At 43.7% G+C, this 144,179-nt stretch overlaps 2 protein-coding genes, 1 non-coding gene and 1 pseudogene across 7 annotated transcripts; 3 read left to right on the top strand and 1 right to left on the bottom strand.

Annotated features, from left to right (window-relative positions):
- The first annotated feature begins 810 nt into the window (after positions 1–810).
- PLEKHA1 (pleckstrin homology domain containing A1) lies at positions 811–59,483 on the top strand. Of its 5 annotated transcripts, none has more exons than XM_033130703.1 (13): positions 811–974; positions 14,255–14,415; positions 19,946–20,002; positions 23,333–23,378; positions 31,374–31,471; positions 37,264–37,389; positions 41,950–42,093; positions 43,647–43,715; positions 50,304–50,368; positions 50,972–51,035; positions 54,334–54,423; positions 55,738–55,808; positions 57,093–59,483. In XM_033130703.1, exons 2-13 carry the CDS (start codon positions 14,275–14,277, stop codon positions 57,298–57,300), a joined length of 1,179 nt encoding a protein of 392 aa, XP_032986594.1. In that variant the 5' UTR covers positions 811–974; positions 14,255–14,274; the 3' UTR covers positions 57,301–59,483. The 5 variants fall into 5 exon arrangements, with proteins under 5 accessions (XP_032986594.1, XP_032986597.1, XP_032986595.1 ...); XM_033130706.1 differs by having other exon boundaries at positions 55,703–55,795; XM_033130704.1 differs by having other exon boundaries at positions 817–974; positions 55,738–55,778.
- LOC117036484 (uncharacterized) lies at positions 9,985–10,061 on the bottom strand (annotated as a pseudogene).
- LOC117036479 (U1 spliceosomal RNA) lies at positions 28,071–28,234 on the top strand. The gene has a single exon (XR_004425378.1). It is a non-coding gene; the product is annotated as a U1 spliceosomal RNA (small nuclear RNA).
- Positions 59,484–80,355: 20,872 nt separating the features above from the next.
- Positions 80,356–130,444, top strand: HTRA1 (HtrA serine peptidase 1). The gene is made up of 9 exons (XM_033130846.1): positions 80,356–80,908; positions 106,168–106,267; positions 106,681–106,885; positions 123,149–123,343; positions 124,304–124,336; positions 125,724–125,838; positions 127,077–127,134; positions 128,657–128,752; positions 129,736–130,444. The coding sequence occupies exons 1-9, from the start codon at positions 80,437–80,439 to the stop codon at positions 129,902–129,904; spliced, it is 1,443 nt and encodes a 480-aa protein (XP_032986737.1). The 5' UTR covers positions 80,356–80,436; the 3' UTR covers positions 129,905–130,444.
- The last annotated feature ends 13,735 nt before the right edge of the window (positions 130,445–144,179 follow it).

The raw sequence follows: 144,179 nt of genomic DNA, 5'->3' as shown, positions 1-144,179 counted from the left end.
CTCCACTGCATTAAAATCTGTAGTTATCTTGCTTATGGACCAGCTCCCCTTACAGACTGCAGACTCCATGAAAGCAGGACGGTGTCTTGTTCTCAGATGTATGCCTAGCGCCTATCACGAGACTTGGCACAAAGTAGGTGCTCAACAGATAAATGTTCAGTATTTATGAATAGATATTTATGAGACTACATATTTATGCTCCATCCTTCCTGCAAGAATTTCAACCAATCCTTTGAGTTTCTCTTAGCCTCCTGTCCTTTTAAGTAGGAGGTGGAGCTTCAGCTTTAGGGAGGGAGAGATGGTTAGGAGCGGAGAATTGGCGCGCAGAGCTGTAAATCGTTTTTCTCCAGTTCATAGAGCAGCCTGTGTATTTATGCTTTCTGGACCGATTATGGGACAGCTTGAAAACAAATTAGCTGCAAACGAACGAAGCCTATTTTTAAAGATCCCCACGCCTCGGAGCTCGCAGCGATGACATCACAGTTCCATCCCCGAGCCAGCCCTGTGGTCCTCGAAAACTACGAATCCCACAATGCTCCGCAGCACAGGGGCCCCCAAGCTCCTCGCACAGCTCTCCCGACGCGCTCCAGCACGCCTCCCCTGGAACCAGGAAGACACCCTATCCCCAGCCCGACACGCCGCCGGGATCCGCGCGGCGCCTGCCGGGACTTGTAGTCTCGTCCGCTGGGAGTGCCCGCTCCGGAATGTCGGCCGCCGTCTGGGGGCAGAGGCGGCGCGGGTACGCGTGCGCAGTGCGCGGGCGGGCCGTCCTGGGCACCGCTCCGGCAGCTGGGCGCCTGTGGGATTCGCGGCCGAGGCGGTGCGGGTGTTCCGGGCTGAGGGCCGTGGTGAAGTTCGGCGTGAGGAGCGCGGCCGCGCCGGGCGGAGTGGGCGGGGCCGGGCTTCGGGAGTGCGGTGCCGGCTGAGGCGAGCTGGGAGGCGGCGGCGCGTCCGCCGAGGGGCCGCCGGCGCTGGTGAGTGCGGGGCGGCGGGCGGCGCGGGGTCCCTGCTTGCGACTCCGCGGTTCCTTCCCCACGTGTCCGCCCCGCGCGGCTGCACCGGGGCGAGGCCGCGGGGTCGGCTCACCTGCGCGCGCGAGCTCGGGGCGGCGGGAGGGAGCGGCGTCCCCTTCCCGCGGCTGCTGTATTGTTTTTCTGACCTCAGCCCCGCGTCCGGCCGAGGAGGGCGGGGAGGCCGGCGGCTGTCGCGGTCGGCGGCGGGCTCCTCGGTGGCTCTGCCCAAAAGTACAGTGGCACCCTCCTCCTGGACACCCCGCGCCGGCCAGCTGTTCGGGGATTCCCGGCGGGCGACGCCTGTCGGAGTGGCTGGACTCCAGGGCTGTGCCCACGGGGCTCAACTGCCGTGGGCATCGTTTTCTAGGGTTTTAATGCTCTTTCACTGTGGGACTCACCGCCTCAGAAGTGGGCTCCGCCCTGGGTCATAGAATCGTACAATGTTAGTGTTTCACCTTAGCCGCTCAGTGGTGCAAGTGACCGGGGCGAGCGTTGAAAGTGACTTGTCCAAGGTCACCCGGGGAGGACCAGGGAGGCGACCAGAACCCAGGTCTTCAGGCTTCGCGGCCAGCTGCCAGCGGCACCGCTTTGGGGCCGTCCTGAGTGGTTTGTGGTTTCGTTCATATGCTTTCTATTGACTCTCCTGGACGGACCATCAGAGGAGAAAGTGCTGTCATGATGAGAGCGGTCTCGTTATTTGTAGTGTTGACTGCCTTTGGTGGAACTCAGGTTCTGCCGTGCCCCACAGCAGGGCATCTGCTGTCTCCTGGGCATATGAATAATGAAACTCCGTTGCTGTGTGTGGGGCTGGTCCATGAGGAGGTTTGAGGAAGAAATACGCAGGCAATCTGCTATTTTGTTTCACCTTCAGATCCTATAGTACTTGTTTTCTTCTTTTACAGTTGATCGTTGTCTGTTTTAATAAGATTTTCTTTGCTGTAATGAAGTCATTGCCCTTTGTGAATTAGTTTTCTTACTAGAAAATCTTATTTCCTGTGTGTTTAATGACTGGAACAAATAGCGCAGTATGAGGTCTAAACCATTGTCTTTTATCTTAGAACCACTGATCAGTCTGCTTTATTTCCCTCCACACACTCAGCTCACACACTTTTTTCTGTGAGTTTAATGCCATTGAAACACTTTTCAGCAAAACTTGGTTAAGTTTTGTATGATTCAGAGGAAACCTTAAATCATTTTATGAAACTGTGTTTTTCTTCACCATCTGAAGAACTTGAACTGTTATTTCAGAAATAGTACGATTTATTCTGACTAAAATGCCTATTACTTTGCATACTCAGATTTTCATATTAACACACTTGTGGCAAAATCTATTTCCCTAAATAGAGTTCGTTTAGGACTCCTTATCTTGGCCAACTCTTCCTGAAAGAAATTACATTTTAGAATACTTACGTATTTAAACAAGTATATTTAAGCTTAGCAGAATTTGGGTTAATAGTTAATTTATTTTATAGTGCTATAAACCATATAGTGTATCCATTCACAGATTTCTCTTGAGGAGTGTACCTGCATCAAGAAAAATGAATTTGTGAATTTGTCCTTTGTGGTAAGCAGTGGATAACTTTTTGAGGTTAAAAGCAGTATGTGTTGAAACTGCTTCAGATCGCACTTTACTTTGTTATTTTTATTGTTGCTTTGGGGGGAAGTAGCAGGTTTGTATCTTTTCATTTTCCAATTTTAGCAATGTAGCAAAAATAGGAAAGAGAGGTGGTGTGTAAATTTGAGTTTGTCACAGACTAGGAGAGACAGTAAAACAGGATAAGTATACAATTGTTAAGGAAATTGCCATGAGTTCATAAGCCGGAAGGACCTTTTTAGAAATGTTTAAAGACATTAAGAATAGCATTGGATTATTTTGTTTAAAAAGTCGCTGGGCAATACTCGCACGTTGTTAACGTGTAGCATAGGATATATCAAAAACTCCTAGGAAAATACTTGGGAAAGATGGAAACATTTTATAATTTCATAGAGACTTTTTCTTTAAAAACATTTAATGCACTTTTAAAAAAAAAGACTTTGACTTAAGCCTGAAAGTTCTTATAGTCATACTGTAAAACTCAGTTATTTTGACTCTATGATATTTCCTAACCCAGAATGAAATCTATGAAGTAATTTATTAGCATAATTAAGTCACTTTGCTATTGAAATATTGGTTGATATCAAATAGTTGTGTAAATAACTCATTTAAGAATGGGGAAGATAAATAATTTTATGAATAAAATGTAGTAATTATTCAGATGTGAAAATAGTTACACTCTGGTTTTGTTAGATAGAAAATTTCAAGTACTTTAGCAGTAACTACCTCAGCTGTGAGCTGAGGTAATATACAAATACTACCTTTTCACGTGCTTGAGCATTTTACTTTTGGTAATACAAAAGCTTGATATTACATTTCAAGAGAATTACCTTCCTCTCATTTCAGATCTACAATGATACAATAAAATGGCATCAGTAGGAGATAAATATTAAAATTTGGTTTTAATTCTTTTGATCATTTGTGAGTACACAGCATTTGGAAATTTACTGATGTAGTGTCAGAAACGAGTTCTTAAGGCAGAAACTTTTGGTAGTTTTGGATGCTTCTCTATAATTTGTAATTATTTTTAGAAACATAAAAAATGGGGTATTTCTTTTTAAAAATCAAAATTCCTGCTGGTAGTTGTGATAGCAGTAGGATTCTGTTATTCTTAATGAATAACGTTAAACCATTTGAACTCTTAAGTGATATTTTTTCCTAGTAGCTCCTGTGTGATAAAGAACGTGAGCTTATAATTCCTAAAAGATATTTCAGCAAACATGTTTGCTGTTTATTTTGGTAAGCCTTTTGATTAGTTGAATTGCTTTGATTCAGGAAGATAGTATTTTGGGGATTCCCCCCCCATTTTATTTAAAGTTTATTGGGGTGACAATTGTTAGTACAGTTACATAGATTTCAGGTGTACAATTCTGTATTACATCATCTATATATATCACATTGTGTGTTCACCACCCAGAGTCAGTTCTCCTTCCATCACGGTATGTTGGATCCCCCTTACCCTCATCTACCACCCCCCTCCCCCCTTACCCTCTGGTAACCACTAAACTATTGTCTGTGTCTATGAGTTTTTGTTTCTTCATTTGTTTGTCTTGTTCTTTAGTTTTCAGTTTTATATACCACATATCAGTGAAATCATATGGTGTGTTTTGGGGATTTTATATCAAACTTTTTGCACTGAAATTACTGTTGACTAAAAGAAAATCAGTCACGTAGGATATTTTTAAACTTTTAAATAAGTCAGAGTCTTAAATATTTAAACATTTTTAAGTCTTAAGTATTTTTTCCTACATAGAATCCTTATCAGATTTGTCAATCTGATAGTTTTATTCTCCAAAAGTTGTGATTTATCCCTTTACGCAGCCTCGCTTTTTATGAGTTTAACCATTGAACTCTGGATTCTGTATTCAGTTTACCTTCTTCTTGAAGAAAGGACAATCACAGGCACTTAGAATTGGAAGCAGTCTCAGAGGACTTCTAATGTAGCATCTTACCCAGTACAGTAAGACCCCCCTGGGAATTTCCATGTCAGGTGTTCCCTCTCATTACTGAGGACACTACTGCTGTTCAATATGTCATCAGGTTAGTGAGCAGTCTGAGCTTGGTGAGGACAAACACCAAACAGTGTTGTTTTTTCAATATTCATTGCTTTCAACTGTGATTTGTAGGATATTCCTCTTCCTCCTTTCTCCTGTGACATCTTGGGCAAATGACGGCTTTTGTATGTTTACAGCTATTAAAAGCTGCAGTCTAATCTATTTCAGTTTAAACCTTCAGTCTCCTATTCAATTGAAAGTTCCTCTCTTCCCTTATCCCATTGTCAGGCCCCTTATGCTTGAAGCCCTTGGAGTGAGGAGCGATTCTGGTGTACCCCCCAGGATACCGCTTTCTCTTTGCCCTGCTGGGATCTACTTGGACAGGGACTAGTCAGAAGAAAAAGGACAAGTATTTCTTACCTGGTACTGTTTGGTGTGAAAGTAATTGCAGTTTCAAAGGTTACAAACAAGTGCAAAAACCACAATTACTTTTGCACCAACCTAATACTAAAGCCCTCTTTTGATTAAGAGCGGTGAGGCACCGATATCCACTGACAGGCACCCAAACTGGAATTTTTGGTGGTATTTCTCATGGCGACTCCCCCCTATACAGAGTTTCTGAATATGAAATTTGCTGTAGGTCAACCTTTTCCAACCTACACTCCCACCTCCTTGTTCCTTTCCTGTTAGTCCATCACCTGGTTCCTGAGCGTATAAGCATGAGGTGGGTTGGGGATCTTCTCTCTCTGCAGTCACAGTTTTTGATGCCAGCAAGATAGCTCAAGTCCAGCCACCTTCTGCAGTGTCCACTTAACCCACTGGAAACACACTTCCTTTTGATGCCAAATGGTGGCATGCAGGCTGCTTAAGTCTTTCCCCTTTCTCTGCCCTGCCATTTCTCATCAATTCTCTTTTTCCCCTTTCTCCAGTAGGCATAGGGTCAGTCACTTAGTCCACTAAATAAGCAGACTTTGAACTGGAGAATGAGATGCCAATGTCTCCCCCTCTCCCCAATGTCTCCTTTTTTTTTTTTAATAAAGATTTTATTGGGGAAGGGGAACAGGACTTTATTGGAGAACAGTGTGTATTTCTAGTACTTTTTGTTGGGGAACAGTAGTGTGTTTTTCCCGGGACTCATCAGCTCCATCCAAGTCAAGTTGTTGTCCTTTCAATCTTAGTTGTGGAGGGCGCAGCTCAGCTCCAGGTCCAGTCACCGTTGTTAGTTGCAGGGGGCGCAGCCCACTTCCCCTTGCTGGAATCGAACGGGCAACCTTGTGGTTGAGAGCCCGCGTTCCAACCAACTGAGCCATCTGGCCACCCCGGAGCTCAGTGGCAGCTCATTGACTTCATTCCAGTTGCGGAGGGCGCAGCTCGCTGGCCCATGTGGGAATTGAACTGGCAGCACCCTTGCCTAGAGCTCGCGCTCTAACCAGCCGAGCCACCCGTCTGCCCCCAAACGTCTCCTTCTTGTAGGTACTTCTTCTCTTGGTGAATGACTCTTGGGTGCCCCCTGCCACGGTTTTTGGGTGAAACCCCCTTTCTTTCCCTGTGCTCTCCCTGAAGACTTGAAAGACTTCTTTCTAATTTTTTTCTCTCTCTTTTGTCAACTGCTTGTATAGTGTGGAATGATGGTAAAGCATTGGTTAGGGTGCCAGAGCCTTGAGTGGGGTGTGTGTGTGTCTGTGTGTGTGTGTGTGTCTGTGTGTGCGCGCGTGCGCCCGCACGAGAGGCGGGGGTGTTAGTACTGGACTCAACAGTTGTTTGATCCTTGATGTCTGTATATCCTCAGCTTTCTGTTTGTCAGCAATTTTGGAACAACTAGATGTCCCACCCAACATCTAGTTCACAAGTAATGGTGAAGTCCTGTGGGCCTAAGGAGGTCTCACTGCAAAATTTAATTTTTCTTTCTGATTGTTTTTTGGCTTACTTCCTGGTTCCTGACTGATGAAGTATTAACTGTGAGTTTGTTAACTTATTACTGATTATATTATCTAATTACACCTTAGAGCATAAGTAATACTGAAGGATAAATTTTGATGAGGTTTTACTAATGTAATTTTATCTATTTTTGCCTCATACTAGCTTTACTAAAAATATAAATCCAAACAGAAATACAGTGTTTGACTCTTTTTCCTTCCATCATCTAAACAGACCAGTCAGTTAAATCTGCTAAATGATTTCTTGTCTAATGAGGAAAAAGCAACTTTTTATTTGGAAAAATTAAACATTCATATTGGTGCAGTAATTATGGGTTTCTTAATGCTTCATTCAGCAAATAATTATTGTCTTCCATGTGCCAGCCACTGTTTTCAGCAGTGGAGAAACAATAGTAAACAGAAAAAAAGTCCCTGCTCTCATGGAACATACATTCCAGTGTGGGGAAACAGACAAGAAAAAGGTAAATAAGTAAATGACATCATTTGTTAGCAATAAATGCTAAGAAGGAGAAGCAGGGGCGGGAGGTGGGAAGGGGCAGGACAGTTTGGAGCATTTGCAGTTGTAGATAGAGTGTCAAGGGAAGGCTTCACTGAGAAAAGGACATTCGAGTTAAAAGGCGGTGGTGAGTGGGGAGCTTGTGTGATGTAGCAAGAGTCCAGTGGGCAGATGAGTGAGTGATGGGGGATTGGGGCAGGTGAAGGGTGGGTAGGTGAGGCCTGTATGTCTGTGTGAGGGTTTAGGTTTTTACTTGGAGTGAGATGCGTTGCCTCAGAGCAATGGTTCTTAACTCTGGCTGAACACTGGAATTATCTGGGGGGCTTGAAAATGTACTGAGGCCTAGATCCCATCTCCAGACTTTCTGATTTAGTTAGTCTGGGGGTTCTAGCCTAGGTCTCAGGATTTGAAAAACTTGCAGATTATTCTAATAAAGAGCCGAAGTTGAAGTTTTCAGAAGAGTAATATTACATCGTATTGAATGAAGAGCATGGGCTCTAGAGCCGTCCCGTCTTGAATCCTGGCTCTGCCACTTCCTAACCATCTAACCTTGGACAAGTTATTTTTAAAATCTTCTGTGCCATTGTTTTCTCATCTGTAAAATTGTTGTTATAAGGGTTAAATAAACTGACATTTAAATATTTAGAATAATGCTTGGCAGGTAGGAATATGTATAAGTGTTTATCGAATAACCACTTGAATATATGTTTTAATGGGAATCTCTGACTGCTGAGACGATCGTGAAGGCGGCCAGGGCAGAAGCAAGGAAACCATCGCAGTAATCCGGCTGAGAGGCGATGGCGGCTTGCACCACAGTGGCAGCAGTGCAAGTGGTGAGAAGTGGTGGGATTCGGGATGTATTTTGAAGATGGAGCCAACTGGATTTGCTGAAGGATTGGACATGGAATGAGAGAAAGAGAAGACTTAGTCAAGTGTGGCTCCTGATCAGCTGGAGAAGGGTGTGGCTATTTACTGAGATGGGGAGGACTACCTGGAGCTTTGTTAAGTATGAGATGGTTCTGAGGGAAGTAAGTGGATCTGTAGAGCAAGAGGTTGTATACGGAGGGTGCCAAAAAAATTTAAACACATTTTAAGAAAGGTGTCACTTTGGTCAACGTTGCTCAAGCAGTCGTTTGCCGTAATTAGAAGTGTCGGGACGCTCATGGTAACCACTTTTAGCACCTCTTATAATTGCAGATGTCAAACGTGACTTGTATTCATCTTTTGTTACTGATATATATTGAGCATTACAATTTTAATACAGTTTTTCCTTTCTTAAAATGTGTATACTTTTTTTTCCCCTTGCACCTTCTGTACATGAGTTGGGAGTTTAGAGTGTTCAGGGATAGAGATAGCAATTTTGAAGTCATTGGTATTTAGACCTATGCGAATGAGTGAGCTTACTAAGACTGTGAGTATATATATAGAAAAGAGGTCTGTGGACCACCCCCTGGGACACTCCAACATTCAGAGATCTGGGAGATGAAATGGTTCCTAATAAATAATTGCTTCATTACTTTTATTTCAAATACAATCATAGCATCAATGTTTACATTATCCTAAATGCACAAAAAATACTATCATATACATAGTTTCAAAATTACAATACCAAGCAGGATTGCTAGTTCATAGGGCTAAAAGAATTATGTGATTTTGTTAAACAGTGCCAACTCCCTGTCTCTAGGGTTGTACCATTTTGCTTTCTCACTAGCAATGTAAGAGTCCGTAATTTCTTACAGTCTCACCATTGTAGTGTGTTCAGCTTTTGAATTTTTGCCAGTTTGATAGGTGAGAAATGGTATCTCTGTGTGGTATAGGTTTATTCATTTTTTGAACTTTTCTATTATGAAGAATTGTGAATATCCACAAGAACAGACAGAATCATATAACTACAGTACTTATCATTTAACCCCAACAACTGTAAACCAAGGCCATGCCTCCTTCATCCATTCCTTCCTTCCAAATTATTCAGATGACATTTTATTTTATCTCTGTATCAGTAGATACCTAAGTTTTTATTGCTACTGGATTTTTCAGTTAACTTTTTGGAATTTGTTAACATACAATACACTATCTGCCTAAAGTTTACAACTTGATGAGTTTTGACTGTGTTGTTGCATGTAGCAGTAGTCCCTCTATAGTGTAGAGTGCTAATACATTGTATAGACACACCACATTTTGTTTACGTGGTGATGGACATTTGGCTTGTTTTAGTTTGGGGCTATTATGAATAAAGCTGCTGTAAATATTTATGAATTAATCATTGTATGCATGTATGTTTCCATTTCTCTTGAGTAAATACCTAGGAATGGAATGGCTAAGTCATACAGTAGGTGTATGTTTGCTTTTGTTATCAGAACTTTTTCCTTAGTGGTTGTACCATTTTACATTCCCATTAGCAATATATACATTCTTGATGCACCATGTCTTTGATAACATTTGGTGTTGTCATTCCATTTAATTGTAGCTATTCTGGTGATGTGTATGGCATCTTTTTTTAGAATTCAGGATTGTTGAGGTGTAATTTACGTAGAGTAAGTTTTACCCGTTTTCGTGTACAGATCTACACGTTTTGACATACGCATATAATTGTGTAAACTCCACCACAATCAAGATACACAATAGTTAACATCACCAAAAAAATACATTCCCTCCTGTTCCTTTTTCACTCAGTCCTTCTCCCGATTCCAAGCCCTAGCAACTCTGATCTGTTGTATCAGAGTAGTTTTTATCAGTAGTTTTATCAGGAGTTTTTTTTTTTTTTTTTTTTTTTCTCATTTGTATGCAGTGCACCACCGTCTTTGGTGTATGGGCATATGAGTTTTGATAAATGCATAATCATGTATCCCACCACCTTGAAGATACAGAACAGGTACATTACTCCAAAAATTACCCTTTAAAGTCAGCCCCTCCTCTACCCACTGACCTGTTCTCTGTCCCTATAGCCTTTTTTTGGTCCAGCTACTTTCATTTAGCAAAATAAATTTGATACTACACTTGATCTTAGCCAAAAGGCCGAGAAGCGATAGCAAAATAAATTTGAAATTTACCCATGTGATATGTACCAATAGCTGTTCCTTTATATTGCTGGGTCGTATTCCATTGTATTGGATGTACCACAGTTTATTCATTTACCAGTGGAAGGACATTTGGGTTGTTCCTGCTGTTGCCAGTTATGAATAATGTTGTTATAAACTTTTCCATACAGGTTTTTGTGTGAACGTAAACTTTCAGTTCACTTGGAGAAATACCTAGGAGTGGGATTGCTGGTTCATATTGTAAGGGTATGTTTTAACTTTGTAAGAATCTGCCAAACTGTCTTCCCATGTTTCCGTACCATTTTGCATTCCCACCAGCAGTGTTATGGGAGAGTGTTCGTTTGTTTCACGTTCTGGTCAGCTTTTGGTATTGTCAGGTTTCTGTGTGTGTGTGTGGTTTTTTTTTTTTGTTTTTGTTTTTTGTTTTGCCATTCTACTACACATATTGTGGTACCTCCTGGTTTTTATTTGTGATACCTTTCTGACTAATGATGACCATCTTTATATGTGCTTATTTACTATTTATATATCTTCTTTGTTGGCTTGTCTGTTCATATTTGGTTCATCTTATTATTAAACTTCCCTTAATAATTCTTTGCCTGTTCTTGGATATCAGTTATTTGATATATGTATGTAAACTGAGTGTTTTCTCATTCTGTGGCTTGTCTTTTGATTTCTTAATGGTTATTTTCAAAGAACTGTTCTTAATTTTGATTAAATCCAATATATTAACCATTATATGGTTCAGGCTCTTTGTGTATTATCTAAGAGATCTTTGTTTACTCCCCAGGGTCATGAAGACTTTGTCCTATATATTTTGTGGAAGCTTTATTAGTATAGCTTTTACATTAGGTCTCTGATCCATTTCGAGTTAATTTTTTCCCACATGGATACCTAATTGTTCCAGTGCCATTTGTTGAGAGACCATCCTTCCCTGGTGGAATTGTCTTGGCATCTTTGTTGAAAATCAATTGACAGTATATGTATGGGTCTGTTTCTGGATGCTGTTCTGTTCCACTCATTTATTATATCTATCTTTTCACCAATCCTCCACTGTCTTTATTTCTGTAACTTTATTGTAAATCTTGAAATCAAGTAGTGTAAATCTGTTCTTTGGGAATGAGATTTGGCTTTTTAGGTCATTTGCATTTACGTGTGTGTGTGTGTGTGTGTGTGTGTGTGTTTATACACATTAGAATCGCCTTGTCAATTTTTATAAAATATACTGCTGGAGTTTTGATTGGTTGGCTTGTAGCAGTACTTTATTCCTTTCTATGTCTGGATAATATTTCATTGTATGGATATATACCACATTTTGTTCATTCTGTTGGACATATGGGTTGTTTTTATTTTTTGGCTATAGTGAATTTTTTGGCTATTGTGGCCATCGACATTCAGGTATGAGTGTTTGAGTGTCTGTTTTCAGTACTTTTGGATAAATGCATAGGAGTAGAAATGTTGTATGGTAATTCTGTTTACTTTTCAAGAATTACCAAACTGTTTTACATTCCCGCTAGCAATGTAGGAGGGTACCAGTTTCTCCACGTGGTTCCCCAAACTGGTTATTTTTCCTCTCTTTTAATTATATCCATCCTAGTAGGTGTGAAGTGGTATCTCATTCTGGTTTTGAATTATATTTCTTTAATGACAAATAATATTGAGCAATTTTTTGTGTTCTGATTGATCATTTGTATTATCTTCTTTGGGAGAAATGTCTTTTCAAGTCCTTTGCCCATTTTGAAACTGGGTTTTGAGGTTATTGTTCAGTTGTGAGAGTTAGTTATGTATTTGGATACTAGACCCTTATCAGATACATAATTTGCAGTATTCCCTCCCATTCTGTAGGTTGTTTCATTTTTTTTTTTTTAATTAATGTTCTTTTTTTTTGGTTGTTTCATTTTCTTAAGTCCTTTGGTGCAAAAAAGTTTTTAATTTTTATGAAGTTGAGTTTATCATATTTTTTCTTTTGTTGTTTGTGCTTTTGCTGTTATATCGAAGAATTTATCACCAAATCCAAGGTCATGAAGATTAACTTGTATATTTTCATAAAGCTTTATAGTTTTAGCTCTTACATTTAAATTGTTAATTTTTGTATATGGTGTGAGGTAGTGGTCCAGTTTTGTTCTTTAGCATGTGGATATACAGTTGTCCCAGCACCATTTGTTGAAGAGGCAGTTTTCCCATTGCATCATGGCTCCTTACTGAAAATCAGTTGGCCATAGGTGTATGGGTTTATCTTTGGGTTCTCAATTCTATTTTTTTTTTTTTTTAAGATTTTTACTGGGGAAGGGGAACAGGACTTTATTGGGGAACAGTATGTACTTCCAGACCTTTTTTCCAAGTCAAGTTGTCCTTTCAGTCTTAGGTGTGGAGGGCACAGCTCAGCTCCAGGTCCAGTTGCCGTTGCTAGTTGCAGGGGGCGCAGCCCACCATCCCTTGCAGGAGTCGAGGAGTTGAACCAGCGACCTTGTGGTTGAGAGCCCACTGGCCCATGTGGGAATCCAACGGGCAGCCTTTGGAGTTAGGAGCACGGAGCTCCAACTGCCTGAGCCACCGGGCCGGCTCCTGAATTCTATGTTTTTGATCTATCTCTACCTCAAGGCAGTACCATGCAAGTTGATAGTATATGTAGTACATGTTAGTATAGTATTAGTATATTAATTTTTCAAGTTTTGATTACATTTTAGAAATTTTTAAAAACTTTGGGTAAGTTCTTTAAAGAAATTATCTCTTAATGCCAGATTTATAATAACACCATACATGCAAACTTAATGGATAGTTTTATTTACAACTTTTTGATGTTTCACCATTTCTCTGGCTGCACACAGAATGGTGATTTAGATATGCAGTATATCAGGTTGCATACTAAATTGAATTTTCATCCTGAGTTAAACTTTTCTTGAGCCTTTAAATGAAGAACTAGTTCCATAAATAAATTCAATCTGCCAAAAGATGTTGGTGCTGCCTAAAGAAGTACCAGAATAGAAAAGGTCTGCACATTTGCATAACATCAGGAAGGAATCACATATCTAGTTTCTAGAGAAAAATGACTATAAACACTGCTTTTTACCCACCATGGTTTTGAACTTTAACCAGTACAATCAAAATTTCAGTACTTCAGAATCAGCATATGATATGCCTCTGAAGTGTTTTTAATCTATAACCTCTCTCTCTCTCTCTCTCTCTCTCTCTCTCTCTCTCTCTCTCTCTCTCTCTCTCTCTCTCTTATTTTTCCCTGTAGTAATTTATTTGCTGACAAAACTGGGCTCTTTGTCCTGTTGTTTCCCACAATTTGGCTTTTGCTTATTGAGTCCCTCAGTTTTGCTTATTGACTTCCTCTGTGTTCTTTATTTCCTATTAATTGATGGTTGGACATAGATCCAGAGACTTGATCAGATTCAGATAAAAACTTTTTTGTTACAGGATGTTCACTTCATTGGTAATGTTTGTGTCTTCCATCTGGAGGCACATAATACTTGTTTATCTCTTCATGATGTTAGCTAACTTTACTTTGATTCATTTTAGTTTTAACAATTCAAAGGGTTTTAAAGAGACAGGATACTGTAGAGATTAAGATACAAGTTTGAGAGTCTAAGAATCTGGTTCATGTTTTGATTCATTACCTCCTAGTTTTCTAATCTCGGAAAATCACTTCCCCTTCTCAATGTTAAGCTTCTTATCTGAAATGGGGGAGATGATGCCTACTCATAGGGTCATTTCGAGGATTAATTGAGAAAGTGCATGGAAAAGACTCACACAGAGCCTAGCATGTAGTAAGTAAGTGGCCAATAAAGGTTAGCTACTGTTTTGTGAATTTAAAAATATTCTAAAACAATCTGAAAGTTCATTTATCTCGATTTACAAGTGAGGAAATTAATGTCTGGGTAGCTATTTTTTGGCTCACTTGGGTTTGTTTAGGGAAAAAGGTAAGTAAATTATTTAACTGAGGTGAATAGCTCTCCTTTGTCCTCATCAATGTGAAGCTGCACTTAGTAACCACTCATAATAAGCTTAATTTCAAAAGCAATTTTTGCCCATGCTTTGCGTGTACTCGTATACACATTAACCGGCCCCCACCTAATGCTGGAAAATAGGCTCCTTGTTGAACAAATCATATCGTAGCACATTTTATGCTTGAAGGTCCATTGAGAAATACTTGCTGTTAATGTTTTTGTTTTACAGTGTAATGTTCAAGCTCAGAAATGCCTTATGTGGATCGTCAGAATCGCATTTGTGGTTTTCTAGACATTGAAGAAAATGAAAATAGTGGGAAATTTCTTCGAAGGTACTTCATACTGGATACCAGAGAAGATAGTTTTGTATGGTACATGGATAATCCACAGGTTTGTGAAGTCCAAAGGGTTACCTTTCTTTAAAAGCATACAAGAATGTTAATTATTAAAGTGTCTGACATACTATACTGATGTTAGATTGGTCTTTCTAAACAGTAAATATTTAGATTTATTTCTACTGGCTGCACTTTCCCTGCCCTGCACCCCCAATTCCTACTGTCTTATTTGCATTTCAGAAGATGAAACTAAGTTTATTTGATAAAAATTTATGCAGCATGTATGTTTTTCCTCCCTTGGGAGAGAAATACTATCTCTGGTAGAAAGTTTTAAAATCGTTTAGATTTAAGGTGCTGTCTCTAGGATATAGACTACTGTCTTTTGGTAAATAAACTACTGAAACTGTTGACACTCTTCACGCATGTACGTAGGCCTTCCGTCTTGTAGTGTCACACTTGAGTGTCAGCCATTGGAATGCTACTCATGAGTTGAAATGCACTTTGATTTTATTGTCGTCTTGTAAATCATTGGGTGTAAATGCCACAAATTAAAAATTGGAATCCTAATTTTTCTTTAAAGGTTTTTTTTTTTTTTTTAATTTATTGGGGTGACAATTGTTAGTAAAATTACATAGATTTCAGGTGTACAATTCTGCATTACATCATCTATAAATCCCATTGTGTGCTCACCACCCAGAGTCAGTTCTCCTTCCATCACCATATATTTATAAAGGTTTTTTTTTAAAAAAACTTTTATTTATTTAAGTGTGTTTTTCCAGGACCCATCAGCTCCAAGTGAAGTAGTTGTTTCAATCTAGTTGTGGAGGGCGCAGCTCACAGTGGCCCATGTGGGATCGAACTGGCGACCTTGTTGCTAAGAGCACCGCGCTCTAACCCACTGAGCTCACCAGCCTCCCCTAGAATTCTGATTTTAAGGTCTTAGAGACCTTGCAGTAGAGATCATCTTTTGAGCAGTTTTAAGTTTTCTTTACCTGTGAAACTCCTTTCAGATTGAGATGCAGCTCCGGGGGCTCCTCATGCCCTGAGGAGCCTAAAGGTGAGAGCGAGAGCAAGGGGGTGACTGGTGGGAGGTTCTCTTCTGCTTCACAGCAGGGACTGGGTCCCCCGCCGAGGGCTAGTATTTTTCACCACCCTGTCCTGATTTTAGGTTAGAGAAAGAGACATACATGCAAGTGCATTTATATTTGATTATATAGAATTCGAGTTATAAGGGACCTTGGTATTAATTCAACCTCCTTAAATGCAAGAACCCATTTATCCCTGATCTTCACCTTAGGTGGTGTTTGAACGACACATTACTAAAAAGTATGTATTATATTTGAGACACCTTTAATTATTATTTGTCCTGTGAGCCATGCCTTGTGTCTTCTACCCATGAATCCTCCTTTTGCCCTCTGATTCTATAAAGTAAGTTTAGACCTTTATCTACATGCAGTCTTTCAACTTTTGGAGGATAATTTGTGTTTTAATTCAGTGTATATTATCTGAGTGCTGACTTTGTATGAGACTTTTTTTTGCCAAGAACTGTCTTTTCTCTGTCCTTATCCTTAAGAATTTACTGACACTCTGTTTTATTCCCTTATCTCTGGGTATAAGCAACTTTCTTGGGTGTTAGTAACCTTGCTGTGCTCCTACATGATTACCTTCACTTACTTGACGAGAGTCAGTGGTAGAAGCAACAGGTCTGCAGAAATCAAAAGTTTATTTCTACTCTTTTTTTTTTTTAAACATAAATCAGATTCCTCTTTTTTATGACCTCATCTCTATCTGTGGCACAGTCCCCTCCCAAACGCCTTGTACCAAGGTGGAAAGTAACCTAGTCCCCCTTGATGGCCTCTAATTACTATATACTAAATTTCAGTTTCTGGTTCTTCTCTCCAGTGCAAACCACTGCACAGTTCTGCTAGTCTTCTCTCCGTTGTTTGTCTCTTCACAAGATCTGGTTAACGTACATATGGTTTATCCTGAATTTTATTTAAAGCTCCTTGTTTTTCTGTCTTCATATATCATAGATTCTCCTTCCCAGAATTCCTGCCTATATCAGTACTTCCCACTTAAACAGAGCTACCATGTTTCCTCAAAAATAAGACCTAGCCGGACCATCAGCTCTGATGTGTCTTTTGGAGCAAAATGATCCATTATTATAAGATCCAGTATTATATTATATTACATTATACCTGGTCTTATATTAAAATAAGACTGGGTCTCAGATTAATTTTTGCTTTAAAAGACGCATTAGAGCTGATGGTCCGGCTAGGTCTCGTTTTCGGGGAAACGGTAAAAGTCAATAACTACAGAATAGAAAATGTTTATTACACAGAGGAAACATAAACCTGGAATTCAGAGGGAGGGTGTGATCATAGCTAGCAGAGAGAGTTAACGTCTTCATGGAGGTGGTACCATGTGAAACTGACCTATTAGCAGTGTGGGTATAGTTCTGGCCAAGAGGTGGAGAAGTGGGCATTCCTTCCAGTGCTCCAAGAACAGCATGGGCAAAGAATTCAAAGCAAGATGCCTATGGCACGTCCCGACAATAGTTCACTGTGGCTGTAGCCGGGAGCATGCTTAAGCACTCAGCTGTGTCTTTTTTACACAGACTTTTTTTTTCCTAAAGATTTTATTGGGGAAGGGGAGTAGGACTTTATTGGGGAACAGTGTGTACTTCGGGACTTTTCCAAGTCAAGTCGTTTTCCTCTCAGTCTTAGTTGTGGAGGGTGGAGCTCCGCTCCAGGTCCAGTTGCCTCCGTTAATTGCAGGGGGCGCAGCCCATCATCTCTTGTGGGAGTCGAACCGGCAACCTTGTGGTTGAGAGCCCACCCTCCAACCAATTGAGCCATCTGGCCTGGCCCATGTGGGAATCGAACCGGCAGCCCTCGGCATTTAGGAACATGGGGCTCCAACCGCCTGAGCCACCGTGCCGGCCCCCACACAGACTCTTTTGAAGCCATATTTCTATGGTGTGATTAGTGCATTGGTTTTTCTGTATGTAGTGCAGAATTTTAAATCTGTCTTTTTATTCAGTTGTTCTTAATAATTTTATCTCTTCATTCCAACTGGTGAGAATCTTTCACAATCTTGATTCCGCCAGCCATTGTATTAGCTATCAATACCAGCTTTGTGTCACTTTTAAATGTTTTGATCAAGACTTATATCTCTTTCATGAAAACTTACGCAAGAGGGAGATATTAAATTGAACCACGTGAAATTGCCAATGTACCACCAATTTCATGTACTAAAAAATGGCAATTTTATATGATGCAATCTAGTTGCTTATGTTACGGTGCTGTAACATGTTATACTGATCATAATAATCCTGATTATGAAAGAAAATTAGTTTGGTTCACCTTTTTTTATGGAGCCATTCTTTCTCTGTTTTGTTTTCTTTACCACTAATCATTGGTGTAAAAATCCATTCTAGTGTATTACTAGGGATCAATTTGGGACTTTTTTTGTTTTGTTGAGGGCGTGGGTAATGGTGGAGAATTAAATAATTGAGTAACTGTATTAGGAAGTGTATTTGAAAAAAATTGAGAAAGTCTTTTGGCAAAAAGAGTACAGGAACTCGTAAGAACAAATTGCTTATTTCCCTTTTTATCTTAAATGTCATATTAGTTTATTATTTCTTGTTCATTGTCAAGTAACACATTTTAAAACCTACTTTTTTTCTAGTTGAACTTGGCAGCAATCATACTGGTCCATAGGAAGTAGGTATTTTGAATATCCTTTATTTCCCAGCTACTTATATTTCCCTGTACTGTGCCACTGTTTAATCTATGACCCTTTATGTCATGCAGCCATGACATAGCTTCTCATTTCTCTTCCTCACACAAAGGCTTAGAGCTGTATTCATCTAGTTAAAATGATGGGCTTATGGAGGACTTAAAAGAAAAATAACAAGTTTGAATGGAAGGGTGGCTGTGTTCGGGGAAAAAAACACTTTCGTATTAGTTAGGAGGTCTTGAAGACATCATAACATTTCATTTCCTTATCGAAAATTAAAAAACAAACCAAAAAAAACCCTCTTTAAATGGAAAACATTTTGTATAAAAACACAACCATTTAAAATTGCATATTAAAAAATTATAATTTTATATCCATATTTATGTATGGTTTACATTTGGAAGCTTATGCATCATATACAGTTCAGAGCAGAACATAATGCAGTTTTACTTTATATAGGAGTGAAAGTTTTGAAAAGACCTGTCCCGTCAACAAACAGACTCATGTTTGGGAATCTTAAGTTTTTGAAATGCCTAGGCTTCCATATAATTAACTGTTTCCGGTAAGCTAATAGAGGTCTGACAAAGGTACTTCCTAGTCATTCATGAAAGCAAGCCCAAATATATTTTTTTATATTTACGTTATTGTAAACTCAGTTAAAATCTTGCTTAATCTATAGCAGGGGAAACTTTCAAAATCAAGATTGTTTTAATTTTACTTGTGAAATATTCTATCATCTTTTCCTTTATATTTTTATTATTTTTTCCAGATTCTTTTATCTGCTTTCCCTACTTCCATCTTCCCCCTCTATAATCCATCTAATTTATTATATTACATGTTACATTAATTAAAGCACAATTTTGATTACAGAGCTACTCACAAGCCTTCTTTAATGGTTTCAAATTCTTAACAGTATTAGTTCATTGCTACTTTGCTTTTTTTAATTAGGTTCCTCTATAATTAGGTTCTTAGTTCAAGTTCCCACACCACCATTTTCTCCTATAACCCTGTATGACCCTGTGTTACAGTGGAGCACAGCCTCTTTTCCATTCCAGTACAGAGCTTCTGGGCTTCCTCATCTGCTTGTTGTAGCTTGTCTGTTTTCTCTGCCTGGAGTAGTCTCTCTTCCGCTCTTTGTGTTTCAGATTTTTCCTTTAAGGCTGTTCTGTTCATTCTTCCACCCAGTCGTTCCTGACAGCCTTAGCCAGAAATGATTCTCCCTCTTCTTAGTTCTTTCTCCTTAGCTCTTTTAAGACACAAACCACATTCCAAACCTGTGAAGGAAAGAATAAAGATGTTTTGTATGCAAGTGTTAATATATATATTCCCTAGTATGGTTTAAAGAGTATAATTTAACGATTTTTTTGAAAAATGGTATCAATATAGATAAAGTATGGTGTAATAAGTCTAAATATATTTAAATAGGGAAAATCCAAATACTTGATTAATTTTTTTTAATAGAAGTTAATATGTATAGTCTTGAAATTTCTTACAACTGTATTTCTTTTATGTCTCTAAATGTTTTTTCTCATTGCTTTCAGGACCAAAATCTGATCTTGTTTATGGCCATTTAAGCTCATGAGACAGAAAATAAGTTTAGCTATAATGATAAAAATGGCCTTTTATTTATGAATGTATTAAGGTGGAACAAAATAGAGTTCAATTTTGTTATCCACACTGTCAGCTTGATTTCAGACCTAGTAAATACTTGAACTGAAAAAGTTGATTTGTAAAATGTGATATTAAAAAAATCTAATTTATTAACTTTTTAATATGTTTACATTATATTATAAAATAAATTCATCGTGGTGGATATTAATTATGTATTAATCATTTGTTTCCAGAACCTGCCTTCTGGATCATCACGTGTTGGAGCCATTAAACTTACCTACATATCAAAGGTAGTCTTTCTGTATTGAATTACATTTATGCTTGAATTAAAATACCTTAGAATGGGTGGGACCACTGTCTTCCAGTAATTCATCAAAATGACCAACACAAAGGGAAACAGGAGAGGCATCTGCTGTGTGTTCTCTAGGCCTTTTAGAAAACATGGAGTTGTTCCTTTGGCCACGTACATGCGAGTCTACAAGAAAGGTGATACTGTAGATATCAAGGGAATGGGCACCATTCAAAAAGGAAAGCCCCTACCAGTGTTCCCATGGCAAAGCTGGAAGAGTCTGCATTGTTACTCAGCATGCGGTTGGCATTGTTGTAAACAAATAAGTTAAGGGCAAGATTCTTGCCAAGAGGATTAATGTACGTATTGAGCGTAGTAAGCGCTCTAGGAGCTGAGATAGCTTCCAGAAATGTGTGAAGGAAAATGATCAGGAAAAGAAGGGAGCCAAGGAGAAAGGTACCTGGGTTCAAATGAAGCACCAGCCTCCTCCACCCAGAGAAGCACACTCTGTGAGAACCAATGGAAAGGAGCCTGAGCTGCTGGAACCCATTCCCTAGGAATTCATGGCATGATAAGTGTGAAAAAATAAAAGACCTCTGCACTGTTAAAAAACAAAAAAAGAATGGGAGTGTGAATAAAAGGAGTGATTTCCTTTCTGTGTCATTTAATGACAATGTTCAGGTTCATATCATGCTGAACATAGTACCTGATGACTGTGTTTAGGATGCTGTTTGATAAAATTTGGAAAAATCTGGAGTTAACTTATAGGATGTGGCTCATTGCAAAAGTTAACGTTAACTTTTATGATTCGGTATCTGAACATCAGAAGGGGAGAAATCAGTTAACAATTAGGTTCTATCTTTGGGAACTCTGGAGAGTTCTCTAAGTCTGTATTATATTTACTTAAACTCTTTCTTGTTTTTAATTTCATAACCTTTGACTTTTTGTTTCTTTATGTTTTATTTTGAGGACAATGTGAACCATCTTCATGATGAAAGAATGATTTTTCCCTTCATTTTACTTTGTCTCTACTAATTTCTGTTTTCTTTGTTGATTTTTCTGGCATTTTTGCAATACCTGTTCCTTTAAAAAAATTAGATTTGGTAAAATTTAGATTTAGTTTTTTGTTTTTTTTAAAGATTTTTTATTGGGGAAGGGGAACAGGACTTATTGGGGTACAGTGTGTACTTCCAGGATTTTTTTTTTTTTTCCAAGTCAAGTTGTTGTCCTTTCAATCTTAGTTGTGGAGGGTGCCGTTCAGCTTCAAGTTGTTGTCCTTTCAGTCTTAGTTGTGGAGGGCACAGCTCAGCTCCAGGTCCAGTTGCCGTTGCTAGTTGCAGGGGGCACAGCCCACCATCCCTTGTGGGAGTTGAACCGGCAACCTTGTGGTTGAGAGGACGCACTCCAACCAACTGAGCCATTTGGGAGGCAGCTCAGCTCAAGGTGCCGTGTTCAATGTTAGTTGCAGGGGGCCGAGCCCACCATCCCTTGCGGGATTCAAGGAGTTGAACCGGCAACCTTGTGGTTGACAGCCCACTGGCCCATGTGGGAATCGAACTGGCAGCCTTCAGAGTTAGGAGCATGGAGTTCCAACTGCCTGAGCCACCAGGCCGGCCCTAGATTTAGTTTTTATCCTTATTTTCTTTTATTCATGCTTTGGGAACTGAGATAGAGATGCTGAGGAGAGCTAACAGCTCTGTGAGTTTTTTGTTTTACACGTTTGTTGACTTAAGATATGAGATGTGAAAAGTAGCAACACAATATGATTAAATAATACGTGTATGCATACTATGTTGCATATATTAGAATTTGTTAGCAAAGGTCTTCAACAGAGGACTAATTTGCAAGTGTTGCCTCTGTTTAAAAGATACTTTTATAAATACTTTATCAGTATAACAAAAGAGCGATGCATTCTCATTGACAAAAACAAAAACAAAAAACAAACTAGACCTTGGACAATAAAGATTACATATTTAAAGGGAAACATTATATTAAGGCCAATATTACGGAAATTTATAAGACAGATATTGTTTAAGTTTACCTCAAGTGCTCCTGTAAATTAAAACATTTACTAAATGGTTCAGGGTATCTTGCAGCTTAACTTCTATAGAGACTGTTATTAGCAAGCATAAAATTCCATTATAAAGTAAGTTCTAGATCCTCAGTTTGCCTGCAGTCTATGTGTACTGTAGTGTAAATACGCTGCTAGCATTTTTGGCTCTCGATGAGTGATGTGGAAAGGACTGTTTGATTGGAATAGGCATTTGAGGGGGAAATTGCCCATCAGCTTGTATCTTTTCAGTTACTTGTTGCCTGGTCTTTTTAAAAATGGGAGCCCTTTTGAAAAATAAGCTATTAACTAAGCAAGCAGGCTGACTGGCCAGCTGCTTTTCCTTTCTCCGTTGCTTTCCCCTTTAAAATATAACCTCTGTAGTTCTGTTAACTTTCATCTCTGTCCACAGCTTACGGAAGTTTGAATTGTACAGTTTGTACTCTGCTTTAGACATGCCACTTTTCCCCCCCAGAATTTATTCCTGGAACAGATTTCAGTGTGACTCAGAGCTGTGAATTCATAGTTGGGATCAGTCAGAAACCCCAGACGTAAGGTTGCTTTTGAAGACACAAAACAGATGCTACAAGCGTCGGTCCTGACCCGGGGCAGCAGCGTGGCAGTGGGCAGTGAATGGGCTCTACGAGAGCTCCTTTACTTAAAGGGATAGCAGCTCCGGTGCCGCTCATTGCTTCACCTTGTAAAAGGAACCCTGTGCTTCATTTAGCAAAGTGACCCCCTTATCCCTGGGTATTCTAATATACAAGAGGGGATCCAGTACCATTTTGATTTCCTCATTGCAGATTAATGCCTTCTGGATTTTTGGACTTTTAAGTGTACGATCTTCCCCTTGCCCACCATTATTTTTTCTTACAGTTCACAGCTAATTTACAAATCTACAATTTGGGAAGAATTCATAGTTTCTGTAGAGTATTCATTGAAGGTATTTTGAACATTATGTTAAACTAAAAATATTTATGTGTGTGACATAAACTTGAATTGTTTGCTTTCAATTTCTTCACATTTCCTTTGAAGAAAAAATAAGTTTGTTCAAAGAGAACATGGAAGTACCATTTGTTATAAACATCTTACAGTTGGGACCCATATCCTAGATTTAATTTGCATTTCTTTTTCAGTTGCCTTTCAAATTTAATTTTAGATGTGTGTGCCAAATGTGTGTGACTATTGGGAAATTATCCACATGGAAGTTTACAACATATTTAAGGCTGGTTATAGTAGCACATGAAGAAGTGAGTGACTTATCTCTCTCTTTCTTGTTAGGTTAGCGATGCAACTAAGCTAAGGCCAAAAGCTGAGTTCTGTTTTGGTAAGTAGCCATATTTTGTATGTTATATTTTAAGTTAGACTAATATAATTACACTATAGTGTGAAAGAAAATAGTCACTGAAAACTATACAACTAAAACCTAATGGCTAATGAATTATGCTAAGGCAAAGTCCCTTGAAACCACCATCTAAGGGAAGAAATCAAAGTGCTCCCATCACCTAAAGCCTGTCCTGTGTCCTGTCCTAGTCACAGCTTCCTCCCTCGACCCACATGTGTCATTGTCTAGGTCTTTATGGTCAGCACCTCCAGCGAGAGTTCAGGTGATTTTGTACTTTCTACCTTGTTTTATTCTATAGTAAATACATAATTAATGGGAACGATTTGGTTTTCTGGTTGTGGGTAATGGAAAGTTTACAGTTTGGGGTAATTGAGGGTATCTGGTTAGCTTGTTCATCAGACATTTGATGAATATCTAATATATGTTCACTGTGCTTGGCGCTGGGGCTATGAGAAGAGTAAGATGCAATTGCGGCCCTTCCGACCCTCACAGGCTGGTTGTCTCACTGATAGATACAATACCAGGAATTAGTGCATTGATTACAGTCACTAGATAAAGGAGTGGTCCATCTATTTGAAAAGCACAAAGGAAGCACTTCAAGTTCTTATTGGGGATCTTGGTAGTCGGAGTCACACTGAATGAAGAAGCCCTGGAGTTGGGGGCCAGCTAACCCTGGTCATCCCTGACCATTGGGGAGGAAAGGTGGGAGGACCTCATGGACAGGCACGCAGAGGAGAGATCGCGGTGTGTGTGGGGAACTGAGCGCGGAATGAAGCTGGAGGGCTGGTGAGAGACTAGAAAGGAGACAGGCAGGCAGAAGTTGGGATGTAATATGTTGACAGGTGATTTTTTTAAAAACAAGAGGTGAGAAATTAGCATCTAGAAAGTAGACATAAGGGTAGGTAGGCTTCTGTTTGTATGATTAAGAGCGTTTTGATGCAGGTAGATTACTTAAGTGGTTTTCAAACTACTACCCTAACGTTAGGGCCTGAGTTAGGGTGGATAAAGAAGGATGAAAAACATTAGAAGGAAAAGTGCAGGGACTTGGTGACTGGGTGTGTGGGAGTTGAGGGAAGAGAGGTGTCAGGTAGGTTTGCTTCAAGTAAAGAAATGAGGAATGAAGCAGAACGGGTTAGGTAGGGTAAAATGTTTGGTAACGAGTTTGACATGGTGGGAAACAGCCAAGTGGAATGTTCTGATGACAGTGATTGAGGACTGGATGGAGCTTGAAGGTGAAGAAGAATGGAGAAATTTGGAATCTTAAAATCGTGGGTGACAGTTGAAGCCAGGAGAATTGATTCACTCTCCTAGAGTATATTAGTGGACATTAGTGATGGAAGGGACAGAAGTTAGGACATCAGAAGGGACTATTTTACATTAAAGTCAAGATACTTCTTAGGGTAGAGTTGATGTTAAAGTTCTTTGTTCTCTTTTGCATGAGAAGGGCAGGTTTGTTCTGTAGGCAGTACGTTAGGGAGAGCATCTGATGGCGGTGATGAAAGTAGGGTATGATCAGTATGTGATAGAGTATTCAGAGAACCCTCTGTATTGCTTTTATCTCCACTAAGAAACTAAACAACAAAAGAAGCTATATACTTAACCACAAATGTGTAATTTTGGTTATGAAATCGGAAAATATCTCAGAGCCTTGTGAATGAAAGGCTGCTGTGGACAAGTCAAGTAACAGAACTTTGTATTTTAGAATTTGTAATGATACACACACTCTTGACAGTCTTTTTAATGCAAAATCTCAAACTTACGGTTTGAAGGAATAGGAATATATAGTAATAGATTAGATACTCAGTCATCGGGGTTGTATATGGGTGATTTTAGTTGGAACCAAAGGTTACGATTAGTTATTTATTGGTCTGCCAATAGTTTATTAGTTCTTCGCTACTAGAGAGGGTGGAGAAAAGATTCATAAAGGCCTGCCTTTAGCGGGAGACACTAGCATCTAAGATGGAAACCACCACTTCCATTCACAATGGCAACATAAAGACTTTTCCACCTCTGTTTCCTCCCAGATTGCCCCAAAACAATGAGAACAAGAAGTAAACTATGTTTGATGAAACTAGCAGATATCTGTAATCCACAGTGTAGAAAGATGGAAAGTGGAGGATGGAGGAATGGTAAACAACTCAGCGGAACAGAAGAAGAGACCAATGAAAAGCTAGCCATTTCAGTCCTTCCCACACTCCAGCTCTCGGTAGACTTAGGTACTGGGTATTGTCAAGGGAAGCAATGGTGAGGAGGGGCCGAAAAAGGGGACTTTGTTTGAACATCTATATAAGAAACAACCTGAGTCTCTACCTCCATCTGGCTCAGTCAGGCATCTACCCTTCACCCATCCCATCAGGAAATGGTATGTGTAGTAGCTCCAGAAATAGAATCAGTGAGTCTCTGTGCTTGGGGACACTAGTCCCAGATGAGGGGAGAGATGAGGCATGAAACTCAAAATAGGATTAAATGAAAATCTGCACACTGAATGCAACCTTTTCCTGTGTCCATCCCCAGAGCATTGGGCAGCCAGGTATAGGTGGAATAAGCATCTGAATACCTTAGAGAAGGGAGCTGTGGGTACTGACATCTGGGCATTTCTGCTGGAAGAGCTCGTTGTACAGTGGAGTCCACCAGTCAACAACCCTACATACATTCAAGAGAGCTTCCAATCAGTATCGTAGTATCTTGTTTTTAAATACGAATGGATAGCCCAAGATTATATGACATTTGAGGAGAGAGATCTATCGAATAGAAAAAGAAACATGAGACAATGCAAAATTCAGAAAACAAGTCAAAAAAATCTAAAAGAACAAAGACAAAGATAGGTAATAAATAAGAAAATTAGAGGTTCCATTAATCAAGTCCAACGTCTGACTGAGGAATGGATAGAGAAAGAATAGAGAAAATTGACAAATAAAATGATAAAATGCCTCATAACCATTTGGCCTATGATCAGTTGACCCCAGTTTGTGAGATGATTATTGTTTGCAGTCAAGCTAATATCTTTGCTTCAAGTTTTATCCATTCGAACTATCCGCTCCGATGGTAAAGATTTGAAATGAAATAAAGAAGCACTCGAGGAAAAGGTAGTAAGGACACAGACCTTTGGGATGTATTCATTACACACAAAACCCTTGCTTTAAAAACATGGCAACTTCCTGGTTTCGTACAGTTGTTTCTTTTTTTTAAATCAAAGTTTTATTTCTTTCTTTCCTTGTTCCCTCCCCCAACATGGCTAACATGCTACTTTTCAGTAATTTGCTTTACATTTTCCATGAGGCTTTCTTACTTGGAAATCTCCAGATGATGATAAAGAAGATCTATTTTGTCCCAGGCACTATGCTAGTTTCTTTATATACGTCATCTCCATCCCTCAAGGAAGAAATGGGTGGCATTCCGCCTCATAGATGAGAAAAAACGGGACTCAGAGAGACTAAATAATTTTTATAAGATGATACTGCCAATAAGTGTGTGACCTCGTCAGGTCTGACTGACTTCAGGCTCTGATTTTTTAACACCCATTATATCCCTGCCTCTTCCTGCCGTGAAATAATAAGACTTAAAGCACATGAATTTTATTCAGATTGCGAGTTGTGCTAAGAGTCCTTTTAGTGGTATATTTACTTCTCTTCTTTACCTTAAAAGAAGTCCTTACATAAATGCTATTCATTGAAAACCGTATGTATTAAGCACTTACTTTGTAGCAGGTGTAGTGTATTACTAAGTGCTTAGAGTTTCACTCTTCAGGTGCTCTAAGCAGATGTCCAAAACAGTTAGTTTTGAGAGGAAGAAGCCATTATGAGGAGAACTCAGCTTCAGCCTAAGCTGGGGAGAGATTATGAAAGGATGCTTTACTAATTGTTAGAAATTAAAAACATTAGCTAAATATTGACATTGTGCTAGTGAGTTACTAATTTATCTTAATTTTTATTTATGGCATTTATAATTTCTCCAGTATCTAATAAGGTATGAAAGAACTGATTTACAGTGTTTTAAATTTCTTTAGTTTCCAGACTAGTTGTTTTATAGCATTTCACAAGAAATGATTTGATTTCCTTTCTAATAGCTTCATCTCAATTCAAGGAAGCTCTTGTTTAGTGTCTTGGTCTCAGTTCCAATTTCAAAATCTTCTGCATTTGAGAAATAACTTCTTTTTCCTTGAGAACTTTCATTTCCCCTTTCCCTCATTCATATTCAACTGAATGCTAGTTTTTAAAATTTTGATGGAGATTTTTGGAAATTATTATTTTATTTCAAAAATTGCAACAGTGTAGCTATTCAGATGCCTTAACTCCTAGAATAAATAATGTATATGTTTTAAAAAATAAATGCATATGATGTATAATTAATAAGCTTTAATTCAAGAGTTGACTAGGGTAGTTTGTAGACAACTGTATATTTAGAGGTGGGCTTTGCTTTATACAAGTAGATAGTCACTAAAGGGGCATATATAAATTTAATTTCATAAAAGTTCCAAATGTACTAAGATTTTAAACAGAAAATACCGTGTTTTCCCAAAAATAAGACATAGCCGTACAATCAGCTCTAATGCATCTTTTGAAACAAAAATTAATATAAGACCCGGTCTTATTTTACTATAAGACCGGGTCTTATATAATGTAATATAATATAATATAAGATAGTATAATATAATATAATATAAGACTGGGTTTCATACTTACCTGGCAGGGGAGATACCATGATCACGAAGGTGGTTTTCCCAGGGCGAGGCTTATCCATTGCACTCCAGATGTGCTGACCCCTGCGATTCCCCCAAATGTGGGAAACTAGACTGCATAATTTGTGGTAGTGGGGGACTGCGTTTGTGCTCTCCCCTAAAAAAAAAAAAAAAAAAGACTGGGTCTTATATTAATTTTTGCTCTAAAAGACACATGAGAGCTGATTGCCTAGGTCTTATTTTCAGGGAAGCACAGTACATAATCTCTGCGGGAAAAAAGGGGTTTATTTTTATAATTTTGAGTTGGGGAGATTTTCTGTGTTTTATTTTTAATTAAAGTTTATTGGGGTGACAATTGTTAGTAAAGTTACATAGATTTCAGGTGTACAATTCTGTATTACATCATCTATAAATCACATTGTGTGTTCACCACCCAGAGGGCTGTTTCATTCTTCATTTCTTTTATTGAGTTCTTAATCTCCAGAAATTCTATTTGGTTCTTTTTTAAAATTTCAATCTCTTTGGTAAAATGTTCATTTTTTTTCTTTGATTGTGTTTCTGAGTTCATTAAACTGCCTGTCTGTGTTTTCTTGCATCTCGTTGAGTTTTTTAAGAACTGCAATCTTGAATTCTGTCATTTAAGTCACATATTTCCATGTCTTTAAGTTCATTTTCAGGATACTTCTCATTTTCTTTCTGAGCTGTCTTGTTGCCTTGGTTATTCATGGCCATAAGTGATTTATTATTTCTCTTCCTAGACATCTACAGGAGTGGCTTGTGCAACAGGTTGATAGGAAGAGGTCTTTCTTTTGTTTTCCAATACGTGTTTGTAGAATGTTTTATTTTCTCTCCTACTGCAGCCTTTTATTCTCTCTCACACTCTAGTGTTATATTTTCTCTGCACTATTCCAGCTTCTCACACAATGGGGGGATTCCCTGGAAGGTGGGCTTCTCTGTGAACAGTCGCCTGGGTTATAGGGCACCTCCTTCGTGGGGGATGTGGAGAGCTTTTGAAGTTCCAAAGCTCTTCCTGTACCAGATTCAGAGCCCGTATGTTTCAGCAGTTCTGTTTACTCCTGCAGGGATCCGCCCAGATAGGTGGGGCCAGGGGCGGGGTGAGGTGTGAGAGGTGTCCCAGAGCAATGGCAGCGACCACCACCACAGCCAGTCCTGCTTCCACAGCTCCCTCCCCTTTGCCGGAACTAGTTGGGCTGCAAATCTGTGTCTGCAGACCACAATTCTCAGAACTGCAAATATTCTGTTTTTTTGATCTGACACTGCCACTATTCCGCTTCTAGCACCGGGCAGGTGGGGGCAGGGTGAGCTCTGGGAGGATAGGGAGGGGACGGCTAGTCTCAGTGCCTAAGGCTTCCGTTCTCTGTGGCAGTGAGGGCTTAAACCACCGTTTTCAGCCTTCTTCCCTCAGTCTTTGCTCCGAGGTCTCTGCCTGAGCATTGGGTTCAGCTGTGTTATATGCTGCCCCCTCAGCCCTGTGGGCCATAAGCGGAGCCCCAGCAGTCCGAGTTCTTCCCTCTCCGGCAGCTGTGGTAGTTCCGGGATGCAGCGAGCTCGGAGCACTGAGCCAGGTCTGCGTCCTGCTCCAATGCGGCTCCATCTCCGCACTTTTCCCTTCCCTCCTCCCCCGCTCGCACGATTTGCCCACCTTTAGGTGAATTCAGTAGTGGGCCTCTTCGTCTTGCCTGTCTGCTGTGCAGGGAGTCCTTTGTGGAGTTATTGTTGTTCCATTTGTTTTAAATTCCAGGGGAGATTTGAAGAGGCTCACCTCACACTGCCATTTTTATGATTCCCTGGGGAGATTTTCTAAGTATGAAAGCAAGAGTCATTAAAGGAAAAGGAAAAGATTGATAGAATATTTCTGTTTGATAAAAGATACAGTGAACAAAGCGAAAAGACAAATGACAAACTAGAAAAAGTACTTGAAATAAAACAGAAAGGATTAATATAAAAGCTCTTATAAATCAATAAAAAAATAAATGAACAACTCAGTAGAAATGAGTAAAGAAAATACACAAAGCTCACAGAACAAATACGTGTGGCCAATAAAACATAAAACTAGTTCATCTCAATAATCAAAGACATTCAAATCTAAACAAGGTAGAATAATTCACTGAATAGGTAGTCAGAGAATGCTGTATTAATCAGGGGCCAGTCCGAAAAACACCAGGAAATTTGTTACAGGGAATTGATAACTGATATAGTGGAAGGCTGAAAAAAACACAAAGGGAATGCTGAAGTAACCTAAACCACAAATTAGAAACTGAGTGAGGCAGCTATCACCCCCAGGGCTGGAGAGACTAAAGGAAGAGGTAGTATTACCAGAACCTTTGGAGGAGGGGCCACCATGGAGTTACCGTGTTTCCCCAAAAATAAGACCTAACCAGAAAATAAGCCCTTGCATGATTTTTCAGGGTAACATCCCCTGAACATAAGCCCTAATGCGTCTTTTGGAACAAAAATTAATATAAGACCCGGTCTTATTTTCGGGGAAACACAGTAGTGACTGATGTGTGATGGGACTGCAAGGCTGGTGTAGGGAGCAGAAGTAGCTGGTTGTGTGTGCTGGGGCTGCTGCAGCTGGAGGGAGGTCAGCAAGAGCAGGGATGTGAAAGAGTCCCCTCTCCTCACCTCTCCCAAGATCAGTATCCCATCAGTACCCCATTAGCAGAACATGACCCCAGCTAGCAACCAACGCTAGGAAGTAATTGTTTGCAGACTCCCGGCCCCAATGTCACAAAGCCTTGGGAAGCTGCAGACGTATACAGAAGTAGCACAGGTGCGAATAGCCAGTGCTGGTGAGGAGTATTAGATGAAAGAGTTCTGTGCATACACTAGTGGTAGGAATATAAAGGGATTCAACATTTTGGGAAACAATTTGCCAATATCTGTACAAATTTTTAATGTGAATTCCCTTTGATTCAATAAGTCTATGTTAAGAAATTTATCCTATAGAAATGCTAGCCCAAGCATGGAGAAATGTAGGTATATGATATTTCATTGGGATAATTCCAAAAATTGGAAATAGCCTAAATGTCTATCATTAGGGGATTGGCTAAATACATTGTGGTATTTTCATTTAATGAAAAACGTGGCCATTAAAAATAAAGTTTTACCTATGTTATTGAGTGATAATAGCAGTATTATATGTGGTCTAACATTTTGTCAAATCTGAGAGAGTCACAGTTTTGAACCTGGCATAGTTTTTCAGCTGCTGCAAACATAAACTTAGAGGTAACAAGTGCAAAATTTCGTGTGTTGTAGTTTATTTTTTCTCTCAACAGTTATGAATGCAGGGATGAGGAAATATTTCCTACAAGCTAATGATCAGCAGGACCTAGTAGAATGGGTAAATGTGTTGAACAAAGCTATAAAAATTACAGTAAGTATTTTTTTTTTTTAATTTTTAATGTCTGGAAGTAATCTTTACATTTTGAAAATACACCTACTGAATAATAATTGCATTACCAATAGGCTGCATACTCAAAGTTTATTTAAAAGACAGGCGTATATAATGTGGATACATTTTCTTGTGCTTGGTGTATCTGGGCCCTCAAAATCAGCCCATAAATGCCTTTTTAACACATTATATGCACATTATATGATAAGGGTGTACACTACTCTAGATTTTAACTACTGCTTACAGTAATGTTTGTATTATTGTAGGGGAAAATGCATGGTAGAGTTCTACCTTGAGGATATGTTTTCCGCCCCGGAGTAGAATAAGAGGCTTCCTGCTACCTGCACCAGTAATAGAAGTAGGCATTCCTGTCTTCTAAGTCATGACTGGGATTCGTGTTTCATAGGGTAGAAGTTGAAGATAGGCGCAGGACGGGTGAAGGGCTTAGAAATGAGGAACAGGGTTAGGGACTGATTTGAAGAGCTGTGGCAGCCAGAGGGTCCTGCCCACGTGGCCCTTGGGCAGTTTGTCTTAGGCTCTAAACTTGTAGCAGCGCCCACTTTTTCCCCTGGGTTCCAGAGCTTGCTACCCTCCCACTCTTTTTCTATGCTACAATTTCCTGCTGCCAACCGGCCCTCTCTTTTTGATTTTCTGATAAACATTAATATGTATTGATTATTTACAGTGTGCCAGGCCTTGCACTGAGGTTTTACCTAAGTTACCTGTAAGAGTGAGGCTTAGGAGGAGTAACTTGCACAGGTTTCATAGCTGGTAAGTGGTGGAGCTGTGACCCTAACCCAGTCTGACTCCGGAGCCTGACTCTGGAGCACATGCCTCACTGCTGCCTGAGAAAAGAGCTCTTTCCTTATTCTCTGTCCCTAAAGCAGAAAAACACTTTTCTGCAAGAGCTTACGACTGATGATGATAAGCAAGTACAGGTTCTGTTCCCTGATTATATTTCTTACCTTCTTCCTCCTGACACACTGGGAGAAAAGGACATAGTAGGCTCATGTGGAAAAGCCCAGGAAGGAATTCCTGTGTGAGCTTCCTGTAAATTGAAGTGTGTTCACTAAAGTGCAGTTATTTTACTGACCCCAAACAGCTTATTCTCAAAACACATGTCCTGAAAGTCAGCATATGTTAGTCACTTGTTAGTTTCCATCATGGATTCCATATTTACATCACAACACAGTAAAGAGTTAACATAACTGAAGCTGTGCTCAGCGCTAAGTCGAATTTTTGGTCTTGCACCAGAACAGCTTGTAACCACATGACAGAAAACACCCACGCACCGCATCTGATCTGTACATGAAGTAGAAGTTATTTTAGGTTTGTGCAGTTTCAGGAAAGCAATTTTTTGAACAAATTCAGAAGTAGATAGTCTTAAAAAGTTTTTACTGGTTGCTTTTAACTCTTCTAATAAATACTCCCTATTTGGAAAATTTCTGTAGAAAGACAATATCTAGTAATTTTATGAATTAATTCATTTTTTACAATTTGCAATAAAAAGCAGCACTGATTTCTTAGCACTTTAAGAAAAAAGGTAGTGACTGGTCTCAGGCTTTTCACCATTTGAGTCAGTGGTATAAAAACGATCTTATACATATGACACTGTTAAGCTTATTTGATGCAAGAGAAACTGATGAGGGATTGGTTAATGCTTCAAAAGTATGCAGACTTAAATAGCTTTTATAGTCTTGCAGCTTTGTTTTACATGTTGAATTTTTATATTTTTTCAAGATAAATCCATTGGTATTCTTGTTTTTATACTTCAAATTTAGAGAATATAAATATATAAGATATAAAAATCCTTAGCATATCAAAAAAGTGGTAACTACGAGTATATTAAAGTAAATATAGAATGGACAGCACTCAACTAAAAGTCATTTTTATAGAGATACACATTTAACTCATAGGATAGCAATGGCAGAATTTTCCATGCTTTAATAAGATACATTTTATTTAATTTTAGCCCTTAAAAAATCTTAGCAGTTTTAATTTCATAGGCATTTTATACATGTCCATGTTATTGGGGTGTGATATCTCTAGTTTGTCATACTTCCCTATGGAAATTGCTGATGATTTACATGTAGATTTCTCTGAAAAATTGGAGTTTACATTTGAGTATATGTGCAGTTTGCCTTTGTATGGAATCACTCCAAATGATGATTTCGTCAACTGTAATTTATTGGCATGAAGAGGACACTGTGACATACAAACTTAAGATTGTCGGAAATCCAAAATGAGATTTGGAAGTATGTAGTTTCAGAATAGGTGTGGGTGGTTACAGCTAGAGACTGTGAGGGAATGGGGATTATTTCCATGCTTCCTGGTTGTAGTACCTTGCCCATCTTAATGGCCTCTCCTCTGTCTCGCTTTCGAAGTCTGTGTGAATGTGTGATGATGGCTGCCTTTAAAATATTCTTTTCTCCTTATTGAAAACAAAAGAAAAAAAGAGTAGTAGTAGAGGAACCAGTTCTGCACTTATCAGTGACTAAAGTTTGGAAAATCAAATTTTAAAGTATTTTTTCAGCTATTCATTTATATTAACAACAATATAGATATAGTGGTCTCTGGCCCATTATTATTAAGAAATGTCCAAGATGTATATGGTGTATTCCTAGAAAGAAACCCACTCTTTTTTAAAATAGTGTCTTTTTCCACCAAAGATTTTAATTTAAAAGGAATATTAGATTTTAATCTAAAAATTAATGTTTTAAAAATTGTGGCAGAATTCCACACTTTTTTATAATTTGCAATTGGGAGCAAGTAGAGGAGGCTGAATACAGGACTTTGGTCCTCACAGACTAGTGTATGTGCCCCAGAGTGCCAGGCCTTACTTCCACTTTATATTCGAGTGTTTCAACTGGCACGTCAGGGGTAGAACCCTCAGAAAGATCATAATACCCAGGAGTTTGTGTGTAAACATTTTAGGTTTCAGTCCTCAAGCTCTGTCATTAATCTTCATTTTGTTTATCCCTCTATTCTCTAGTCATTTTTTTTTACCTTTAATTACTATCAGAATTTCCTATTATTAGGATCACATGTAAATGCCTGCTAAAAATACATTCACATCTCTCAAAAGCAGTCACAATAAAAAGGATTGAAAGCAAGGGAGAGAGAGAAAGGCGGTAGGCAGTGACACCAAGCCAGTGCAGTGTGTTTGATACTTGCTGTTTGCCTGGTGAGTCACTTTTCTGATTCTCATTGAATGGTGGCTGGCTTTTTTTTTTTTGGGGGGGGGTGGAGGTGCAGGGTACTAAAAATGTGTTTTTTAATGGCTGAATTTAGACTAATTTTCATTCAGAATTTTACAGAAAGTTACCACATTCATGGGTATTTTGCTTGTATAAGGTGATTATAATTTAGCTATTTTTATTATAAAATGCAATTCTGAGTTAATTCTTAAACTCTGTCATTTATTTAGCATTTAATTTTATTGTAAGGACAAATGAGTCGCGTTGGACTTAACAGCACAGGCAAAGATTTTTAATAGTAACTCATTTCTGGAAGGAAAATGGAAAAACCAATATAAATTTCATTGTATATTTTAGGGTGATATTAAAGGTTTTTCTTAGGAAATTCTCGTACATGACTAAACTCAATTTCTTGAAAGAGGGAATAATGACTTTTCACATGGCTCACCTTTTAACAGCACGTTTCAGCTCATACAGTTGAATGGTTAATTTTCTCGGTTGTCAAATTGTCTTAATGCTGTTTTCTGTCTTTAATGGGATGCCTTGGCCATGTTTTCTGTATCCAAATAATTTAAATACATGATGCTGTTCATTAGAAAACACCGTGGGCTTCTTAGTGAAATGTTTGTGGGTGTTGTATCCTTTGCAGCCCGTTCACACGTATGTATTTGTGCGAATCTTTTCAAGTAAAATTTGTCCATTGTCACACTCCAAAACATGCAAACTCTTAGGAAAACAACTCTTGGAAGAATTCAGGAGGCGTTCCCCTTCAGGATGCATTTCTCTTCCTTTCCTTTCCTACTTCTCGCTCTCTTGTTTCTGCCAGTGACTGGCATTGTCCTGTAAATACGGATGAGAGGGGGGAGGGTTGGGTTTGAGGCCTGGGGAGAAAGCCTTGACGAGAAGCATCTTAAGGGTCATGGGATTGGGAAGGAGAGAAGAGGGAGTTCCAGAAGTCACCCGAGACAAGTTATCTCTGCCCGTAAATTACATTTATGTGGATTGGGATCTGCTACAGCTCAGTGTCCTCATACACACACAGACCATGTTGGCCCAGTCGTTTGCAAGAGGCTTCTTTGTAAAGCCTTGTCTGCCAACACTGTCGTCTACCTGCTTTTCCAACAAACCCGGTGGGAGTAGCCTCATAAAAGAGCACAGTCTTTGGAGCAGTGTTTCTCAAAGTGTGGTTTATAAAACACCTACCTCCGAAAAACCTGGTATTCCTGCTTCAGGCACAGTTTTGTGGACTGCACTGTAGATGTACTGAATCAGAATTTCTGGATGTGGAGCCTGGGAACCTGAAGTTTTTAATGCTGTTCCTGGGTGAGACTTCACTCACACTAAAGCTCAAGAAACCTCGCTGCTTTGGAATCGTTAATTAATAGTTTGGATTTTTGAATGCAGTGTGAATGGTGTTCCCTGAAGCTGCCAGGACCCTGTAACAGGGGTTAACTGTATGACAGACAAGTTACTTATTACTTAATTTTCAATGAAATGTTTTTACACCACTACTCCTGTGCTTGTCGGTAATATTTGTCACAGTGTTTCTGAAAGAATGCAAGATCCTCAAATGCCCTTTAATCTTTGGAGATGGAGAGAGGTTAAATATCACGTTCAGCATCATAATTGGTGCTGAGCCTATTTCACTACGTTTTATTCAAAGCCTTAAAAATTTTATAATTCAAATAGAGACTATATGAAACAGTCTGTTGACAGGAATAGTGATTAAGCAAGTACCTTATTCCCTGAGTAAGCCACATAAGAAAAACTAAAATGTATGTTAAACATTTGCAATGATTTTGATTGCACTTTAGTGAGGTGTTAACATATGAAATTCTGCTGCTGTCACAGTCATTGTTTGTTTATACTTGTGAGTGATTTATCACTGATACAAGTATTGGAATTCCTTTTTAGAATTCCTAATAAGTTTTAAGTTAATTTGAACATTTTGACTTTTAATTTATGTTAAATATTCTGTTTTCCTGCTGATTTTGGATTCATCCATTGAGTCAGTCTTTCAGCATTTGTTGACTGCTTAGTATGTGCTCAGGAATACACTGTCCTGAAGCCAGTACTGAGGACTTGCCACAGTCCCCACCCTCAGGGACAGTGCAGTCTTGGGTAGGAAAGGAGGGAAGGGAAAGCTAACAGCACCGAGCTGCAGGACAGTGTTAAGTGCTCTGATAAACAGGGGTGTCATACATATAGTGGTTGAGTGTGGAAGAGAGTTGCACAAACTTAGGTGGAACATAGTACAGCCAGGATGTAAACCTACATTCCCTAATACCTGAGCCTCTGTTTTCTTACCACTACTATGTAAGTACCGCCCTATGCATAGGGTTGGACAGGAGGATTCAATGAGAAAATGTATGAAATAGCACTCAGTAAATAATGGCTGTATTATGCAGTATTACAGAAGAATTTGTATGAGAACTTAAAGGGGTATATCCACATATACTGTCAATAATTTTTTAAAATGTTAGTTACGTAAATAGACTATTAGTTGGAAATTCTGGGATAAAAGAGGGTATCATGTAATGCTGGTTGCAAAGCCATGCATTTGACTTATTATTTTAGGTACCAAAGCAGTCAGACTCACAGCCTCATTCTGATAACCTGAGTCGCCAAGGTGAATGTGGGAAGAAGCAGGTGTCTTACAGAACTGACATTGTTGGTGGTGTACCCATCATCACCCCAACTCAGGTAATGAATTAATTCTTCTATTGTGTGATGATGTAATTACTGTATATTGATTCTGTATTGTTAGCCAAACTAAAACATCTTCACTGAATTAACAGTCAGTACAAAAAAACCTGTTTCTTATTTCAAAAGTGTTTATTGTAAAAAAATTTGAAAATCACAAATAAATGAGCCTTTTTTTCTGTATACTTTTGCCCCTAGAAAAGAGATAACAGTTGAACCTTGAACAACACAGTCTGAACTGCACAAGTCCATATATATGCAGATTTTTCCAGTAAACACCTGTACCGTTTGTCACCCATGGTTGGGAATCCTCTGATGCAGAGGGCTGGTTATCTGCATTCATCTCCGCCATTGTATGTAGAGAACTTGAGCATCCTTGGATTTCGGTGTCTGCAGGGGGTCCTGAAACCAATCCCCTGCAGATACTGAGGGACAGCTAAGTTTTGGGGTGCCCTAACCCCCACGTTGTGCAAGGGTCAGCTGTAGTTTGTAAACAGCTTTTTTAAACTTACATCTCAAACATTTTTTAAGTCATCATCAAGAATTATTCTTCATCATTTTTAATGATTTTGTAGTAGTTTTACCATGAATTGACACAATTTACAAATCCACTGTTGTTGGACTGAGTTCTTTTTCCTTTCGTTTTCTTTTTTTAAAATAAACAATGTGAGTAGGAAAAACCCACTCTTCCTCCCGTGTGTTTCTTCTCTACTCTCACACTACTGCCACACTCACAACACTTCTGACACCACATGTGTGGATTGCCCCCCGCCCCCCCCCAGTAAGCAATTCTGTGGTACCAGCTGGGTATCCTGCTGTTTAACTCAATTCTGACCTGTCTACATGGACCTCTGAGGTCAAGGGCTCAGTCCCACAAGACTGCCCCACCCCCGCCCTTCAGATGGCAGTTACAAGTCCAGGTTGTTGTCACCTGTGCTCCTGACTCATGGACTATAAATCAAAGGTTCCCACAACTCCCTCCTTGGGTTCAGTTAATTAGCTAAAGCAGCTTACAGAACTCAGGAAAACAGTTTCCTTACTGTTTACCGGTTTCTTATAAAAAGATATGATAAAGGATACAGATGAACATTCAGATGGAAGAGGTACTTAGGGCAGAATATGTGGGGAGGGGCATGGAGCTTCCATGCCCTTTCTGGGCACATCCCTCTCCCAGCACCTCCACAAGTTCACCAACCCCTAAGCTATTCAAACCCACGCTCGCTCCATTTCTAGCCGCTCTCTCCTCTCTGGAGAATGGGGAATGGGCTGAAAATTCCACACTTCCAGTTATGGCTTAGTCTTTCTGGTGACCAGCCCCTTCTCACCAACAGTCACCTGGTTAAAACAAAAGACATTGCTGTCACCCAGGAAGTTCCAGGGGCTTTAGGAACTTTGTCAGGAACTGGGATCAAACACCATATATTAGAACAAAAGATGCTCCTGGTGCTCTTATCACTGAGGAAATTAAAGGGGTTTAGGAGCCCTGTGCTAGAAACCTGGGGCAGAGACCATCGTATATATTTTCTATTATCATAAATGCTACGATTAATATTTTTGTACCATGAATTTTAGAGACAGAGTTAACATTTTTTAAAGGATAAATTCCTAGAAATAAAATTGCCAAGTCAAAAGTATTTGTGAATAAAGTGTAATTTTTCAAACCTGTTTTTCAACAACTTGGCCTACGTGAGCCGAGCAAAGGACTGGCATTTTGACTCAATCCTGTCCCTAAAATACTGATATGGTATGTTAAATCTTAAGTGGGTGTTAGGAAAAACACATTTATAAACAAAGTTGTGATGAAATTAAAACTTTTGTCTGAGCTTAAATTTCTTGTATTGCTATTGAGTGAATGAGTTTGTAATATTAATTAAATTACTAGCAGTGGAGAAAAAAAGAATTTTAAAGTAACTGTTACTCCCAGTGTTGGGCATTTTCATTACCTGTGTGCCTTTTTGAACATAGAAGACTTGGGCGCTTTACAAACCGTTAAAATCCAAGCATATTATCCACCATACTTTTCAGGTCTTTTGTCAGGGGAGAGTGATTAGCAGAAAGAGAATTCTTACTAAAGTAAATAATCATTGGGGCCTACACCCTAATCCTGACTACCATGCCTCTTAGGCTGGGAACCCTGGCCGCTCCTCACATTCAGTCCTCACCACAATTCTAGGTGAGGGAAAAAAATAAAATAAATAAAATTATTATTATTATTATCGAGTGTTTTCTTTATGCTAGGCAAAGGATATATTAGTGAGCAAAAAAAATCCATGCTTTAGTGGGAGGTTACGTTGTTCATCAAAGTTCAATAAAAAGTAATGTAGGATTTTGTGTGTATGTTTATGTTTTTACTTTTTGAAAAGTAATGATTTTAACCTATAAGACTTCTTGTTAAGATATAGCTAGACTAAGCTGCTTTCTCCTGTATTATGTCTTGTGTAGGACATAAGGGATAATAAGACAGTTTATTTATAGTTGTATTGAGATATTATAGTTATTTGTAGCTGGTTGTTTTAATTTTGTGTAGAATTAAGATTTTGTTGTGTTTTAATTTTGATATAGATTATTTAGTAGGTTCTAAGATTCTGTGGCAGTTTCTATATTAAAAATGATCCCAAAGAATATTATTGCTTTATCATTTTACAGTATAGTTTATTGAATTATGAAGTAATTTATACTCATTATAAAAGCATTTAGATGATATATTATTCAGAAAATGTCAAATAAATCTCATTTGCATGATTAATTTATTCAGTACCTGTTGGGTTAACATTGAGTTAAGTGCTGGGATTACAAAATTAAGTACATAATTAGTGCTGTTGACGTGTTTAAATGTAGGACAGATTGAAAATTCCTCCAGTTATTATTCGAGTACTTAGTTTTTCTCTTGAAATTTAGGCATTCTTGAAAAGACACCTTTGGTTGATGTGTGTAGTGTAGATTATCACGTGTTGTATATTAATAAATAAGCAGGAAGCTAATGCTTTGGGGGACATGAAAACTTGAGTATAGTCAGTTTTTTAAAAAGCACTGGACTTAACATGTAAAAAAATAAAATTACAACACTTTTGGAAAAGAACAAAGGAGAAAACCTTCAAGATCTAGTAGCAGGCAAAGTATCTTTAGACTTGATATCAAAAGCACAATCCATAAAAGGAAAAAATTGATAAATTTGACCTCATCAAAATTAAAAATGTTTGCTCTGTGTAAGACCCTGTTAAGGGAATGAAAAGAAAAGCTCTATGCTGGGAGACAATATTTGCAAACTGCATATCCAACAAAGCACTTTTATCTAGAGTATATAAAGAACTCCACAGTAAAACAAACAATTCAATTAGAAAGTAGGCAAAATTCATGAACAGAAGTTTCATGAAAAGATAAAAGATACACAAATGGCAATTAAGCACTAGAAAGGATGTTTACCATCATTAGCCAGTAGGGAAATGCAAATGAAGACCACAGTGAGATACCACTGCACACCTATTGCACTATGAGAATGACGCATCTTAAAATCAGTGATGACAAACGCTGACAAGGATGAGGAGAAACTGAACCACGCATAAATTGCTGGTGGAATGTAAAATAGTACAGCCACTTTGAAAAAAGGTTTGGCAGATTTTTATAAAACTAAATTTGCAATTAATATATGACCCAGTATTTACACTCGTAGGCATTTATTTTAGAGAAATAAAGACTTATGGTTACACAAAACCCGTATGTGAAAGTTCATAGCAGCGTTTTTCCAAATAGCCGAAAATAGAAACAGCTCGCGTGCTTCTTAATGGGTGAATGGTTAAAAACTGGCACATGCAAACTACCCAGCAGTCAAAAGGAACGAACATATGATACAAAGAACAACCTCGATGAATCTCCAGAAAATTATGCCTAGTGGAAACAGCCAATTTCAAAAGGTCATCTACTCTATGGTTCCTGTTATATTCTTTAAATGTCAGAATAGTAAAGATGGACAACAGATTAGTGGTTGCCAAGGGATTGGGGAGAGGGGCTTGGAATGGGTAGCCTTCTGTACGGTGGTGGTGGTGGTTACGCAAAGCTGCATGTGACAGAGTTACACAGAATGACACAAACACACGGAGACAAATGAGTACATGTAACCTGTGGAATGTGAATATGGTTTGTGGGGTGTTTCGGTGTCAGTTTTGATCGTGTGGTGTGGTTACACAGTTTGCAACAGGTTTGGGGAGTCTGTTTGAAGTGTATATAAGACCCTCCGTGCATGTTTTAAATAAATTCTTGGGAATCTGTATAATTATTTCAAAATAAAAAGCTCCCTCCCTGTCCCATACACATGCAAACAAGAAGCACAGGTGGCAGGACTTTGCAGAACAAGAGAAATGGAAATCTGTGGTTTAATCAATAATGTGAAAGTTACGATTAAGTATCTCAAATGCATTAGAAAACTTTGCACTTCCAAATCTGTGTTCCTAACTGAACTAAGGTAGAGTTTAAGATTTTATACTAGGATAACAACATGAAGTACAAGTATGCTTTGAAGCTAAATAAGCAAGAACAGAATTTCTTTATTTTGCTTCATTTTAGAAAGAAGAAGTAAATGAATGTGGTGAAAGTATTGACAGAAATAATTTGAAGCGGTCACAAAGCCATCTTCCTTACTTTACTCCGAAACCACCTTCAGATAGTGCAGTTATCAAAGCTGGATATTGTGTAAAACAAGGAGCAGTGGTGAGTAGCTGAACAAAATATGTGCAGCAATGAAAATTGAGTGTGTATCAGCAAATTCTCAACATACAAATTGTTTGTTTTGTGACAGACCCAAAGTGAGAGACCAGCATGTGTTGAGTCAGGAGATGGAATAAGGGTTATTCTATGTTCATAACTCAATGCTATTATTTTCTTGGTCTGTGAGCAGCTGGGTAAATCAATGCTTATTACTACTGACCATCAGTTTTAAATGAGCTTTCCTAACAGTTTATTTCAGAAACGATTTCTATTGACGTACCCCCCTGTCCCCCACTCCCTACCTTGGGAATAGGTCGGGGAAAGAGAGCTCCAGCTCCAGGGGAGATGACAGGGAAGGGGGGCTGTGGGACTGCTGTGGGACGTCAACCCAACACTCCATTTGGTGTTGGGTTGACCTCAGCTGAAAGCTCTGTGACCTTGGGCTACTTACTTAACTTCTCAGGTGCTCAGTTTCTGTGGAAAGAGAATCATATAGAACCCACCATCCAGAGGGGTTTTTTGAAAAGTGTAAATAAGAGAGCACTTAGTACCTAGTCCTTCGTTAAGAGCTTATGGGTTAGCCTAGAGGTTCTCAAATAACCAGATTCATGATGCAGAACTGTAGGAAAAGCAGGTTAACTTACCAGGATTTGTAAGGTTCCAAAGTTCCTTTCTGAAATAGAAGCCATTCTTTCTATGTGAGCTAAATCTTTAGAATTTCATAACAAAATGAACGTTCAAGTCTGAAAAAAAATTCTGAGTGAAGAAAATACTAAAACTCTTCTGGTGGTTTTGTTTGACTTCACATCACTTCTGATTAGCTTCGCTCAGCCAAGGGAAAGTTCCTTCAGCCCTAATTGTTTGACCTTCTTTAGGTTAAGGGAAATGAAGGTAAGGGCTGCAGGTTTCCCCTCTACCATGTCTACAGGTAAAGTCAGAATTCTCATCAGGCTGTAACTCACTTTGAGTGTTATGGCTTTTAAGGAGATGTTCCTTTCTTTTTGTTGTACACTTAAAACCAAAATATCAACTTTTAGTGATATTGAAGTGCTTCCACAAAAACTGTATTTCGTTGACAAAAAATGTTTGTACAAAGTATGTTCACTTTATTAAGTATTTATTGCTTTACTACTTAAGTATAAAGTACCTGTAAAAGGATTTCTATATTTTAGAGATGGAAAAACTTGATGTGGTTTAATAACATTTCCTGTTCTTGCTCTTCTACTCTTTAGAGCATTTATATTGTGGGGGTTGGGGGATGGGGAAGTACTTTTTTCTTTCCTTTTTAACTTTTAGAGCATTAAAAATATGAAACCATGTTATAAAATCATGTAATAAAAGCTAAAAGCCAGTCACCAAAGTTGGATTAGGAGTTCAAGGCTTGAGGGGTAAAAGAAATGAAGTTTCCTATATCTGTCTCCTCACTAAAGGAGGGTAGTGAGCCTTTTCAGTGCTTGACATTTCTGATTGTGGGTTCATATCAGAATAATTAAGTGATTATTAACATTTGACATTCTTAGAAACAGAGGTCTTATGTCTGTGTTCATCTCTGGTAGATGAAAAACTGGAAGAGAAGATATTTTCAATTGGATGAAAACACAATAGGCTACTTCAAATCTGAACTGGTATGTTGCTGTGTCATAAATGTTGCTTTAAAGTGTTTGAGAAGTGTTACACTGTGGTGATTTTATATATACATATATGTATGATATCTTGTCCTGTTTTCTGTTTTTACAGTATTTTTTGGAGAGGTACATATAATTCTTTTTCTGTTGTGATGCTTTTGGTTAATGATATTTTTGTTCAATATATATTAAATAAAAAGATCATATCTTCAAAAGCATTCCATCTTGAAAGAATTAAAAATATCAGAACCCCTCAGTCTAGAGATTTTCTTAAAGGGGCGCTGGAGGAGGTGGAAAGAATTAAGTCTCCAAAAGTCAACATTCAACCATCTTTATTTCTGCCTTCTCTTCCCTTCATCTCTTCACATTTTCGTTTCCTATCAGATTGACTTTTAAGTTTCTTCATATAAGATGTTTTTGTCCTATCTGAAGGTAGAATCAGAGATTGAAATTCCCCCTTTCATTTGTTTGAGTAACATCCTTATTTAGAATATTCTTGCCATGTGACCTGAGTTCTGCAATGGGTGGTTGGATAAATTGAATGCAATTCTATACTTTACACATCTATATCCTACCTCTTTCTGTGTTTTGGGATCTTTGGGGGCACCATATACTTCATTTGAATAAAGGTACCAGAACAGCACTGTCCAATAGAACTTTATACACTGATAGGCGTGTTCTGTGTCTGCATTGGCCGCGTCTACTGGCCGCACGTGCTGTTGAGCATTGGAAGTCTGGCTCGTGTGACTGAGGAACCTGACTTTATTTAATTATAAAATTAAAATGGATTGTGCTTAATGTTCATTAATTTAAATGATTACACATAGTTGCTACTGTATTGGACAACAGAGCACTAGAGAATAGGAAGAGAATATTGTACGATTCAGGTGTCTGTTCTGGGAAGCTTTGGGCCTTCGAAGGATTGGATGCCTTCGTTTTACACGCTGTAGGACCTGGTGCTCGTTTCTGTCCGAGTGTCATTACCACTCTGTTGGCAATTGCATGCTTGCTTGTCTTCACTTCACTACACGAGCTTCCTGAGAGCAGAGATTTGCTTTTGTACTCTATTATGAACACAGCTCCTGGTACTTGGTAGATGACAAGTGGTTTTGAATGAATGGAAAATGGCGTAGCATAGCAGCAGTAGCCATGTTAGCATGGGAGCCTTTCTCAGACTTCAAATTCCAGGATCCTCAACTCTAAGTACTAGTTACTTGGTTCAAAAAGTACCAGCCTTGGTGTCTCAGAAGGCTGCCCACTTGCTTGTTGGCAGGTGATTCATTGCTTTTTAGTTAATGCCTCTCGGGAAGAGGCATTTTGCAGCGGGTGTTCCTTGAGCTCCCCATGGCCCTGGTATAGTGCTACGGGATCTGGGGATAAAAACGGGCAGTGTCTGGCCTTCAGGGGTTCCATTTTGCCAGATAAATTGACACGGACCCCTCTCACCTGCAGTCATTATAATGAGACGAGCTATTCTAGAAATATTACTAAATTTTGAAAACCCTCATATGGACGTTATGCTGTAAAAAGCTGAGACAAAGATATTACGTGTATTTAGGATATGTTAAGTAGTTAGAAAACACAGATAAAACTGAAAACTTAATAATTATTGACCTCTGTCAGTTGCTAAGATATACATTGTCCCCCACGTTTTAACTTTTCTGAAATCTTAGGGTGTCTCAGAGTTACTGCCGGTGAGGGGCAGTCAGGTAGCAGCGGTGCTGTAGTTGTCACTGGTGTACGTGCGCAGTGCCTTTCGGTGAGATCTGGAACACACCAGCAGCAGGATCTGCAGAAAAGGTGCCGGCTGCTAGGAGGAAAATCTCAGGGACACAGGGAAACCTCCTTAAGAAACGCATCTTCAGTGCTCTTTTCGGCACAAAGAATGGTCTGGAGTGAAAAATACTGATGTTGACGGCTCTTTATTAACAAGTGATTCAGCAGAGCTGGGATCTGTGAAGTTTTAAAAAACCTTAACCAGTTTATTTGTCTTATATGCTTGTATTTATGCTCACAAATGATTTCTGATAAAATCGATGTTTAAAGTATAAAAGGGCTCTTTTATAAAACCTTTTGATCATGGACAAGTTTAAACATAAAGTAAGTCGGTAGAATAGTAATCTCATCTTCTGTATATCCATCACCCAGATTTCATAATTATCAACACACGGCTAGTTTTGTTTGTTTTTTTAAAGATTTTATTGGGGAAGGGGAACAGGACTTTATTGGGGATCAGTGTGTACTTTCAGGACTTTTTTCCAAGTCAAGTTCTTGTCCTTTCAATCTTAGTTGTGGAGGGCACAGCTCAGCTCCAGGTCCAGTTGCCGTAGCTAGTTGTAGGGGGCACAGCCCACCATCCCTTGCGGGACTCGAGGAATCGAACTGGCAAACTTGTGGTTGAGAGCCCCGCGCTCCAACCAACTGAGCCATCCGGGAGGCAGCTCAGCTCAAGGTGCCGTGTTCAACCTTAGTTGCAGGGGGCAGAGCCCACCACCAGGGACTCGAGGAATCGAACTGGCAATCTTGTTTGTGAGAGCCCACTGGCCCATGTGGGAATTGAACCGGCAGCCTTCGGAATTAGGAGCATGGAGCTCCAACCGCCTGAGCCACTGGGCTGGCCCTAGTTTTGTTTCTTTTGTATCACCACCCACTTCCCCCCTTCATATTTGAAGCAAGTCCTAGACATATTCCATCTGTAAACATTTTAGAATGTATCTCTAAAAGATAAAGACTTAATTTTTTTTAGTAAGTATAAAAGATTTAAGTACACAACAGAAACACGAGAAAATATTTGCAGTACATATCAGAGATAAAACAATATCCTTAACATATAAAGAATCTTAAAAATTGAGGGGAGAGGGTTTTTCCTCATCCTTCTTTCCTTCTTTTCCTCCCATCAATCCGAACAGTGTAGAGCTGAATTTTTTGCGTGAGGCGAATCAATGTAGGCGGGCATGGCAGTAGGGCAGGAGCAGGAGGAACTGGAGTGGCCCGAGGTGGGCAGACGGAGCCCAAGCAGAAGGATGAGGCCGTACTCTTGATGGGTGAGCCCAACGTGGAGTAGAGAGGAGGGCATCCGCTCTGGGGAGAGGGTGGTGGCAGCGATGGGAGAATGGTTACACATATGCTCACTGATAAAAAAGGAAATTTATCACGAGTAATAGAAGCCAGATTTCTCACTGTTAAATAAGGGAGTAATAAACGAACAACAATTTTTATGTCAGATTGGAATGGAAAATATTGCTGTGAACTTTCAAAATATATAAATATGGAAATATTAATAAATATAGGTATAAATGTATTCATGTGTTTACATGTATCTCTATGTAGATAATATACTCCCTAGCTCTGGGTACTGAAAAAACTACCATTTTGCATTGGAAGAAACCTAGGCTCCCTGGAAAAATTGCAAGATTTCAGAATTGGGACAGAAGAAACAAATATAAAATAACCCTGGACTGTCTTGTGTCAGAACGCAAGGAAGTACTCGCAGAATGATAGGGACATGTTAGAAGGATCCAAAATCCAACTTGAAAATTTTCCTACTCACTAAATGTGGGGCAGTTTGAGCATTAAAATAAGTAACGATGGTGACAGATTATTGTCCATTGAGTAAAATAGGAATCATGAACCCATACAGACATGAATGAATGAGTGAATGATTGCACATATGTATGTATGAAGAAGACTGGAAGATGACATAGTTTCAGAGGACCTACCTGCAAAATATGCAGTAAGTACAATGGGGGAAAGAGTGATCGCAGTGAAGCAGCCTGGCAGGTACCACTTTAATCAGATAATAAGATGACTAAAGTGTACTTCATCAATGATGAGATGGGTGAAATCATTTAACACAGGATAGCTTGAGAAGAATGCAGCGTCACTTCTGTGATTTTTCCTGCCAAAGATGCATAGCTTGAATCTAATCTTGAAGAAGCATCAGGCACTCCCACAGGAGGGGCATTGTACAGAATAACTGCCCTGTAATCTTCCATAGAGGCAAGACTGTGGACGTCAAGGAAAGAATGACTGAAGGAAAGAAAAGAAAGACAAGTTTGATTCTTTTTTTGAATTTTTGTAAGAGTTTATTTGAGCCAAACTCACAACAGTAGCCAGGAAGCAAGATCTCAAATGCTTGTAAGACGAGTGTCATTCTAAACTGAATTCGTTTGCTTTAATAAAAGACATCTGGGTGACACTTCCTGATTTTGATGATTGTATTGTGATAACATAAGAGGATGTCTTTGTAGGAACACACATGAAAATGCTCGGGGTGGTGGGTGTCAGGTCAGCAGCTCACTTTGAAATGGTTCTGGAAGATCAATTCTTTGTGCTGTGTTTTCGACCTTTGTTTAAGTTTGTGGTTGGTAAAAAGAGACAGTGGAGGAGAGAATATCTGGTAGAAAAGTAAACATAAGACATAAATAGGCAATTCATTTACAAACAAATTAAAACGGTCCTTAAACATATAAAAAGATATTTAACATCACTTGTAATTAGAGAAGCACAAATTAAAACAGCAGAAATATTACTCCTCATCTATCATGAGAAAGCCATGGCTGAGTGAAGAGATGGGCACATCCTCTCCCCAAAAAGCAACTGTAAATGCCATTCTGTAACAAGGGCCCCTTGGAGAAGTGGCCGATTTTAGAGCTGGGGCAGGGAACGGACGAGCTGAGCCCATGTAGAACACCCAGTTCTGACAGAAAAAAGTGGCTCAGAGAATGATGGGCACGGATTCCAGTACCCAAAACTCAGACAATTTGAGCAAACAAAATAAATGATAAGAATGGATTATAACTAAGAGTTCAGTGAGTCACAGTGAGTCATGAATAAATAAACGGAGAAGGAAAAGCATTTTCTTAGAGTAAAATTCCAGCTAATATATATAGATGAATTGATAAGGTTAGAAAAACCACCATTTGGTAGCCACTGTAGTAATGATGGTTTTAGGCAAGAATCCTCAGTTTTCATAAAACTAAAGGGCAAAATTATGATGAGAAAGAAACTGGGTATTCTGTAGGCTCCAAGCATCTCCCCACAAGATGCTTAATAATGACAAAGGGAAAAAGAGTAAGTTTACAGTTACTGGCAAGCATGACCTTCAGCAAGAGATGAGAATTAACACACTAGTAATAGGACAAACCACTATCAGGTGCCCCTGAGAATGGTGTGCCGAGAGCACAACCTCACATCTGTGGTTTCCTGCCTAAACTGTATAACCTGAATGTAAGCACGATTAACATCAGACAAACCCAAATGAAGGACATTTCTATGAACTAACTGGCCTGGCTTTTAAAACTGTAAATGTCAAGAAAGACTGAAGAACTATCCCAGTTACCGGAGCCTAAGAGACGTGACATCTAAATAGAACGTATGATCCCACAATGAATCCTGGATCAGAACAAACATAGTTTCTCTTTCGTTATAAAGGGGGGACAATGAATGACATCTGAATGTGGTGTGTACATTAGATAACAGTATTGCATCAATGTGGAGTGTTTGGTTTTCATAATTGGACTGTGGTTATATAAGAGAACATCCTTATTCTAGGAAGTAAACACAAGTATTTAGTAGTAAAGGTATGTCATATCTATAATTTGCCTTTAAACATTTCAGGAAAAATACATATACACACATTCACATACATGTACACAAAAACGTAATTTATCAAATGTAAACTATTAACATCTTGAAAAATGATTCAAGGTACACAGAAAGTTTTTGTACTATTTTTGTAAGACTTTTACAGTCTGAAATTATTTTAAAATGAACTATTTTGTAAAACTTTAAAGAAAGATTTTTAATTTAAAAAATAGTCATGGTTTAATTTTTTCCTCAGTGCTACATAAAGTAATGGTATGTCTTAATCGCATGGTATCATACTTGGTGAGCTACAATCTGTAGTATTTCATGGAATGTATAGTATACATATTACGCTATTAGGAGCTAGTTTTGTCTTATAGTTGCATCTTACATCAAGTTTGTAACTTTAGGTGTGGTACTTAACATGTCTAATCCTGTTTCCTCAGATTAACAATAGTGCGTGCATTGTAGGGTTGTGGAAAGTTTAAATGAGAACACATTCAAAATCTGGGGGGGGTCCTCGCAGTTAGTAAATGTTTGAGAATGGTGCTTGTTAAGATAATGTATTCATGTAAGCATGATAGTCTTAAAACAATGAATTTAACTTAAAGAAATCTGGGTATTTAGGACTCTGGTGCCTTCTGTATCAAAATAACATTCCAAAAGAGGGAGTACTCCACTTACTGGGTACATAGGGGTTCATCAGGGGAAGTCTGATGGTTAATGGCCTTTACTAAGCTGCACTGTCCTTAAGGCCAGAGAAAATGTGTCAGGTTATTTGCCGGTTTCCTTGTTTCAAACATATAAGGTTATGGTATTGGAGCTATTCTGATGCTGAGTAGTTCAATAAAATAGATTTATGTCTTAGATGTGCTTCAAGAAAGAAGCACAATTTTCACATAGATCTCCAAATAAGACAACTAACCCTTAAAGAGATTTTAAGAATATACCTCATATTATCTGTTTGTCGGCTTTTTTTTTTTTTTTTTTTTTTTTGGCCAGGAAAAGGAGCCTCTTCGTGTAATACCACTTAAAGAGGTTCATAAAGTCCAGGAATGTAAGCAGAGGTAAGCACCAGCTCCGACTTGTGTATTATTATAATAGCTATTATTAGTGCACACAGTGGCTCAGTTTGATTGAAGTGCTTACAGATGGTATTTTTCTGTATTCTAGTTGTATTTCTGACTCCTTATAGTTGGGATATGGTAGAACTTTTAAAACCCTCAGCTTAAAGTATTGAGATTTTTTTTGTTTGAAAAGTCAAAATTAGGAAACAATAGAAATGAAAAACTTTTATGAACAACTTCAATAATATTAGACAAATTGATGTATTAGTAATTTTAGTATTTCGAGGTTGGTGCAGAATAGAGTTTTATAAGAAAATGTGTGAACTGTGGCAGTGTTTCTTTGAGGAAACTGATTTCTTCACAGTTGGAAACTTTGCATTTTGAAGTTATTTTAGGAACCTTTTCTAAAAATATATGTAACTATATAAAATAAAATTTAATGTAAAACTGAATTGAAAAATGATAATTTGGTTTTGTTAAATCAGTATTTTACCTCTGATATTTATTTTCTTATCGATACATATTTGGTATTGGGTAAATAAGTGAAAGAAAAACCATCAAACAACTATTTAAGTACAATTGGGAATTTTTTTTTGTTAACAGTGACATAATGATGAGAGACAACCTCTTTGAAATTGTAACATCATCTCGAACTTTCTATGTGCAGGTAAGATACTTTGGAGATAATAGATCCTCTTAACAAGAAATTAATTAGTTTAGAGATGAAATAAACTTGTTGCTTTTGAGAATAAGTAAAAAATGACAACTATAATGAACAAAGTTAATTTAAAAATGTTATGTGTAAGATTATTGGTAGGTCATATGTTCAGCAAATAAGGATATTCTTTGCTGTGAGTTAGTCAAATAGAACTAAGTAGTATTTGAAGGAAAGGAAGTGCTACTTTAATTTATATGCCAAGTGTGTATTTTCAACTTGGATTATTTTTGCACGTTTTGGAATTTTGATTATATCGTTTTTGGTAATTTTATAAAAGGGGGGCTCAAATATCCTAATACAAGTAGATAGTAAGTCTTATAGTTTCACTGATGGTAGATGGGCATTCTGTATTTAAATTTACAATACACTTTTTACTTACCACATTAATTATTTAGTGGAAGTTTTTTAAAAGAACATTTTGTTTTATAAAGTTTACATACCGAGGTCTGACAATTAAGTTTGCAACCTTGCCACCATGCGCTTAAATTGGTAGCACTGTACAAACAGCCCGGTAAGATTTCATAACCTTGGTGTATCAGTGTCTCACAGCCGTGTTCGTGTTGACGTGTGGCGGTGTCTTGCTGAGTGGTGATCATTATTGTTGTGTGTTTTTGTGTGCCGTTGCGAGAATGTCTGAGCTTGAATTAGACAATGAACAGATACTAAATTTTTTGTTAAACTTGGCAAGAGTGGAAGTGAAATCAGGGCCATGTTAGTCCAAGTTTATGGGGAGAATGCCATGAAGAAAACGGCAGTGTACAAATGTTTTAAACATTTTTCTGAGGGGAGAGAATGTGTCACTGATGAAGAAAGGTCTGGGCGGCCAGTAACGAGCAGAACTGACGAAAACATTGCCGAAGTTCTTTGAATTGGGCGTCAAAATCGTCGGCCGACTGTGATTAGCATAGCAGACCAAGTAAACATCGATAGAGAAACAGGAAAATCTTAACTGAAATCTTGAGAAAGGTGTGTGCAAAAATGGTGTGAACAAAAGCAAAGGAGAGTCGAAGTTTGCCAAGACCTTTTGGAGAAGCAAGACGGTGTTTTGGGCTGAGTTATTACTGGTGATGAAACATGGGTGTACCAATACGACTCTGAAACATAGTGTCAAAGTGCACAATGAAAGTCAGTCAATTCTCCACGACCACAAAAGTTCCATCAGTCCAAATCAAGAGTCAAAATGATGTTGCTAACCTTTTGTACCAACTGGACAAACAGTTAGCCAAGTTTACTATTTGGAAATGCTGTAAAGAACTTTTTTTCTTTTTCTTTAAAGTTTATTGGAGTGACAATTGTTGGTAAAGTTATATAGATTTCAGGTGTACAATTCTGTAATACATTATCTATATATCACATTGTGTGTTCACTACCCAGAGTCAGTTCTCTTTCCATCACCATATATTAGGAAAAGAACTTGCACTGCGTGAAAAAGTTAGACGAAAATGACTTGAACTTTTTGCCAGCAATTCATGGCTCTTGCATCACGACAATCCACCAGCTCATTCGGCACTGTCTGTGAGGGTTTTTAAGTCAGTAAACGAATAATTGTATTGGAACCCCTTCCCTACTCACCTGATCTGGCCCCCAGTGATTTTTTTCTTTACCTGAAGATAAAGGGAATATTGAAAGGAAGACATTTTGATGACATTCAGGACATCAAGGGTAATATGATGACAGCTCTGATGGCCATTCCAGAAAAAGAGTTCCAAAATTGCTTTGAATGGTGAACTGGGCTCTGGTGTCGGTGCATAGCTTCTCAAGGGGGGTACTTCAGAGGTGACCATAGTGATATTCAGCAATGAGGTCTGTAGCACTTTTTCTAGGATGAGTTTGTGAACATAATTGTCAGGCCTCATATGCTTACTGCAGAAAAATTAGAATATATAGAAAAATACGAAGAAAAGGATAGTTTATAAAACACAGAATCCCACATTCAGGCAACCATTCTTATTTTTTTACTGCTTTTCTTAAGGCATATATTTTTATAACAAGAGGGATCATATGAAACAGTGTTATATCATACTTTACTGTATTATGGTCATATTTTTCCCTATTATTAAAAAGTCGCTGAAAACCTTTTAGAATTAGTCTATACTCTATTGTATGAATGCTCCACAGTGAAACTGTTTCTCTACTACTCTGTAACTTATTAATTTACATAGTTTTCATATATTTACTATAATAACTAATGCGGTGGTGGACATTTTTGTGTGTAAATTTGCCTGAATTTCTTCAATAGGAAAGTTTCTAGATCGATAATAGCTATTAAAGCATAAACCTTTTAAAACCTCTTTATTTTGCCAAATAAATTTCTAGACTTGTGCTCCTGTTGGCGGTGAATGAAAGTATATTCTTTACCTTTGCCTACTTTGAGTTTTTACTTTTAAAAAGTGTTGTGTTTATTAATATCGTTTCAAACATATTATCTTGTATCTTTAAGATGTTTGACCTTGAGTAAAGGACAGTATCTTTACACCCCTTTTAGGGCCTAGTTTGATTGGATTAAAGGAATCATAGGTTTTTAATTCACACTGAAAGCCAAGGTCCTAGCAAGGACTATGATACTTTGGAATATGACTACCCATACTTCTTGTAGGATTATGGCATCACTAAAAACTATTTTTAGAATCTATAAAATGATGTCAAAATGTTTTTGTAACTATACAATTATATAAATATTCTTGCAGCAAATACGGCAGCAAATACAGATAGAGAAAAATGAGATCTTTCTTGGACTTATTCCTCTTCTTGTTTTCTCTCCAGAAGTATTCATATTGACACTTTTTGATGTTTCTGATCTTAAAATATTAAGTTCCCAACTTATGTCTATGTGTAATAACTTACCCAGCAAAATTTGATTTAAAAAAGTGATTTTCGAAATGCAGACAACAGTTTAGTGGTTACCAGAGAGTAAGGGTGGGGCGGTGGTAGAAGAGGGAAAAGGGGATCAAACTTATGGTGACAGAAGGAGAGCTAACTCTAGATGGTAAACACGCAATGTGATATATATAGATGATGTGTTATAGAAATGTACACTTGAAACCTAGATAATTTTACTAACCAATGTCATCCCAATCATTCTAGTGAAAACATTTTTAAAAGGTGATTTCTAAATTTTTTTGAAACTGTTGCCTTAGAATGATGTTGTTGTTGACACTATTAATTACTAAAATGCATACATTAGATTGATGTAGCAGGCGCTGATTTTGTGGAAAATTTGACTGAATGAGTCCTTTCTTTCCCTTAGGCTGATAGCCCTGAAGAGATGCACAGTTGGATTAAAGCAGTGTCTGGTGCCATCGTAGCCCAGCGGGGACCCGGCCGATCAGCATCCTCTGTATGTTTCCTGTTCTTTGGGTGATTTTCCCCTGGGTTCTGCCATCCCGTCAAGTTATTTCCTTCCTCTCCCCCTAATCCTTCTGGTTTCTTTCTGTATTGAGATTTATTTGCATGGTAACTTTCATACCAATTGGACTTGCAAAAAAAAATGCATTTCTAATTTAATGCTTCCTTGTAGTGTTACGTATAACATAACTTTCTGTGCATTGTGTTGTCTTAAATGCACAAGCAGGGCAGCTAAAGAATGAACGTTTCCTTGCTTTGTTTTAGGAGTTCTTACTTGTCAGTAGGTTTAGGTTTGGTAAAACTTGACGATTCTTAGTATGGTACGTGGCCTAATTGTGAAAGGTACCTTTGGTCAACATCTCAGTTTCCTCTTTTCTTTCTGTAATTTCAGTTAAGGGTGTTTTATTTTTATTTATTTATTTATTTATTTATTTATTTATTTAGTTAGTTAGTTAGTTAGTTAGTTAGTTAGTTTTGGCTTAATAGTGCCATAAGACCATTGAGCAGCTGGAACCTTAAATATGATTTAGTGCTCTTGGTCAATATTTTCCACTTCATGTTTCATTCTCATTTTCTAGTACATTAATTTAGAGGGTTGCTTCCCCCCCCCCAGTCTTAATTTGTCTTTTTGGTAGTATGATGATAAAACTGATACAGTTAAACATTCTCAGAAGTAGTAAGAAAAATATTTTAAAATTTAATTTATCATGTTCAAGTGCATCAGAGGAATAAAATTTGCCTTTAGAATACTTTGGTCACTGATCTCTGATGTGACAATACATAGATTTCACTAAGTAGTGAAAAATTTTAAGTGCCTTGACATGTAGCACTTTGGCCTGCAAGAATGTAGTCTGATAATGTAGCATGATGACCTTTATTATCTAGATTAATTGTAAATGCTAGATATCTGCACTTTTAGTATTTTCCTGGTAGTAATATTGTCTTTTAATAGTTTCCTGCTATTAGTAACTATAAATCAGTAAATAGAAATCCGTCTGTCTCATTTCTTAATTAAGTCATTCTCCTTATATCCTTTTTGGAATATCTCAGAAATTACTTTCATGGGTGTTAATTTGGTAACTTGCCTGTGTTTCATGTGACCTTTTCAGCAGTCAAGTATGAGACTCTCTGCAAAAACAATGTCTGTCTGGAAGAGGAAAGTTTGGAGAAGGGCCTTGGTGTTTTGTTTTGCTTTGTGGTGGGGGCAAATTGGACTCTCTAGCTCTAACTGTCAGCAGAACGTTCTCTTTTCCTCCCTCTCCCCAGTATAGGTGAGCTCTAATCCTAGCTTTGCACTGTGTTCCAGATGCGGCAGGCCAGAAGGCTGTCGAATCCTTGTATACAGAGGTATACCTCAAGAACTGGTGAATGCGGCACGTATGTGGGCTCTTACGCAAACGTGCCTTCTTACTAGAGGGCCCGGACTTACTCACTACTTACAACTCATCCTAGAAAGTTGAGTTAACCAAACTGCCTTTTGCAGTTATCGTAACTGACTTTGTCAACACTAACGCAAACTATTTCACTAGTCATCAGGTTGGAGATGTATTTAGGAAAAAAAGATAAATGAAAAAAAATGCAACTTTACTAATTGAAGAAATCATATTAAGCTGTCTTCTAAAAATTAATTAACTGAATTGCCACAAGAGTTTCAATTTCTGTCTTACGTATTTTGAAATTTTTTAATATTACACCACTTGAAATGCACCTTTGTTCTAATATGTGCAAACTCATGCATGCAGACGCATTGGATAAACTACATTACTGTGTGCATGGCAGTTTAAATCTCAGGTGACATTTAGCCATCTAATGGTAATCTATCTAGTTGGTAAGTTGTTACCACTTTGTTTTCAAAGCCACTGGTATCATAAATGAACACAATATACTAGGAACTACATGGTGATGCATTTGGAATGGTCATATGTAAAGATATCTTCAGATTTGATATAATTAGAATCATTGAAATTAATATTCACCACTGAGAATTATTCTACCACAGTTATAAGTGATTAAATGCATAACCTGTTGCCTTTAAAATTTTAAGTCATATGAATGTATGACATATTCAAAACTAAATAAGTGCAATTAGATAAAAAGCAAAAAAGGACTATGCTATTGGTTACAGTGAAATTCAGGGAAGCAACAACTAAGTTTGTCAGATTTCTAGATAAAATAAAAATAATAGGTTTGAAAATGTTGAGTTCTTATTAAAGAAATATGGCCTTTCATTTTTATATTCTACATTTTCAATTTTTGTCTTTCTAAAATATGTAGGATAATTCCTAGCGTTGATTGAAAATACACTTTTAAATAAAATGATAAAGCTGGTAGCCCCCTTTTAAACACAGCTCATTTGCAATTGGACCACTGTATTCCATTTAGGCTGACTGAGTCTTCAGAGTGTCAGAACTGCCAAATTTCGGCTTTGGTGACAGAACTGGTTTCTTAGTGGAAATGGTTGTTGGCCGTCACTGCTTTAAACTCACTCCTAAAAATGCGTTGCTTTGGGAGAGAACTTGCACATGTGTGTTGCATGGCTCCTGCTTCTGCTCTGTGTATGTGTGTTTCGTTCGTTTGTTTTTCAGAGAATAAAGTCTCACACTGAGTTACTAACCTTGTCGTTTATGGTTGACTGTGCCTAACCACCACTCATCTTTCCAGGAGCACCCCCACTGTCCAGAACCCAAATGCGCCTTCCGCCCCGCCAGTGCCGCTGCCGCCGTCTCACACCCCACAGCCTCTCGCAGCCACTCTCTGGTCTCCAGCTTTCCCGTGGAGAAGCGAGGATTTTACGACTCTCTTACCAAGGTCAAGCCAGGGAACTTCAAGGTCCAGACTGTCTCTGCAAGAGAACCAGCTTCCAAAGTGACTGAACACGCTCTGCTAAAACCTCAAAGTAAAAATGGCCCTCAGGACAATGAGTGTGACCCAGTGGACTTGGATGACGCAAGCCTTCCAGTCAGTGATGTGTAAGATGGAAGCACCTGGAGCCCGACCCGCCTCATCAGCGCCTCAGTTTCCTTTCATGAGGCTTCTAGCCAAAGATGATAAAGGGTGAAATGGTTTTTAATGCATATGCTATACTGCCTCTTAGGTATATTCTTTACAAGCTGGTAAACCAAGAATCTAGGGAGTGGCCAAACTAAATGTAATCTCTTTTTAAAAGTAAGAAAGGAAAAACCTAAATGTCTCAGTATCAATTGTCTGAAGTTTTGTGTGTTCTCATTTGGGTGATGAAAATGTGTGTGTGATATTTTTTCCTAGTGAATCTGACAATTTAAATGTTTAACAACTTAAAACATTAAAAATGCTTATTAATTAATTTGGTCGTTTTTAAAATGCTACTATGACTTACTATTAGATGGTCGGTATTTACATATTCTTACTGGTTAATATTATTGAATGAAATATTACCAGACTAGGATATCTAAACTGATGATGTCTGTGGTGCTGTAGAATTGATACTACAATGTGGGTGGACTGTTTGGACGTGACAGCCATTTTGGATGCGCTGGATCTCAAGGTGACTGGTAAGTTTCGCATGGAGGATATTATTGAACTGTTAGCGAGGGATGTGGGTGTACCGGGATGAAGAAAAGGGGAAATTTGATGTTAAACAACTGTATCTTGGACATTTGTTTGATAAAGCTTCAGTAAGACTTGCAGCAGTCATTGCTTCATTTAGTGAAAATTATTTGGTATGAAATTTCTGGGAGATCTGATTTTCTTACCAAAGTTTTGTACCAAGTTCTTCTTTCTATATTTGGATCAGTGGAAGACCTCAAGTTTATATATAAAGACATACTGCCCTTAGTCATGCTGTTGTGGCCTCTAGTTTTTTTCACTAACAACCTATATTCATTCAAGTGCCTGTGTTTTTCATCTTGTTAATGTGCTCAAAAGTCCTATATGATTGGCTTTAAACATTGGGATAAAAGTAATTTTCAGTAGCATAGTTTAATGTGTTAAATAAGATAACACTTTATGTTAGAGATTACCAGAATGCTGGTATTCTACTACCTGTGCAATATATATGTTTTAAAAAACAAATTTGAGTATACATTTAGTCACAGGGATATCATAAAATATAAGCACCTCTAAAAAATCCTGAGTTTGAAGTGTTGAATAATAGACCCGTTTGAGCAAATACCATTTTTGTGGTTCAGTCTTAAACATTCGCTTTAAGAAAATAGTCTTGAATTTCACATGCTGCTATATTTTTGATATTTTACCATTTTACAGTACTGTTTAGTTTTGAATTCACACATGTCATGTTTCTCCTTTTCGTTCTAAGATGACTCTTTGAGAGAGATTTCCTACTGCAGTGGTGGAGTTCAGAGGTTACTATCTATTATTATATTAGAATTACCATAGCATCTGTTGAAAAACCCAAATGCGTAAAGAATGCACCACTCAACTTTTTTATTCATAAGCTAATATTTTTAAAACTTAGCTCTTTTTTTTTCTATTTTGCAGCTACATTTGAAAATGATAGAATGAAAAGGCTTTGAGTAGTTATCACTCTTCATCCATCATAATGGCTCTTTTGAAAATTCCTTTTTCATGAACACACTTAAGAGATCTTGTGTAGACACTTTGAGATATTCAGGAGCCTAATGCTATTTTCTTTGGTACAATTTCCACATCGCATGTTTATTTTAGCATATTTTGGTAAGTGGTAATTTGATATATTTCATAGTGGCCAAATACTAGCTCTATTTTGGGACTTTTTATGGAACTACCCTTATATACAATAGCATAGGAAAATGTTCTTGTGATTGTTGGGGTCTCCTAATATTTATCTCAATACTTTTATAATTCTATGAAAATTATTTAATTATTTTAAAACTTATACTTTTCTTGTAAATATGTCACATCTGAATTGTCAAAAAATTACTTTGAATACCTTAATATTTGCTGCATTTTTTTTCCTGTACATATAACATGTCTTTCAGAATGGGAATATATGTGTGTTTCCCAATGTTTACTTTTACGTCTGTTATCTTTATATGTCAAACTGGTTGAACACTGTAATGACTTGAGAATAAACTGCTCACAATTAATTCTAACTTCTCATTTGGTTTGGTTCAGTTCTTGCGTGAACAAGTAAATAGAACTAGTACAAAATGTGTTTGGTTAACTGATTTGTGTCTGTTTATTTAAGAACAGACTAATTATTTGATAACCTTTGAAAGACGTAGCTCGATATGAAATTGCACAAGAAAAGATGAATCTTTTTGGGAAAAAAGGGCTTATTTTGCTTAAATAAAACATTTTCTCAACATACGCAATTTAATATGTTGGCTTCAGAGTGTAGTTTGGGTCGTCCGGGCTGCTTGCAATGTTTGGTGATTGGTTAGACGGGACCTGACATGAGGAAGGCTGAGTGCAGAGGGCATTGTGGTGCCCAGCTGTTCTGTTGGCTTGTACTCTATAAACACTCCCTGTCGAGGGTTAGAGGCTCCCTGCAAACCTGCTATTAGTAACAAATAGTTCATGTCTGCTTGTATGTCCAGCGTCTAATAATGATGGAATTGAATGAAAGACATCTGTCTTGGTAATACTGATGCAACTTAATTTTCTTTCCCTGAAAAGTATTTTAAATGTTTGGGTTTTCTTAAGCCAGAATAAGAAAGTTCTGAACTTTGTTGCTTTCCCAAAAGAGATCCCTTCCTCAGCTTTCCTTTTCTAGTTGCAGATTTTTCCTTAAGTGACACTCAGACCTTTATCCAAGTTCTATCAACAGTCGGCGAGGCAGGAAATATTTGTATAAAAAGTGCCATGATTTCACAGCTTAATACCAGATTTGGTAAGAATCTCCCTAGTCTTTGGAAGGGTTTGCCAGTCCACATAAGACTTGAAAAATACACTTAGAAGGGTTTGTATTTTCTATTTGCAACCTTCCATGTTACATAGATCCAAAATTATTGTATGTTGTTTGTATCATTTTTACATGATTTGAAAATTGAATTCTCCCCCCAAACTCACATAAGACATGTATTGCTGAATTGGGGTTAGCATTTAATTTTAATTAATAAAATCCTAGTATTCCATTATTAATGGCATTTAAAGTGAATAGTGCCTTGCTATGGTGGAGTCATGTGGTAATAGCGCCACCTTCTGGTTATGTCATTGCTAATTTTAAAGCAATTTGGAGTCTATTTCACTTTATTTTACTCAAAAAATTAGAGAATATCATGTAATTGCCTAGGATTGTTTTGAAATTAATATAAAATTTAAGCCAAAGTTAGCAAATGTCTTCTTTAAGCTTCTGGAGATAATTGTAGATTTCATGTGTAGTTGTAAGAAAAAATACAGAGTTCTCGTATGCCCTTTACTTACAATAACATTGAACGATAACATTGAAAAAATTATAGTAAAATATAACTAGGATATTGACACTGACATAGTCATCACCATCATCACAGGGATCACTCATGGTTGCCCTTTATAGTCTTTTCCACATCTACAGGTCGCATTCTACAGGTTTGGAAATAAACTTAGTCACTTGCCCAAAATCACATTAGGTTTAAAATCCAGTCTTTTTGATGTCAAGGTTTGGGTTCTTCACCATTATGGTATTACTGCCTCAGTAGAATTCTTGAAAACTGTTTATATTGTACTGTCTCCAGATTATTCAGTGAGTTGAATTTTCATTCAATCTGTTGTCAACATCTTCTAGAACCGTAATATTTCAAATGCTACCTTTCTTCATACATTTTAGTTTGGGGGATTCAGTAGTATCCTGATCATAACATCCCGAAGAAATTTTAAGATCTGACATTTAACACTATAATAAGGTACCAGAATGAGGATTGTGAAATAGCTTTAGGATGTCCAATTCTTACACTGGAAATAGTTGCAGAGAATAATTATAGTCACTGGTGTAGTTGAAGGCTGAGGTGTTTTTCCATGTAAAGAAGCTTTTGCCCTGATGAAGTCTTAGGTCAAATGGATATCTTCAGGGTACAATGTGCAGCACACCGGAAACCTAAGAAGATGATAAAAACGTCCACAAGAAATTTGCCAAAAGAAATATAAAGTGCAATATGTGATAAAATCGAGCATGGAAAACTACAGTAGCATGGAAAAGTCCAGAGACTGAGATGGTCAATGAATGATGGAGTGGGTTAAGAAGCATCATGCTGGAGGGGACTTGAAAAGGTCCCAGAAGAGAAAAAAGAACTAAAAGTGAAAAAAACCAAAATAACAGAAAAACTACGTGACATGACAATTTATAAATGTTGATTTGGAATTTGAAGGGTCAGTCAGATTGGTACATAAAAATTTTAATTGTCCTCTTGAAGGTTCATTGCCTCTTCCAAACTATGGGACTTATACCAGTCACACTGTTTTCTTGAGCAGAGTGTGTATGTGTTTGGGAGGGTGGAGTATGAGGGTGGGAAATGTGGGGAACTTTCCATGATTTAGGAACTTACCACGCCAAAGCCTGTTTCTGCCTAGCTTTAGCACCTTCGTAATGTGAAGGGAACCTATTTCCTGTGGAATCTTATTTATTATTTCAGATCGGGGCTTTTGGTTCCCGTGACATCTGTCCCTTTGTGACTTTCACATACATCATGCTTATTTTCTTGGTTCATGTTGTCATGCGCCCTCACCCTCCTTTTGCCTGTCTGTATTTTGAAGGTGGAAGATTTCCTAATGGATTAGATACGGCAAGTGAAAGGAAGTGAGGATAACTGCAAGTCTTCCGTCCTGGACGACTAGAAGAACAGAGGCCATGAACAGGTGGCAAAGGCTGCAGGTAGGGCAGGGTTGAGGGAAGAGATTGTGATGGTGGTATTGAATGTGATGGTTTGCGGTAACTCAGACATCCAAGTAGAAATGTGAGGAAGGTCATTAGATATACAGATTTGGGATTGGGAGAAATCTTTATTAGGGTTAAACATTTGGGAGTCTTCAACATACTAGATAACTATTTAAAGCCACGAGAGTGGATTAGGGAGATGAAAGAAGGGGACCCTGGGATGAACTGAGGCCACTCCGAATTCAGAGTTCTGGAAGAGGAACTGATGGAGAATGAGAAGGTGTGACTGCTGAGTCAATAGGACATCAAGAGTATGTGTTGTCTTGGAGGCCAAGTGAAGAAAACACCCAGGCGGAGGGGTGATCAGATGTGTCACGTGCTGCTGGTAGGCCAAGTAAGAGGCAGACAGAAATGGCGGTTGGGTCTGGCCACGTGGAGGTCACTGGTAATCATAACAGGAGCAGTTTGGGTGGAGTGATGTGAGCAAATAGAACTATTTTAAGGAGTTTTGCTGCAGTGGGAGCAAAGAAATGGGATGGTTTTAAGATAGAAGAAGTGGCATTTTGGTAATGAGATGATCAAATAGCAAAGGATTCGATGACTAGGGGGTGGGGAGAATTGTTGCAGCAGGCCCTTGAGAAGGTGAGATGAGGTGGAATGTAGAGGGTGTAGCTTTCTCTAAGAGCATAGGTGTTCCTAGGAGAGCATAGTGGTGAAGTGGGCACATGTTTAGGGAGGAATCTCTGAAAGGCCGATTGCTTTCGCCTCAGCAAATCAGGAAACAGAATCTTCAACTGTGAATGAGATGGCAAGGCGGGTATTAGAGGGTTGTTGAGAAGCATGGAAGGTGTCAAGTTGTCTAGGATTGTGGCGAGGACACGGACTAGGAAATATGGGATATCCTGAGCAGCACTGACTGTCCCCTTGAGCTCTGTGGTCATGAGTTAGTGTTAAATGACATGTCGTTTTTGTCATGTTCCTATCATGTTTAGTGGAAAGGCTTCTAGTGGTTCCCATTAAGCATGATGCTTGCTGGCTTTGGGGCTAAGATAGAAATATTTTTATCAGGTTAAATAAGTATTTAACGATTCATATTTTATTGAGTGCTTTTTTTCTTAATGAAAAATGATGGCTGAATTTGTCAAATATCTTCAGTATCTACGGAAATAGTCTTTCCCTGCTTAAATTCATGTAAATACTTATTAATCCATTTCCTAATATTTAGCAATCATTCCATTTCTGGAATAAAGACGATTTGGTCAGGATATTATTTTTTACACATGCTGCTTGATTCTGTTTGCTATTATTTTACTTCGGATTTTTGTATAAATGTAAGTAAGATTGGACTGTATGTTTCTTTTGTGTAGGTTCTAGTCTTCATAGATTTTATGGTATGATATGAGCTTCATAGAAAGAACTTGGAAGATTTTTCTTTTTCTTTTAAGCTGTTCTGGAACAGTTTAAAAAGAATTGGAATTATTACTCTAAAGAGCTGGTGGACTTTCCCTATGAAACCCTTTGGACCTCTTTTGAAGGGGGTACATCTCACAAGTTCCTCATTTCCTCTGTGAAAACTGATGTGCTTAGATTTTCTTTCTTTTCTGGAATCAGGTTTGATAAATTGTATTCCTAGAAAATGATACAGTCTGTGTTTTCAAATATATTTGCATGGAATGGCAAAATAGTACAAGAACTCACTTTGTCTTCAACTCAAAATATATGAGCGAATGTGAAGACTATTTATATGACACATTGTGATACCAATCTTGAAACTGAGGGTCCTTATGACTGATTAAATTTAGTTTTGAATCCTGGTTCTGGAAATCCTATCCTTCTCTCTATCTGTACCACTCAGAGACCTAGCCTTTCCCCTGAATAATCAGCAACCCGGAGGCCGCAGAGGACAGTGGCCTGGACCTGACTAATGGTCACACGGTAGGGACCTCTGCAGGCTAAAGATAACATCTTGACCTAAGTTAGGTTTCAGTTCCTGCGTCCAGACGACAGAGGAACTCCATAAAAGACCTCAGAACTGTCCCCAAGACCTAAAGAAATGATTCATTACCCTTACCTCCCCTTCAGCCAGTCAGCTCCCTAACCCACGGTGCCCTGTGATTTTGCCCCGTAGAATCTGTAACCTCCATGTCATCGGGGTGCCAAGTGTCTAAGCAGTGGCTCCCCTGTGTCTTGGGCTTGGTGCCATTTCCTTAAGTAAACCTCTGTTTCTTTGCTGCAAACTCCTATTCGTGTCTCATTTGGCTGCGATGTGTGCCGGCAAAAACGGACCCCTTGAGTTCGGTAACAGTCTGGTCTCCACTGGCACCAACGTGATTATAAACACAAAACATGGACCCCAGAATAAAGCGGTATAGGAAGGCCATCTAAATCTTTATGAGTCTTTTAAAAAATGAAAAGTCAACTTGTAATGTGTAATTGCAATGTGTAATTTCTCATTAAAAAACTGTGGTCCCTGGAAAACAAGTTTCGGTTCCCCATTTGAGAAGCACTCCTATGAACAATGTTTAAACATCTTAGCTTATGTTCCAGGCCCTTCCATCTCCACTCCCCCACAGTGCTGCTTGTATCTCCTACACTCCAGTTCAAATGAACCATTCTCTGTTTCCTGCTTTTCTCACCTCTCTGTCATTGTTCTCGCTGTTCCTTCTGTCCGAATGCCGATTTCCTGGTCACCTTTACCTTTGAATTCCACCCACCCTTCCATTCCCACTAAGAGGCAGTTTTCTCCTTGAGGGTTGGGATAGCTTTGTCATCTTCCCCACAACACAAGCCCTGATGACCCCACGATACCCTCTCTCCTCCCATGCCAACATTCAATTCAGTTCATTGGAACTGGAATTCAAAGTAAGCTTTTGCTCTTAAACTCTGGGCTGACGAAATAGCTTTTCTTCACTGCAGTCCCCTTTGAAAGCCAAGAACTTCAAAATTTGGAAGATGTTAGAAACCAGCACTTTGTTGATTAGATTGGCCCCAAAGAGAAGTAAATAAGACAGGAAGCAAAATGCAAACATCCTGGCAGTTCTGGCCACTCTGTGAGAGAACTACGTGGAGGGCTTCCGCGTTGGCTCCCAGCTGCTGGAGGGTCACGAGCCCCTTCCACGTGCACGTTCAATGTTACAGTGAATTCCAGGTGGCTCATCGTCACCTCATGGCCGTGCTCTGCCTGCAGGGAGACAGATGAAACTAACCGTGAACGCAAAGTGTGGCTCCATCAACACCACCTGAGAACTTGCTAGACATGCAACTTGTCTGGTTCCTCCCCTGCCACAATCAGAATTTCTGGGGACGGGGTCAGCAATCGGTTTTAAAACACCCCTTGGGTGACTCTGACGCCCATTTAAGTTTGCGACCCACTGCCCTGAGGGATCTAGTGCCTGTAATGAATGAATTTCTCTCCCAGCGTCCCGATGGCACAGTTACATACCGTCCTGAGGACAGCTGAGAAAAGCGGCACCCAGTCATGGTCTGGATTCTGTGCTTGCGATGAGGCACCACTCCATGTGCATCCACCTGCTCTGACAGATGAAAGTCACATTGGAGGAAGTGGCTTTCTTTATTTGGTAGTCTCCTATATGGACAGACATTTATCCGGAATCCAGGAAAGGTGCTTACTACGCGTGAACACTGTTTAACCCCGAGCCTCCTGGTAATGGAAAAGGCAAACTGAGTTCTGGAACAGTCTTTGTTGTTGGATGGAATGTCACCTTTTTTGAGCAAGAGAAACTTCTTGGCATTGAATGTTCAGAAGCTTTTGTAGATTGCGCTACAAGGGACATTGAATAACACGGGCCCAATGTCCTTCAACAGTTTTTGTAGAAAATGGAAAATCTTCTAGGCGGCTTTCTATATTCACCCTTAGAACCAAAAGAAGTGTCCATTTTGGAAACTGCTTATTACCTTCTGTGGCTCAGCATATACCATGGCACTTCCTCTGGGAAGCCCTCCCTGACTTCCCCAGCTGGTGCCTTGGGTTTTAGCTCCCAGGAGCATAGAGCCTCATGAGCCTCGGGGGTCATCATTGTATTTTATTTTGCTTCCTTTTTTTTTTTTTTCCTTTTGCAAAACTAAGAGTTTCTTAACACAAGGATTTGTTTTATTGTTTAAAAAGAATAGGCTTAATGCTCCTGTCCCCCCACGATTTTAAAGTGAACACATTATTGTAGAACATACATGTGAGGAAAAAGAAATGAAAATCACTTGTAATCTCATTACTAAGAAACAAGCCATGTTAACATGTCAGGGCTTGTGCTTCCAAGTCTTTCGCTACGTGTGTATGTAAATTGCTTTATTTTTGTGTATGACAATAAGTCCCTGAGTCTTTCTAAATAAGCCAAATGTCACGCACGTGCATACACACACCTCACACAAAACAATGAAAGTAAAACTCATCTGGCATCCCACCGCTTAACTGCTCTGCCTGTCTCTTTGTGCTTATCTGCACATGTACACAGGGAACCTATGCATTCAGGACCACATTACACGAGCTGTTTTGTAGCTTTTTACATGCAGCAAAATAGTATGGATACTTTTGTATATCAGTAAATATGTATTGACACTGTTATTTGTAAAGGTTCAAAACTTTCATCTTGTGCATAGCTACAAAAAATTCTTTACTTGTTCCTTTATTGGACAATTTGATTGTTTGTGTTTTCACTATTCTAACAATCCTGCAGCCCACATCCTGGCCTCCCTACACATGAGTTTGCTGGTCTCAAAGGTACGTGTATTTCACATCTTGACATTGCCCAACAATCTTGTAGGAAGGATGTACTAAGGCTCCCACCAATAATAGTGCGTGAGAGTACGCATTTCCTCACATCCCGGATAGTACTTCTAATTTTTGGTACAATCTGGTTAGAAAAAAAAACCCAATATCTTGTGATTTGTATTTTTGTCTCTGAAAACTATTGGAAGTTAAGTTTTTTTTTAATCGATCATCTCTGTTTATCCATTTTGTGGATTGCCTATTTCTGACCGTATCTATTTTTCCATTGTTGTTTGAATTTTTCTTCATTTATTTCTAATTCTTTATATTAAGCTTTGTTCTATATGTATTTTTGCCTATATTTAAATATTATCCTTGTTTATCATTTGTCATTTATGTATGGTGCTTTTATTGATGAGTGTCTTTTTTTCTTTATGGATCTTGCCTTTGCTGTCATGCTTAGAATTTTCCAGACAAATATTAGGTTGGCGCAAAAGTAATTGCGGTTTTTGCTATTATTTTTAACCTGTTAAACTGCAATTACTCTTTTTTTTAAAGATTTTATTGGGGAAGGGGAACAGGACTTTATTGGGGAACAGTGTGTACTTCCAGGCCTTTTTTCCAAGTCAAGTTGTTGTCCTTTCAGTCTTAGCTGTGGAGGTGCCGTTCAGCTTCAAGCTGTTGTCCTTTCAGTCTTAGTTGTGGAGGGCGCAGCTCAGCTCCAGGTCCAGTTGCCGTTTTCTAGTTGCAGGGGGCACAGCCCACCATCCCTTTCGGGACTCGAGGAATTGAACTGGCAACCTTGTGGTTGAGAGCCCACTGGCCCATGTGGGAATCCAACCGGCAGCCTTCGGAGTTAGGAGCACGGAGCTCCAATCGCCTGAGCCACCGGGCCGGCCCAAACTGCAATTACTTTTGCACCGACCTAATATATACATACTTATAATATCTCTCAGTACATTTATTTTAATTTTTTATTTTTGGAAGTTAAATACACCTGGAATTAATTTTGGCAAATAATATAAAAATCTAATATGCTACCCTCTAATATGCTACTCCAATGCAGGAGTCCAGCCACTCTTCTCTATGCTGTTGGTTTTAAAAATCTATTTCCTCCCGTTGTTGAAATATTACTTAGATCAGTGTCTTAGTTCAGGCTGCTGTAACAGAATACTACAGACGGAGTGGCTTATAAACAACAGAAATTGATTTCTCACAGTTTTGGAGGTTAGGAAATCCACCGTCAAGGTGCTGGCAGATTGAGTGTCTGGTGAGGGCTCGTTTCCTGGTTCACAGACAGCTGTCTTCTTGCTCTGTCCTCACATGGTGCTGGCGGGGAAGGAGCTTTCTGGGTCTCTTTCATAAAGGTCAGAATGGAGCCCATATGACTTAATCACCCCCAAAAGCCCCACCTCCTAATACCATCACCTTGGAGGGTAGATTTCAACACATAAATTTTGGGGGAACACAGACATTCAGTCTGTAGCACTCAGGTAGCAGGTGGTTACACTGGAGTCCATTTCTAAACTTTCTATAACATTAACATGAATATTTCTCTACCAGCATCATACATTAGTAATCGTTTATAATACATTTTAATAGCATAGGAATGTTTCTTCTATTCCATTTGAACCTCTGAGTCCTTATTATGAAGTTCCCCCAAAATGTTTCTTTTTATCAATCGGAATTACGTTAGGTTTGATATCATCAGGGTGTTTATTCCTATGAAACCTGCGATGAAACTTGGAGTCCAGCTGTTTGGTGGCTCTGGGCAGGTGACTCCCAGCTGGGAATCTTCCAAGTTGCTGTCTGCGTGTGGGAGTTTTGCCAAGAGGAGGCTGTGTCCACGGGGACGAGGGAGACTGACTGGGTACTCTGAGCACAGAGAAGGCTGTGAATCCATCCTGCATTTTGGAAATGGGAATGACAGCAAGTGCCGTAGCTCAGGACTGCCGTGGCAGAGTGGGCACAGAGAAGGGCGTCATCCCCATTTCTGTGGAACCCCATTGGACGCGGGCCATGGAGCTAACATCCCCGCCAGACTGTTGGTTACACCCAGTGAGTGGGCTGCTGGGGCTGGCCCGTGAGAGGCAATTCTTGAATTTTCAGGAATTTTGCAAGCTGGTTATTAAACACAGCCATTCTTAACAATCATACTATTTACTACATAGAGGTTGGTGTGTCCTGTGTCTCTCCTCCTGATTCCACATTCAGTGATGTCACATCAGGAGCTTGACATGGTCACAGCGGGAGTATTTACACCACGAAAGTTGACAAATGCTACAAATTGGGGCTTGGTTTATTCTTTTGTTGATTGTCTAGATGAAGTGTTGGCGACTTTTTCTGTAAAGGTCCAGGTAGTAAATGCAGGACTTAGGTCTCTGTCACAACGACTGCTCTGCCGTGGCCACAGACAATCCATAATGAACGAGCAGGGCTGTGTTCCAACGTAACTTTGTGGATACCGAATTTTGAATTTCGTATAATTTTCATGTGTCACGACATACAATTCTTTTGATTTGTTTTTAGCCATTCAAAAAGGTAAACACCATTCTTTGCAGGTTGTGATAAAACAGGAGATGGACTGGGTTTGGCCTGTAAGCCATAGTGTGCTAGCTCAGGTCTATCATTAAGAAAGCGTTCTGTGACAAGCAGTTGGCCCTATGGAATTTGCTATAAAGACTATTTTATTATGATTTGTAAATCGTGTGCTACATATCCCTCCTGTCAGTAAAATTTATAATTTTTTTGTTTTAATTTTAGAGAACTGGTTGTTAAACATTTACCCATATGCCACTGCTTCAAGAGTTTTACAAATTGTAGGGGGTCAAGAGAGGGGGCCCTGTAGCACCTTTTAGAGACAGTTCCCTCCCACTAAAACCCACTGGCACTGGGGGCAGCAGTCACTGTCCCTAGGAAGATGGGCCAAGACGTGGTTTGCTGCAGAGGGAGAACGGAGAATTTCTGCCCTTGGGTGATGTGAACTCCCCTGGGAGCAGCAGAAATAACCCAGCAGACTGAGGTGGGGAGAACGTCCTGCGTTCATAAAGGAGGGGCCTGTGAGCTGGTTAAATTGGTGTATCCACAGAATAAAGAACTGGGAAATCCTAGTTAATATTTTTTCCATCCAGGAATATTATAGTATGTTTCTCCCTTTAGTCAAGGATTGGTTTAAATGCTTCAGGAACTTTATTCATACATCTTCTATGTAAATTCCCAGGTAGTTTGTAGTTTTAGTTTTATTGAATGGTATCTTTTTTCTGTTATTTTCTACCCACTTATTGCTGGTCTATAGGTAAGCTAATACGTAGCTTGTATAAATTAATTTTTTAAAACTAGCCACCGTACTAAATCAATCGTTTTTTTAGTTAAATCTCTTGTGTTTTCAGTAATACTATAATATGATCTGCGATAAATGACCCTTTCACCCGCTACTTTGCAATTACTATTCTTAGTATTTCTTTTCTTATTGAATTGGCCTGAACTTCTAGTGCTAGCCGTCCTTGCTTTAGTCTGGATAGTAATAGAAATGTCTCTGGTGTTTTATTATTATGTATGATGCTGGCCGTTGACTTGAGATATTCTTTATAATGTTAAAGAAGTTCCTTATTTTTTTAGTTACCCCCAAAAAAAATTCTTCTCAGAAATGGATATTAGATACTTTTGGGGATTTTGGAGTTTATTGAGATGATATGACAAATTTTATTAATGCTATATTCTATTCTATTCAATCTTATTCTATTCTTTAACATGCCAGATTTGCTTATATTATATTGAGTAGTTCCATACCTGTACCCATAAGTGATACTGATTTGTCGATTTTTTTTTTTCCTTTTTTGCAGGGGGAGAAGAGATGCTATCCTTTGTCAGTTTTAATATTGGTAGGTGCTTGCTTTGCAAAATGAATGGGGAAGTTTTTCATGTTTTCTCCGTGCTCTTTATCAGTTTAAAGAAACATGAAAGTATCTGTTCATTTACAGTTTCAAAAAAATTCAAGCATGAAACCATTTGGCCTCCAGAATTTTTTCAGAGGTGATTTTTGTTTGTTTTTTTGACCAATATTTCTTTTTCTCCATAGATACTGGTTTATTTAAGGTTTTTTCTTTTGTCAATATTGGTAATTTATGATTTCTGAGGAATGTTCTACTCCATCTCTGTTTCTCCTGTCTGCCTACAGTGTGTTCTCACATTTAAAATATCAGATTGTCACTCCCCTGAAAACCTTTGATAGTTTTCCCCATTTGTAGAACAACAGCCGTACTACCCCATGGTCTCTGAGCCCTCCACGGGCTAATCCTGGCGTACTCCAGCGTCCTCAGATCTAGGGTTTGGTGTCAACGCCAGAGGAGGCATCCTGCTTAGGGTAACAGGAGGGCCCCCAAGAAGAGGACGCCGCACATGCTGAAAACGGGATTTCCTTCTGATTCTGGAACCAGCTCCACTCCGCTTTACCAGACCCTCAACTGTTCTGGGTTTGTGCTGACATAAGGGAGCTTGGCTCATGATTCGTTCTTATCCTTAGGCTTAAAGGGAGAACAGGCATGAAAAAATGGCAGAGAATGTCGTTGCTCGTGCTCAGCCAGTTTTTTTCCCAGCAGAAGAAATATTGGGCTTACTTCAATTCAGTCAATAGTTTTCCAGGGCTTCCTGTGGACAAGAGATTTTGCTGGACTCTGGAGTAGAAGGAGTAAGTGAGGCAGACACACGACAGTTACCTCCATTCCAAGGCAGACTAAAGACTGTCTTAGAATATGGCAGGTTATGGTACAATAACAAAATCTCAGAGGTTTATAACCAGAAAGGCTTGTTGACCAGTTACGCTGTATGTCTACTATGAGTGGCGACAGCTCGGCTCTTCATTTTTCACCCTGGAACCCAAGTGAATTGAGCAGCCTCTATCTGGAAAGTGGCGGCCATGGCAGAGGGAAAAGATATGCTTGTCAGTCATGCAGCCGTCTGTAAAACTTAAGTGTCACATGTCACTTAAGCTCACAAAATAGCCATAGTATAAAATACTTTCTCTTAAATTCAGATGAGGATATAGAGAAAAATTTAACTCAGAAGTCCTGTATTTTACTAGAGACAGACACATACATACCTCAATGAATTAATTTAAAATGTGCTGAGTTCTGGCAATAGGCTGTGTCCCAGGTGCGAGGATCGAGCAGGCAAGCAGGCCCTGTCTGCAGGGAGCTGACACTCTAGTTCCTGCTCCACCATCAGGCACAGGTGACTTGTAGATGGGAAGTGAGGCGGTTGTGGGGAGGATTGGGGAGCTCGGGACCCCTCTTATAAGCTCCCGTGACATTAACACTCAGGCTTTGTTCTGTCCAGGCTCAAGGCTGATACCATTTTCTTAAACAATCAGGAGCAAGCAGCATGCAGTTTTACATCCTGCATTTCTTGCTCAGTGTGTGAGTATCCCCCTGGGTCGTCGTTGTGCTTCCTCTCGCCTCTCAAAGCAGGGAAGTTGAGCCCTGAGGAAGATTTCCTGCGTTGCCTTTAAATGAGCACAGTGGCCGGGCTCGGGCTTCCTGAGGTTGAGGGCTCTGGCCATGCCTCCCTCCCCTCCTATCAAGCTGCAGGTCTTTGTGACAGGAAGGCTGGTAATGCAAGAGCGTGGCTTTCAGGCCTGGTTTCTAAAAGTGATGCTTATTCCTTTTCAAAGGGTGAGCAAGTAGATTTCATTACCGGGTGCCAGGCCCTGGGCTAGGCTTGAGCTCCCAGAGCCTGCGCCTGAGAAGTAGAGCCCAGTGGGAGACAGATGCGATCTCAACAGTGCTGGGTGAGCGGCTCTCGTGGAGGATGGAGAAGGGCTGTGGCCGTGGGCCCAGTGGAAAAGCACCTCAGCCATGATTCATCGGGGAGCACGCTGTGCTGGGGCCACACCATCACCGCCCATGAGTGCCGAGAGCCGACAGCTGGAGGTCACAGCAAAAACGGAACCAATTTAAGGCAAGAAAGTAAATGAAAATCAAGATAAAAAGGTACTACTTCAGTGCTGTACTTGGCTTCTGCCGCAGGCTTCTGTCTAACTCAACCAACGTGAGACCAGTGCTTGCTTTGTGGTCGGGGCTTGCTGGCACAATGGGGGAGTCAGGCTGCCAGTTCCAGACAACTCCCAGCCTGCCGGGGAGGGCAGTGTGGTGGCCCATCTGAACCCGGACTGGCTGGTTACATCAGGGCTGTGAGTTACAGACGGGATTCCCAGTGCCACCGAATTCTGGATCGCTAAGGACATCGCCCCCCTGTGGAGTCACAGGATGGTTTAAATAGGTTTTCACAGTGTCACTCACTCCACAGCAGTGGCCTGTCTGCTCAGCCCCGCTGCTCATCCAAGGCCCTGGGGTTCCTGAAAGCCAGACACCCCGGGTGCTGACTCACACCTCCTAGAGGTTTGTTTTCAAAGCAGCTGTATTGAGATCTAATTCAAACACCACAGTCCACCATGTAAAAGTGTGCAAGTCCATGGTTTTTAGGATAGAGGCCACCATCGCCACAAACAACTTTAAGACCTTTTCATCACCTCAGAAAGAACCTTCTACCCTTTAGTAATTGCCTATTTCTTCCTCCTCCTCACGGCCCCAGGCAGCCGCCAATCTGTTTTCTGTCTCTGGAGATTTCCCTGTTCTGGACATTTCATGTGAATGGAATCGTGTCATATGTGGTCTTTCGTGACTGGCTTTCACTCAGCATAATGTTTTCAAGGTTCGCTCACATTGTAGCTGGTGTCAGTGCTTCACTCCTATTTACGGCTGAATAATATTCCACTGAATGACTACGGCACATCAACTGGACATTTGGGTTACTTCCACCTCTTGGCTGTAAAGACTAATGAATGCTGCTTTGAACATTTCTGTACGCTTTTCCATATGAATATATGCTATCGTTTCTCTCGAGTGAATATCTAGGAGTGGAACTGCTGGGTCATATGTAACTCTTTCATTATTTGAGAGACTGCTTTTCAAAATGGCTGCACCATTTCCCATCCCCACCAGCAATGTGTGAGGATTCTAGCCACCTCTTGTCACCACCTTTTTGATTCTAGCCGGATCCTGGTGGGTGTGAAGTAGTATCTCGGGGTGGTTTTGAGTTGTTGATGGCTAACGAAGCTAAGCATCTTTTCATGTGCTTATTGGCACCTCGGAGGTTTTGATTCAATTGATGAGGGTATTTATTTTTCTCCTTTTAAAAGAGTTTTTTTTTCATTTTGAAATCGTTTTAGGTTTAGAGAAAAGTTGCAAAACTGGTACAGAACTCTGATTTACCCTTAACCCAGATTCCCCAAATGTTAACCACACTTACTTAATCATTCTCAATCTCTGGGACATTGAAGAGTAAGTTGCAAACATGAAGGCCCTTTACCTCTAAATACTTCAGTGTGTATTTTCTTTAAAAAAAATAATAAAACCCCCCAAACCAACTTCCTCTTATGCATCCACAGTAAAATGATCAAAATCAGAAAAATCAGCACCGACTAAAAGCATAATTTACTGAATTTTGTCAATTTTCCCCAAATTCCTGGCATCAGCATTTTTAAAAAGCCCCGCAGGCGATCCTGTAGGACACCATGGATATCTGTTACCTCTTCTTGGAGAGGAAGACCGAGCGGAGAGAATGCCCTCCCTGAGGTCACCAGAGTTGTTAGGGTGCCCCAACCCTAGGGCACCTTTGTGTGACTGAGGAAAAGACTCCTCTCCAGAGGCTGAACCAGAAGACAACTGGCTTGGCAAGGGGATAGCACCTTTGTCATTGCACATGCCTCCTGCATCCTAGCACATGGCACATCCTCCATCCAGGAATGACTGTAGCTGAGGAGGAGGGAAGAGGCAGGGCTCCTGGTGTCTCGGACAGTGAGTGTTCTGCTTCGTGGGACATGTGCCCTTCATCTCGGTCCTTGGAGAACCTGTGCTTGATCTTGGAGTGGGGAGAGGGGCAGCTGGTTCTGTGTTCCACTCCATGGTCGCAGCTGCGCAAAGCCCAGCTGAGCTCTGTGCCGTGCCCTTTCCTGCTAGTGCCTGCCTCTGGGCTCCCCTCCTTGTGCACTGCCTCAGACCAGCTTCCACCCCGTCCTGGAGGGCTTCCCAACACGAATCTGACCCCAACCCTTTCCTGATTGAAACCTAGTGAAGCCCAAGTTCCTCCATATTCACTAAATGGGAGCGAGCAGCGATGTCTGTGCTCTGCCCTCCCACCCACCGGCCCCTCCCACCCACTCATGCCCTAAGACGTACTCTGGGGGCTCTCTGCAGAAGCCCCTCTCAGGCTGGCTACCCGAGCCTAGCTTCTCTTCCATCACAACACCCAGACTGTGGTGTGTACATGGAGATACGCATGTGAGCAGAGAAGGGCCAGGACAGGAGGAGGACACAGGTGGCTTGTTACCCAAAGTGGGGTCTGCTGACATTTGTTAGAAATGCGAAGTCTCAGGCCTTGCCGAAAACCTAGAGAAGAAGACCCTCAGGGGCGGAGCTGAGCCATCTGACTTTGAGCCCTCCAGGCGCTTCTGACACACTCAAGTTTGAGACCTACTGGCCTCGGAGCTCTGGCCACAGACAGGTTCAGGCAGGACCGAGATGAATTCAGCATTTCTCTGGTTCAAGAAATTCAAGGTAGATATTCTCTACAGCTGGCTAGTCAAGAATATCAACAAATATTTTCAACGTGTAGACTATTTGCCAGGCAAAGGAAACGGGAAGATGCAATGGCTGGGAGAATGGCACCAGATGAGGGGAACCCAAAGCCTGTAAAAGGCCATCTGGGTGGCCCCTCAGGCTGGGGGCTGGGTTTGTGGTTACACTGATGGAGGCAGAAACCTCAGCCATCAATCCAGACCTTTAGCAAAATTGTATCATTCTTGTATGTTCTCATAGCTTTACATGTCACACTGTTCCCATTAGTTTAGGGATTTAAAAAAAAAAGAAAACATTTGGCAGTATATATGTAAGACAATAACAGTGCAAGTTTGGCAAGTTTGTAGAGAAAGAATCTGGACCTTCTAGATCAAGTTGGTTTCAAACTTTGACATCCAAGCACCTCAGAAATTGTGTTGCCAAATAAACTTAGTAAATGCTGTTTAATGCTTACAGAACTTTGGTCCTTTGTGCATGCTTTAATGCCTTTGTAATTAGACAGTGAAATAACAGAAAGGTTGAAACCCTCCTCTTTTTAGAAAAATTTCTTTTACAAGCATATTTAAAATCCTGGCTCATTATTTCCTTGACTTAGTGTCAAAGAATTTCGCCCAACAGGCAGTATGTTCCATATGTGACCTTGTTCAGCTTTTCATGCTGCCCTTGAATTAAAAAGAAATTGACAAGCTGTCATTCATTACACTTTGGTGGCAGCCTGTGGTTCTGTTCGAACTTCTGTCTGATCTTTGGTCATTGAGAGTGGAAAAATTTCGTCATACGGCATGCACTTTTAATTTTCTAAAACAAATATGTTGGAAGAAGCCAATTAATGCAAACATGGACTGTTGGTTTTCTGTAATTGATTTAGGGGAAAAGTTCGTCTAAAGTAATGGAAGATCTGAGCTATACGCATAGATCTTGAAAGATTGAAGGGAAACAGAACAGCAGCCAGGCCTGGGGTTGGTTTTTAGGGGTCCGTCTTTAATTAATAGACATGCATGTTTTGTGATTTGATTTTAGAAATGCTAGTATTTCTGAAGTGCTTCAGAAGTTCTGAAAAACATTTTAAACACCCTTGCCATTTGCACTCTTTTTGAAGGAGGGGTTTGTGCTGAAGAGGTCATGCTGAAATGAATTGTTACAAGGCTGATGGAATCTTTTTACTTCTCATCCTATTGGGTTCCATTAACTGCATCTTCAATTGACTCCAAAGTGCTCCTTAAGCTAAAATCTAATAATGTATCTCTATTTAAAAATGTATGTTACTGAATTCATTTTTTCCCAATATATCATCCATACTGCAGTAAGGTGATTCTGAGGTGATTCTGGCAAAACACGTCTCCTTAAAAGCCTGCTGGAATGTCTCATTGGCACCTGTGTAGAGCCCCAGATCCTTAGGACAGCCAGAGCCCTTCACACTTGGTTCTCCCCTCTAGCTGCCTCTCCTGCCACGGGGACCCCTTTCCTGCCTGCAGCCACTGGACAGCTTGAAATTTCCCCAGTTGGGTGGACTTTGGAGGTTAAGGAGTTTACACTTAATTTTCCTGGGATTCAGAGGCGTCTCTGGAATTATTGGGTAGAGGATTATTGGGATAAATTTGTAGCAAGAGTCAAAAATATTGCTAGTTCCTTAGGTTTTTAGGCCCTGTGGATTCAGAAAAGCAATGGGAGTCCCCAGCCATTCTGGGTCCTTCATACATTTGGGGGGATAGACCCGCCCACCCCCCCACCGTGGGAGATCTTTCTCCTTCTGGGCAGCACAGATGTGGTTGCTCTGTTCTACATCAGAAGCCTCGTTTCCTAATTGAGGCTTTGGCAGCCATGATGTTTCATTGTTCATTTGCTCAAAATTAATTTTGAGTCAAAAAATTTTGACTTTGCTCAAAATTAAAGTTTAAATGCTGTAATTGGGGATGCAGAGAGGATGGAGGGAACTTGCCTGTGTGGCTTCAGAACTGCCTCGTTTTCTCTGGAAAAATCCTCTCTAGGAATCTGTGCCAAAACCTGGTTAAGTGAGAAATGAGTTTGCATGATGTATCAAACAATGCTTCTTTTAAGAAATTGTCTTCATAAATGGCATCAAAGGGGGATGAGATCAAAGAGAGAAAGAACCATCCTTTCAGATCAAAAGCATTACTTCTAGATATGGAGATGTTAGGACTCAGGGAAGATCAGTGACGGGCCCATGACACCAGGTTCCGACCGATTTGTTCTGTGTCCTTTCTCCCGTGACTTTGTGCACACATGCAGGTACGTGCACAGCACCCTCCTGTGTGGACAGTTCAGGGCCCCTGTAACTCTTCCAGTGGGACTTTAATTTCTCTGAGAGTTAAGGGACTTGTTGGGGCCCCTCTGTCGAGTTGCCTGTCTTCTTGGTGGTCTGTGTCATCGTCAGAACAGGTGGACTGCGGATTCTGCTTCCTGGGTACTGCTGGGTCCTTCATTCCTCCCTCTCGACTCCTGATGAAACCAGCAGCATGGCTTCCAACGGCAGGGAGGTGCCATCGTTCTTCCCTGGCAGAATAGCCATGTGGCCTCTGTGGCTCGCATTTACCTTTCCACACCCCTCTTCTAGGTTGTGAACTACCACAGGAGTGGTTCCAAACACCCTTAGGTTAGTCACTGTAAGGAGACATGCAGTCAATGCCTTTTTCCCGGTGTAGGTCCCTGACGTTCTTAACGTGCCAAAGTCACAGAAGGGCCACAAGTGAGATTTTGAATCCAAGCCCATCAGATGGCATGGCTCCTGCCTGCTTCGCTAGTCACCCTAACCCACATTGGGGGTAGAGGAAGGGCATTTCAGGAAGAGGGAAGAGCATGAGCAAAGGCACAGAAACTGAACAGGATGGTTTGTTTCAGAAAATGCAAGCTATTCAGCACTGGCAGAGTCAAGTGTGCGAGGTGAGAGGATGGGGTGAGGGGGGATGGGGACTCAGTGGGACCCTCAGGGACTTCCTCTCTCACATGGTAGGAGCTTGGAGACCCACCCAGCACACAGTAGGGAAGCTGCGATCACACGATCACACGTTTATAACCAGCTAGTTCACTCTGCAGTCTGGCCAGTTGGTTAGGGGGTGGAGGATGGGGCCTTGCAGGCGGAGACCACTTAGAAGGCGTCCTGGCTCCATCATTCCTGTCTGTGAGGCTGGCAGAGTCACTTGTTTCTGGCCCTCAGTATTCTCATCTGTAAAAGGAGACTAATGGACAGTAAGAACTTTTCACCAATTGATTCACCACCACGGCCCCGCTTACTGTATCTGCCCTCTAGACTGCAGTGGGGAGTTTCATTTGCTGACGGGCTTTGCTAATTATTCCCTTCACCCCACGCCCCCCACCTGTAGGGTAATCACAGCCAGCCAGCCCCGAGCCTCTAATGAGCAGAGGTATCACTCCCCCTCTTCAGTAGCCAGGGCTGAGTGACTTCTCGGTCAGGGCCTTCCTTCCCACAAAGATAAGGTTCTGGCTTTAGGAAATATTGCTCTGGGGTCTAGGTAAACAGGCTGGGGACCCCAAAGTCCTTCTCACACCTCCAGCTTCCAGGCTCTTGGTTGGAGGGGCCCCTCCAACCCCTGGAAGATACCATGACTCACATTTGGGAGATGCTTTGAGGGCGGCTATAAATATTTGCATTTCACTTTTAAACTACGGTATTTTTGTTGGGAAAGTATTGGACGCACAAGGGAACGACCCCAAAACAGATGAATAGTGCAAGATCCCTAAGCCTCCCGCTCCTCCTCCCAATCCCTGCCCTCCTGCCCTTGGGCGCCTCTACGAGGGGTAGGTCGTGTGCGAACCAGCCTCCTCCTGGCTCCTTGGGCCCAAGCTTGGCCCATCTGCTCCATATCTGCCAGAGGCGGCCGCCTGAGGGCCTGGTGCAATAAGGGGACCCACCTCCAGGGTCACCCCTGCCCTTCCCGGTGACGCCTAGACTTTCGTCTGTCCCAAAGGATGCACCAAAGACTCTCAAGTGGGAGAGCTGTTTTATTTAAAAACAACGTTTTGAGATACTCATGCACGTGGTGAAAAATTCAAACAGTACAAAGCCGCTCTCCCACTCAAGACTCCCACTGCCCAGGCCGTTTACTAGCTTCTCCCATCTCCTCCTGGAGCGCTTCTGTGCACCTGGTACAAGTCGCACCCACCCATAACAACTTTTTAAAGGAATCAGATGCAAATGATTACATTCTAATTACTATTGCTCTTCGCCTTTTTTTTTGGTATTAACCGTGGGTCTATACACAGGCTTCCTTGAACGGCTGCACAGGGCCCACGGTCACGGTCGCGTGTGCTGGGCACGCAGGTCAATTCCAGAGAGGTGCTCGCCCTCCTCTGGAGCGCGTGACCGGCGCCAGCGGGGCCACTGCCGCCCGAGGTCTGGGAACCCCGCCCCCCGGTGCCGGGGCGGGTCCCAGATAGGCAATTTGCGGGAACTTTCCGGGGCTCGCGCGCGCGGGGCATCCGCAGGTTGCCTTTGCAGAGTCTCCTTTTAGTTTTAAGGTCGCGAGTCGCGGTGAGAGACCCCACGAATGGGGGCTGAGTGGGACCTGTAGACCGGGAAACCGAGCCCGGCGAGAGGACAGCCCCGCGCACCGCCCCGCCCGCGCCCACGAGCCCCGCCATGCCCAGACGCGCCCGCCCTGCCCCCGCCGCAGGCGGTCCCGGGTCCCGCCGCCCGCCCTCCCTCCCTCCCTTCCCTCCCGTCCTCCGGCCGCCCCCCCTCCCGGGCGCTGTGCCCGTCCGCAAGGCGGCTCGTCACCGCCGCGAGGCCAATGGGCTGGGCCGCGCGGCCGCGCGCACTTGCACTCGCTTCCCCAGTCCCTCCTGCTCTCTCCGCGACTCTGCTCTCCAGCCCTCGCCCAGCCCGCCGCCGTCGGAGCCGCCATGCAGCCCGCGCGCGCCTGGTTCCTTCCGCAGCTGCTGCTGCTGCTGCTCGCGGCGCGCGTCTCGGCGCAGCCGTCCCGGGCCGGCCGCTCGCCGGCTGCCGTCGTGTGTCCCGAGCGCTGCGATCCGGCGCGCTGCGCCCCTCCGCCGGGGCACTGCGAGGGGGGCCGCGTCCGCGACGCGTGCGGCTGCTGCGAGGTGTGCGGCGCGCCCGAGGGCGCCGAGTGCGGCCTGCTGGAGGGCCCGTGCGGCGAGGGGCTGCAGTGCGTGGTGCCGTTCGGGGTGCCGGCCTCGGCCACCGTGCGGCGGCGCGCGCAGGCCGGCCTCTGCGTGTGCGCCAGCAGCGAGCCGGTGTGCGGCAGCGACGCCAACACTTACGCCAACTTGTGCCAGCTGCGCGCCGCCAGTCGCCGCTCGGAGAGGCTGCGCCAGCCGCCGGTCATCGTCCTGCAGCGTGGCACCTGCGGCCAAGGTACCTGCCCCGCCTCGCCTCGCCTCGCGCCGCGCTCTGGGGAGCTCCCGGGTCTCGCCATCCCAGCCCTGACCTGCCCCCCGCGGGACGGACGGGCAAATCCAGGAGGCAGGGCAGCGTTGCGGGGTGTTCAGGACACCCACTCGCTGGTAGAGAAGGGCACCGGCTCCCGGGGTGGCAGTGTTCCGCGGACTCTCTCTGAACCAAGCTTTGCGCCCTTCCCGGGGTCAGTTCCGCGCCTGGCGGGTGCCCCGCGCGCTCTGTCCCGCTGCCAGGGCGTCCCGCCTGGTGGCCTGCTGCTGGGTTCACTGCTGGGAAGCACACTGCACCAGGGACTCGGGGACAAAGAAGACAGAAATGTGGGCATAAGGGAGGAGAGAAGTTCTGGACTGGTAAAGGTGCTTTGTGTCGAGTAAGCCCGAGTAATGAGTCCTTGTGACCCATTACTGTCCCTTTCCCTCCCTCCCTTCTTCTTCTTTGCACCCGATCCCTCTCCCCCTTTAAAATTAACGATGCATTCATTTGATTGCGGATCCTGCCCGTGACAACTTTATTTAACTTTTTATTTGAAAGGGGCAGTGTTGCTCACCCCACCCCACCCCTTTCTCCAGATGATGTGCCTGGCGAGGCACCGCTTTCTACCATAGACGTTGCAGTGGCGGCGCTGCCTGCCTGGCTTTCCGTGTTTTGAGTTAACTCCACAAAAATGAAAGTGGCTTTTTTTGAGTAAACTGATCGGGGCTTTGGATCACTCAATCTGACGAGGCAGGGGTGATGGTCAGATTAGGGATGAAGAAGTGTACCCCTTCTCCCACCTTAGGCATCTTTTCTGTATGAACAAGCTGGGTCCTGGCAGGGACCGGGTGGTGATGGGGCCATGGGTGGAGAAATCTTCTTTCTCCGGGAACTTTCCGAAGGGATGCTCCTTGTCTTCAGACAGAGAGACCGTGTGGAAAAACAGTGCGGAGTTCAGCTGTGGCCAATGCAGCTTTGCAGGGATGGGACAGCCAGGCTTGGCATTGTCCTTGGCTGCTGTCACACTCTGCCTCCTCACGGATGGCAGTGCATGGAGAGGGGGAGAGGGTACCCCGGCAGAGATGCTGGGCTAGATTTTCTCTGTAGGAATAGCATGACCAGCTAGGGCCTGACACAGTTTGGTTCACACTGAGAGGAAGGTGCAGAGCGTGTAGAACTCGGAGAGTGTGCATTCCAACACAGGAGCAGGGAGCCTGGTATCCACCCTCAGGAAACAGCCTCGTTAGAGGGGGGAGGAGAGTTTTCCTGGAGAGAAGTGACCTGCAGAGCCTGGGGACGGGCATGAAAACGCACAACTGTTGGTGCCCACTCTGTGCCCCACTCCTTGTGCCGGGGATGTTACTTGTGGAACCTCACGTGGCCTTTGCAGCCTCACAAGGAGAGAGACTCTGCTTTCATTCCTATTTTACAGATAGGGGAACTGAGGTTGAATTATTTGCCCAAGGCCACTCAGCAGGACTTGGAACCCAGACAGCCTAGAGCCAGCCCCTTGCTTAATTCCAGGGCTGTGGAGGAGAGGTCAGGCAGGGTAAAGGAAGTTTCTGGAAGTTTTGGAAGTGCATCCCAGGCGGAGTGGGGAATAGTCTGAGCGCGTTGTTTGGCAGGTGGTGAATAGATGGGTGCTTTTGGGGACATTTGGGAAGTGCAGCAGGAGTGACCCAGGCTGGTGGCACAGTCCCAGTGCCATAGAGGACGAGGGTGTGCTGTGTACTCAGGTGTTCTCTAACCAGAGCAGCTCACAGGAAACCTGGCATAGGACTCGCCTCGCGGTGGGGTGCGGGACGTACCAGCGTACGGAGTCAGGGCTACTGCTGTAGTCTGGGTATGACGTGATGACCTTAAAAAAAGCATATTGCATATTTTTGTCAAACACAAGCCAGCTGTTACTGTTTGTAGCCTCCCTGCACAGGGTCCTGAGTAACTGGCACCTTTCAAGCACCTAATTTATTGCCAATGAGGTGGAGTTCCTTAGCGAGCTTTGGAATTGGCAGGCATTAACGGTCATTGTGTGGAGAGAAACAGGTCCTCTCCCATTAGCGGTCAGGCCTGCGGCAGCCTCCCAGGAGATCAGACGAGGGGACAGCCACAGAAAGAAGAGTGTGGTGGCCCTGAAAGGAAGGGGAGACAGAGAGGGTACAACGCTGTTTCATCTTTCTCTCTTTTTTTCTGCAATTATTTGATGAGCTCTTTGTCTGTCTGCCTGGCCCATAGGAGGCACCTGATAGATATGTGGGTGCGTGATGAATGAATGAATGAATGAATGAATGAATGAATGAATAAACGAGATGCTTGAGAGACACAGCCATCCACTCTTTCATTAATGGAAGGCTTTACTTTTGCTGCCCCCCTCTCCCCTCATCTAATACTGTGCCCTTGACCTCTGGGAGGTGCCCTTGAGGACAGGAGCCTGGGAGCCAAGACTTCATTCAGCCCCAGCTCTTCCCAGGAGTGGATCACTTGACACCATTGTTAACTGAGGTGACCTGGCTGCCTGCTCTGGCTCAGAGGTTTGGCACGAGTGCTGCCTTAGCTGGCGGAACATGGGAGGCCTTTTGGAGGAGGTGCCGTTGGACTAGAGGCCTGAAGATGGAGCAAGCCATGTGAAGATGTGGGGAAGGAGCCCCTGAGGCAGGAGCAGGCCCACGATGTCCCAGATTCTTAGGAGGGTTTGTCTGGAGCAGAGAGTCAGGACAAGGGAGGTAGCAAGTGGCGTCAGACGAGAAGTCCCTGGGCTGGCGAGCAGCGTTTTGAAAGTATGGTGGGTCTTTGGATGGTGGAATGCGTTGTTCTTTAAAAAAGAGCACTTTTATCTGTAAGCTGTTTAGCAGAGATTTTAGGGAGCATTGCTAATCACGGTTCTGGAAATGAAGGCAAATCTGTTTTAGAAATCCGTGCTGCTGTCAGGGTTTGGATGGAAAAGTGTCTGGTTATCCTAGAGAACAAAGGCCTGTCATCTTCCACTGTTAGCAGTTTGGATTAGTTTAAAGCCAAAGCGCTCGACTGGTCAAGAGAGGACCGAAGAGAAAGGAATTGCAATTAATAATAGTGTCATCATACCACGTTTAGTGCCTGTTCTGTGCCCCGTTGACCCTCCTCGCCATCCTGAGGGGGTGTGGCCGTCCTCCCCGTGTTACAGCTGAACACGTGACAGAAGCCAGAACACCTTGTGCAGGGTTTGAACCCGTGCATCTGGTCCAGAGCCCGTCCCTAATCACCATGCTGTGCTGTCGACAGAGAAACTGAGATTCTAAGCCAACCCCCCTAAGCCACAGCTAATAGCTGGAATCAGTGCTCCAGGTGACTGTGGCCTTGAGATAAAACTCAGGATATTCACAGTTCTCACTGTGCAGGCATGGGAGTCAGAGGACATGGTTGTCCTTAGTTACCATCAGTGCAGCTCTTGCTGAAGAAAAGAAAAGAAAAGAACTGGAGTAAAAATGGTTCCAAAGCAGAGCCCCAGGGCCCAGACTGCTCTTGGGGAGCGAATTACCAGACATAGCAAAAGACCAGCCCGGGTGTGTAGCACTGAAGATTTCTGCTGAAAAATGGACAAGAAGCCAGGAAAGAGGCCTGAAAAAGACTCCCTAAACATCAGCATTCTAGTCTGCTTCTCCTCCTAGTACACTCAGGAAAGCCCACCTGACCCCAGAGAGCATCCCAGACGAGCCCCGGGGTCTCCAAGCTCAGGGATGCCTGGTCCTTGTCTCCCCGAGTCCCGAGGCGGGGAGGTCTTTGAAGGGGGAGGCCAGCCATGCATTCCTGGTGAGGAACTCCTGGCTAGGATGTTTTTTCAGCAGTTTATAAGGCTTTGTTCACTCTGATTGGTTATCTTCTTTGATTCTCTGTTGGTTTTGCTAAAGAGTTAAAATATGAACGTTTTATAGAATTAGTAAGTTAACAGTGAAAGCCAAGTGTTTGAGTAACTTCATTCCATTCAGAGCGCTGTAAGTAGGTTGCATTAGAACTTAAAATAACTGCCCTCAGTAAGCGCTCATGGTGTGGACCATGAGCTAACTGTGGTCAGCCGCCCAGCAGCCTCAGGGCTGCGGGGCTGGATTCTGAGGCCATGTGGACTTGTGTGATCCTGGACGCAGTTCCGTGCCTTGGACTGAGAAGTCAGACTTTCCATGAGCTTATATTTTAAGTGAATAAATAGCTCTGGTCAGGCTTCATTTGAAGAAGAAATCAAGCTTGGCAGGGGTTCAGGGCTCCTTGGGAGGCCAGCGGGGGTGGAGGGTCTGGTGGGCTGGTGACTGTCTCTGGCCCTTCCCAGGCTGTTACCTGACCAGGTGACTGGCCCCCAACTTCTCAGGGCCTCAGAAGTGAGGGGATTGGACCAGATGATCTCTGAGGTCCCTTCTCGCTGGACTGGTCTGTGATTCTTATCAGAAAACCAGTCTCTGAAGAGTTGTGGTCACCTCATCCCTATGTTAAAGACCAGGCAGTCTTCTTTAAGAGTTACTTCTTTTTCTTAAATTATTGATGGTCAAAGCCGAGGTTGGCATTGAACGCATGTGGCCCATCTTGGGCCTGGTTCACTGTATTTCAGCTTTGTACCGACTGCTCAGAGTCCCTGGATAACCATAGTGGTGACATGGCCACCCCAAGACAGGAGCTTCCCAGGGGCCCCAAGCCTGGGCTGCAGGCGTCCTTGGAGTGAGATCTCTCTTGAACTGTTTCATGTTTCCTTTCCCACCTTCTCTGCCTTTAGAAAAAAAAAAGAAAGAAAATTAATATCAAACAGAGAAACTGAGACGTATAGCCATCCCATTCGCTTTTCCCAAAGGCTCCCTAAAGTGGCAGAGAAGTTGATGTGACCCAGTGCTGCTCGGTGACATGTGTCTAGAGCCACCGACAGACACCAGCTAGCACAACACACCGAAGGACAGAAATGAGTGGCAGTAAAGAGGCACATCTATTGCTGCTGGAAGGCGCAGAGTTCAGTTTTTGGAATCCGCGACGTGAGATCCATTTCTAAGTTCATTTAGAACATTTATGAACACCTACTATATCTTCAGAAGTGTCCAAAAATAGGGAGTCAGAGATGAGTAAGGCATGGTGGCCCATGATCTCAAGGAGTTCATAGCAGGTCACGTAACACCTGGCTTTCTGACCGTGTGGCTTAATCTCTCCAAGTCCCAGTTTCTGCATCAATAAAATAATAATAGAAGTAATAGTACATACATACATACCTCATAGGGTTGTGGGAGGAAAGAAACACCTAATTATATGCATGCTAAGAACTGTGCCGGATACATTACTGGAACTCAATCAATATACCTATAACAATAATAATTAATGATAATAATAAACCTCATCAAGACATCTAACCAGGAGTCAGCTCAGTGGAGGAAGTGCTGTCGTGATCTTGTCTCCTGGGGATAAGGTGGGTGGGTGGGCGGGTTAGAGGACGACGATGATGCAGGAAGTGTGTCCTGGAGGCTGACTTGGAATTTTCCAATAAATATGTTAGGAAAGGTTCTCTGGGCAGAGGGACACTGACACGACGTTGCCTGCCACCCTCTGAAATCCCCAGTGGTTGCCTATAACCTCTGAGGAGTGTGTGACTCCTCTTGAATGAAGAAGTACAGGTCTGGAACGCCGGCTATTTACAAATGTCATCAACCCTCCCAGGAGTTTGTGACCCTCAGGAGAGAGCAGTGTATGGAAGCCCTGACGCCTTCTTGACTGATGCTTAGTCTGGTATCCATGCTTTGGGAATTCCTCACAAGGAAAGATTTGTCACATCTTTGGGGGAAAATAGTGTGGGATCCATGGATACCCTATTATTTTAGATTCCTAGGACAAAGTGTCAAATAAGCATATTTCATAAAAACAGTTCTCCATATAGCATGTGACAGCAGCTGTTCCCTCACCAGGAGACAATCATGATGGTCTCAGGGGACATATTGTTGTGGCTGGAGTTTCTGATGATTTTCAAATTTGAATAAGCTCTGTCTTAATGAGTCAGAGCCTTGTGCAATATTTTCAAGCCTCGGGAAACATCTTTTTCATTGGTTGTGCAATCAAATCTCAAGAAGACGGCAGGCCTGCTTGCATGATGAACTGTTGTTTTCTCAGAATTTAGTGAGATTTGCACTAGAGGTCCTTTGCACATATTCTCAGGAGAGATTTTAGTGGGTCATCCAGCAGTTGAGTCATCTGGCACCCTGTGATTAGGAGAGCCCTCTCTTTGGTGCCAGTATTCCAAGTGGCAGCCACTGCTTGGTGGGGATGGATGGACACGGAGAGTTCTGCCAGTTGAGGCTGCCCAGGCAGACACTGCCAACTGGATACAGAGGAGAGAGGACTTAGCATTCAGCAGTCACATCTGCCTTTCTCTGGCACAGAGTGAGCTAGCCTGGGATAAGGGAGCAGGGGACAATCTTCTCCAGGACAGAACTGGACAGAACAATGACCCGAAGAGCTGCCACCACTGGGTGCTCTCTGGGAGGTGGGCACTGTGCTGATTGTGTTATGGGCCTGCCTTGTTCTTTCCTCATCACCACTCACGGAGGTCATTTCCCAGCTGAGGAAATAAATGACGCTCCAGGAAGGGAATTAATTGTCCATGGCTACCCCATAGGAAAAGGCAGAGCCAGGATTGAACCCAAGTCTATCTCACTCCCAAGCTATTCTTGAGTCTTCTTTGACTCAGGTGTTATGTAGAGGCGTGTTGGGGGTCTCTAGCTATCCTTCTGTGACTGATTTCTAGCTCAGTCCCATTGTGGTCTGAGAACATATTTTGTATGGTTTCTGTTCTTTTAAATTTGTTAGCATGTGTCTTCTGGTCAAGAATGCGGTCTTTCTCGGTGAATGTGCCATGTGACCAGCACAATATTCTGCTGTTGTTGGATGGAGTGTTCTATAAACATGAGTTAGGCCCAGAGGATTGACAGAACTGCTTAGGTCTACTACCGGTATATCATCACTGGTTTTCTGCTTAGGTAGTCTTTCAGTTCCTGACGGGATGGTTAGGTCTCCCGAGTCTATTAGGAAGCCCTGAACTGCTGTCTCCTTTATGACTCATAGTGTTCGGGAACCTGGGTCCTAGCACCCCTTCGACCTTTTGGATGAGTTACTAACTCCCTCCAGCCTCAGTTTCCTCATCTGCAGCATGGGTATAATGACCTTGGAAGGGCACTGTGAAGGTTCGGGGAGAGAACGGGTGTGAAGGTGCTTTGTCAACGAGGAGTGCTGGAGCATTGAAGTTACAAGGAATTAGGATCTCTAATTGGCAATTCCAGACTCTTCCAGGACTCCTGGTTGAACTAGCACCAAACAGTGGAGCCGGAAGGATGGAAAAGTAATATGCTTTCTGGACGTGGGTCTCCACTGGGCATGTTCCCTTGTCCCACTGAGACATTGTAGCTCTCGGCCAAGGTGATGGAATTGTCCTCAAGCACTGACCCTCTGTTTTGGGGAGGACAAAGACAGAGTTCACTATCGTCATCTCCCAGGGCAGACGTTTGGTTCAAAACAGCAGTGCTCCAATGATTATACGGAGCACCCAGCAGCCTCTTATGCCTACATCATAGGGAGCCCGGGCTCCTGCTGGGAGTCTGTGGTCTACGTTCTGAATGTCACAGCGGAGTTTCTGTTGAACATTTGCTGGTCAAGAAATGGCCTGAGTTGAGGTTCCTTAGATCTCCGCTTGACATTCTCCACCAGTTTGGCATTTTTGGCTCTGAAAAAATGTAGCCCAGTATGGCTCAGCCCTCACTGGGGAAAACCAAGTAGGATAAGTCTGATAACAGAAGGGAAGGTATAGGAGGAAGGGCAAGAATTGCAACCATCTAGAAAGGAGCCACGTGCACTGATACCCTCCTCTGGGGGGGTTCAGTAATGCTCTCATCCACAGTCTGTTCCCTCGGGATACCTTCACTGGCCAACCGTGTTCATCCTCCGTCTTCTGGAAACTATTGTCTGTGCGCTCACCTTCCGTAGCTCGTCTCTGACCACATCAACGTCCCCATTTTCATGTTTTCTGGGAAATTGTGGACAAGGTTACCTCCTTCCCTGCAGAGAAACTAGTGGCTGGCCAGTGTCACCAACTGGCTTGTAGAGAATCTCAGAGCACGAAACCGGAGTGTGGAAGGTCCTTGCAGGTCCTTCAGGCCAGCCCTTCACTTTACAGATGGGGAATTTGAGGCACCCAAAGGTAACACGACTGTCACAAGCTGCCCAGCTCATCATTGTGGGGGGGGGGCAGTGTGGACTCTGTCCTAAGGCCCAAGGCAGAGCCCAGAGTTCTTCCCACCTCAGCCACTCCTTCCTGGAACAGGCTGGGTGTTTGGGAGAGACCAGGGCCCACTCACATGATTTCCCCATGCAGCTGAGAAACACTGGGTGCTTTCACTTAGTCTCCCATTACAAAGTGATGCTAAGGAAAACTCCTCCCCCACAAATGATCTCTTTGGGTTGGAAGATGACCTGAAAGCTATCCATATAATGACTGATTTCTCCTCTCAGAAGTTCTAAGCACATATTAATGTCCTTGCGCCATAATTACAGGGCTCTTGCTGAAGGGGAAAGAAATCAGTATAAATATCATGGTAGACATGCCAGATAAATCAGGGCTGACATGCTTCAATGTCTTTCAAGCTGTGGTTAGATTTTCTCTTGGAGGAGTGTACCAAGTTTTCCTCTCTTAGCATAAAGCCCCCTTTTCATTTCTGTAACCGTTCTGTTTAGACATCATAGGCAATGCATTCATACATTTGATGACATATTGTACTGTATCAGTTTTTTATAGTTACAAATATAGTCTAATCATCTCAAAAATAAAGAAGAAGAAGTTCCACGATTCCACTATTATTCGAGCAGCTTCGTCATTTCTGTCCCGAGCATTATACCACCGTGTGTTTAACTCTTCCACTCTTTGTGTCTACCTGGACTATGGTTGCTATTGTAAACAGTATTGAAAGAAACATTTTCATGTCTGCGGTTATTTCTGCATCAAGGGTTATACCCTTGAGATGGATACTAAGTGCAGTGGCTGGATGGACTGCAAGGGCTGGACATGGATTTTTTTTATGGCCGTTGGTATATATTGCCACATTATTTTCCAGCAGGGTTGTACCCATATTCGTTGCCATCAGCTATAGAATTATCACCCTCTTAACTCACCGAAAACTGGGGCACCAAAAAGAAATTCCTCCAAAAGAAATCCTTCAGGATAAATGGAATAGTACCAAACCAGTCATTCTGCTCGGTTGGTAAATAACCTGGTCTGTCTTTAAGTTACTTTTATTCTCAGGTTGATCGCTTTTAGGAGATAAGCAATGTTTAGGGTAGAAGGAGCACTTTTAAATTTTAGTTCTACCTGGGAATGGAGTTGTGATCACAGACTTTCTGACCTGGAAAGGATTGTATGGTTGGCGAGTAGCAGGGACCAGTGAGGGGACGTGAGGTCCCGGGGTCAGAAGCCAGGCAGTGACAGAGAACCTGAGTTCCTGGACGCCCAGCACAGAGCTTTCTGCCTCCGGGTGCCAGCTTTGTCCAGGATGCAAGAGGAGGCCAGACGGTTTTTGTTTGTTTTGAAAAGTGAAGAGTATATTTATTCAAATTTTTTGAATATATCGACAGAAATATAACATGAACCACATACATAAAATCCAGTTGTCTACTAGCCACATTAAAAAAGGAAAAAGAAACAAGTGACCTTCATTTTTTTCTTTTTTATGGCAGTTTTTTTGAGATATAATTCACATACCATAAAATTTATCCTTTTAAAGTGTACAATTCAGAGTTTTTATAGATTCAAAGAGTTGTGCAACTATCTAATTAACTAACTACCACGATCTAATTCTAGAACATTTTCATCACCCAAAAAGAAGCCCAATGCCCATTAGCAATCGCCCCATAACTCCCCTCTGCCCAGCCCTAGGCACCCACTAATCTGCTTTCTGTCTTGATAGATTTCCCTACTCTGGACACTTCACAGAAGTGGAATCAAATAACACGTGGTCCTTTCTGATGGCTTCTTTCACTCAGCATAATGTTTCTAAGGTTCGTTTATGTTGTAGCAGGTATCAGTGCCTCATTTCATTTTGTGACCCTATAATATTCTTGTGTGTGATACAGGAAGACCAGACTTTATTTTTTTTCTCCTCTCTGTGATGGAGAATCCTAACCCCAACCACAAAAGTCACTTTGAAAGTCTAAACTGCTGAGGCGGCATTGACTTGTATCGGAAGAGACTGGAGGACATGACACAGGCAGCCAGCTTTGAAAATAGGAATATTCTATACGGATAGGAATTACGCACTGAAAAGATCAGGAAATGCACTTTTCAGATTTGTTAGATCTTATATCATTTCAGGGAGCTGGAAAGGCTGTTGGAAATGGTCTAGCCTACCGTCATCCTACTGATGAGGAAACTGAGGCCCAGAGAAGGGAAGTGGCTTGTCTTGGTCTCAGCGCCCACTTTTCACTTCTTACTTGAACCACATTCTTTCTGGCTTCAGTCTCAGTTTTACACGTGTCCTTCATTCTCCTCCTTGTATCTCAGGCGTACTGCTCATCAGCAGATGGACACAGGGGACCTCTCGGGAAGAACTGTCCCCTCCCTGGCTTCGCTGTCACCTTATGTACCTCTCTCTATCCTCTAGTCTCCTTTTCCCCAAACCCCAGGCCATCCCTCCTCTACCATGGGCCTGCGGGAGGGTGGCTGATGACAGACCCCTTAATAAACTGAACCTTTGGCCCCCTCCCCACTTTGGCAGGAGGATTTGGGTGCCTGAACTGCCTTGGCCACTCCAGACATAACAACCAGGAGCAGTCGGAGCAGGAAGAGAACCCAGCTGAGAAATCTGGGAAGGTCAAGACCGGAGCCAGATGCTTATCGAAAGGAAAGTTAATAGTGTTTTTGTGAACTGAGCCGTCAGCCGTTTCCCTAAAGATAGTAATAGACACATGTCGGACGTTCCGGAGACTTCTGAAAAAAACCGTATGGTGAAATTGATTGGAAACTTTTTTTTCTAATACATGAAATAGGTCAGCAAAGACTGTCAAATCGACAGTGCTGACCAAACCCAAGCATTCACCATGGCTGTGCAAGCAGGGACTTTCATTTTTTATTTTTGGCCAATGAGACTGAAAAGGAATTATCAGGGACAGACACCTTTAACTACACGATTCTGAAAAGGCACCTTTTACCAGTAGAGGTGAAGTTGCAGAACTGGGCTGTGCCTGTGACTGCACATCTAGGGGTTTGCAGCCAACTGGCCAGGTGCCCCCGAAAGCTTGTTGCTAATTGGGCGAGACTGTCTTAGACTTGTTTGGGTCAGTTTCTCTGCTTCTTCACGTCACCTGCCCAGTCTTTTTCAGCACCATCTGCTGCAGCCTTGGCCCAGCCCCTACAAACAGTTACTTGCTCAGGACACATGGAGGTGGGGACAGACCTGCAGTCTGAGGTCTGGCATCTGGCGGGCTTTTCCCACTCTGAGCGTCTGGGAGACTGCACCGGAAAGAGAAGGGCTGCCAGCGCTTGAAGTGCCAGTGTGGGCTGGAAACCGAGGCCAGGCTCCCAAACTCCGCCTCTTCTTCCTCTTTTATTCTTTATGAGGAAAGAAATAGGTCACACGTAACTCTCCTGAATTTTATTTCTTTATTTCCTTGCAAAAGACAGAGAGTATAGTAGTTCCATTCAATTTTGAACCTTAAAAAAATAATGCCAGTTGCTACTTGTGAATTCAGTTTATTTGAACAAGAATAGGTCGCAGAGCCTTTGGCCGTGGGAAGCTTGACACCAAAGCTGTGTCTTTTCTGTCTTGTACATTCTTCCTCAGATTTGCAGAGGATCTTCAGGTTTATTTTAGACCTCCGTTCTGCTGCCTTGGCCACAGCCAAGGGACGCCTCTCTCTTTCCTGTGCGTTTTCTCTACAGTAACACATGGGCCTCTCTGTGCCCAGGCCCCCAGTGGCCTGGAATTTGCCGCCACAGCACCGATTAGAATAGGGGTCTGGTTTCCTGGAATGTGCAAGTCTAGCTTCTGTTTCTGCTGCCTCCACGCCCCGGACCAGTGCTGGACCAGCCTCCGGGTTGGAGCCATCGCTGACAAGTTTCCTTGGAATTTAATGGAGTGGGACAGACAGAATGCAGTCACTCAAACTGAAAACACGGAGAAAATGAGTCTTGTGGGACATCTTTGCTGCAATCGCTGAGTTATGCTCTTTTTTTTTTTTTCCTCCCCAGGCAACCACTCGTGCAAATAGGAAGCCCTATCCCCTTTGCACTTCGGGTCTCATTACCCATTAGGAACCTGTTTAAATTGATTTCTCTCCTGATGCTCAGGGAGAAAGTAGTCCAAGTTCACTGCATGAGGATGAAGCCATGCTTCTCTGCCTTCCTGGCTCCCTTAAATGCAGCTTGACTACCTCCTTGCTGCCCTCCACCCCCACCCCCCTGCCCCCAGCTGGTCTGGCCTTCTCCTGTGCTTCTCACAGTAATTCTCAAATTCATCATGCAGCCTCACAAAGAAAGCTTTTCTTAGTGAAAAATCATCCCCCTTGCCCTCCCTGAATGTGGACCAGCACCTCTCCCAGCTCCACGGTGTCAGGTTAGTTAACCACCTGCCTCCTGGTCTGGTCTCCATGTGCCTACACACCTGGGACAGGTGTCCTGCTCAGCCAGAGTTGTGGAGCCCGAATTCCAGTTCTGACATCCAAAGGCCTGATGTGGGGCCGGCCCGGTGGCTCAGGCGGTTAGAGCTCCATGCTCCTAACTGCGAAGGCTGCTGGTTCGATTCCCACATGGGCCAGTGGGCTCTCAACCACGAGGTTGCCGGTTCAATTCCTCGAGTCCCACAAGGGATGGTGGGCAGTGCCCCCTGCAACTAAGATTGAACACGGCACCTTGAGCTGAGCTGCCGCTGAGCTCCCGGATGGCTCAGTTGGTTGGAGCGCGTCCTCTCAACCACAAGGTTGCCTATTCGACTCCCGCAAGGGATGGTGGGCTGCGCCCCCTGCAACTAACAATGGCAACTGGACCTGGAGCTGAGCTGCGCCCTCCACAACTAAGACTGAAAGGACAACAACTTGAAGCTGAACGGCACCCTCCACAACTAAGATTGAAAGGACAACAACTTGACTTAGAAAAGTCCTGGAAGTACACACTGTTCCCCAATAAAGTCCTGTTCCCCTTCCCCAATAAAATCTTTAAAAAAATAAAAAAAGGCCTGATGTGGCCGGCAGCGTGGTGGGGACCCACGTACGTTCCAGGTGTTGTCGTCCGCCACCACAGTGACTGGCCATTGCAGGCTGTCTGTGTCAGTGGGCCTTGGCCTGTAGCCATCTCAGGCTCTCTGCTTTGTCTCCCCCTGTTGTTGCACCCCCACTCCTTCAGAAGTGTGGGGCACCTTTGGCTCAGGGCATGCAGTGCTGGGAGGTAAGGGAGCTCTGGGCCGAGTCCTGGCTGCATTCACTCCCACCCTCCCCTCTCCTGCCCTTCTATAAAGGTGCTGGACTGTGAATGGAGCAGAGCAGTGAGGGCAGGCCCCCGGGTGCATGCAACTGATGTGCCTGGAGGGTAATTTCCTCCTGGGGTCCCCTCTGCATTTGGACCTGGCTTTACCCAGCAAGTAGCCTCTTTGTAGTTACTTTTAATCTAGCCATGTCAGGGACAAAGAAATGTTCAGATGTGACCCTTGGACCATCAAAACGTGAAGAAGAGGACAGCCTCCCGCTACACCCCCATGGCAATAACTGCTGGGGTGTCACTGGATTCTGGGCCTGGTACTTGAAGAATGGGGTTGGGATTCCTGCTTGGGGTTTTGGGGCTATGGGAGGGTAGCTGTTGACAGTTGAGGAGTATGTCCAGACTCCTTTAAGCAACTGAACCATTCCCAAAGACGATTTAAAATTTTCATGACACCCAATAGGGGTCTGCTGTGGATGCTTCTTTACACACAGCTTCTGAGCCAGTCGGAGCCTGGCTGCTGTGTCTCCTGGCGGCCGGGGTGTGTTTCCCAGGGCTTTTGGGTGGAGCTTTGAGTCTACAGAAGTGGTGGCTCCAAGCTGACATCTTAGAGGTATTTCCCTGGGTTGTTCATGGTCAGGAGGGGGTCTCCTGGCCCTTGCAGTGAAAATGGGAAAATGCTTTCCATTAGCGTTTCTTCATTTTCAACCTCTGTACAATGCATTTTGTGCCCGTACCTTTGAAAGAACTTTATTGCTTTTGTCACTTGTGCCAAGGCCACACAACAGAAGGAAGCGAAGGGCTGGGCTGGAAGCGTTAGGGAAATGAAGGAAAGTGTGGGAGGGTGACCTGTCCCCGACTGACCTGCCGCACGCCGTCCCTTGGCCAGCAGACACCGGCCGAATCCAGTGTTCTTTGTGGCTCAGTTTCTTTCCTCGCGTTTCATCCTTTCCCCTGAATCCTGCCAGCTGTTGGAACTGGGCTGTGCTATGATTTATAGTCTTTAAAATACCAGTATCTTTGCTGGAATTGAAAGTTGAAGAAATTAGGGGGAAAAGCACAAGTGAGTTCTTCCCTGTCTCTGTGAGCGCCAAGAGGGACCAGGAAGCCACCGCGTTGGTCGAGGCTTCTCATTTTCACGTTGAGGAATCTTCAGCACAAGGGGCTGGCTGGAGGTGGTGTGAGCTGTGCCCTGCTTCTTGGATCACGGAAGGCAGAAAGCGGGTGGCGGCTGCCTCCCTGCTCGCGGGGTGCTGTCAGCCCATATAGGCTGCCTCTGGGCACCTGGGCATGACCAGCTTACTGCAGCATCTCCATCAGCTCCTGAGCAAGGTGTGCTGCTTTTCACACTTCACCTGCACTTTGGGTTTTGAATTAAATGAGTCTGGAATGCAGACAGGGCTGGTGTCACGGGAGTGCCACCTGTGTGCAGTCCCCCAGGGCTCTGTGCTCAGAAGGGCCTGCACCTGGTTTGATGCTGTGCTGTGACCATCTTGGAATTCTTAATAATTTTGGAATAAGGGGACCCCACATTTTCATTTTGCACCGGGCTCTGCAAATTATCTAGCGGGTCCTGAATGTAGGACAGTGCATTAAAATGCCAGTGATTTGATCAATCTGCTTTTGTAGCTGATTTGAATTTTGGGAACATGCTGTTCCCTCTGAATAAAGGAGGATTTATTTCTTTTCCCTCAAATACACTGAGTTGTTTTCCAAATTCGCCCTACTTATCAAGTCTGGTGAGAAATTGGATTGCACGATTGTTCTTGCTGGAAGCGAAGGTTGGATTTTTAATCCTGAGTCCTGGCCCTGAGTTCTCAGGCCCGGAAGTGGGAAGCTGTTCCCACAACTCCACGGGCTGCAGGGGGCTGGAGGCTGGGTGAAAGGGCTGGGACCTGGAAGGAAGGCCACAGATGCAGAGCGAAGAGCTCCAGCTTGGAGCCAGACAGATGGGGTGAGCCTCCTGCCTCTGCTGCTCGCCAGCTCTGGGGCTCTGAGCAACATGCTTTAACCTCTCTGCCTTACTTCTCTGATCCTCCGTTTTTCCATCGTTTTGTAGACTGGGGATAAGATTTACTGTGCAGGCTTGCAGGAATAATTAGAGATAGTGTTTATTCATTGCCTAGCATTGTGCTTAACACATAGCAGATGCTCAATAAATGAGTACTATTCTTCTTGGTGATATTCTAGGCAGGAAGAAAAGTAGGTGTGTGAGTGCAAGCTGGTGGGGTGGGGTGTAGTGTGTTAGAGAGGTTTGCAGGAGTGGAGAGTGTGCATTAAGGAGTCCTGGGAGAGAGGTGGGGACCCAGAGCCATGTGATGGCGTGGGTCAGGTAGAAACTGGGGAGGCTGCAGTAAGTTCACGCACCCCAAGTGGCAGTTGTGAGTCGGGGAGACAATGACAACAGGCCAGACCTGCCTGAATTAGAATGTAGAAGTGGGACTCTTAGAACTTTCTGAAGTGTGGGAGGAGCTGCATGCAGGTTTTGAAATGCATCTGGGAGGTGGAGCGCAAGCTGAGAGCTGGGAGATGACAGCCCCGTCCTGGCCTCCAGGTGGGCGTGAGTTTTAGTGCTTTCTGTGCATCCTCTCACTTAGGACTCCCAACCACCCAGAAGGAGCTGGTGTTATCTCCAGATTGCAGAACAGGAGACAGGCTCACACAGAGAAGGCCACTCCCTGAACTAACACAGCTGTAAAGGGCAGAATCGGGATTTGAGGCCAGGTCTGGCTCTGAAGTCATTCTGGCAGTCACAAGGAGTCTTGGGACCTTTCTCAGCCTCCTTGGCCTCGCTAGGAATATCTGAGGTTGCAGTCAGCGTGGCCTTCCCTTCTATCCCCATCTCTCTGAGTTTGTGAACCAGAATGGCTTGGCCAACCCAAGTGGGAGAGGGTGGGCAGCAAAGTGTGGAGAAGGGACAAGGGGTAGAGCCAGGCACAGGGGCAGAGCATCCAGATCTGATGCTAGGACCACTGGAGCCAGGTCTGGGGCAGCTGCAGACTGGTGCAGGGAAGGGGCTGCCCTGAGAGTCCCCTGGGACTGCCAGGCAGGGCCTTCAGGGCTCCCCTGGTCCTTCTAAAGCAGAGCCCTCCCACACTAGCCATGGTGACTGGTCAATGATTGAGACTTCTGGTCGGCAGAGGCAGCGTGTCCTGTAGGTGTTGTTCAGGGGTCCTGCTGGCATGGCTCAGGTGCGCCCCCTCACATTGTGAGTCAGCTGTGTGCTCCAGAGGGCCAGGGAGGGGTGGGGCCTGGGCCTACTACCTGGGCAGGAATTTTCCAGGTGTTACGGGATCTGACACTTGTACAATTTGGGGGATCCTCTGTAAGAAAAAGGAATTCAAAATGACCACAACAATAGGCATGAAAATAATTTTTTATTTAGCTTGAAAAAAAGAAACTACCACAAATTACAAATTTTAAAAAGTGGACAAATATCCTGTTTCCCCGAAAATAAGACCTAGCCGGACCGTCAGCTCTAACGTGCCTTTTGGAACAAAAATTAATATAAGACCTAGTATTATATTTTATATTATATTATACTGGGTCTGATAGTAAAATAAGACCAGTTCTTATATTAATTTTTGCTCCAAAAGATGTATTAGGGGTGATTGTCCGGCTAGGTCTTATTTTCAGGGAAACATGGTACTACAAACTCCACAAAACCCAGAAAAATGTCATGATGTTATTAACCGCCAGATAAAACTAAAATACTTTACCCCCTATGTATTTTTTTCTGTGACTCTTTGATCACCTTTTCACATAACGATTTTGTAATATTTGCTATGGAGAGAATAGAATTAATAATGTATTGTTGTTATTAATGCAGTCTTTTCCCGAGCACATTTCTCCACTACCCATATACGTCCATCACCATAATCCACACAACATCTGGCCTGCATGAAGGGAGGGGGCAGGGCGGCAGTAGGAGTGTCCCTGGCAACCATTTATTTCTGTACCAGGATAAATCAGTTACTTCATTAGACAGAGAAGTGACTTCAAAGCACAAAAACGTATGTAATTAAACCCAAAGAAAACGATTCCCCAGTATTCATTCCACTTTAGCCACATCCCCAAATAGCCACAGCCACTCCGACAGGACCCGAGACATGTGACAGAGGGTAGGAGACAGTGGCCTCAACCAACTGCAATTAAAATGTTTCACTTGTACAAATTTTTCAAAAGCACCTGACAACTGAATGCTTCGCCTTGGCCCCGCGCAGGGCAAGCAGACTGCTCTCGGCTGAAGCTTTGTTTACCTTCTGTAAATGCACTTCTGCTCTAAACTACTGCAGTCGTACAAAGTTTCAGGATTATCCACTGGAGAGAGCCCAACAGACAGCAGGCGGAGGTTCCCAAATTTCATGGTTGGTGCACCCTTAGTGTCTCAGTAATTTTTTCATGGTACCCCCTAGGCCAAAAGAAACATCTAACAGTTCCACTTACCAAGTGATGAGGCCCCAATAACTTAGTAAGTATTTGTGTCCTTACAGCATAGTTCAAAGTTGTCGTTTGAAAAAAAACTTTTTAAAAGATACTTTAGTTTCATTATTTAATAATCACAATTACTTACAAATAGGACTTATGTACCTATTGGGTGCCATACAGTCTCTCAAATCTTGGAATCAGATTGGACCCAGATTGGACTGCCACCCTCATTTCCACTTCAACATTAATTTTTGTACAGTACTTGCTTTTAATCACAATTACCACCAGAAATCCAAATTCATAAGGATATGCAATCATCAAAAGGACTACAGTGAGATCTGATGTTGAAACTGTGAGTGAACTACCTACAGCTAGTTCTCAAGGTGTCCAGCAGATATTAAGTATCACTGTATTTTCCCAGGAAGTTTGAAATATCCTGCAAACTTGCTGGGGTGGGTACTCTGGGGTGCCTTAGGGCCCGAGTTTGAGAACCATGGCATTAGGCCCAGAAAGACTTGCTTCTCTCTCTTTCCTGCTGCACATCTAATTTTTACCTGATATTTTTGCCTTAAAGATGAAAAACACACACGTTTTGATGTATTCAAGGTACATGTCCGGTTTTGTAGTAAATCTTTGATTCTTAGTCCCCTTGTGATTTTCATTTTCACTGCAACACATTTTCTTCAATGTGATAGTGTCTGTCAAGCAATTTCCTTGGTGTCTGGCTCTTTTCAGTAAACACTTAGTAATGGAAGTGTCTGTTATTTTAATTTTGATATTAATTATGCAAGTCTGTCAACACTGTCTCTCCTCCTCCAAGGAAGTTGTTGAAAGTCATTAAGAAGTATTATCTGTAATACTCCAGGGAAGATGGGTTCCAAGGAAGCAATTTTGTGGAGTTGTGAGCTTGACTCGTAGTTTATAGACAGGAGAGATGAATCATTTATTATCTTTGGATGGAAACCTGCCAATTTAAAAACTCATAAAATTATAGGAAATTATTAATGGGTCGTTTGTTGTGTTACAAACCAGTAATGATAAATATTTATTAGCTAAGTGGAAAGGTCTATCTTTAAAATGTTGTGACTCATCATTCTAATCCCAGTGATTCAGACTTTTTCTGTTTAAAATAAAATCTCATAGGTCTTTCAGTTTTCTCTTTTTGAGAATTATTTTGTATATTGTAGGGTCTTTGCTTTTCACATACATTTTAGAAATAGATTATCAATTTCTAGAAAAACTCCTGCTGGGATTTTCATTGGGAGTATGTTCGAATCTTTAGATCAATTTTGGGAGAATTGATAGCTTAACAATAGGGAATCTTTTGACCATGAGTATTGTATCACTCTCTATTTATTTAGGTCTTCTTTAATTTATTTCAGCAGTGCATTGTAGCTTTCAGTGTACAGGTCTTGTACATATTTTGATAAATATTTCCCTGAGTATTTAATATTTTTGTTATAATTGGTATTTTTGAAATTTTAGTTTCCAATTGTTTATTCCTAATACACAGCAATACAATTGATTGTGTATATTGACCTGTTATCCTTGGCATTGATCAACTCACTTATCCTAGGTAGTATATTTATAGTAGATTCCTAAGCTTTTTCTGTATGGACCCTATATCATCTGCAAATAAAGACAGTTTTATGTTCTCCTTTTTAATCTCTACATCTTTAATTTCTTTTTCTAGCCTAATTATTCTGTCTAGGACTTCAATAAAACATTGACTAGAAGTGGTAAGAGTGAATGTCCTTGCCTTATTCCTGCTGTTAGAGGGAGGGAAAGCATTCAGTCTTTCGCCATTAGGTATCGTGTTTTAGGGTTTTTTTGTATTTTTAATTGATACCTCTTATTAGGATGAGAAAATTTTCTTCTATTTCTAGTTTGATGAGTGTTTTCTTTTTTGTTACAAATGGGTGTTCAGTTTTGTCGGATTGTCTTTTTGCATTTATTGAGATGGTCATTTGGACTTTATTCTTTACTGCGTTAATATGGTAAATTACATTGTTTGGTTTTCAAATGTTAAACCAACATTATTTATCCTTTCCTGGGGTAAACATTACCTGGTCATGATACATTATTATTTTTATTATATTGCTTAGTTCTGTTTTCTAAAAAATTTAAGGATATTTGTTCTATGTTAATGCTGGATATTAATCTATAGTTTTCTTCTGTCTTTTGTCTAGCTTTTAAATTAGTGTAATGCTGAGTTCCTGAAATAAGTTGGGGCATTGTTTCCCATCTTCTGTTTTTGGGAAAAGTTTGTAAGGTGTTAGTATTTTTTTTTTTTTATTAAATGTTTGGTAGAATTCACCAATGAAGCCATATGGGCCTGAAATTTTCTTTATGGGCAGTTTTTAAACTACAAATACCATTTACTTAACAGATATAGGATTATTCAGGATATCTATATCTTCTTGAGTGAGCTTTGGTAAATTATGTCTTTTAAAGAAATCTGTCCATTTTATCTAAGCTCTAGAATTTATGTGCATAAATTTGTTCATAATGTTTCCTTCTCAAACTTTTAATGTCTGTAGGATCTGTAGTGATGCTCCCTCTTTGATCCCCGATATTCGTCATTTTTGTCTTTTCCCTTTTTTAAATTAATCAGGAATGTAGAAAATACCTTCCTTTCACTTTTCTGAATTCTGACTTGCCAGCTTTCTGTATATGGCAGGCCATTATAGAATACCTACCAATCAGCTCCAGCTTTCTTCACAATAATGGGACATTTAGAAGTTCTAGGCCTTGACCCTTCCTGTGACTTCCCATCCTCATTACTTCCGCCACATCAGTTCTTCTAACTCGACAAGACCCTTACTTCAGAGAGGGAGTTATATTTGTCTCCTTCTGGTGCAGGTTGGTGGCTCCATGGGAGTTTGAAAGTTCAGCTGGGCTTCAGTTCAGGCTAGATTATTCTGCTGACCTAGCTCGCCATCTTCCTTCTGCAGTGGCTGTGGGATACTTTTGTTAGCTGCGAAATATAAACACATGTCAAAGCCAGAAAAACTGGCCTACCTCATAGCTTCCCCTTGGGCTCTGCCTCTGCAGTTGTGTCCACGATGGTTCTGTTAGGAGGAGCCTCCACGACCTACAAAAATTTGCCAGGGTGGGGAGAGTGGTTCTCTAGACACCTTTACCTCTCCCTTTACTTCTCTGCTGTACCAGTGCGGTATGTGGTGTTCATATTAGTCCAGAGCCGCCTACTGAGCACCACCTTTACCTGTTCTTTTTATAAAAAAGTTTTAAACTGTATGGCATGACGTGACTACGTACTTCATATATAGTAGCTCATAAAGCCAGCTTCCAAAACACATTGAGGTAGGTGTTATCATCATCACATTTTATGGGCAAGGCAATAAGACATGGAGGAGTTAGGTGACATACCTACTGTGTTTCCCCGAAAGTAAGACCTCGCCGGACCATCAGCTCTAATGCGTCTTTTGGAGCAAAAATTAATATAAGACCCGGTAGCATATCATGTATGTCATATATCGTATCGTATCATATCATATCATATCATATGTCATGTCATTTCATATATATCATATCATATCATATCATATCATATCATATTATATACTGGGTCTTATATTAATTTTTGCTCCAAAAGACGCCTTAGAGCTAATGGTCTGGCGAGGTCTTACTTTCGGGGAAACACGGTAAGGTCACACAGCAGGTAAGTACTGTGCTGAGTATCATACTCTGGTTCTTCTGAGACAGAGCTTGTGCTCTTACCCATTCTCCCCAGCCCGAGTGGTCTGGAGGCCCCACCCCTTCATCTGTCTGCATCACTCAGAGAGTGGGTTGTGGCAGAGCCAGCCTGGGACCATCTCTGGGAATTCTCCACAAAGATTGACCCTTCTGGAAGGAAGATGGTCGACCGGCAGTAGAGATCAGAGCAAATGGGGTCAGCCAGGGTTTCTAAACACCGTGCGACAGCAGCAGCAGCTTCCTCCAGTTTGATGGACAACCTTTTAAAGTCCTGAGCCAAGCTGCTCTTCGAGACACTTTTATTCCTCATTCTTAAATTGCGTTTGGAGAAGACAAACACTTCCTTTTTGGTTTGACAGTTTGCCCATCTGTGAACAATTGGTTGATGTTCAATTGGTTCTGCTCTGTTTCATTTTCCCAATGTCACTGGTCCACCAAGTGATGTTAATGCCGGTCACTGGTTGCTTTGTCATCTAAACTGCACAATTAAGGCTGGTCAGTTGGGCTGTTCAGTGTGGTCTGCTCCTCCTTTCTGGTTATTCATCTGCAGAATTTGGAAAGTCCTATGCCCAATCTCAAATGCCACAAGCTCTTGCTGTAGCAAGTTCGGGTAAGAGGGAGAGATAGGGATTACATCATAGAATGTTGGAGCTGGAATAGACTTTGCAGCTCATTCTAGAGGCAGTTGGCCCCATTTTACAGACGGGGAAATGGAGGCCACCCAGCAGACAGAGGATGGAAACCAGCTCTTGTAGTATCCAGGCCAGTGTCCTTTCAGTTCTCCCATGTGGCTTTCCCAGCTGGACAGACCCTGGAGGCACTTTTCTCTAGTTGGTGTGAGAAAGCGACTAGTTCTCATTTTAGCTGGAAATACCCGTTTATTTTCACTCCTGTTGTGGGCAAATTCTCCCATGCTTATTTGGAAGACAGAAAGAGGAAGTGAGTTAATAATCCTTAGTGGCAAGGCTCTCTAATAATTGTCCTTCTTGGGAGGGTCTCAGAAACTCCACGCTTCCCTACTGGGTTGCTGGTCTTATTAGAGTGAAACCCACTCTGGCGTTTTCCCAGGGAGCTGGGCTGAGGAAGCCCAGATGGTTTGCTTACAGCTGTGTCTGGGTGGTGTTCACCCAGTTCTGGATTGAGAAAGAACGCTTCTGTCCCCTTATCTCTACCTCTCATTGGAGAGCTCAGGGAAACGTACCAAGTAAGTGTAACTACCTGGAAACCTGGGAAGGTAACAGATATGGATGGGGCCAATATTAAGTGAAAAAGTTATGGATTTTCTCAGATTTTCTTTTTATTTACACTCTCTATTAAGAGAATTTAGCATCTATGGAGAAGTCCTTTGAAGTCTGTGAGCCTCAGTTTTCCTAAGTATAATATGGGAACAATACCTGATTTTCCTCTTCCACAGGAAGAAGGGAAAAACAAAAATAAGGTAGCATAGGAAACGGTTTTAAAACAAAAATAATAACATAATGCTAGCATGAATTTGTTGAATTAGTTTATCTTGCCTAGAAGTTACAGGTCTTTTTCTGTACCTTAGAATATCACGTTATACAAAAGAGAGCAGATTCCAACCCTGAAATAAAGCAGCTCAGAGTCCAGTAACCAGCTCAGAGAAGGCCCCTTTGTTCATTGATGGTCTCTCACTTCCAAGAAGGAAAGCTTAGGAGAAGGAGGCTGTCCCCGAGATGTCCCTGTGTTCAGTGGTATTGAGTTGGGTTTCTGAGGTCCCTGATGGGGACACAAAGCCATGGCAGGAACTGAGGACACAATCTCTATAGATGCCGTGGTGCCCATGGGGAAGCCTGTGGATATGCAGCTCCGAGAGCCCCAGAGGACTTGAAAGTGTCAGGTCTCACTGATCGCCTAGAGTCCGGAAATGACTGCCTCTCTCGCATGGAGGGAGGAATATACACATTCCTGGAGGATGTATGTGTATATGTGTGTCTCTGAATGAATATGTGCATATGAGTGTATGTATGTGTAAGAGTGTATGTATGTGTATGTGAGTGTGTGTGTGAGTCTGTATGTATGAGTGTGCATGTATTGTGTGGATGTGCTTATGTGTGTATGTGTGAGTGTATGTGTGTGCTCATGAGTGTGAGTATGTTTGTGTGAGAGTCCGTGTGTGAGTATATGTGTGTGAACATGTGTGCATGAATGTGTAAGTGTCAGTGTGGGCTTGTGCTTGTGTATGTTTGTGAGTGTGTGTGTGTGTGTGAGTGTGAGGGGCACTTTTGCAGGCCAGTGGTGTGCTTTTAAACTTGAGGCGCGTGTTGCGAATCCTGCTGAGTGAGCTATGATGGGGAGCGAAAGGGCGGGGGATAAACCAGTGCTTCTTAGGCCACCTGTGGTGAAGGAACCGGTTTCTTTTCCGTTTCTCTCCTATCCATCATGGGGCAATACCTTTGTACAATAAGTTAAAAAAAATTGACTACGAAAATGCAATAAAAAAGACAAAATACAAGTCCTAATGTAAAATTTTTGGATGCAACAGGCGTAAGATTTCTCTGCCAGAATGCCATAAAGGTTTCCGAAAGCGTCCTGCCAGTTTCTCCATGGGGCCGAGTGGTCACGAGTGTCTGGCAGAGCCGCTGTTCCCTGGAGCATGCTTTGTGCGGTGCTGAGCTGGGCTGATGGGCCAGGAGGAGGTGAGGAGAGAGAAAGGAAAGCACTGAGGGTTCTTGGCTGCAGACTAGCCGAGAACCCCTCTAGAGAGAGACTTGTTGGGGGATATCAGCAGGTGGCCCGGATTTGGGGCTCGGTTGTACTTCTGGGGTGACGTTGTCTCTGTCACCACACGTGCCAGCAAAATGGGTGTCCTGGCACCCTGAGTCTCCAGGAGCTCATATCTGAATCAGATGCCCTCGGTGTGTGCGTCTATTGATGGAAACTAACTTTGTCTTGCTGGGAGCCCCACATTGGTCTGTGATAGATTTGTCTGAAAGTAGCTTTGAAAATGCCCACCGTATGGGAGGGGGGTTCACTAATTCTAGTGTGTATTAGTATCTAGAAAATTACTGTCATTTGATTTTTCTCTCTCTTTTTTCCCCAATGATATCGAGGCACCTCTTGTGCCTTTCGGCCTGGGAAGTTCCGGGGTTTGGAATGACTGGTTAAGGTGTGGCAGAAACTGCTCTGGGGACAGACAGTGGCCTCTGTTCACCTCGTGGCATCGATGGGGAAGACAGAACCTGTGTCTTTGCCTTAATGCTTTTTCATAGCGGCCTTTTAAAATCTATGATTGCGGATGGGCATCTCGTCAGAAACAGCCTCAGCCCTCCCCTCGATGGTGGCGAAGTGCTGAAAAGGGCTGCTTTTTTGTGGTGCTGCAGGAGCTGGGGAAGGGACATTGGAGGAGGAGGATGCCATGGCAAGGTGACCCTGGGTGACCAGTTGGAAATAGCTGGTAGAAGGTTCAGGTGTTTACTGGTGCCTCTGGCAAAACATTTCCATGGTGAAACTATTGAAAGAAGGAAGCCAAGCAAAGAGGCCGCTGTCTTACCTGAGTGGGGACCTTCTCGAGAGCCAGAGGACCTTGTCCTCAGCCCCCTTCAGGCTTCCAAAGGCCCTCTAACCCATACCTTTCTCCAGGCGACCACTGCACAGAGCACAGTATTTTAAAGTGTCTCCTCTTTGCTTTTGTTCTCAGGGCAGGAAGACCCCAACAGTTTGCGCCATAAGTACAACTTCATTGCCGACGTGGTGGAGAAGATTGCCCCGGCTGTGGTTCACATCGAATTATTTCGCAAGTAAAAAGGGCCTTCCTTTCTCCTGTGGCCTCGGAGGCTTCCAGCAACACATGCTGCCATGCGCAGAACATCAGAGCTATTTCTGAGACCCTTTAAAGTGTCAAAAAGCCACTGAATATGTTCCTATGGGAAGACAACAATTCTCCCTCAGGATGTTTTCCCAGTTGCCTATTTAAATCTGCATTCTTGACCCTCTAGATGTTTTAAGAACCTCTGGCTCTAAAGAACATTTTCTAAGTGGAATTTTTTGATGCATGTAAAAGTCGGCCCTATGTTCCCTTTTCTGATGTTAGAAGCCCAACATGTATACTAACGATGGTTAGATGTGGGTTGCTTCTGTAGCACAATTCATCAGTGTGTTGAGTTGATTTTCAGGTGTTTCAGGCGTAACTGGGGGCTCCTTTGGGTTCTAGGCTTCCTTTTTCTAAGAGAGAGGTGCCGGTGGCCAGTGGATCTGGGTTTATCGTGTCCGAAGATGGACTGATTGTGACAAACGCACACGTGGTGACCAACAAGCACCGGGTCAAAGTTGAGCTGAAGAATGGCGCCACCTACGAAGCCAAAATCAAGGATGTGGATGAGAAGGCAGACATCGCACTTATCAAAATTGACCACGAGGTAAGTGTGCTCCCCACCTGCAGAACCGAGTTCTCAGGTGCCCTCGCGAAAACTTGGCAAAACCTGGAGAGTTCAAAAGGCACCAAGCGCCTCTGGTGAGAGCACCAGTCAAATCTGGGCCAAAGGAGAATATTTAGCAGGTGTTGAGTATGGCCTGGGGTGGGGAAGGAGGGGGCTCATGGAAGCTTCTGGAATAAGCAGGCTGTAAAATCAAAGAGTTTTAAAAATAGTGTTTTACATTTTTATAAAGGAAAGCAATAGGTTTATAAGGAAATGGTAGACAAGTAATGAAAATTGAATCTCCCTTCCATTCCTGACCCTGAGGTAACTGTTACTGCAAATTTTTGTTCATTTGTGCAATTCTAGGTTTGAAAACAAGCCAGGTCTCCCAGATTGGGTTTTTGCAGGGTTACTAGATGGTTTCTGTTTGTTTGTTTTGAGTTGTTTTTTTTTTTTTGAATAAAAACATACTTTAAAAAGTTTTGGAAACTTTGAATTAAAACAAAGCAAATGGATTTCTTCCTTATAGAACACGTCAGAACTTTTAGTATGCTAATATGCACGTGACTCTCATGCAAAAAGTGTATATTCCAAATTATAATTATCGAAGTACAGAATCTTCTCCTTTTTCAAAACTGAGAGATAGTGACCTCAGTTGGGGAAATGCTATGTTTGAAAATGTTTTGCTTTCTACTTAAATACTCTCCTTGCAGTCGTTTTCGCTGTGTTGATTTGTTCAGCAACGTCTTCATACCTGAAAGTAAATCCAGTTCTTATTAGACCATCAAAAATTCCTCTGGTTGACACGTTGATTCTGGAGGTTTGGTTTGCTGTGTGGGATGTGCTCAGTGAGATTGCATTTTCTGGGTTCTTCCTGCCCTTGTCATTTTCCAGACTTCACATGGAAAGAAGATGCAGGGTAGGTTGGACTCTTGTTGCTGGCCCAGGAAAAGACCATGGACTGAGAACCAGGCGGGGTCTTCTCTTCCAGCTCTCTGCATAACTTTACCTGGATGTGGGCTGTGAGGTCAGACCAGGGTGGGGGCGCACACGCTGATTTTGTCCATGCTGTTCCTCAGGGCTCTGGGCCCCGTGTAGTGACCTGGACTTTAGCAAGGTCACAGTTGCCTATTATTTCTATGAGTTTCTGTGGAATTACTAGTAATGATGAATCTTTCAAAATATTCTTAGTGGTCACAGTATAATCACAATAACTTCTATTCGATAAGCTCTAATGCTGGGACAGGATCTGCCTTCACCTAATCTACACAATAGCTGTATTATCCCCATTTTATAGAGGAAGAAACAGAGGCTCAGAGAGCGCACGTAACCTGCCCAGAGCCACACAGCTATGCTGTAGTAAAGTTATAGCCTCCTCAGCCAGCCAGGGTGCTGTTCCCCTATTGCTCAAGCCTGTGGCATCAGTGGAGGCATGGAGCCTAGCCTTTTGGGGTGATGGGATGGCTGGACTTTAAATAGCCCACGGGAAGACTGGTGCATCCCTGTTTAGGAACATGCCGCTAGAAAGGTGTCCAGGATGTGGTAGTCTCACCGGAAGGAGGCCGGCCAGAATAGCACATCCTGTGGCCCCACACCGGGACTTTTCAGCTCCACCGAGCCCTTGGAAAGTAGTCAGCAGTGGGGGCTCTCTGCAGGCAGGGCTGGATGCTGCGTGAGCTGCCCCCACTGAGTAATTTCGTGTTTGGAACGTGTGGGTGCAAACCGTGCAACTGCTCTGGCCAGGGGGGAGTCTTTTCAGATTTTGAAACAAGGTGGTGTGTATCCTTGTGTCATCCCTGGCTTGTCCAGGCAGGATATGAAAGATCTCAACAGACCAGCTTTGTAGAATGTTTCTGACCTGGCTCCTGCTGTCCCCTCCTCCCCGCAGGTTTCCCTTTCCACCGGCATTATGCTGTTTGAGCGGTGTTTCTAGCCCAAGAAAAAGGGGCTTGAAAATTTAAAGCTGAACTAATGTGGCTTTTCGAAATAGAATCGGAAAATGAAAGGATATTGAATTACAGACACCCACACAGGAGACCGCTTTCCACCGACTAACCTGTTTTTTTTTTTTTTTTTGCTGATAGTCATTGAAAGTGGGGAGAGTGCAAACGTCTCTTCCAGCTCTTTCCCCCTCGTTCCATAGTTTGATGATTGACTATTTAGGAGGGGGTGCGGAGGCTGGCTTGGAATGAGGCTGCTCACCGCGGCTAATACACGACTTCACAAATGCGCAGGCAAGGATGAGGTGTGAGCCTTGCGCTGTGTCAGTCTCAGGAACAGCACAAAAGGAGAAACAGCAAGAAAACTCAGAGGAGGCAGAACAGAACCAACAAAAATTGGGCTTGATGGTCGAAAATTGTTCCAAACGGTACTTGCCGTGTGAAGCATGGCCCAGCCTCCCAGGGCCATTTTCTAATGACCCAGTGACACTGGTGTGACCACCACCACATACGGGGCCCAGGGGCTAAGTTGTTGGCCCCGAATCTGGGCCCGTTTCTTCCCTCCAGTGTCATGATTTCACTCCGAGTGTTCCCCATTACTTAAACAGTGATTGACCTTCCTGAGCGTGTGTTCTCGCCACTTTTAATGAGTGGAAATAACCATGGACATCTGGTGTCATTGCCCACTTGTCATCCAGCCGCCTTTTTGGCGGCAGCAGCCAGCGTTTGCTTTGGGGTCTACTCCTCCTCCGCTGGACAGTCTTGGTGGGACCGTCAGTCGTGGTGTCCATGACCCGTTAGGCCAAGCACATCCTCCCCTCGGGGACGTAGCTGGATGCCACTCACAAAAGCACTGCGTGGGTGAAGCTGGCATAGCCCCTGCTGCTGAGACCCCCTGGCACTGCCTGAATTCCGGCCCCTTTTGAGCCTGATCTGCCTAATTTTCCTTCCATTCTTGACGCGCCCCTCACATCTCCAGTAAACCTCCCTCGGCTTGAGGCTGCCAGAGACGTTCTGGGCTTGCGACCAAAGGATGCTTTTTTGGCTTCTCACTGCTGATCGCACACATGTGCGCTCACTTTCCCTGCTGAGTTTTGAGCCGGGAGAACTTTCGGAAGAAGGCTCACGGAGCCAGCAGCCGGCTCTCGTCTGGTCTGCGGCCCCCACCACCTGGAGGAGGAGGGTGTCCCCCTGCAGGCCTTCCCCTTCTGTCCTCGGATTTGTAACTCCCCTTTCCTGGGATGGGGCCGTGCTGGGGCCAGCATTCGCCTGGAGAGGGAATGCCAGCTGCCGGAAGTAAGCCCAGTGCGCATGCGAACATTTTAATAGGAAGCAGCTTGGAGGGCAAACTAGTTCAGCTTCAGATGCAAACTGTTTCCAAATGTGTTTAACACGACACTGGCCGTGTTCGGAGAACATTGTAAATTTTTATCCAATAGCAGCGTTTTGTTCGTGCAGTTTTTCTTCCTGAGTAGTTCAGAAAAGGAAAGAAAAAGGGACACAGGGAGGGAGGAAGGTAAAAGGAGAGCTATTTGGTTGCCTTAGGCCAGAGTGTGGGACAGAAACACCGGAGATGTTTTGAAGAAGGAATGAGGGGAAAGTTACTTGTGTTACAGCTGTTTTGTCCAGCTGTGTTGATGAGGAAACACACAGGAGAAAAGCAGACGCCCCCTTGATGACTGCAGCGTTCCGGCCATGTTCCTGTCCACCCTGTATACGACCCTTGACACGTTTCCCACTGTTCTCACAGGGAGATCTTAACTCCTCTAGGGCCTGGGAGGCCCCGCCTGACGGGGGGTCCCCTCGGGCTCCCAACTTCATCACCTCTGTCTACCCCTCCCCCACTCTGCTTACCACCCCCTCCTCTATTGCCTCCTTACGCCCATGTCCCTCTGGGGACACATCACCTCAGAGACACTCACATTTCACTGCTCACTTCCTCATCTCCTTATCAAAGCTTACACTTGACGTATTTATTTGCTGATTTAAGTTTGTCTCCGTTGCTAGAGTGTGAGGGACACACTTGTCCGGTGGTAGGTATCCTGAGTATGCAGTGTCCCCAGTGTGTCACAGCCCTCTGCTCCGAAAGACGCAGGGCCCATGCTCCAGGGTGCAGAGCGGAAAGCCACCTGGCGCTTACATGGTGAGTTGCTGTCCCATTTTCAGATGAGGAGATGACGGTGTAGCAGCCTGGGTGCAGAATTCCCTCCTCCCCACCTCCTGCCACCCCATTTCCCTCCCGACTTCTCGGTCAGTGCTCATCTGACCCCAAGGACTGTTTGGGACTTGATGACACCTGGCTTTGCCGGGCCCCAGTAGTTTGTGGTCTTTGGTAACTCAAGGTGCTGGGGAGGTTTCCTGTGGGCACTTTTCCTGACGCCAACAGCCAGGGAAATATCTGGAAGCAGCCTTGTTGAGGCTACTGAGGTGGTTTTCTTCCCTCACTCCTGAGGCCTGCGTCTGTCCCTGGCCACCTTTAGGCCAGATGCCACCTACAGACCTGTTTGAAGTGGCTGAAGAGTGAGACCTGGAGGCGGGAGCGGCTTTGTTTTTGGAGGGTCCTTTTACTGCTGAGCTGGCTGCTGGAGCAGGAAATGCTGACAGCACAATCTTCCTGAAGTTCAGAACTGGGGCCCCTCGGGGTTGAGGGCCTGGGGCCTTTCACACGCAAGTCCCAGGAGCAGATGAGCAGACTCTGGTCTCCAGGCCTGTCTCTCGGAGTTCGGCCCTGTGTGTGGTGAATCTGCCCTGTGTTCTCCCAGGTGAGGAGGGTCCAGGTGTCCCTGGGATGATGGCTAGGAGGGGAGTGGCTGGGTTAGGCATGACTCATGCCAGCCTGTCAGCCACTTCTCCTCAGGCAACCTGATTGTCAGAAGGCGCTGACTAAGCTGAATGAGCTCATCCAAAAGTGAATCAGATAACACAGGGCCTGCACCGGAATGGCTTCCCCTCTTCTAGAGTCTGTCACTTAAAACTCTCGTAAAGCAACTGGGAGCCTGGAGTGTGGACTGCTCTGCCAGCGTCACCCTCTTCTTTTGTTTCTGTGTTTTTCCATTTTGGATTCCTTCCCCTCACTCTCTCTGTACTGGTCTTTTTGTGGTCTCCGTCCTTTGTCTCCCTGATCTTACAGGCCTGCCGTTAAAAGTGCTAAACATGCTGCAGACCCCGTTGATGTTCCCAGGTTTCCGTTACTGTATTGATTGCTGCCATTTTTAGAGGAGTGGGAATCAATATTTCATTAGGCAATGTAAATGCAGACAGCAAAGTGGAGGCCGCTTTATTCCTCTGTGCCAGCCTTTGTCCTGGGGCTGATGAGGACCTGGTTCTTTATAGCCCTGACTGCAGCTCCGTTTGGAATGTGAAATGTTTCAGTTCCCCACGCTGTACAAACCAGCCCTTCTGTGTTCTCTGGCCCCGTTTCAAGAACTTAGTTGATTGAAGGAAATTCTTTGGCTATGTTTTTCTCTTAATATGGTAATGGCTTTTTTTCACTTTGGCACTCTCTTCAGGGAACTGGATTAGGACTATTATTTATGGTTCTGGCAAAGCAGGTCCTGGGTTGTTGGGACTGATTTTGTCGGTGGCCCATTGGGAATGTCTTCTGTCCTCTTCACTGAGATGGGATATGCACTGGTTCCATCTGACAGTTTAGTGCATGGGTAATAGTGTACAGGGTTGGCCGACTGCAGTCTGCAGCCCCAATCTGGCCCTCCATCTGTTTTTGTAAATAAAGTTTAATTGAAACACAGCCATGCCCATCCCTTTATGTAGCGTCTATGGCTGCTTTCGCCCTATAACAGCAGAGTTGAGTAGGTAGGATGGAGACCAGATGGCCCATGAAGCCAAAAGTATTACTTTTGGGTCTTTCACAGAAAAAGTTTGCCAGCCCTAGTGTGAGTGATCAACACCTTGTCCTAGAGGAGCCACGTGTGCTGGGAGCTAAATGCTTTTAAGACCCAAGTGAGGTGAAGCCCTCGGTGACCAAAGGAGAAGAGACCGAGAAACTGATGTCATTTGCTCTTTCTCTTGGGGAGACTGTACTGCTTTGCTGCTGCTTCTGCTGCTTTGGTTTTGCCGGATTAAACAGAGAGGCCTTAATTTTGCCCATTTCTCTGTGATATCAGTGGAGAGGAGCTTACATGAATTCCAAGATGTTTTGCAAATTATTATCCAATTTTAAATCCTAATGATCTTTCAAGGCCTGGCTTACTCATTCTTTCACATATCCCTTATTCATTCACAGATTCTATCAATGTTAATTGAGCATCTGTCTTGGTCGAACACTGTGTTAAGCGTTGGAGATGTATCAGCAATGGGCAAATGCCGTAAGATTACCATCTAGTATGGGAAGCAGGTAAATGGGAGTACATATGGTGATAAGTACAGAGAAGGAACGAGTGGAAGAAGATGTAGAAGGCATTGGGGGCTGGGGAGACCTCTGTAGATAATATAGCACGAAGGTTATCTGAGGTGACATCAAGCTGAGATGGGAAGGACAGACAGAGCCATGCAAAAGGAGGAGTGGGGGGACTCGAGTTGCTTAGTTCTCCTTTCCTGCCCAGCCCGGAAGACGTGGACCTCGGACCAAGTGCAGCCTGATTTCCCAGGGAGTTTATTAGAGCCCTCTAGAACACATGCCAACCTTCCTGGTTAGCTGTTTCTTCATGTATTTTTTTATATTTCTTATTGGCTTTGGGTCTTTGGGATTCCCGGTCATACTCTGGAAAGCTCTAATTCTTATGTAGTCAATCCCCTGAGAGTCCAAAAGTACAAAGGCTCGCAGTGAGCCTATCGCCTCTCATTCATGGCGGGGTAGGTTCAGTTTCCCAAAACTTGTTTCCTAAAACTGTCAAGACCACTTTCTATGGCAAGGGAGAAGGAAGACATTCTGGTGAATTAAGGACTGACTATTCTAACGGAAGTGCTAACTAACAAGTCACTTTTGTTAATCAAGGCACCAGAATCTGATAATGAGAACATGTGACTTATGGTAGTTTCCTCTTTGCTTTGAGTACCAGGCAGCTCATAGAAACCATTGGCCCTGGGGTTAGAATATTCTCTATGTTCCCATTTTATGTCATGAATATATATTAACTTATTATAACATGCCCTGTGTCATTGACCATCTCAAATTATTTTTATCTAGAGGAGGTTGGTTATATATCTTTAAACTTTTAAAAAATCAATTTGAAAGCAATGATACCATGTTTCCCCGGAAATAAGACCTAGCCAGACCATCAGTTCTAATGCGTCTTTTGGAGCAAAAATCAGTATAAGACCCGGTATATTATATTATATTATATTATATTATATTATATTATATTATATTATATTACATTACATTACATTACATTACATTATATTACATAAGACCCGGTCTTATATTATAGTAAAATAAGACCGGGTCTTATATTAATTTTTGCTCCAAAAGCCGCATTAGAGCTGATGGTTCGGCTGATGGTCTTATTTTCGGGAAAAAACAGGCAACTTCTTTGAATACGGCATAAGCTCTCAGCGATCCTGGGGAGTGAGGAGACACTGTGCCTTCAGTCCGTTCGGCAGACACTGCGCGGCTGCTGTGTGTTGAGTGCTCAGCCTACCAGAGCGACACCACAGCCCTTTCCCTTGAGTGTCTGGTAGATCGTAAGCTGTTCTCTTTGCTCCCCCGAATGCTGAGCCTGTCACCTTATAGATGGCTGAAAACCAGGCTGCGTCCAGAGTCTCTTACCCAGACTGAAATGCCTAGCTTAACCCTGATTAATTTGCTAACCCCACTTTTAAGATCCTGATGGATCGTTTAAGACCTGATTTGTTTGTTCTTTCATTCCTTCATTTCACATTCATTGATTTTTATAAATGTGTCTTGGCCACTGTTGTAGTAGAATTGGCCGAGATGAGGTCAGTGGATAAAAGTGGGGGAATCAAAGGGGCTGACGTATGGAGAAGACAAGTTATACTTGACAGAGACAATGTTCTTCCTGCTTTGGATGCCACAGAATGTATACACTCAGTGGCCTTTGGGCCCTTGTTTACAACTGTTGACATTTTGTGGTTTAAACAACAAGAGTAAGGAAACATTGGAAAAGCAAACATGTCTTGCTATAGCTTAAAGGAGACTAAATATTATGGTGGTGTCCATAAAGAGTGAGGGGGAAGGTTGTTTCAGTTTTCATTTGCTCTTTCTCTCCATTTTTGCAGAACAAAAACCTTTCTCCCTCCAGTTCCCCCACTTCTCTTATCTCTCCCACCTGAACCCCTCCCACTCCTGCCCACCTTCACATTTGTCCCATCTGTTCCACGTCTCCCGTCGCTATTCAGCAACAGTGACATGTCATTTGGGGAGACGGGTGTTGGCAGCTCGATGACACCATTCTTCTGAGTGCTGTCTGTGTTGGTGACCTGCGTCCATGTAGCACACCTCCCTGCCCTGGCCTCTCGGCTCCTTGGTCTCACCTGCTGCTCACCTGCTCCATGTAGCCACCCTTCCTTGGTCATCCCCTTGACCTCGTCATTACTGATGACATCCACCATCTCTAAGCCGAATCCCAGCATCTCACTCTTGGCCCATCACCTTCACCCCCAGCAAGGATGCTTTATGGGCGTGTGACCTGTGTCCTCACAGGCCCGAGGCTCAGAAGGGCCCCCTGCTTGCTGGTTTAATGCTCTGAGGTCATTGTCTTCATTTTGTCTTTGAATTTGTGTTGTGTAAGCCCAGTGAGACAAGGGAATATGTCCTGGGGGCTTGGAGCCTTAGCTCATGCACGGTTCCTCCTCCTGTTGCCTTCCCATCTCCCCAGGACGAGTGCTCAGGCTCCCAGCTCCCCTGTTCCCTGGGACCCAGGCCTCCCCAAACAATCACTGCCATCCTCCTCCGCCCAGGGAGTGCGGGCAAGGGGAGAGTTGGGTTTGGGTGTGCACATTCCATGGCATCTGGGGACAACGGGTGGTAGCAGGGCTTGGGTGGAAGATGCCACTGGCGTTCTGCCAGCGACAAGGCAGGGCCAGGCCTCTCCCTCCCATCCAGGTACCTAGTGTGTCCTGGTGAGGGAGGAAGTTGCAATGCCCTAGGGGTGGTCCACCCTCTGTGGGTTGGGGCAGTAGGCCCTCGGGGTGGGGAGATGCCTGGCTCGACCTCCGCCTCCTGGTCGCGCACGATGCATGGGGCTGTCCAGTAGCTTGTAGGCAGAGCACTGAGTCCTGGGGTCCCCGGAGTCTGCTCGCACCCCATGAATATCTTCGTGACCCAGGGAGCACGGCATTAAATAGCAAATAAAAAGACATCAGGGCAGGTTGAGAGAAAGAGAATGTGGAAGAAAAGGAAAAGCTTTATATTTTAGTACCTTTAATGACGCTGTGTATGTGCTTTATGAACGAGGGATCTACATTCGTATTTTGCCCTGAGCTCCACAAATTATGGCCCTGCCCCCAGTAGCTCAGCTCCAGCAACTCCGTGGTTCATTTGGGTCCACAATCCACTGATCTGCTCACCTTTCCAGCCCTCCTTTGCTCACTTCCCTCCCTACCAGGCTGGATCCCTGTCTCTCAGGCAAGTCTTAGATGCTCACATCCCCCTTCAAATCCTCTGCGGCCTAGTTTGCTTTTCCTCAGCAGACATGCAAGCTCTATGACACTGCCTCTTGCTGGGTATGGGGGACGTGCTATTTTCCCCATTGCGTATTTTTTAAAGAAAATGAAAGGTTAGCATAACTGTTTTCAGAAGGCACATTGAATCACTGAGTTGAGTCACCGCCAGTTGCTGCAATATTAGCCTTTGAAGCAAACCTCAACACACACGACCAGTCTGCAGCTCCAGCAGCTCCAGCCCCTTGAAAACGAGGTGCTCGGCAGCTGGCAGACACAGTGACTTCTGCAGATTCAGCAACAAAAATATTTTTGTAACAGGAGCACTTTATACTTTTCAAGGAAGAGAAAGAAACAGTTGACTTGCCTCATTAGGTTAAAATAAAGTTGCCAATTTTTCCTTTAGTTTCACTGGTTTGTTTTATTGCTCTTCACTCCAAGCTTCAGGGAATAAGGTTGCAATGAATTGAGCACTCCAGGGCTGTCAGGCAAAACCCAATGTGGCTGGGTCATCGTTTTTAGGTCCTTTCTAGATGATTACCAGCTGAGCCAGCATCTGGAGAGTTCCAGGAATCTCCTCTCTTCCCACAGCCGTAGGAGTTCGGAGGGATCATCTGATCCCTTGGTGGAGTTGTATGAAAAGAGATTTACCAAGACCTCTGGTGCCTGTTTCGATTTTACCAATTTAACCATTGTCTGCTAATAGGTTTTTTTTAGAGTCAGCCAGGTCTTCTGGAAAGAACCATAATTGTCAGAGTTGGGATGACCTTAGACATCACCAGACTTAACTTCCTTATTTTAGAAGTGGTAAAAGCCAGACCCAGAGAAGTCCAAGTGGCCCAAGGTCACGGAGTGAGTTAATACAGGACCAAGACCAAATCCAGATGTCCTGCTTCCTTGGACAAGGCGCTCTCAGGATACATGGAGGGCGAGGTAGCATTGTGTGTGTGTGTGTGTGTGTGTGTGTGGTGTGCATTTTGTCTAAAGTCTTCAATCTGCACGATCCTTGGATGATGCTGGAGAATAAGCTGGAAGCAGGCCATCAGCCTGGGGGGCATTGCTCGGCTCAGGCCTAGCTTTTCTCCCCTGGGGGATTCCAGCAGTTGTGATTCACCTTCAGCCAGAGGCCACACGTAGAGCCCATGAGGCAGGTGGCACCATGCAGGCCGCCTCCACGTCCCGGCCTGGCTTGTCTGAGGATAATTCAGGCTCCCACCATCAGAAAGCCAGCATGGCCCTGGGGACGCGTGAAGTCGCTTTGCCTCTATTCTGATTTTTCTTCAACTCCCCTCCTGCCCTTTGTGTGTCATCTCTGCTCCCGTCACCTGCCCCTGTGGAACAGTCCGGGCACAGAGCAGCTTTGTCACTGGCCATCAAGCCATGTGCTCAGAGCACCTGGGCAGTGGGCAGAGTGGGCTGGAATGGAGGAGTCTGGTCCTGGTAATGCCACCACCCAGGCGTGGGACCCTCAGTACCCTGGGGAGCGGAATGGGCCCGACGCCTGTCCCATCTGTCCCACAGGGTGCTGGTTGTGAAGGCCGAGGGAATGGCAGAGCCCGAGGCGCGTAGGGCACGCGCACGAGGGCTGTTTGCCTATGGCTCTGCTCAGACTGCTTGTATCTTGCTGACCCCACAGAAGTTTTGAGACCACTGCTTGCCTTTGAAGCAGACTCTCCTCTTGCCCCCACCCCCAAACAACCACATGAAAGAGCGTACACTTGTTAGAACCCTTTCCCCCCAAACACTGTTGTGTACTAGGATCAGCACTCTAAAATGAGCCGTTTTCCCCGAAGCTTCGGTGGACTCTAATGGTTGCCCACCCCGCAGTCTCCCTCTCTCTGCTGGCAGAGCCCTGGGTTTGTTTTAGGTCCACCCCTGCCCCATCCCCTCCCTAATGCAGGCAAATCCTGAGGGGCCTGGGGCAGTCCCAGGGTCCCTTGCCCGTGGGTGATTGAGGGCATCTTTCCACCCGGATGCTGGCTGATGACCCACGAGGAATGTGCTGGGTCCTTTGGATTCTCTGCTCTTATGAAGAGACACACCAGGGAGATAAGATCCTTCCACTGGGCATTGTTTTTATGTAATGACTGGCATGGCTTGTGACTGTGAGAACAGGCTGAACTGGATCAGACAGAAAGAAGGAAGGAGCCTCTTCTTCTGTTGTCCTTGAGCCTTTGAAGTGATCAGCCCTGGCACCGCCCTGCCCTGAACAGGTGGATATTTATGCCATTTTGAGTTGGGTTTTCTGTTACTTGCACTGAAAACACCCTACTCGATACGCCCAAATCATTTTTAGTGTTGCTCTTTATTTAGCCCTTCTGGAAGATTCTGGGCTGAGCTAGCTCTGGTGATGGAGATTTGGACTTCGTCTCATTTTACCGCCGTGTGTCCTGGTGGCTTGCATGACTCTCTGCCCATCAGACAGTGAGCCTGGAGGGCACGGGGGGATGCCATTGACCTTTTGTGTTCACCGCGCCAGCATGTGGCGCATGCTCAGTGAAGGCTTCTCTTTCTGTCGAGAAAGTTCTCTTCCACGGTGTCCGTGTTCCATGGGAGCAGTGCTGCCAGGCCGGCTGGTTGTTGTTTGTTTGCTGTGATCTAAATGAACGGCAAGAGCCTTCTTTAATCAGTGTGCCCCAGCCTCTTCCAAGTCAGCATTAAATCGACCACACAATTAGTGTCCTGCCTATGGCTAGTGTCTGGTCATTTAGCATAGCTGTGGAGTCCACACCCAGGACGTCTGACACCCTCCCCGGGCTGTTTCTCCTTCCACCTGGGTGGCAGTGGAGAGACACCTCAGGTGTCGGGGGATTTGTGTTTTCTTCGTCATGCTCGTTGGCTCTCCTGTGAGGGTGTCGTTGGCATTAGTGAGGACGTGCAGACTGCCGGCAGCTGTGCATCTTCTCAACCTCGACAGCCCTCTTTTCTATTGGCCTGCCAGGCTCCTGCTCTCGTGAGCATGAGCCTGACCTTGAGCACTGGCAGTGTGACGGGCTGACTTTGGGATGGACAGGCTCTCTGGGTAGGGCCCGAGGGCTCCAGCTCAGCTCTGACGTGGACTCGGAGTTTTACCTTTGCCCCGTGGGAGCTCTCCCACCTCCCTGCTTTGGTACGCACCCAGACTTGCTGACCGGGACTGCGTGCCCCATTCTTCCCCCGCCCCCTGCTCTTCCGCTAAGTGGAGGACTGTCTGCCTTCCAGTTCGTAGGCATGATACGAGGCTCCAGTGAGATGGCGAGATGTGAGAAGTGGCTGTTAGGAGAAGGCCTGGCATCTCCAAGATGGCCTGTGGCTGGGGCCCACTTCAAAGGAGATCAGACGGCGTCTGCAGACGGGAGTCTTGAAATGACTTTCATGTGGGCAGCACGGGAACCAGCCTGCGGACGGCAGCACAGGGTTAGACCAGGAATGAGCGGCCGTTTCACGTCTGCAGGTCAAGGCCAGGCCTGGCTTTGTGCTTCCAGCCCTATCTGCATTTCATCTCCCCAAGTGCCCCCATGGAGCGTGTGTCTAGACAGCTATAGAATACAATCCTCACTCACTGAGTAGGAATTTGGCCCGCAGACATATAGCCGCGCCTAGCAGACAGGCCTGAGGTGAGGATGGTGGCAGGAAATGAACCCCTCTTGGATCGGGAACAGACTGGGGAGCCTGATGCTCACCAGGCCAGCCGGCTTCCAAAAAAATCGCCCCCAAAAGGCAGTTTGACTTCATGGGGACGCATAAATGTGGCTGGGCACACACCTCTGTCCCATGTCACTTCATTCCCTTGCCAAGAGTTCTGCCTGCAATTAGAATCCTAGGTTAATATATCCTAGGAGTGCAAGTCTGAGAACTGTGAAGCCTGTTTTCTTGTTCAGTCAGGCTGCTCATTACCTGTGAGAAGTCAATCCTCTGAGCCTCAGTTTCCACATCTGTAAAATGGGGGTGGGATGGGGAAAGGGAATATGCCCTAACTCCCAAGTTGGTCATGGAAGTGCTTTGTCATCTGGGAAGCAAAATGTTCATTTCTTCAATTCAGGTTTCATATTATAACCTCCTCCCCACCCCGGTATGTATCCACTTGCGTTTTTTGTTCATAATCTGAAATGTTTGAGTGAATAAAAGCTTATACATAGTGAGTGTTGTCACTGGTGTTGCCCACTGGTGCAGCTTTGACTACATGGCACTTGTGACTGCTTTTCCTCCTCTGTGTTCAGTTTTCGGGAGACTCTGGCCTGTGTTGGCTGATGTCCCCTTTTCCAAGCCCGTATGGTCACCCGTGTGTGGACGACTTCACTGCGCTGCAGCCATGCTTGTCCAAGGGGTTCTCTGGGCGTCCCCTGGAGGCCTGGCCTTACCCAGCCAATGTGACTGAGCAGCACGCAGGCGCTTGATAGTGTGCCCTCGTGGGGGTCTGTCACCTGTGTCCTCACAGCTCTGCACCCCCTCCCATCAAGCGTTTGCCTCCTTACCTCATCCTCTGGGCTTGAACTCCGACTTGGAAAAGAAGCAGTCCAGGGAGCACTGTCTTTAGGCCCCTCTGCCTTCTAACTCCCCTGAGACCTGAGAGCCTGGCTCTGGCTCCCTACCCAGGAGGTGGAGGTGGAGTGGCAAGGATGGGAGCAAATTCTCCTTAAGATCTCCACGGCGAGTCCTGCCATGTAACTTTCTGAGGTGGTTCCCAGCCTGTGGCTGAACTGATGTGGGCTGGGCCCACCTTTCTGTATTTGAGTTTTATCTCTTGCATTGAAGTTGGTAAAAAGCAACTGCTATCTTAGGCAGCCAGCTGGACTCAGCCCCAGGAGCCTCCGCTGTGTCCGCTTGCCCATCCCTCAAGCCAGCCCTGAAGGCTGTTCCCAGGCCCTGAAGGAACGGGAGTGTCCCCAGCGGGCCTCCCCTGTCACCAGCCCTGACTCCCGCCTGCCCACCCGCCGCATTGCGACTGTTGGATGAAGTCATTTCTGGCAAGGGTGGCTGGCGCCCGCCCAGGGTAAACAGGCTATGCTGAGCTCGCTGGTGTGCCTGGACGCTCATGAGCCCGGGGACTGCCCCCTCCAGAGCAGCACCATGCACTCTGACCTCAGGCAACCTTAAGGACAATGAGTTGCGGTCGGTTGGGGTAGACCTGGGCCACCAGCCTTCTCCTGAGTGGAGCACTGGGTGACGCAAACTAGCTTGTAGGAGTTTAGTTGGTGGGGTTTCCCCCATTGGGAAATACTAATACTAATAATAATAGAAATAACACTAACCGACACACGATGTTTAACATGAGCCAGGCACTATTCAAAGAGCGGCTCAGATCTTATGTCACTTAGTTCTCACCACTAACTGATGAGACAGGTGTACACCATGACTCCCATTCTCCAGATGAACACACTGAGGACCCGACTGGTTGTAAGCTCAGGCCAGGATCTCATCAGGCCGCCTGGCCCAGGGTCTGTGTTCTTGACCACAGGGCTCTACTGGGCCTCTCAGTATCTGTGGTCTGAGGGGCAGTCCTTCTCATGCGTCTCTCTCAAAGTCAGTTTGAGGTCTTAGATCCTTCCTCCATGAACTTTCTGGCCCAGCGTCTTCCTGAGCAGCACCTTCATTATTGGGGTGGGGAGGGGGTCTTTGTGGAGAGGTGCTGTGTATTGGATGAGAGCGTCTGGGCCTGGGATCACAGCCCCAGGATGAAATCCCTGTTGTGTCTCAGGTCCACCTAGTGACTTGGAGCCTCAGTTTCTTCATCTGCTAAATGGGCCCTGTGATCACCCTACCTCATCAGCTAGAGGAGGTGCTGACTTTACCACTTGTTTCTTTTTTGAGTTGGACAGACATGAGGACCCCTGAATTTCACTTAGCACGAGGCCTGGGCTAGGTCTTTGCTTTCTGGACCTGGCCCGTGTTGTTGGGACAGCTGCTTATTTGATTCAGAGAACAAAGGCAAAAGGAACTCATTGGTTCTGGGAAGGAAGGGAAGGGGAGGGCCTAAGGCCTTCCCAGTGGGAAGCGCTGCTCTCCTCGGCCTGGTGACTCAAGCTGGTTGTATTTCGTCCCGTTTTGGTGTGAAGAGTCATTTGGGGCTCTGACTCTGCCTGGCCTTCACAGAGCATCTGGGGTCAGACTTGCTGGGTTAATCAGTCCGCCTGGGCCGGGGGAAGAGTCGGTTGATGGAGGACTTTCTCAGGCGAGGAGAGAGCCGTCCTCTGAGGTGTTGGTATGTGGGGGTCGTGGAGGCCTTGCTGCCCCAACCCCACCCTGCCTCTCACCAGAATGGCACTCAGTCCGTGCTCCAGACCCCCCAGGACTCGGGAGGATGTGCCTGTGCTGAGTGGGGCCAGCTGCGTCGTTGCCCTTCTCCAGGGCTGTGTGGGCTCAGGATCTTCCCTGGGGTTTCGTGCTCTAAGAACGCCCCAGGCAGTCTTGCCCCAAATCTGAAATTTGTCTCCCTCTGTCTCCGGATCTCAAGATTTCAGCGTACGTCTGTGCTGATAGCTTCAAGATGTGCTGACCTCGAGGTGGCCTCTAGTAACCTTCCCACATTTTCCATGGCGTGTGGCTTCAATGCTCACAACAGCTTACAAAAAAGTATTGATTATTGTGGGTGGGAAGGGGTGTGGGCCTCACTCAGCCCAGAAGGGATGTAGGCCTGACCTCAGTTTCCGAAAGGCCTGGTGTTTACAAGTGCCCCGCCGCTGCCTGGCATTCCACGACATCTGTGTGCGAATCCCTTCCACTAACTTCACTGAACACAGCAACGCCCACCTTGTGGTTCCAGGGAAAGCTGCCCGTGCTGCTGCTTGGCCGCTCGTCAGAGCTGCGGCCAGGAGAGTTCGTGGTCGCCATTGGAAGCCCGTTTTCCCTTCAAAACACAGTCACCACCGGGATTGTCAGCACCACCCAGCGTGGCGGCAAAGAGCTGGGGCTCCGGAACTCGGACATGGACTACATCCAGACAGACGCCATCATCAACGTGAGCCCGGCTGCCGCCACCCGCTGGGGTCGGGGCGGGTTTTCAGAAAGTCCGGCTTAGGAAGCTGGGGTGGCGTCAGAACCTCAAGGTGCTGTGCAGGGAGTTCCCTTTGAAGCCCTACAGCCGATGAGGCCGCAGGCTGGTGCTCCGCCCGTTTGCGATCTCCAGGGACAGCTGTGAGGGGGACTTTAGATTTGCCCAGCTGTGTAGCCTGCAGGTGCTCCCCCTCCCTCAGGGGCAGCGGACCCTCAGTGGAGCTGCTTTGGCAACTTTGTGGCAGGAGGGCCACTCGCCCTGGCACTGGCTCCCTAGCCCCCGGAGGTGTGTGCTCTGCCTGGGGGCGCAGTCTGAGCCTTGCTGCAACACTGTTCGATGTCTGATGAGGCCAGGGGTTGCTCTACACAATCTCACAAATGGAATCTTTTTTCAATCACTTTTTTCCACTTCAGTTGTCTCCCAACAGGGTTGACGTTTCCAAAAAGCAATGTTCCCCCCATTTGTCTAATAAATAAGAAACAGCGTGTTTTGTGCACTCGCTGCCTGTAGTAGGTGTTCTTCCCATGCTTTCTTGTGATCTGCCTGAAGTAATAGAAAGAGAACAAACCAGGTGGATTTCTAGCCCCAGCAGCGAAGTAGAGATCACACCGCTGGAGGACTGTGTAGGTTGACATTTTGTGACACTGGGCAGGCAGCCTGCTGCCCAGAGAAGTTGTGTTGGATGTTTGGGGGAATTTATAGTTGGCCTCTGGGCTTTGGAAGGGAAAGAAAAGAATATTCCCATTTATGGCACATCTGAAACTTTTTGAAAATGCTTCGGGTCCCTTTTTCCCAGCAAAATATTAGATTGATAGGAACAAATCTCAGGAAAGAATCTGCACTCAGGAACCTGCAGGCAAGGAAGTAGCTTGGAGCATGTAGGGACATCAACTCATAACCTTTTTAATTTTTGTTTCATTTCAGTATGGAAACTCTGGAGGCCCATTAGTCAACCTGGTAAGACCTTTCTAAAAATCTCTGTACGTGCCTTTTTATTGCTTTCTTTTCAGACATGCAATTTGCCAAGCACATTATCTAATTCTTTTGAAATGAACTCTATGAATGTACTGTATCCTTGCAAATTACCCTTATCTTTTCTGGAAGGAGTCAGGTATGCTGGAGTTGAGGGTTGGAAATGTTATGCCAGTGGACATGCTCATGTTTCAAAGTTATAAGTGTATGCCGTGGAATTCAGGGCCAACACAGGAGTAGCTAAAGGGACAGGTCTTTGTTTTGAAGATGTCAGCAGTTCTGTCTGGTCACACAGAGGCACGGTCCTTCAAAGGAAGTCTCAAGGCCGCTGGAAGAGCTGTTTGGCTTGTCCACGGTCTTTGTCTTGGCCAGAAGCCCTCGCTTAAGACCTGGCTGGAATGAAGAGTTACCCCGCTCACCAAGATGTCACTTAAGCCTGTGTTTAAATACGTGAGCATAGAAAGGGAAGCCTCAGAATCAGACTGTCAGAGTGAGGGCGCAGCTCAGGGGACCTCCAGGTCAACTCTCATTTACAGGTGGTGAAACTGAGGCCATCTGGAGCAAGGCCCAGGATGGCAGTGCCCCTTGGTGGGCCCCGTGGAGTCAGGGACTGAATTGTCAGTGCTACGGAGGTGCCAAGAATGAGTTATACTCTCTTGGCTGTTTTCCCTTTTAAGCCTGAGTCGAACAAACCATTTAACAATAGGATTCAGAATAATGGTCGAATGGCGTGAGGCAAGCTTGTTATTCCAGGATCATTTCCTATTGAGTAGCATTCAGTAAACTGTGAATTTATCTTGAATTGAAGCACGCCCTGTAAACTGGCTTCCTCCGTGACTTAAAGTGAGTCCGCGACCAGCAGAGGAAATGAGGCGAGAATGAGCACCCCTGGGCCCCATGCAGCACCCGTGAGGCTCCTGTGTGAGTCCAGACCGCATTTTCTCCAGTGAAGCATGATAGCCCTAAGGGCTGTGGTTGTTTCCCTTGATATCAGCAAAGGAATCTTAAGATCACCAAAACGGGAGGAGCAGGAGGGTGTGGAGAGCCACCTAAAGGACTCAGACGTTTTAGACACACACTCCCCGTGAAAAGAACAAACATGCGCGTGCGTCTTGAAACTATCTGCTCGAAGCTGTTTTTACAGCACCTTGAAGACCGAGCCCGGAGTATGTGTGTGTGTTGGCTCTTCCCTCGCTGAGTTTGACTTAACGTTGCCCGAGCCTTGCCTTCCCCCTTCAACCCCGAAACCCCCTCCTGTCACTTCCCCCAACTCCCTCAAAGACTTCTTTTACGCAAATTCTCCCTTCTCTTGGTGCACGTCTTCAGGTAAACCCTCCTGGATTCAATAAGCCATTTCCATCTTACTTTTCAGGACGGTGAAGTGATTGGAATTAACACCCTGAAAGTGACAGCTGGCATCTCCTTCGCAATCCCATCCGATAAGATTAAAAAGTTTCTAACGGAGTCCCATGACCGACAGGCCAAAGGTAAAGAGAGACCCAGGCAGCCAGCTGGTGGGAGATTCAGGCCTGAGGCTTGGCTGCTTCTTGGGGACTTGGGGGCAGGAAGTGACACACCCGAGGAGCCACTGAAACTTGCATATTTAGAAGGGGAAGGAATGCACGTTATTAACTCCCGGTATTATGTCATAGATGCTTGACCATTTTTGACCTATGACTGTGAATGTCTCATACAGTTTAATATGTGCCAGGTGTGGTCCTAAGTGATTTCTATACATCATTTCACTTCATTATTCATTTGTGTCATTTAATTCCTTTGCCCTATTAGGTGGGTATTATTAGTCCCATTTTTCTGATGAGAAAACTGAGATTCAGGGAGATCATTTATTCCACAAATGTTTCTGGACCCATTTGCTCTGGGTCAGATTGGGGTTCCCTTGCAGGTGTAACATTTACGTTCTCCTCTCCTCTTTGGAGGCTGACAGTAAACAAACAAATAAGGTAATTTCCGATGACAACAAGTGCTTCCCAGAAAATGAAGCAGGGTGGCAGGCTAGGGAGTCAGGGGAGGGGCGGCCAGTGGAGACAGTGAGGCCAGAAAATGCCTCCCAAGCTGAGACGTGAAGGAGAGGGAGCCAGCAGGGATGTGGGGAGAGAGCATTCTGACAGGAACAGCTGTTTCCAGGCTCTGCATTGGGCACAGTATAGCGGGCGTAGGACCTGTGAGTGGACTGTGTGGCTGGACGCAGTGCACGTGTAGAAGTGGAAAGAAGTCTCCAGGGTCACAGCAGGCCGTGATGAAGGGCTGGGGGTGCATTTTAACTGCATCCAGAAGATGGGAGTTTATGATCTGGCTGATGTCTTTAGGTCACTGTCAGGACTGGGCGGAAACTGCGCTGTAGGGGTGGGTGAAAGTTGGGGGATCAGTGAAGAGGCTCTCCCAGGCATCCAGACGGGGGAGGAGTAGGGGGGCACATTCTGGATTTGTATGCGGGATAGAACCCTTAGCAGATGTCACAATGAGGCAACGATGGAGTCGATGAAGGATCGCGCCTAGATTTTTGGCCATTAACTGAAATGGCAGGACTTTCCAAGGCAGGACCCCAACGGCAGGTAGGGGTCCGAGCCACAGCCTCAGGGTACGCCCCCATGGCCCTGACTTCACACTGCAAACTTGGGGATTGAATCTCATGGCTCCCGGTATCTCCGACACAGCCACCAAGTGGGCTGACCTCTTTGTTGTTGTCCTTTTGTTGTCACACCAGGCAAAGCCATCACCAAGAAGAAGTATATTGGCATCCGAATGATGTCGCTCACATCCAGGTGGGTAACAGGACGTTTATGTCTGTGTCTTCAATTCAAATAAACCTGAACTTCAGAAGGTGCTCACTGGCACCCCTGAAAGAAAAAGCCTTCTGCTGCCTTAAGATATCTCTGCTGTAAGTTTCTGGTTAAAATTAAGTAACATTAGGAAAGACACAAGGGGTCATTATCCTTGACCTCTTTTTGTGTCTTTCATTTTATTTTTGTGTTCTGAGCAGGTCCTTCCTTCTAGAAGGTTCTACCCTCCCCTTTGAAGGCAGGCCTGAACAGCAGGGACTGTTGGTCCCTCTGCCTCAGGCCTTCCTCTCACCACTTGGTCTGTTGAAACGCACATTCCGGGAGTGCCCCAAGCGCCTCCCTCAGCCCCAGAGCGTCCTGGCCTGGCCGTGTGCTGTATGTGGGCTGTGGCTCCAGGAATGCAGCTCCAGTCAGGCCCAGTTTGACTGACGGGCTTGTTTTCCCCGAGCCGGTGGAAGTTGTGGCATGTGGCTGCCAGGCCCATAACATACTGGTATTTTACCCGTGGTAAAAAAAATCTGGTGTAATCGCTGGAGTCCTGGTGACTAAGGGCATGGTTGAAACTGTTGTGGGTGAAGTCGGCAAGGACTAGAACATAGTAACATAGATATTAACATATATTGTTATGATTAATGAACTATTAATTAATTATGAACACAAGACTGTAGGTTAGGTACCCATGAGCTCTCCAGAATATGGACTGATTTGCCAAGGTGAAAATGGGCACCAGTTCTTGCTTGGAACTATGGGTATGGTTCCTGGGTGTAGGCCCTGGGGTCTGGCTTCCTGGGTTCTCATCCCAGCTCCTCATCCCAGCTCTACTTTATGGCTTGTGATTTGGGGAACGATTTGGTCTCTGAACTCCTCAGTATTCTCCTCTCCAGGATGAGGGTAACAGTGCAGGCGTTTTGGTGGGTGCTGAGGACCGAGTGATTTCATGTATGTTAAGTCTCGGATTAATGGGTGGTGGCAATTATCACTAGCTACAGTGATACTCGCCCCAATTGTCACCTGCTTGTTCTGCACCTGGCACTGGTGCTCTAGCTAGATGATCTCATCTAATCCTCACAAAAACCCTGTGTCGTACAGGACTGTCATCATCCCTATTTTTCAGGTGAGAAAACTAAGGCACAGAGAGGTTAAGCAACTGCCCAAGGTCACACAGCTAGAAAGTGGCAACGCTGGGGCTCCAAATCAGCTCAACTTTATGGCTTGTGATTTGGGGAACGACTTGGTTACAGCCGCTATACTGTACTGACTCTTTAAGTGGTAGCTACTATCAATTAACTAATAAAATTAATGATAATGATGAAATACTTCCCTCACTGTTATCCAGTAGGTCTTTGACGCTAGTAGAGAGGCAATTTAAAGCAGAATCAGAACTCCTGGAGGAGTTTTACATTAGAATCAGAGACAGAAGGAGAAGCTGGGTGGGAGCTGGGTCTCCGCAGAGGAAGGCCCGTTGGCACTAGATGTTCACACAGGTGCTTTTTCTCCCAAGCAGCAAAGCCAAAGAGCTGAAGGACCGCCACCGAGACTTCCCGGACGTGCTTTCTGGAGCGTATATCATTGAAGTGATTCCCGATACCCCAGCGGAAGCGTGAGTTTGAACTATTTTCCCTTTTCCTAATATCCCTGTGGTTCCTGGGGGTCATGGGGAGGGGGCCATGTTCTTTCCATGTCCACTCAGGTGATTGTGAGGGTCCCGCACCCAATGGTTGGGTGTCCTTGGTTAGTCCTGCTGGTCGGGCCTGGTTCAGCTCAGGACCAGGGCCAGCAAACTGTTTTCTGGGGGCCGGGTCTGGCAGGCTGCCTGCTTTTGTACCACCCATGGGCTAAGAATAGATTTTGCATTTTTCAATGTTTGAAAAAATTTTAAAATAAGAACAGTGTGAGATATGAAAATTATGTGAAATTCAAACTTCAGTGTCCATAAATGAAGATTTACTGGAAGACAGCCATACCCAGTGGATTACCTATCGTTTATGGTGGCTTTTGGCCCTTAATGGCAGAGTTGAGTAATGACAGAAGATAGTATGGCCGGCAAGCACTAAGATATTTTTCTACCTGGCCCTTTACGGAAAACGCTAGCTGACCTCTATGCTAGATGATTAAAGACCATGACAGCCTATTTGAGGCTGTCATACATAAGAGCTAGAGTTATGGCAAAAATAACACCAAAGTGCCACGTGATAGCACCACTCTGCCCATCTCTGTAGGAACCGTTCTGAGTTATGACACCCACTACAAGAAAGTCGGCCTTGGTCATGGTACATGGTAGATAGTATCCAGTACATCCTTGCCTCCTTCGTGGTCAATCTGGCACAGATCATACAAGTGCTGGCAGGCATTTCTGCGATGGGCATGATTGGCATTTGACCTAAAAAAAATCTCAGAAAGAAGTAATGCAGTCCGTTGGTGGTTCAAGCCACTCTCACAAGAGTTAACCATCGTCACACCCTGTTTGCTCTGGGCTTTTAGGTGCTAAACTGTGCCTCTATCGAGGTAAAGTCGATCACCGTTCGTGGCAGTTAGACCAGGAGGGATGGAAACATCACGATTGTGTTCCCCTTTGTGTTGCAGTGGTGGGCTCAAGGAAAACGATGTCATAATCAGCATCAATGGACAGTCGGTGGTCTCCGCCAATGACGTCAGTGACGTCATTAAAAAGGAAAGCACCCTGAACATGGTTGTCCGCAGGGGCAACGAAGACATTATGATCACGGTGATTCCCGAAGAAATCGACCCATAGGCAGAAACATGAGCTGGATTTCATGTTTCCCTCAAGGACCCTCTGGTGGATGATGCACGATGACCCGGCTGGTGGCACGGGACACCCAAGACTCTGGGCTGCCATGTTCCTTGTTCAGCAGAAACACCCGGCCAACAGACTCCTCCTTGATTATTTGCAGGCAAAACAAATGTAACGTTGTAGAAGCTCAGGCAGAGACTCGCCCTTCTGTACCGTATGTATGCAGTGTGCTTTTCCTTGCCAGCTTGGACTGTTCCTGCTTAGACAGTCAACATTTGTCTCCTTTTAACTGAGTCATCATCCTAGCCCAACCAAGGCAGTTGATAGAACACGTAGATAAGAGGACGGTCCCATGGGAGCCAGAACAGCACGGGGTGTGTGTATGCTTTCCTCTGAGTCAGCACCCAGAGGGTGCCGAGACCATGGGAGGCTGAACACTGGCTTCCAACACAGCCAGGGTGGCCTCTTTGGGGAATCTCTTCAGAACTGGGAGCCCAATGACTTTGAGTTTGAGCTATTAAAATACTTCTTCATACTTTGCGTTCTGGCGTGCTTCTTTTCCTTTCCACAAACAGCTGGTTGCAATCTCTCTCAGATGATCACAGTGTCAGTGGGATCTTCATTAAACCACAAGGGTTGATCTTCCCAGTGATTTCAAAATCATCCTGTGCGGTTTACCGGGGTTATGAACAACTGTATTTGGCTGTCCTGGCTTCGTCAAGTTGGATTTGAGGACAGTTGCATTTGCATCTGAAGCACTTCAAACTAAATAAGGGTCTGTTGACCTCATGCATCATGCAGTCAATCCACAAAGATTTTCTGGGCCCCTGCTCCGCGTCAGGCGTGGGGCTAAGTGTAGAGGGGTGAATGCAGACGTGCTGCCACTCCCTCCCTGAGTTCAGTCAAGAAACCAGGTCTCTTTCTGAAAGGGAGACAGTTCAGGAGACCAGGATGCAACTCCCAAACTGTCTTGTTCTAAGTCCCCAGAAAGCACAAGCTGAACCTGATTCTAATTGTCCTGAGCTCTGAAATAAGAACTAGACCTTAAGCCTTGGGGTGTATAGAGTAGGGCTCCCCTTGAAATGTTCTAGAATAGGCACAGCTTTAGGCAGCTGTAGGCACCTCTGTCTCCATGAAAGTTGCCAGGAGTTTGGGATGCTGAACCCGAGACGCCTGTTGCAAAACTTTAGCTTAGGGTAGAAGTTTGCATGGCCTGAGTCCTCGTGGGAGCCCACACCAGAGGAGGCTTTTTACGCCAAGAACAGAAGGTGAGAGGCTCTCTAAGTGCTGTATTTCCCGGAAAATAAGACCTACCCCCAAAATAAGCCCCAGTTAAGATCGTCAGCCAAATGGACGCATTTAGTACGTTATGCCGATGTTCCAGAAGATGACATGACTGTATTTGAATAAATGTAGGTTGTTATCCATGAAAAAATAAGACATCCCCTGAAAATACACCCTAAAGCGTCTTTTGGAGCAAAAATTAATATAAGTCCCAGTCTTATTTTCGGGGAAATACAGTGTTAGCGTCAAAAGGGGGGCCTTGTACTGGATAGAGCTTCAGTTCTCTAGACTGAGAGCTTAATCCTTCCTCGACTAATACCGTGTTTCCCCGAAAATAAGACCTAGCTGGACCATTAGCTCTAATGCACCTTTTGGAGCAAAAATTAGTATAAGACCCAGTAGTATACCTGGTATTATATTATATTTTATATTTCTTCTATTAGACACGGTATTATATTATATTATATTATTATATTATATTATATTATATTATATTATATTATATTATATTATATTATATTATATTATTTGTCATGCGGGGGCTCTGGTCCCACTCCCCACACAATAATGCAGGATATGGTGAGGGCAAAAAGGAACACCCACGGAGCCATAGTTAGGGGAGCCATACCACTATATTCTCGCTGGCGGCTGGGTTGGAGACACAGGAAGCAGGAGCCACATGATCTGCAATCTGTTGTTCGCTTCTGTGCCAACCAACCAAGCAACCCCACTTGCTAGCTGCAATCCGCATCTGCAAGCTTAGCCATGGCAGGTATATCAGTGGCTAATAGCTCACCGGTAACAGCTGATGGCCATCTACTACCTGAGCCAGCACCTTTCCATGTGAGGTTGAGAGCCTGGAAACTGCTCTGCTGGCTCTGTCCCCACAATTATTATATTATATTATACCCAGTCTTATAGTAAAATAAGACCATATCTCATATTAATTTTTGCTCCAAAAGACACATCAGAGCTGATGGTCCGGCTAGGTCTTATTTTCGGGGAAACACGGTAGGATCTCAGATCAATTCAGAGCAACAGAAGCTGTGGGAGGCGCAAGGCCCAAGTGAAATGGAGGAGCAATCCAATTAAAGCCCTCATCGATATCGACAGGAGGCAGCTGAGCAGCTTGTGTCCTCCGCGACGCTCTGCATCCCTCTGCTCTGCTCAGATGACCTCGCTGAGTCAGGAAGGAGCTGGTAAGTCCTTTCGCTCCTGGCGTGGGGTTTGTATTCCCTTGCGTTCCATTGAAAGCGATGACTCAGGGATTGGCCTGTGGCTTCAGGACTTGTCCTCAGCTGATTTGCCTGTGGGCCTGCTCCTGTGGGTGGTCCCCAGGGCTGAGATGCTGCTGCAGGTGGAGAGGATGCTCTGGGTGGCGTGGAAGTCAGAGCCAGGCCCGGCCAGAGCCCATCTCTCTTCCGCTTGTCATCACTCAGGAGATCACAGCTGGCGACCGGCTGACCTGAATCCTCTGTAAACACTCAGCAGCATTTCCTGAAGGTCCAAGGATTTGGGGTGAGGTCAGAGTTTTGCCTGCATGTGCAGTGACATACAAGGCTGCAGAAAAGGCAGTTTGGCACACTTAATAGCACATTATATGTTTGGTTACATGGCTGCACTGACCAGTGGGACCCTGGGTCCTGGGAGGGCTGCTCAGCCCAGCACACCATACTCATCCTTGAGACTTTCACGGGACCTCTCAGGACACGTTTCTTCTTGCTATGGGCTGTGTTGGAGTTTTTGGCAACATAAATTAGCCTTAAACCTGAGAGGTAGAGCTGAGTTGAAAGAGCATGGCTTTTGGAACTAGATGGACTTGAGTTCAACTCTACTCTCTGCATATTACAGGTTGTGTGACCTTGGAACCAGTTACTTAACCTCTCTGTGCTTGTTTCCCATCTGTAAAATGGGGATAATCATAGTACCTTCTTCCTATGGCTGTCATGGAGGTTCAATGAACTAATACATAGCACATGGTAAGCACTCAAATAACTAGCAACATATGTGTTAGCCAATGTCTTTGAGCCTCAGTTTTCCCCTGTGTAAAATGGGGAACACCAATAATGGCCCCCTTGCACTGGCTTTGTGAGGACTAACCATGATGGCACCACTAGAGAAATACAGCTGCTGTGTTTATTAGCCTGCCTTTGTTCTGGCCTTCAATGACAGCTACAGTAGCTAACATCTCTTGGGTGACTGCTGTGTGACAGATACCATGCTGGGCATTTTGCACAAATTAGCTAGTTCAATTCTCACATCAGCCCTGGGTGGATGTTGTATTTATCCTCTTGGGCAGGTGAAGAAACTGATGTTCAGAAATTAAGCCTTTAGCTTAAGATGCAGAGCCAATAAGTGGGGATCTGTGATGTAAGGCCAGGAGTTCTGAGCCCATGGCCTCTGCATGGGGCCACGTGACCCATCGATACCTTCTTAGGACCAAGACCCCTGGTCCCTCCATCTCTACACCAGCCTGGGTCCATCTCCACTTCTAGAAGGTATTCATGGGCCCTGTGGCCTCAGCGCCCTGCTCGGTTTGTGGTTCCTCATGACCCTTTCAGGTCCCTTAACAGCCCCACTTCCTGGTGAATCACTGGCGCCCCTCTTCTCCGTCTCCTGGGGAGTGCCCTCCTGGTCACTCACGCCTCTTCCAATCTCAGCTCCTTCGGGTCCAGGGCTCTGCTTCCAGCTTCTGCAAAACTTCAAATGCTGCCAATCACAGGGGCTGGGATTCACCAGCTCATTTCTATCACTTGACTGTCCCCATCTAGCCCTGCCAGATGCTTCTCTAGATGCACTGGCCGGGAGAGGGGCCCCATGTGCAGGGCTCTCTTTGCCATGCCTTCGGGTCCCAGCTGAATGGATGCCATGCCGGGCAGCTCTGTATAGGGTCCTATTCTTTTCTGGCTCCATTTCTGAAAATTTGGCAGAATGCCCATGTCTGGTGGGTGTGATGAAGAGCATGTGTTTTTATTAGGATTTGCATGGTGCTTGTCTCTGCCTGGCTATTAGTTTTGACAGCCCTGAGCCTTGAGGGGTGGTGTTTTGATTGGCCAGCAAGGATGTTAGGCCCATTTCAGCAAATGCCATTGAAGTCAGGGCCAGCCTTGCTAAGGTTGTGCGGAAGGGGGCGTATGGCCAGGCGAATGGGCCAGTCCAGGTTCAAGGTTACTGTGAAAGCTGCCTTCTCCTTTGAAGGTGGTGATAGAGGAGGTCAGAGGTATGGCAACATCTGAGTAGCTTTGTGCCAGGATGGCACGTAGGTTTGCACTGTATCCTGCCAATGCTGATCAGGTAGTAGAGACTGCCTGGAGCAATGGGCCGAGCAGGTTAGAAGACGTATTAAAAGGCGTATGAAAAGCGAACTGATGTCTGGACCTCACTCAGCCATTCTGATGATGTAATTGGCAGGCAGGCTGCAGTGGGCCGCCTGCTTTTTCCCGCCTCCCTCTGGACTGTACTGCCCCTCAACTCTGGGTCCTCCTCGTTTTCCCACTGACTGCCCGGCCCGTGTGGGGGTTCTCACCCACTCCACCTGCCTCCTGCAGCCATCTCCCCAGGCCATCTTCATGCCACATGCCACTCCCTGGCTCTCCTGCACGAACCCCATGCAGTTCTAAAGAACTGTCACTAGAATTGGCTTGTGAGACTTGACTGTTTGCCACCTGGATCGAGAAGACCATCAGGTTGCTCGCTTGGAGAGCCATCCCTGTTCTGAAACAAGTGTTGTTGGTTACATTTCTGAGCCCCCACCTACTCACCCATCCCCGCCTACAGGATGCACTTAGCCAGAGCTTACAGAAGGGAATCTGACGGCCAAGCATAAGACCCATTCTTGGCATCAAATAACACCTGCGTGTTGGAAGCACACATCAGAAGGGCCCCAGCCTTTGTAGGGTGCTGGGCCTGGTTCTGTGGGAGCCAACTGGGCCGTCGACCCCATCTGTGTCCTGTATCTGGGGCCCAGCTGGGCTGACTCACTGCTGTCTGTGCCAGCTCCCCACCCAAAGACCAAGGCCCTCTGCTGCTTCCATCAAAATATGGGTGGAGCACGCACAGAGCCGCGGCCTTCCTGCCACCAGGCAGTGGTTTTATTTAGAACTTTTCAAAGCAATGGCCTAAGTGTTGTGCCTGCCAAGAAGCAGCGAAAGATCAAATGAAATAAACATTAACAAATGCATTTTTTTTTTAAGTGGTTTAGATTGTTTAACAGAAATAATTTCCTGTGGAATGTACTTCAGTGGGTCGGGTAAGCTTTTGTCTTTTACCCCACCTCTTCCCCTCTTTCACCACCATTGTAGAACCCCCATTTTACAGATGAGCCTATTGAGGCACAGAACAGTTAAGTACCCAGCCTGAAGTCACACAGTCAGGAGGAAGGTAGAGCTGACGCATTGGAACCCAGGTGTGTGGCTTCAGAGCCCTTTCTCTTAAGCTGGTGCCCAGTGACATTTGTAACTGAAGACTGTGTTTCCACCTGGGTATAATTTTCCATTGGCCCATCTTTGAAGCGGTAAAGAAAAGTTGGCCCAACACAGGCTCAGTGGCTGGTCTGTGAGAATGACTTCGCCCAACAGGAAAGCTCATGTTCTGTTTCATGGGCTTTACCTGCCCCTTCCCTCCCTGCCCCGCTCCTGTGAAGGGTCATAAATTCTGTGAGCAGTAAGAGAGAGCCTGAGGGACGCCCGTCTCCCCTTTGTCCAGATTGCCCAGGCTCCACTCACGTTGTGCCTTTTCCATTTCGCTCTCTTCTGATGACTCATTAAGCTGGAACACAAAGTCTGAAATGACACCCAGGGTAAAAAATGTGCTTCATTGTCGAAGGCCTTGCCCTGATGCGGAGCATAAAAATGCATCACAGAAAGTTCTAGGAAGAGAAGGTCAATGAATCATTTACGTAGGACTCAAACTTCATCAGAAATCCTGACAATGAAGAACGCTCAACTTTTAAAGCTAGTTTTTGGTTTATTATCCTTGTCCTTTCCCTCATAAATTAATTGCACTGATATTTAATGACTGCAATTGAGAAAGGTAGAGTCTATGTGAGAGCATCTGATGAGCTGCTCTCCTATATATTTAATGAAAGTAGATCAAAGTGAGTGGAGGTTTTAAGAGAACATTCTTTTAAGATATGGCAACTGAGCTAGGGGCTTGTCAGATAGTGTCTACTTTTAATCTTGGTCATGCACCTGTACTATGACTATGTGTCTGAGCCCAAAATCTCGGTGAATTCTGATGGCATCTTAGTCACGCTGCCACCTCTCTTTTTAAGGCAGGAAACTGAAAGAAACTCAGAGAGCCGGCTTTCCTTGTTCAATGACTCTCAGTGACTAAAGTCAGAGCAGAGGGTTCAAACCAGGCTGTCTGCCTCCCGAACCAGTGTTCCCCCTGCAGCTGCCCAGGGCACGCTTCTGATGGCGTTAGCAAAATCTCATCCTGGCTGTCTTAGTGGTCCAGAGCCCAAGCCCATCCCTTTTTTGGATCTGGGTGAGGAAAGGGGGAAACACTGGTCAGCAACAGTTTTCTCATCTCTAAAAATTAACGCTGAGAATCCACAAAGAGGAAAAACACTTAAAAGCATCTGGAAAGAAAACTCATGTCTACGCAAAACCCTGCACGTAGGTGTTTGTAGCAGTTTTATTCATAATTGTCAAAACTTGGAAAGCAATCAAGATGTCCTTCAGTAGGTGATGGATAAACACACTGATGCACCCAGACAATGAAATCTTATCCAGTGATAAAAAGAAATGAGCTATCAAACCATGCAGAGACATGGAGGAACTTGAAATGCATACTGTTAGGTGAAACAAGCCAGTGTGAAAAGGTTACATGCTGTATGATTCCAACTATATGACATTCTGGAAAAAGCAAAACTATGGAGTCAGTAAGACGATCAGTGGCTGCCAGGAGTCAGAGATGAATAGGTGGGACACGGGGACTTTTTAGGGCAGTGACACTGTTCTGTATGTAATGATGGCCATTTGTCCAGATCCACAGCATGTACATCACCAAGAGTGAACCCTAATGTAAACTGTGGACTCTGGGTGATAACGATGTGTCACTGTAGGTTCATCCATTGTGACAAAGGTACCACTCTCGTGGTGGGTGTTGATAATGGGACAGGCTGTGTGTTGAGGAGACAAGGGGTAGGTGAGAACTCTATGCTCCATTTTGCAATGAACCTAAAACTGCCTTCAAAAATAAAGTCTATTCATTAAAATTTAAAAACAAACTTCTGAACAATATGAGACGCACAATCAAGCCAAGAGCCAAAGGAAGCACGTGTCCGACCCAGAAAGAGACTCGATTCCGCTCACCTAGAATGGCCTCCAACATTCTGCTTCTTTGGCCCGGATTGCAGATCCAAGGCGGGCCTTGTGGGCAAAGGTGGGAGGAGAGTGATCTTTAGAGAAGAGCTTCCAAAAGGAAGAGCCTCTCCCAGCAGGGTCAAGCCTGCAGACTTAACCCTGACATGAAAATGCAAAGCCTAATTGCGATTGCCGGGAGTGTGGCGGCTGGTTCCCTCACGGCTCCAAGCCTCATTTCTTGCAACCTACCCTGCCAGTGCTTCCAGACCCATCCTTTCTCCATGACGGAAACACATGTTCTTGACTGACGAGGCTTTGGGCGCTGTGAGGCTCTCCATGTGGGCCCCCTTTGTTGCATTTCTGCGCTCTGCGGGGTGCCAGGGCCGGTGGCAGTGACCTGTCCTGATGACAAAATCCCTCAGAGCTGAAGCAGGATCAAGGGGGCTTTTGATGACCAGAGCTGCCTGTACTCCATGAAGCCACTGTCACCTCCCTCCTAAGCTCTAGGATGGCAGCTTTTGCCCCTTCGCATTGTCCTACCACCCCGGGGGCCCCTGCCTGGCTCATGTACTCTCTTCCCCACCACGCCTGCTGGTGGTGTTGGGCTTCATGTCCTCTCCTCCCACTGGTTCATTGTATAACCACCTCCTTCTCTGTGAAGTAGCCATGTTGCATCTGAGCTCCAGGATGCTTAAGCTATTATCATTACTGGGCGAGGAGAGAAGGCTCAAAGTTCCCATGAAACATTGTGACTGTGATGAGAGCATAGGTTTGTCCACTAGGGGGTGGCCTGACCTCGTGAAACTCCAGGAAGGTGTCAGGGGACGTGGGTGTGAAAGGAAGGAAGCCCGGAGGAAGGACCAAGAGAGGGCAAACCTGGGAGTCTGTGGGCAGACAGGAGAGGGAGCTTCCTCCAGCCCCTGCTGTGCGCAGCGCTGCCGGGCCTGAGGGGAGGCTCTGAGGCCACAGCCGCTCCCGGTTCTGTTCTGGGCTCCGGCCACAGCACACTGACCTCGTTTACTTGTTTACTGCTTGTTTCTCCCACTGAAATGTAAGCCCTGGGAGAGCAGGGACCTTATGCACAGACTCTCCAGCGCCTCATACAATGCAGGCCGAGTCTTAGGAAACGAAGGCTTGAGAAATGGATGAACAATGAGTGGCTGTAGGGAAGTATCTGCAGCACTCTCAGGTATTTGCAGTGTCCTGCCCGGTCTTTAGGAAGCGTCCTGGCTCTGGCTTCCTGCACTTTGAAATTTGGGACTCTTTGCTGACCTAAGGGACAGGGAGAACCACCTAGGCCTGGGCACACCCCTTTGATCTCTAATTTGGGTGGCTTGCTTCCTCTCCTGTTGTATTTATCTTCTCTTGTCATAGTTCTCTTTACTTGCTAAGTGTTTCTCCCATTTTCTGAAGATTAGCAAGACTTAGTCTCACCCATGACACTGGGCCGTGATCTACTTTGAACCACTGTGTATTTGTTTGTGGGGACCTATCTGGTCTGTGGATCCCCTTCACTGTGGAATCCTGACCCCACAGACCCACCTGGAGCAGAGCCTGGGAATCTGCATGCTAACAGGCACTCCAGTGGAGAACCCTGCCTGGGGAGAACAGGTCTGTTTACATCTCATGCTGGGCCCGCTTCCTCCCATGAAGAAATGCTGGGAACCAAGGTGATAAGTCAGTCTTCTCCGGGGCGGCAAGTCAGAACATTTATTTATAGCCATTTCTGCCTTCCGCTGTTCCCAAGCCCCCTCCAAGCCCCCAGGACTATGCCATCACCAGATGCTTTCTCAGGGTCTGATGTGAGTCACACTCCTTTCAGGGATACTAAGCAAACACTTCACTCTCCTGGACCTCTTCAGCCCTTAAGGTTTGTGGTATAAGACGTGCAAGGCAGTTGCTCTGGCATGGCAGCCTCAGCTCCATTTTAAAGTGGCTCCATTTTATATTATTATTTGCAGTTTTTTGATTGGCGATGGCTTTTGGAGGTCTTTGCGATTAGAAAGCTGGAGCCTCCAACTCAGGTGAATCTCCTGGTCTAGAAGGAAAAGGCAGAAGGAGATGGCTGAACTGCTGAATTGCAGATGATGAGAGGAATTTGGACTTTTCCTGGGCGTCCCTGAGAGAGAGGTTAAGAGGCCCAGAAAAACCGAGCGCAGAGGGGTGAAAAGGCAACAGAGCATGACAGGAAGCCAATGGAAAATTCTTTAAGGTGGAAAGAGTGAGGGGGGTATTTATAATTGAAGTTCTTCCTCTTATGTAAACTCCCTTCATTGCCCCCAAACTTGAGTAAAGATTTGCTGCCGAACTTGAGGTCAATGCCTGGCTGACAGGAGAGAACGAATGAGGTGGCCAGACCACGGTGAGACCCGCGCAGGTCAGTGGGCGTAGGAAGCTGGAGTGGAGTCTTGTGTATTTAAATATCAGAGACCTGGTGATGATAAAGCTGAAGGAATTGAGGATACACAGGCCCCTGCCACCTGGTTTCTCAGCCCTTCATGACATGTCACCTCTGCCTTCCGATTTCCCTCCCATGTTCTGGTGTCACCTCCATAGCGCACCCAGAAGACATTGAGGGTCTCTCTGTGACGTTCCTGTTCCTGTGGTCTTATCCCCTCCCTGAGTGAGAGTTCTGGCGTGCAGAAAGGGACTATGTGAGCTTCCCACGCTCTTCCTAGTGGGGGCTAAACACCAAACTCACCGACTCTGCACATGTAGGAGGCAATTGCCAAGCATAGTAGTAGACTCAGCTGCCCACTCCCGGGATTGTGACCAACAGTCCCCTTCGGACTTACTTTTCTCACGAACCCAACCCAACGTTTTCAAAGAAAACTTTGTCTGAGGAAAGCAGAGGAAGGAGCACTTCCGCTGCAGTGGGTAAGGACAATAGCTTGCACCTCAGGCCCAGCCCAACATGGCCACTGCCCAGCTGCAGAGTGGGGCTGGGTTGCTATGGAAACAGTTTCCTGATTAGAGCCAAGGGCATTTCCTTTGGCTTGACCACAGCCCCAGTTCCTTTTTTATTCTGGACGGAGATGACCCAGTAATTTGGCTGGAGACCTTGACCACTGTATGTGGAACTTGCAACTTGTGGGAAGGAGAGTGGCACCATAAGATGTTTTCTTGGTTACTCTTAGGACATTACATTTTTCACTGACAGTTTTTCTTTTGCTGTGTCCTTTCAGCCTCGAGGAGAATGGTCTGTAATGGGCAGGTAAGGTGGACCTCATCTCTGATGTTTTCAGAGTCCTCTGTCTTTCTATGTCCTACATATTAGTCACAGGACATGCTCACCACATGCACTTTACATGCATTATCTTATTTAATCCTCCCATAAGCCTAGGAAATAGATATCATATCAATCTACATATAAGAAAACTGAGGTTTCAGGTTTGCCTGACTCTAAAACTTAGGCTCTTGTCCACCAGCTTGACCTATCCTTCATATCTCAGCTGGAAAGCCTTTTCTTCTAGAAAGCCAACTGCTCCCACTCCCACCTGAGGGGCTCCCCCTTCCCAACCGTGTTTCCTGGGTTCCCAGATCTGTGCTTCTCTGAGGTAGGCTGAGCACCATCACCGCCAAACCTAATCTCAGAAACCTGAGAATATGTACATTACACGGCAAAAGGGACTTGGCGGGTGTGATTAAATTAAGTATCTAGAGCTGTGGAGATTATTCTGGACTACCTGGGTGGGCCAATGTAATCACAAGAGTCCTTGTAAGAGGGAGGCAAGAGGGTCAGAAGGACAGAAAGGAGATATGACTACAGAAGCAGAGGTTGGAGTGATGTACTTTTGCTATACGGCTGTGTAGTGGGGGAACTGTCAACAGTGTGAGGAAAGTCATAATGACAAAATGGCATTTGTGGGGGTGGGAACAGCAATCAGATTATAAGGACAACCTACAGCAGCCATCAGGTCTCCCCTCATTTTGCCCAGGTCTCATTTTTTCATCTCAGACAATATCCAGAAATGACTGAGTGGTAGGATTGCTCGGTACAGAAGAGTTTAAATTTGTTTTCCTTCCTGCTAAGTGATTCTAAAATATAAATGCTAATGCCTAGAGAGTTGCGCTTACAGCCTAGAGATAAGAAAAACTCTAGGTTTAAAACGTTCATAACAGCATCTAAAATAAATTGTTAGCTAATATCAGAGGAATGGCAGAGTTGACATAAGTTTTATGGGGGTGTAATTATATCATAACTTTTATATAAAAAGAACAGAAACCTCTATTAGTCATTTAGAAAAGTCGCTCACCTCCCTATCCGAGGTAGTACTCCAGAATAGAAGAGGACTTGATTTGTTGTTTCTCCAACAAGGGGGACTGTGTGTCGCGCTAGGGGAGGAATGTTGTTTTTACCATACTGGTATAGTAAAAGAATCCATGGCAAAGGTGAGAGAAGGGTTAGCTAAGAGAAAACGGGAAAGGGAAGCTCAGGAGAACTGGTTTAAGGCTTGGTTTAATAGATCCCCCTGGTTCACCAGCTTAGTATCTACCTTAGTGGGCCTGGTTATCTTGCTTGTGCTTATTTTAACCTTGGGCCCTTGCATATTGAACAAGCTTATTAATTTTGTGAAAGATCGTGTTAATACCGTCCAGCTCATGGTCCTAAGACAACAGTATGAGAGAGTGCCCACCAGTGAGGACCTCTACGGCTGGCCCGTACATGAGCAAGATTCCTCATTATGAACAACAAACGGGGGAAATATAAGAGCCCTTAGCATGAGAACTGCTATCTTAAGGTCAGGGTTAACAGCCCCTAGCCTGAAACAACTGTAAATTCCACGATGTGGGCAGTTGCAGCATAGAGATTAGAAGTCCTGTAGCTTATCTTATACTCCTTGTCCTGTAGTTAATCTTATACTCCTTGAAGCTATGTAAGTCCTGTAGTTTATTTTGTACTCTCTGAAGCTATGGAAAATTACTGAGTGCCTTGAAAATGCTATATAAACCCTTGGCTTTAAGTGTTTGGGGTTCTTGTTAAAACCCGCTGCGTCGGGCAGAGACTCGGACCCCAGCTGGCTGGAAATAAACCTCGCTGTGTGACTTGCATTATCCTGTGTGTCCTCTGTCTGTCTGAGGGGGGACGATTCCGGACCTTAACACTTTGAGGTTGGGAAAAACAGCCATGAGCCAAGGAATATGGGAGGCTTCTAGAAACTAGAAAAGACAAGGAAATGGCTTCTCCCCTAGGGCCTCCAAAAGGAAACAGCTCTGCTGACACCTTGATGTTAGCCTGTAAGCCCCATTTTGTACTTCGGCCTTCCAGAATAGCAAAATAATAAATTTGGTATTAGTTTAAATTACCCAGTTTGTGGTAATTTGTTATAGGCGCAATAAGAAACTAATACAGTCTGTGTTGTGATTTCTTTCCCCTGCACTTGTATCCACCTTCCCAGCCAGGATGTAAGTTTCTAAAGCCTGGAACCACTTAATTCAGTAGCTATAGTTTGAGCACTTGCTATAGTTTTGAGTGTACTGCCTCTGTGGAAAGCAACACAGACATGAATAAAACACGTCTCTGCCCTCAAGAAAACTACATCTAAAATCTTTGTCGTTTTATAGGTCCCAGCTCAAAACCTTGCACAAAAGAGATGAGTAGTAGTCAGCTAGTGATAAGGGTCCCCATCATACAAAGAAAAAATTGTGATAATACAAAAGAAAACAGATAAATTTAGCAAGCTTTTATACATGAAGCTAGAAATAGGGGTCCTCTGAATTTTAAATGAATAGCAGGGAAGATAAAATTTTCTTTGAACAGTTTTAACTCCAAATGAGGAAGAACTAGGAAAAGGGGGAGGCAGCTAGAGCTCAGGATACATGAAGGACAGGGAGTATTGGAGAGGGGCTGGAGGGAAGAATAAGATGAAGACTGTGGAGGCCAAGGGACTGGAAGTTTCTGGAATGAGGACGGGCTTGGGAAACTGCTCTAATCAGACCTGCCTCCATGGCTTATCCTTGCCTTTGAATTGCTAACTGAACAAATTAGCCACCTTTCCCAAGATTAAAATGACCTTTATCCTTAGCCCTCCCTCCCTCCTGAAAAAAAGAATGGAGAGCAAGAACTGGAACTGTTATTATTACTATTCCCCTGCACCAGGGTGTGGGTTAGCCCCAGGACATTGCCGATAAGCTTCCTGCCAGGGGAGGGGCTGGCCCCATACCCGGAGAGGTTAACTGCGTCCTTTTAATTTGCAATTCAGAGATCACCTGTCTCAGAATTACCTGAGCGCCTATTAGGATTCCTAAACCCCTCTCAGATCCTTTGATTCTGATGTCACCTAAGATTTGAGAACATGAGTGATTTTTCTGTTTCTTAGACAAAATTTCTCAAAATATTATTAGGTTGGTGCAAAAGTCATCGCGGTTTTTGCAATTCTTTTTAACCTTTTCAACCGCAATGACTTTTGCACCAACCTAATAAGAATTACTATAGTGATTTTATGAACTTAATTAGGATGGAGTTTGCGACCTTAGAATGAACCCCTGGGACCAACTGATTCTTGTGATTGATTTTTTTTTTTTTTTTTTTTTAGATTTCTATGGAGTACAGAACAGTCTGGATAAAAGATATCTCATAATTGCCCTCTATTAACAATTATTAGGAGTAACAACAGTAGGCATTTTATAGCATCTCTAGCATATGCCACTTTCGGTAAATGAAAATTTATTGTTCAAGCGCT

This window comes from Rhinolophus ferrumequinum, chromosome 16 (genome assembly GCF_004115265.2).
Source record: "Rhinolophus ferrumequinum isolate MPI-CBG mRhiFer1 chromosome 16, mRhiFer1_v1.p, whole genome shotgun sequence".
Taxonomy (NCBI): Eukaryota; Metazoa; Chordata; class Mammalia; order Chiroptera; family Rhinolophidae; genus Rhinolophus; species Rhinolophus ferrumequinum.
This window is presented reverse-complemented; position numbering and strand designations above follow the sequence as displayed.

Coding starts and splice junctions, on each gene's coding strand:
- PLEKHA1 (XM_033130706.1), top strand. CDS start 14,275: ATGCCTTATGTGGATCGTCAGAATCGCATTTGTGGTTTTCTAGACATT. Junction 14,416..19,945: donor GGTACATGGATAATCCACAG/GTTTGTGAAGTC, acceptor ATTTGTTTCCAG/AACCTGCCTTCTGGATCATC. Junction 50,369..50,971: donor GTCCAGGAATGTAAGCAGAG/GTAAGCACCAGC, acceptor TTTTGTTAACAG/TGACATAATGATGAGAGACA.
- HTRA1 (XM_033130846.1), top strand. CDS start 80,437: ATGCAGCCCGCGCGCGCCTGGTTCCTTCCGCAGCTGCTGCTGCTGCTG. Junction 106,268..106,680: donor CACATCGAATTATTTCGCAA/GTAAAAAGGGCC, acceptor TTTGGGTTCTAG/GCTTCCTTTTTCTAAGAGAG. Junction 123,344..124,303: donor AGACAGACGCCATCATCAAC/GTGAGCCCGGCT, acceptor GTTTCATTTCAG/TATGGAAACTCTGGAGGCCC.